This window comes from Solanum pennellii, chromosome 8 (assembly GCF_001406875.1).
Source record: "Solanum pennellii chromosome 8, SPENNV200".
Lineage (NCBI taxonomy): Eukaryota > Viridiplantae > Streptophyta > Magnoliopsida > Solanales > Solanaceae > Solanum > Solanum pennellii.
This window is the reverse complement of record NC_028644.1, coordinates 58,588,803-58,690,786: the sequence shown is the minus strand read 5'-3', so window position 1 is coordinate 58,690,786 and position 101,984 is coordinate 58,588,803. Positions and strand designations below refer to the sequence as shown.

Here is a 101,984-nt window from a genome sequence, read left to right as displayed (position 1 = left end):
GATCTCAGGGTGAGCTAATGCTTCTAGCTTGGACTGGATCTTCTTCTTCATGTCTTGATGCCTTGAAGTTCCGGCATGGACTAGCTGTTTATTATTTTAGCTTCCTAGATATTCTTAGATTTAGTAATTTGAGGATAGATGTTCTTGTGGTGATGACTTCCAGATTTTGGGGATGATAAGTATTAAATTTTAGAAGTTATTAATTGATTCCTTTAATGAGTTTTAAGTCTTCCGCATTATATTCTGTTTTATTATGGTTGAAATGTTGGGGTTTAGATTGGTTGGTTCGCTCACATAGTAGGATAAGTGTGGGTGCCACTCGCGACCCGTTTTGGGTCGTGACACTAACTTACCTGAAATCTCAACTGCATGTTGGTTTTTTCAATTCTTCCAATGGGATATCAGTTGGATACCAAATGTATATCAATTGGAGAAAAAAAATTAACTTGTTTTAGGTTGAAATATTGGAAGGATTGCTTTTGGGTTCCAATATTTGATGGATATGTTGTTGGTTATAATTGGGTCGAGTGTTTTAATGTGGGTTATGAGTGGGTTTTTTAATTAAAGGTAAAATACTAATATTAAATTAAATTCAAAAAATCATTTGGGTGGAGACACGTGTCCCTCTGTTAGTCCAAAGGGTAAATACGTTCTAAAATTTAGACGGTAAGGATATCACTGTCCTAAAAGTATAACAAAGGGTATTTAGATACCATTTATAATAGTTCGGAAGTATATTTGTTCTTTTTCCCAAAAAAAATTGAAGAAAGAGATGAGTGTGAATACAAATCGAAAAAATTAAATATACACTTTATTTTATCACAATTTCTAAAATTTACTACAATTTTAAAAGAATTGCAAATCTATCCACTCTTGAATATATCTATATTCTCTATCGGGTACTTCTATATTTCCTCTCGGATACATTATTTCCCTTTCAAATATATCATTTCCCTCTCGAATATATATGTGAGCTATGTATCCGCAAGTTTCTTGATGTATCCAAGATTCTATGATATTTAAAATTTTATTTTAATTTGAAAAAAAGAAGGATAAGATATAATTAGTTCTTAAGAGTTATGTAATTTTTATCAAAAAAATTTCCTTCCCTATTTTTATGCAGAATACATGACTGTAAAATGTTAATTCTTTTTATATTTTTCCAATTTTTATTTGCTAAATATTATTGGACTAAAAAAATACCAATTTAATCTAGAGAAACTTTCAACTTCCTTAGCTATATTTTTGCTAATATGAAGTAGGTAAAGTTATATTGGGCCTCAAACTGTTGGATCAAAGCCCATAAGAAGGCCCCATCTACAAAGTGACCCATTAACTCATCTTTTTTCATGTATAAATTATTAATTCAAAATTCAATAACTTAAAAGTATTATAATCTTAAATTTATAAATTTTAAATTCTAGCTCACTTACATATCAAAGTAAAAGATAAAAAAGAATTATCACCAAAATTATTAAGAGGAAAGTTATGCAGTTGATCAAACATTTATTAATTGATTAGCTAACATGGCTAAGTTTTGATTTAATTACAATTCAAAACTTACTTTAGCTATAATTACATTCTCTCCTCTCTTCTTCTCTCTCTCTCTCTCGCCTTCCTCTCCTCTCTCTGGAATCATGCTCTCCACTCTCCTCTTTTTCGGTCATATCTCATTCGCCTCTCTCCTCTCCCTGTGCAACCTCACTCTTGCTTCTCTTCTTTCAATCTCTCTTTCACTTTATACAAAGACAAATATACAATTTGTGTTTGTATAAATCGAGTGAGACCGGATATACAAATACAATTATATATTTCTCCGTCCTATACACTTAGAATTACACAAAATTATAATTTGTATAATTGTGTTTGTATAAAGCGAGAAAAAGAATGGATATGCATATACAAATGTTTTAAGTCAATTCAATTGTATATGAATTTAAATTGTATGAAGATATATAAATTCAATTATTGATATATAACCAATCTCAAGTGTCTACTTAAGTGTTCAATTAATCAACTGTATATGAATTCAAATTGTATGAAGATATACTAATATCTTCTCCCATTTGTTAGATTTTATACAAATTTAAGTGTCTATTTGTGCACACTCGAAATTGAAAAATATAAATATCAAATCAAGTCAAGTTAAAATGACAAATTTATATGTTATACCTTATAAAATTTGAATATCCATGTGCAACACTCATGATAAAAGAATTAGACCTGCAACTTAAGGATCGCGTTAATAATACAATTAAATAAAAAAAAATATGATGTCTCTAATCGCTTTAAGTTTTACAAATAAAGGTGATTATACACTTTAATAACTGAAATAAATTTGAAGAAAATGTTTCTCCTTTATTGAACATTTTTTCAATGTCTTTGAAAATTGATATATTAATTTGATAACTTATGGGTTTTTTTTGTTACGATGCGTTATATGATTAGAGTCCGCATTGAAGATTTAACTAAATTTAGATAATGCCTTGCAATGCTTGTTTGAAAATGACATATTTTATAAGATGTTTTTTTATATTCAAAAATCAAAATCAAAACTTTTGAAAACTCCGATTAGAGATGAAATAGTTTCACATCACATCATTTAACTCATATTGATCTAACCTATGGTTTTCCTAGGCCTCTGTTCATTCCTGTGGGTTGCTAACTACCCATTTGTTTTCATTTGATAGAGAATTCAAAGGCTAGATAGTCTTTCCTACAATTGATGAAAGAGAGTATTTACTTTTTAATTAAACTTTATAGATCAAATATATGTAGGGGTACTTTTGGGTTTGACTACTAAAGCCTATCATTTTTTCTTGAGCAATAATTTCCTATAAAGGTGCCTAATGTGTAATGATCAATGAAACTTATTTATTTTTAAGGCATCTCCTCTGTATTTTGTGATTGATCCATTCATATACATTCTTATCGTTGTAAATTATTTAAATATATTATTTTTTATTGATAAAAGTGTAAAGATAATTTTAAATTAATATTTTAATTTTTATTAAAGTAAAATAAAATTCATAAAGATTTATTTTATGCTTATCGCAAAGTTAAAAAATATATTTGATTTATCTCATGTATGGTCGTTTGTCTTTTTTAATTTAACAATTAATTTAGAATTATTATCTCGATGAATAGATTTATTTTTCACTTATTTCTAATAAAAATCTACCATAATTCTTGAACGTTCTATTTTTTCATATATATATATATATATATATAAGTAAATTATAATATGATCGCAATAACTATTATTTTTTTTCTTTATTCTATTCACACTACTTTTTTCTTGTATTCACACTAAAATATGTTGAAAAGAAAACCTTAGTTAATAACCCTTTAATGTAGTTTGTCACTCTCTTTTCTCGTGTTAACTCACTATGACTATGACTCTGCAACAAACATAGACTAATTTTAAGAATGGAAAAGGATCAAAAATATCCTTAAATTATCAGAAATAGCTCAAATATATTCTTAAAGTATATTTTGGCTCAAATATATCCTAATCGTTAAACTATAGGGTCAAAAATACCCTTCTCAGAATTGGTTAAATGTCACTTAGATGTCATGTGGATGTCACATGACATGCCACATAAGTCAATAGAGTTCCACTCATGCCACATATACAAATAAATTTACCCCTAATTTCCCTCAATTTTCTCCATTTTCCGTAGAATTTAGAAACGATTTCACTGAAAAACATAGAATCCCTTTTTCTCATTTCTCCATTTCCTTAGAACGATTTCACAATATACATAAGTTCTAAGCGAAAGGAGTTCTATGTTCTTCAGTGAAATCGTTTCTAAATTCTAAGGAAAATAGAGAAAATTGGGGGAAATTAGGATAAGTTAATTTTCTATGTGGCATGAGTGGAACTCTATTTGCTTATGCGGCATGTCATGTGGTATCCACATGGAATCCAAGTGCGTTTAATAGATCTTTTTAATGAGAAGGGTATTTTTGACCTTATAGTTTGAGGGGAAGGGTATATTTGAGCCGAAATATAGTTCAAAGGTATATTAAGCTATTTCAAATAGTTCAAGGATATTTTTGACCCTTTTCCGTTTTAAGAATTATATTTTTCTCTTACATTGTATATTATAAATATAATAGACTAGAATTAGGGATCTATGAGAGTTCAATGGTACTTAACATTTATTTTAATAAATGTTGGGTATTTATATCAAATGATGTAAATTTGAAAAATATGAAATCATATTTTGAAATTCTTAAATCAATATTTCTTTTTTGAGAATTTAGAATTTCATTTCATGATTTTAAATTATAAGATGAAATTGTTTGTTCAAACGCCTACTAAAAATTTAGTACATATCATAAAAGTATTAAATTGAAATAAATATCGACTACGAATAAGTTTTTACGAAATTAAAAAAGGGGAGGAATTCGAATCCTACACCAATAGAGTGATGACTTCAAATCTCATTGTTAAAAACAAGTTTGGAGTATTTTCACCAAAACCAAAAAAGTTAAAAAATTATCAAGTAGTAAAGTGAATGGAAGATGCAATTATGGAAGTTCTTAAAAAATGCATTTTCCCTTCTTATCTAGTAAAACATTTGACTTCCCTATAATCTTGAAAAAACACATATTCTACCTAGTTAACCTAGGTTTTATTAGCTTACTTTCATTCTTGTGGGCTTCTAACTATCTTTTTTAAAAAATAATAATAATAAAAAATTGAGGTAAATCTCATTAGATTATGAGTTAATTATTTAGATAAATTTTAATTTATAATATTATGTATTTTATTAGATTTTAGTGTGTTTAAATAATTTAGATACGTTTAGATATATGAGGTCAAATTAGGTATAATTTATTATAAATACATTATATCTAAGTTTATTTGCATATATTTGAGATATATAACAAATCACGCTCTCACGCTCTCTTCCTCGCTTCTCTTCCATCACGCTCACCACTCTCTTATTTATCTAAGTATATCTTCTTGATTATATATTAAGAAATTTTTAATTAGTAGCAAGATACACAATATTTTGAAAGTGTAAATAATAATAATATATATAATAGTGAAGTATGTCTAATTAGATAAAAAAAAATTTATAATCGGCCAAATAATTCAAAGGATTAGTTTTTTTTTGGGTCACAAGATCATGCATATATGTATATTTAACTACTATAGTGGAAGTGATCAGGTAGCCTTCCATTTATTAACAGACAATTATTTTTTGAGGAAAAAGTCTCAAATATATTGAAATTGATATAATAATATCGAATTTTGAAAATGATCTTTTATTTCTATATTATTTAATAGTGTATTTAAAGATATATATATATATATCTATGTATAAATCATAAACATTGTATAATTATAAATAGTAATGTGTCCAAGTGACACATATATACCTTTAAAACACGATTAAATAATATATATATATAAAAAGGTCCTCATAAAATTTGATATCGTAACAATATTTTTCGATCAAAATAAAAATATTTTTCAAACTCTCTCCCAGTATTTTTACCATAATTTATTAGAGTCTAGTTGCCTATACTCTATGTAATTCATATCATTGCAAAATTTTGCCTCACTCGGATTAATTTAATACTATTTGGGTGTGGTTGAATCGCACTGAATTTTGGTCAACCTAATTTGGATGTTTTGACTATACTTATGATAAATAAATATAAGTTGATGGGATATATGTTTTAAAAAAAAAAGATACTACTATAATATATAGTTTAGCATAACAATTTAAGATACTAAATAATTTAATAAAAAGTTACATATAAGTTTGCCGCGAACAATATAATTGTAATACAATGTATCTTGAATTAATTAATGGTACATATTACTTAACGGAGTTTAAGTTTTTGTACATTGTTAAATTTTATATCTTCACACCACATACCAAATTTGCATATCATATATAATATGCTCTCTTTATAACAAATTCCATATTATAATTAGATATATAGGATCAATAACATTAAAAGAAAAACTTTATTTGGTCCTACCATAAAACAAAGCAAGTTTATGAGATAATAAATAAATCACTGATTTGACAATATTTCAATTTAAAAGAGTAATGCTGAGTAGCTAAGATTGTTTTATTCTATATTATTTATTTATTTATTTTGTAGATCGTACGCTAATAATTTTGTTTCTTCATAAGCAATATAATTGCTTTAAAGGTAAGGGAGTTGATATTATGTGAATAATGATAAATTTTAAATTTTGAATTCTAAAAAATATAGCTCGATAAGATTTTACTTATATATATAATAAATAAAATTTTACATATAAATATAAAATTTCGATCAAAATTATTTAATTTCGCTGAATTAAGTAATCATGTCATCATTAAGAAATGTGTGTATATGGAGTTGGTATTGACTATCGACTTTGAATAAATTCTTTTTTTAAAATTATTCCTCTCTCTTTTCTAATAAATATAAATATAATATCTGACTTAATAATTTAGCATCTCCATTTTTGAATATTTATTTTGGTATAAAGTGTCTTTCATAGATGGTTTGAACTAGAAAAGTTAACACTAGATTAATGTTTTGTTGCAATAATCTTGACGCAATTTCAGTTTATATGTGAATAAATATTTCTAACATATATAAAACGTTTTGAAATATTATCTCTTATTTATTTTGACAAGGAAAAAGGTTTGAATATAGAATAGAACAACAAGAGGAAAACTAATAGCCATTAATTAAGGCGAATTTCACCATGAACATATATATATATATACATAATTGATTGAAAAATATGTGATTTTTTAAAATTTATATTTGACAAGTAAAAATATATTATCTCCAAAATATTTATACGACAAAACACTATAGGGTAGAGCGGGGTATAGTGCAGTTGGGGGTTGGAGGCGTCGAGCTAGTGGAAAGGAGAGATATTAAACTTGAAATGTCACTTATAAAATTTAATTTTGCTATTTTTATTAGTAAGGTTATTTTTCTATTTTTTGAAGAACTTGTTTTCTTGAGAATTTTTTTAAAAAAAATATTTTAGTCAGACAAATATGAAAAAAGGTCAAAAAAAAAAAGTACTCTTCTGAAAATCCTAATTTACATTCGGAAATGAAACTTACTTAAAGTTGTGTTTGATACAGAAAAAAAAAACAAACAATTTTCTAAAATATTTTAGAATGTTTGATTGATCAAATATTTTGGAGAACAATTTTATTTTAAAAAAACAAGTTTTATATTCCACCCTTATCGTGCTTGCCTAAGTTTTATATAAATATATTTAAGATAATATATTCAACTCATAAAAAATTCACTTATATGAGGAATACATTTCCTTCCATATCAAACACACTCTAGATTATTATAATTATTATTATTTTTAGTTTTTCCTTATTTATTATTTGAGGCACATTCTTCTACTTGAGGGGTCTATAAATAATATTGAGTTTTTTTTTTTTCATTTAATATTTTTGATGTAAAGAGTGAGTTTAAAGTTCAACGTTTTTAAGAGTTGTGATTTTGCACGACTGAGACTATATCTTATAAGTCTTCATAAGGGTCCACATGACATGATCCTCATGAGAAGATTATGGAGCAAAACAAGAAAATGCCAACACTTTTATAATTATTGTTTCTCAATTAATTTAATATTTTTATTTATAATACATTAATACGTCGTTTGATAGTTAATTTAGAGGTAAACTATATTAGTATTAAATCTTGCATAAGTACTACTATGCTTGATAGCTGATTAAGAAGCACATCATATAAATATAAAATTATTAGAGTATTTAATTTGCAATTTAGAAACACACATAACTAATATATGTATAGGTTATAAATAAATATATATATTATTTTATGTAGAATAATACTTAAAATAATTAATACATGAATAACTAATCTTTACAAATAAATCAATCTTTCTTCGTCTATGTTGGCTATTCTTGAATTAAACCTGAGCCTCATGACCCTTTCAGCAGTCACCAGTCTGGTCCCCTACNTTCAACGAGCGTTGTAACGATCCAAAGGAAAATCTCCTGGCTCAGCACTAGTCAACTTGTGGGGTGTCACATACCCTGCAGACAACAACCGCAGCAGTCACCAGTCTGGTCCCCTACCCCACAAAGTAGCTTGATGGCCGAACCACTCCCAAGGCGAATAGTGCCCTATAGGGGCCGACCCGGCACCGACCGGCTGAGACTCCCGCGCAGTAGGAGCGGACTGAGTCGGTATTCGTCTACGAGAGGCGCGAATCATAACTAATATCTACATTACTAATACGTTCATATTTCTAATAAGCTACCAAACTATTCCTAAGGGGTTACCGATTAGGAAGGAAATAATGGATATATTAAAGCTAACATAGTTGATATCATGTTAGGTAGCTTTTAATAGCCAATTTAGTTAATACAATGTTTGATTATCATTTTACAAACTTTACATAACTAAAATATCCTTGACAATCTTGCTTAAATCACATGATTAATTTAATTAGACCTCTTGTCATATATAGTTGTTAGGTTAGTTAAACAGTCATATTCCTATAAGAACAACTAAAATAAAATTGATCAAATTATATAAATCTCATAATTTTAATATGAAATTACAATTTATTTCTAAGAAGTTTCTAATTGATTACATTATATAATCCCTTAGAAGTTTTAAAAACCTGATACAATAATTGAATCCCGAATACATTAAATACTGTCTCAAATACATTGATATGTAGTTTGAATACATTAAAAAATAGTTCGAATAATGTAGCTCGGATACATTAAATATTGTCTCGAATACATTAATATGTAGCTTGGATACATTAAAAACTAGCTCGAATACATTAATATTGTAGCTCAGATACATTAAAAACTAGCTCGGATACATTAATATGTAGCTCAGATACATTAAAAATTAGCTCGAATACATACTTCGTACCTCGGATATATTAAATACTGATTCGAATATATCAAATACTGGCTCGAATACAATAATATGCAGTTCAAATAATATATTAAGAAAAAACAAGAAATTTTAGAAATTTTTTAAAATAATAAAAAAAAATGAAAATAAATGGAAAAAAAAATGTGTATTTATGTAATTTTTCTAATAATATTTCCTTTATTAGTTGTTGTAGACTAGAGTACCCCTCTCTAGAAGCAATCTCACAGCCATCCTCTTGGACATACTTTTGGACTATATTGCCTAGCAAAACCAAATTTGGACAAGTACTAACCACCAAAAACTCTCTCTTTCCATCAATCATAATTTTAAGAATAATTTTTTGGAATAATTATTTGGAAATCTAAATCTAATATATTACTTGATATTCAAAATTTATTTATCAAGTTAACTGAATTCACATCGTATAAGGTTTATAAAAAAAATATACTTCATTTAATTTTTTTATTTTCAAACACAACTCAAGATCGTCGTTGAATGGCGAGTAATTTTACCTTAGTATCATGCGTTAGAAAAAATAAAAAAAATCAAATTTAAGAAGAAACTATAGCTTTGAAGCGATATTACTGTCTTTAAACAGATATCACTCATATATTTTAAAAATTACTGACAATTTCCCTTCAAATTCATTAAAACACATATACTTTAAATAATCGCTATTTTTAGAGAAGTATTTTTATTTATAAAATTTGTGTAATGGCTTTGTGTAGTATTATTAGTAGAGAGGGCTTTTTTTATTAATTTGTTCTGAATTAAAAAATTAATCTTTCACTGTCTCAAAATATTTATAATTTTTGCTTCTAGAAAGTTTAAAAAATGAAATATACTTTGACTAACCGGGAACATACGTCTTCGTCCTTTCCACATATTATATAGACCTTCACAAATATATATATATATATATATGTCCCTAGCTCCTTGTTATCATTAATCATAATTTTTATTTTATAAATATTTAAGACTTTGGTCACTACAACTAATTTTACTTCCCTTTTCTATATCAGAATTATTTTGTTTTGAAATATAGTGCTTATTGTGTAATTTCCAAACATCTATTGTTAAATAAAATCGAATTGACCTCCATAAATAAAAAATTACAAATTGATTAGAACAACTTATTTGTCTTTTACGATTTATTTCTCCTTAAAAGAAAAAATGTAAAGTTGTAACCTTAAGAATATTTGTTCATAATATTATTTATCTCTCATTTAAAAGGTCCGTTTAATTAAACAATACACTTAACGTAATTTTATATGTGAGTTTTGGCAAGGATAAAGTGCAGGCATATTTTACCTCTACTTTGTAAGTATAGAAAGATTATTTTTAAAAGACTCTCAGCTAAAATTATGCAATCAACACATGTTTAAGGTGAGTTGAGTTAGATTTCAGCATCAATTCGTAGATTAATCATAATTTAAAATTGAAAACGATCCTAAGTTGGATAGCAAGTTATAACAAAACTATTTTTTCTCCACTTAAGTATTTCATCACTCCTTTGATATTCTTATAAATAATTATGTAACACAACACTGTACAAGCAATGCCAATTTTCACTTGTGTGTCAATATTATCATGGTTTATGTCTGTGTGCAATTACACATTTTCAGTGCACTAGTTTCATGCTAAAATTAAACATAGTGATTATCAAACATACATCACCAATTCTGTCATTTTTCATATTAAATTGCTTAAACATTTTCATATGCCGAAAGAGAAGTTCTTTTGTATTAAGAAAGACCAAAAAAGTATTACTTTCTCTGTTTTTATTTATATTCACCAAATTTAAGATAATAATAAATTTTATATTTATGAAAATAATATTAATAAATTATAATAAAATTATATTTTTAAAATGCTGATTGCATCTCACGATTCAAAGCCTACGAAGAAATCAGTGACCAATAAATTGATCAGCCATATCATCTACGTCGTGCGTCGCTGAACAGTAAACGCACAGTGTGCTGAAATTTCATTTCAATGGTCAAAGAAAAGGGGCCCCAAATCTCGAAGCTATTTTATTGTTAGGCAGCTCAATGGAAGCTTCAATAGAATCAATACTTTACTCACTCACCCACTTACTTATTTTAATCAAAAAAATGATAACTTTTGATCTTTGTACTAAGAAAATTTTATCTCTATATATTCATTTTTATCAATTTGGCATTTTCTTATGTTTGACCAAACTTTACAAAATCAAATCATAATTCTAACCCCACCTTTATTCATGGAGTTTTCCCATTTTCTGACCGGCATATTCGCCGGAAAACAGTCCCTTTATCTCATTTTACTGCTAAACTTCATACCCATTTTTGTAACTCCGGCCACTACTGAACGTGACACTCTACTGAAGATAAAACGTCAATGGGGAAACCCATTAGCACTTGATTCATGGAACTCTACTTCTTCTCCTTGTAGCTGGCCGGAGATTGAGTGTGATGATGGGAAGGTTACCGGAATAATACTTCAAGAAAAAGATATAACTGTTGAAATTCCAACTTCTATTTGTGAACTTGAAAATCTTACTTTTCTTAATCTCCGGTTGAATTATCTTCCCGGTGAATTCCCAACTTTTCTTTACCAATGTTCCAATTTGCAGCATTTGGATCTTTCCCAGAATTACTTTGTGGGTACCATTCCGGAGGATATTCACCGGCTTGGGAAACTCAAGTATCTTAATCTGGGTGGTAATAATTTCACCGGAGATATCCCGCCATCGGTCGGGAATTTGACGGAACTGGAGACCTTGTGTATGGATTTGAACTTGTTTAATGGGAGTTTCCCAGCGGAAATCGGGAACTTAGCCAATCTTGAAAGTTTGGGGTTGGAGTTTAATGGGTTTTCTCCGATGAGAATACCGCCGGAGTTTGGGAAGCTGAAGAAGATAAAGTATATTTGGATGAGAGATACGAAATTGATCGGTGAAATCCCTGAAAGTTTTGGGGATTTTCAAAATCTTGAGTTTATTGATTTTGCTCACAACAATCTGGAAGGAAAAATCCCTTCTGGGTTGTTTCTGTTGAAGAATTTGACGATGATGTACTTGTTCGATAATCGGCTTTCGGGTCGAATCCCTGAAGCTTTTGAATCATCAAAGTTGATGGAACTTGATGTTTCCAACAACAATTTAACTGGAACAATCCCAGAAAGTTTTGGAGAGTTTAAATATTTGGAAATTATGAATCTGTTTGCTAACCATTTGTATGGACCAATTCCAGAGAGCATAGCCAACCTTCCATCTTTGAAGGTATTCAAAGTGTTCAGGAATAAACTGAATGGGAGCTTACCATCTGAAATGGGACTTCATTCGAAACTCGAATCTTTTGAAGTTTCATTGAATTCCTTTACTGGAAACTTGCCTGAGCATTTGTGTGCTGGAGGAACTCTTTTTGGTGCTGTAGCTTATGCTAACAATTTATCTGGTGAAATACCAAAATCACTCGGAAATTGTTCTACTTTACGTTCGATTCAGCTCTACAAGAATCAGTTTTCGGGTGAAATTCCATCTGGGGTTTGGACTTTGGCTGACATGACAAGTTTGTTGTTGAGTGATAACTCATTTTCCGGGGAGCTACCGAGCAAAATTGCATTCAACTTTACGCGGTTAGAGATAAGTAACAACAAGTTTACTGGTGAAATTCCTGTGGGGATATCTTCTTGGAGGAGTTTGATGGTGCTTTTGGCTAGTAACAATTCATTTTCAGGCCGGATTCCAGTGGAATTGACTAGCCTTTCTCAGATAACTCAGCTAGAGCTTGATGGTAATTCGTTATCTGGAGAACTTCCAGCCGATGTAATATCGTGGAAGTCTTTGTCAATATTGGATCTTTCCAGGAACAAACTCTCTGGCAAGATTCCAGCAGCTTTAGGTTTAATCCCTGATCTTGTTGCTCTAGATTTGTCTCAGAATCAACTTTCAGGTCCAATTCCACCTCAACTAGGTGTAAGAAGGATCACTAGCCTAAACGTATCGTCCAATCAACTTACGGGGAATATCCCTGATGCATTTGCTAACCTAGCCTTTGAAAACAGTTTCTTGAACAATCCCAGCCTTTGTACCACCAACTCTCTTCCGTATCTTCCAAGTTGTAATAATGCCAAAGTCGCCGATTCCAAAAGATTGTCCCATAGAGTCCTAGCCCTGATTCTGGTCCTTGCATTCGCTGTTTTCCTATTTAGTGTTGTATCAACCTTGTTCTTGGTTAGAGACTACAGGAGGAAGAAGCATAAGCGCGATGTTGCAAGCTGGAAGTTGACTTCATTCCAGAGGTTGGATTTCACAGAGGCAAACATTTTGTCAAGTTTGACGGAAAATAACATGATTGGAAGTGGTGGATCGGGTAAGGTGTACAGAATTTCCGTTGGCAGACCAAATGAGTATGTTGCTGTGAAGAGGATTTGGAGTGATAGGAAAGTTAACTACATTCTGGAGAGGGAATTCTTGGCTGAGGTTCAGATATTGGGATCAATTAGACATTCCAATATAGTGAAGTTATTGTGTTGTATATCAAGCGAGGATTCAAAGTTGCTCGTTTACGAGTACATGGTAAATCACAGTCTTGATAGATGGCTTCATGGGAAGAAGAGAGTTTCCTTGAGTAATAAAGTCATGGATTGGCCTAAAAGATTGGAGGTTGCCATTGGAGCTGCTCAAGGACTTTGTTATATGCACCATGACTGCACTCCACCGATCATTCATCGCGATGTAAAATCAAGCAATATCTTGTTGGATTCTGATTTCACAGCCAAAATAGCTGATTTTGGGTTAGCCAAGATTTTAGAGAAGAAAGGAGAGCTTAACACCATGTCTGCTGTTGCGGGTTCCTTTGGTTACATAGCTCCAGGTAAAAGCAAAATCCAAGCTTGAACTTCGTATTTCGTTATAACATGATCAAAAGAATGACTAACTAATAATCTACTGTTTGGTTGCAGAGTATGCTTATACAACTAAAGTGAATGAGAAGATTGATATCTATAGCTTTGGGGTGGTGCTATTGGAGCTAGTGACAGGAAGACAACCAAATTCTGGGGATGAGCATACAAGCCTGGCAGAATGGGCATGGAAGCAACACGGAGAAGGAAACACTGCCATCGATAATATGTTAGATACAGATATCAAAGAAACATGTTACTTGGAAGAAATGAAGACAGTGTTCAGACTCGGGCTCATATGCACGAGCAACTTACCTGCGAGCAGGCCTTCCATGAAAGAGATTCTGCAGATACTTCATCGATGCAAGTCCTTTAGGTATTCTGGAGGAAAATCACCAGATACAGAGTATGATGTTGCTCCTCTCCTTAGCGGGAACAACAGCGAAAAATACATTGCTAGTTACAAACGTATTAATTCCAATAAGGTAATAGATGATAGTAGTGATGATGGTCTAATAATTTCCAGTGTGTAATATTACAGATGCCAAAGTAATCTGATCATAGAAATAGGTCACCAGAATAGTACACCACCACTAAGTACAAGTTTGGGCATTTTGTAAGAATAGAAAACCCCCTATAAAAATGTTGTTTTCCTAGGGTAGTCTTGAATTTTTAACAGCTTTATTTGTTCACTGCTTGTAGATTGAGTGAAATGCATCATTTTAACTTTTGCTTGTTATATAGATTGTAAGGAAGTGGAAAATGAAAATGCCAATCTAATCAAAGTAGTAAAATGACAGTAAAGTAAAATAGTCCATAAAGTAAACTACTCTAATAAGTTAGCATGTTACAACTCTTAATTCTGTTTGAAACCCTCATTGTACTAATTGTCTTACTCCAGTTCTTATATTTGATATCCATCATTATTGATCATCGTTTTCAATACTCTATCCGTGTATTATTTTTGAATTATTGCACTATTTTCTTCTTTGTGCTACATTTGAGAGGGTCTCTGGAAACAAAAGTTATATCCTATCCTCAGCAGATATGGGATTTCGATTTCACTGGGCATGTTTTCAACTGAAAATAACTTCAACCATATATATACCTGGTCAATTAAAAATATGTGCCTGAACTTTTCAGCTTTGTCAAACCTAACTTGCACACAAATTGCTCTTAAATTAACAGACTTATTGTTAACGCACTGTAGGTATGTATGAATTAAATAATGACCCAAAATCAGGTATTCATTCATGTGCAAATTCCATTTTATCATTTAGGTCTGGGAACACTCCATCTGGAAAATGTCTAAAAAGAGAAAAAAATTTCGGAATATGACATGCATCGAGGATAGTAACTACAAATATATCAGATATATACTACAGGAAGTCCAAACAAAATAGTACCATCTCACAATAATAAGGTTAGTAACATCATCACAATAAAAAGCACGTCTTTTCTAGACAGTTGAAAGAAAAAAGTAGTAGCCACTACCCTGTTTCACGCTGCTTCTTTAAACAAACATCCACATGCTATTTGTTTTCCACATCATCTACCAACGTTCTTAACAAATGAAGCAGATAAGATCCACGACTCTATTCAAGGTATCACCTCGACGCCGGCTCTCGACTGCACAATAAGCAAGACATTGGTTTAACTTCACAGCTCCTTTTCTTCATCATTTTTATACTTTTCACTTTTTTAATTTTTGCATTTTGAGGGGGGGAGAGGGGGGTTAAAAAGGCACGAATTCTCATCTCTAAAATTCCTTCATCCAACTCCAAATTCGGGTCTTGAAGACAAAATCCACACACATAATCTGCAACGTCTTCTCACTTTAAAACGTGAGTTTGGAGACTAATCCAAACACCTCAACTTTCAAAAGGCATTTTCACAACCGCACATGCTTCGAAATACGCTAATCTTGGAATGTCTACCCAAAATCAAGCTGTTGATTCCAGACTCAACCTGCTAGGGAGAAACCATGACAGGAACAAAGCAAGAAAACATAAAGATAACATAACCTATCAAATCATAAAACAGAGGTCCTCAGAAACACATGCCTTATTGCAGCCTCCTGCACAGCCTCTGAGCTTGTCCCATCCTGGGGTTCCATTGCCCTTGTGAGAGAAAGGTTTGGCTAGAAAAAGGAAAATAAACAATGAGCAAGTTCTCCATCCTCAAGATACCAAATATAAAGCCAGATGCAGAAGAAGGCTTAGCAAGACGTGTATAACCCTTGTTCATAGCTAATTAGGAAGTAGAAATCCAGTCATGAACACCACCATGTACTGGTCAGATACTTGCTGAATAAGCCAATCAAACTTAAACAGAAATGATTTTTAAAAGAGAAAGGAAAATGAATAGTTTTTCAACAAGCCGAGTGATGTCCAATGATAATCCAAGATCATGACATACTGCCCAACTCTTCTTTTTTCAAGATTGGCACAAGTCATGACACACTTACAATCAAAGAAACCAGCTTCATCAATTTTCCAATACACAACAGATGATATGCCCAGCTCTTTGATGGCCACAATAACCAAACAAAAAGAAAATGAGCTTGAACACCGGAAAATAGGCATGTGAACGGTAATAATGGGAACTCTTTTCTTTGAAAAAAAAATACTGGAAACGCATACATATGATGTATAAGCTTTGATGAGAAATTGGTAAAAATGGACAAACTTTTGCACTCCACCTGTGACATCTCTGCCAAGCCATTACCCAGTTCTCCATTCCCACTTAGACATCCATCCCCAAGTTGTGAAATCCGATCAGCCAAGCTCTTATCACCCTGAAAGGACTCTTAGCTCTCACTATCTTCAACACTTCCATAAATCACTGTCATCAGCTACAATTCAAGAGCCGAAACACGCAAACAGAGAAACTCACCTCGCAAGTGAGGTTCTGGATGTTGGAATTTGATACAGTCACTCTTTCGAGACTTTCTGCACAACGAGTCTGAATGCATGGTTCGTTGAGCTGCCCAACAATATCCTGATGAAGTGATCCCAAAATCTCCCCCTTCTCATCATTCTGCAAGACTTGAAAAGTCTGGACGTCTCTACTGCATATGTCTTCACATGGACTGAGCACTTCCTTGTTTGGGAGGGATTTTGTGTTGGAACTATCTAATTCAACTTCTCTGGAAACTCCTAATAAGGTGGAACCCCTCAACGTTGTATAGTTTAAACTATCAGGTGTACAAATGGAACTGTCACTCGGAGAGGAATCACTTCTGCTGCGCAATATCCTATGTAATGATCTATCATCAGAACTGTCCATTAGGCAAGAACTCTCAAGCTCCCTCTGTGACTCATCAGAAATGATTATCTGTGATGATCCGTCAGACCTGCAAGAACTACCTAGAGGAGAAACAGATCCGATCCTCTGCGGACTGATCGAAGCACGTTTCCCTGGTTTGCCCAAATTTACATGGACTGTTTCAGTCTCCTGTTTCCTCTTTGGCTGCCGTTCTTCAGGAGACATGCAGTCTTTAGCAACTTTCTCAGGAGTACTATGACTTGTATTCCTAGGTTGCCTTGGTCTCTTATACCCATCTGGAAAGACAAATGGAGGAATTTGCTTCCTCCGAACATGAGATACATAGATATCCATGCCTGGTCTCCAATAAGCGTACATGCTTACATCTTGCTTAAACTCATCGACTGTGCCACGAATATCAAATTGTTGCCCTTCTTGCACTTTGACACCCTGTTTCCTCTGCAAGCCCGTAAAAAAAGCACAATGCGGACATGGCTTAGATAAGTCTACAAATTCATTAGGATACGGATGGCACTGCAACATCCCGTTCGTGTCCCGCTCTATCTGAAATGCATCAAAGGATAAGCATGAGTTCCGGCGATAGAATCATGACAACTGAATTAGAATTTTTCCAAAGCAGAATTCTTTCTTTCCCCTTAAGTACTACATGCAATTTTCATAGACAGAATAAAATCAAAAACATAATATCATTATCATGACAACTGAATTAGATTTTTCCCTCCCAGAATTTTATTGTACTCCATTAGCACTTTTAAATTCTTATATGTATGTATATATATATATATATAGGAGAGGGGGGAAGGTGGAAACGATGAAGGGATTACAAGATAGGGAATCGAAATTTCACCTAGTTCAGGTAACCAACAAACAAACTGGACTACTAAGATTTCCTAATAAGCCAATTTAGTATTCTTTTCTTTCGTTAGTGCTTACAATTCTCACCTTTAGTGTCAGTTGCCTAAGCCGGGATTCCACCCAGCCTTTCCAAGCTAGCAAATCATCATTATCTGCTGCTACAATGTCAACCTGTAGATAGTTTTTGTAGACCTCAAAGAAAAGATAATGCTTAAAAAGCGCGCCCCACTGTGCTTTATTCAACTCTATCTCCTGGATGACAGAACCAAGTGAAAACAACAAAACTACCAATCAAAATGCATCAGTAGAGCTGAAAAGAAAACAACAACAAACTTTTATCTATACCTCACAAATCTTGTTACCAAACTGAAATTGGTCCATCATTACTCGAAGAGTACTTGGGGAAACATTGTAGCTAGAGTTCATGCAAGGGTAAGCAGGAGTAATAATTGGCATATGATGGGTTCGGTCTTTTGGATTCTTGCGAGGATCCCAAACAAGAAAACCCAGCTCGTCCTCTTCTATTGGGCATAGCATCACTGGATTTGGCCAACGCCATTGTGTATAAACTCTGAAGAACCTAGAAACAAGCATACTGGGGAGTGCATTAGGATAAAATTGGCAAATGCGAGCAACCAATAGAGCCCAATTCACACCGCCAAGGAATCCGGTAACCTGAATAAAAAAAGAATGCAGAAAGGACCAGCTTATGAATACTATAGAATTAGACAAACCAGTAAGGACATTGAGGAAATAAGAGCTCACATTGGAATAAACACCGCGCCTTTTTGCCCAAAACTTTAGACATCTAAGAGTTGTGCGGAAGTGCTGCAAGATTTTAAGAAAATCAATATGGAAATTTAGTTTTCATTTATAGACACCATAACACAAGGGGAAAGTAGGTTTACCTCAGCATTAGGAACTAGTTTCAATATTTGGTCAGCAACCCGGCACCCATTGAGACTTCGAACAGTTGGTTCATCCACATTGTGGAGTATAGATTGATCTGAGATATCTAAATCCTGTTAACATACAATCACAACACCGAATTAAATGCAATTCTAACTCTCATTTAATAATAATTCAACTAATACATGAACTCCTCTTCAGTTAGCACGGATGTGAATTAAGGCAGACTAAGTAAAAATTTAAACAAGACTGTAATGAAGAAGCTGGTATCTATCCACATTGAATAAATGAAACAAAAATGACTAACTACCGATGAATAAGTTACAACGGTAGACTTCTAATTTTACAGTTTTTCAAACGTAGGTTTAACCATAGGTAATGGATATAATCTAAAAGAAGAATGTTCCAACTTACTTCAGGGACAACTAAGAGAGATATACTTGCATAAAGGAGATCAATAGATATTCCTTGAAATTTGAATTTCATAACTGGGACATGAGCATCAGGAACTGGTTGGAGTTCACTAACTTCTTCCTTTTCAGCCAAAATATCATGCAGAATGATAAAAAAATCCTCCTGCAGGGAAAACAAGAGAAAAAATTTCATAAATGATTATGACTAATCATCAGACTGTGCAAAGTTTTGATCAGTAAATGGGAGGGACTCACATCACGATTGACATAAGAGGGACCAACACACAAGGTATCTATGTCAGCTCCAGGTCCATGAACCTGCATAAGCGCACAAGGTTATGACCATCAACAACGAAATAGTGACCTTAGGTCATTCAGATTAATAAAAACAACAAATATAGAATGTCAAATTACTTTTGGAATAAACCACAGAAGGTGATTGCATCTCTTTAGATACATGAATCTATCTGTAGCTTATAACAATTTTTTTTTAGTAACAGATAAAAAGCTTAATAACAACTTAACAAGATGCCAAACATGTGATTTCTACTACACATTGAAAAACTTGGAGTTGAAAACGAAAAAAGACCTATTAGCCGCAACTTTAGCACCTATATGTTTATTTTTATTTCCAATAATCTGATCTCCCAATTATCCAAACCTCAAGAATCCTTGGCTTCTCAGGTTACTCTTATATAGTTTACGAATGATGCATAATAAGCAAATATTTTATGCTACTTCACAAAGAACAAAATACTGCAAAAAAAATCAAGTGAAGTGCTGAAATGTTACTTACTCCTAACCGATAAGAACCAAAAGTGAATATCATAGCATTTGCATCCTCCACCATTTGATCAGTGTAGCCTCTCTGGTGAGTCAACTGTTTCACCCATGATTTTACAATCTACACCACAATTTACCAGTCATTACAACTTCTTCACAATCAAATTGCATCTGACCAACAGAACCATCAAGAACTTCAGTTGATCTCATCTGATGCCAAGACAACTCAGCTTTTTTTAGATAGACAGCTCAAAATTAAAATTTCGACATGATGTCAAGACAACGCAATATTAATTGGTCATTCAATCCAAATACAATAGCAAGCCCTAGAAGATTTGTGCATATCCAATTTATGCCAAAGAAGAAAACCCACACTCTTCTCTGGCATGAACAAATTATTCCTCAAATATTGAAGAGAAGATGACACATCTGACTAAGTGAATTTACAATGGGGGATCGAATGATTCACATTTTCCATATCCTCTTTATAGAGCGCATCTGCAGCATAGAATCAAGCCTCTAGTAAAGATTATCAGAATGCATTTTCTGTATGCGATAATCCATGAAAGCATTTGACTTTGCCCAACTGGATTTTCATGTAATAGGAGGGAGCAGTGTTACAAAAGGCGAGCGCCTCCTCGCCATTCTCTACTGAGGCGAGGCGAGATCAAAATGGCGAGGTGTGGCGACACAATGGCGACAGAAAAGGCGCCGCCTTTTTAATTAAAAATATTTGACTTAACAATATTAGTCAAAATTAGGGGTTTTTTTTATACTTTTGAAATTGCTGCTTTCTCCAACACGACTCTCTCTCTCGATTGACTCTCTTCTCAGCTTCTCCATCGTTGTCTCTTCTCCCTCGCTCTCTTCTCCAGTTCTCTTCTCGGCTTCTCCATCGCTGTCGGCTTCTCCATCGCGAGACTCTCTCCAGTTCTCCCTCGCCGCCTCGCGATTCTGTTCTCCAGTTCGCTCACGACTCTCTGTTCTCCAGGTATGTCGTTTTCTCTGTTCTTCTTCAGTTTTTTTTTTTTCAGTTCTGTTTTTTTGGTGTAAGCAGTGCTTACTGCTTTGCGTGATTTTTTTTTAAAATTATAGGCAGTCAATTAAAAAAAAATCTTTCCATTTTCCTAATTATTTATTCCAATATTCCTAAACATTGAATTAATTGAATTTAATAACCAATGGCGGATGCTAGCAAAAAGAGGGACATTGGATGGAATTATGGCACTCAAGGAGCAAAGAAAGATTCGGTTAATTGTAACTTTTGTGGGAGTACTTTCAATGGTGGAATAACTCGACAGAAACAACATTTAGTGAGTGGTTTCAAGAATGTTAAACAATGTGTCGCTTGTCCGTCGGAGATTAGAAAAGAAGTAAGGGCTTATATGCAAAACAAAATCGCTAATAATCTCAAATTTCAAGTGAGGCAGCCGGAAGAATATGTTGATATTGATGATCTTGATGAAATGGATGATTATGCGGAAATGATGCCTCCCTCCAAAACTCAAAAGATATCTTCTAGTGGAGGTTCATCCACCGCACGGAGTGTGACGAAAGGACCTTTGAACCTCTATTTTTCACAAAAAAATCAACACAAAGAGGAGGCTTTGAAAAAGGAGGAGGAATTGATGAAACAAAGAAAATTCTAAGAGAGCGTGCTTTTGCAATTTGGATGTATGATGCCAGGCTCCCTTTTAATTGCGTCAATCACAAATCATTCGATCAATTTATTGAGGCGGTTGGACAACATGGCCCTGGAATGAAGCCTCCTACATTCCATGAAGTTAGAGTCACTCACCTTAAAAAAAGAGGTGGATAAAGTAGAAAAAATTGTTGATGAGCATAAAGTGCAATGGACAAAGTTTGGATGTTCCATTATGATGGACAAATGGACGGCACGAAATGACAAAATGATCATCAATATTTTGGTGAATTCTCCAATCGGTAGTGTATTTCTTGGTTCTGTTGATGCTAGCAATGAATCTACCGATTCCACCAAAATGTACAAGTTATTTGAAAGCACTATCGAAAGAATTGGACCCGAAAATGTTGTACAAATTGTCACCGATAATGCTAGTGAGAATGTCAAAGCGGGAAGTATGATGATGGGTGCGTATCCACACATTTATTGGACTCCATGTGCCGCTCATTGCATCAACTTGATATTTGGTGACGTATTCAAAGTTAAGCCATATGCTTCCGGTAATCAACCTATCCTTTAACTTTCTTTATAGCCAATAATTCATTAGCTACTAATTAATATAATTTAATCTTTCTGTAACAGTTTTTAAGAAGGCCATCAGAATCCATTCTTACATTAGTCAAAGGCCATTGTTGTTAAACTTGATGAGAAAATTCACCAAAGAAAGAAATTTGGTGAAACCGGCCAAGACAAGATTTGCAACGGCATTCTTAACTTTGAGAGGTATGTACATACAAAGAAAAAACTTGAGAACTTTAGTCCTCTCAACCGAATGGAATTCAAGTAAATTTGCAAAGGAAACTTTGGGGAAAAAAGTTGCCAATCTTATTATTTCTGTCCACTTTTGGAATGATGTAGTTCGGGCACTTACAGTTTGTAGCCCTTTGACAAAAGTGTTTCGTTTGGTGGATGGGGAGAAAAAAGCACCAATGGGTTATATTTATGAAGCAATGGATAGAGCCAAAGAAGCTATTTCACATGGTTTTCGTGGAGTTAAGAAGCAATATGAGAAAGTGTTTCAAATTATTGATGCAAGGTGGTCAGAACAACTCCATCGGCCTTTGCATGCTGCAGGCCATGTTTTGAACCCAGGATTATATTATAAAGCTCAAGAAGAGGGAACTATATCACAGACTTTGTGGACCGAGTATTATGCATGTGTTGAGAAGTTGGTCCGTGATACAACAATACAAGATGCACTAGTCGCTGAGCTTCCTAAGTACAAAATGGCGGATGGACTATTTGGTTGTGGTCCGGCTAAAAGAGCTAGAGACACAAGGTCACCGGGTAAGTGGGTTGATTTAGATCTTACTTAAATTATTTGACTTATTTATAGTCACTAACCTTTAAATTTATTTTATTATAGTTGAATGGTGGTCACTATTTGGTAGTGGAACACCAAACTTGCAAAAGTTTGCCATGAAAGTATTAAGCCTAACTTGTAGCTCATCCGGATGTGAGCAAAATTGGAGTGTGTTTGAACACGTAAGTAAAAATTTATATCCTATTTTTCATATTATATTATTATCAATATCAACTAGTTAATATCAATAACTTATGCACAGATTCATTCCAAAAAGAGGAATAGGCTTACACTATCGCGTCTCAATGATCTAGTGTACATTAAGTACAATAGAACATTGAAACGTCGTTATGATGCTCGTGATCTTATTGATCCAATTCGCTTGGATAACATAGATGATTCAAATGAATGGTTAGTTGGATGCCCCTTAGATCAAGATGATGAACTAGTATATGAGGATGATGATCTTACTTGGGGTAGTGTTGCTACGGCAATTGGAGCGGACGAGAGTATCTATCATCTTAGGGGACTTTCTTCAAGATCAACAGTACTTGACAAGGGCAAAGGAGTAGAAAGTACATCTACAAGTTCATCTTCAAGTAGGACTCGGACACTAATTGATGAAGAATACGAGGAGGAAGAAGATGAAGAGCAATATAATGATGTAGAGGATTTTGATCTTCAAGAGTTGGATAATTTTGAAGAAGAATAGACTTTTAAAGTTTTGGTTTATTGTATTTTGAATTGTTTGGTCTTTAAAGTTTTAGACATTTTAGTATCTACTATTGGTTTTTGAATTGAATATTTGCTAATATGTGTTATTGCTATTAAGATTTTGGATAAAATATGCAATTAAATATTTTTAATTTTTGGTATTAATTGGCGCCTTTATTCAAAAAGGCAAGCGCCTCGCCGCTCATCTCGCCGCGTGGCGAGGCAGGCCCTTGTCGCCTTTTGTCGCCTCTCGCCGTCCACAACACTGGGAGGGAGATTTCCTATTCCTTACCAAGAAATTTATATGGCTATTAAAAGGAACAAAGTAGAGAAGAACTCACCACGTAGTACAGACTACAAAAATACTCCTTGTCCTAGGCCCTAGGCATCCGGTTACCTTTGCGGATCTCCGCCGCCTGCTTTTGCGCTATTCTTACTTACAACGTCCCTTCTCTTACGCAATTCCTGACTAGCTGTAGTTTTTCTAAGGACCGGAATAAGAGGTTTCAGCTTTTCAGAGTATTTAACATAACGACAATTCTATATTGGAGAAGTCTCAAAATTGTTTGGTATCAAGTAAACTGAGTTGACTTGCCTGCTGAGGATCAAGCAGGTAATTTCATCCCATCTACCTAGACCTTCGTGGGTAGTGTTACCCAATACCTATGCTGGACCTTTGATAGTGGGAGGTAGCAAGTAACTAGTGGAACAGTTGAGGTGCGTGCAAGCTCACCAAAAATACAAGCATTATAAAAATTTTAAAAATAAAAAGGAGCGGCTAGGTGGCAAAGTCGAGGAAACAGCTCCTTCCATATTTGGAACTTAACTCCACTGAAAAAACATGTTACTACAAATGTGGAAGATCCAAAAACTTAGATCAATTATTACTATCAACACAAGAGTTCCCCATTTTTTATGCATATCATTCTATATTTGAGGTGCTTCAAACATATGAGAACAAAAAGGTCAAGCCAACAGTAAAGCTCTTTTCACAGGGGAGAGGCCTTCCCATATTGTGGTACTGTCGGAAGGCATTCTTCACCCCAGCTTGGCAAACTGCATACCAGCACAACATAATTCTTGGCTTGTGCATCTTACTTCCTCTGCATGCAAACTCATATAGAGACCTCCTATTATACTTCCGATACGACTTAATTCCTATTTATGAGCTAGTATAAGCAGTTCCTGTTTATCGATTCAGCTAAAATAAGCAAGTGATTTTAGTTCAGTAGACAAAACAATAATGGTTTGTCTATGATGCTTCAGAGTAATAAAGCCTTTTGGTATCAGACTTATCGAAATATGAAGAGGGCTGGAGGAACAGGGAGAAGATGGAAGCGAAGTGATTAGAGCACGGAGTTCTCCACCTATATCTGCATGTTGATGGAAGCTAAATCTCAACGAGGAGGACTTCTGAACTTAATTTAGTGGAAATATAAACGGCATACCTTCCAAAAAGAAGAGCAAGCAATGCAGCCAAAACAGAGATTCTAAAGATGTTAAGTTGAAGATCCAGACGACATGCTCTATACAGAAGTGGAAACAAAAAGAGAACTTCTGCATGGCCATTGGCGACACAAAGAGAACAATTTGAATGTTGAATGGAGAAATCAGAAAGATAGCAGGCTCTAGTTTACCCTCCTATACATTAGTCATGACAATGAATTGAAATAAATCCTTTTTGCAATTGACAACAATGAGAAAGTTGGCCAGGTGCTATCAGAAATGCCAGGATTTCACTGGGTATGTTGTTGTAATGCAAAATCATACAAATCCTTAGCCGTTGACCTCAGTTCTCATCATATTGTTCTTGTCCTTCTCGGGCTTATTGGGTTTGATTAAAATGATACCCCACATGATGACGAGCTAGATACACCAGAGACAAACTAGCAACAACTAAAAACTTCTTACCAGCATGCACTTCATATCAATATTCAGTAAAAAAAACGTCTACATTACAAAATCTTAGTGTTGAATATGTACAACATAGTAGAATTTAAAGCAAAATAAAGCTTCTCATAATGTGCATTTTAGTTATGACCAAATATAAACTGGTCGTACTACAGTTTGATTACACGATTTTCATGTCAAATTTAGTCAATTGAAAGTGCAATTCAAACCACTCGACCCATTTCTTACTTAGAACTGAATCAGAAATTACATAAAATACTAGAATACATACTTTTCTGTCTAAAGATGCTTAGGAAACTTTCACCAAAGATGGAAATAATTCAAGGGCAACTTTCTCGAACACGTAGATATAACTCTGCCAACTGTCACCTCGTATCATGCCAAAAACAGAAACTGAAACAACTTCAACCCTGTGTACTCAACACAAGCTTGGGGAGCAGTTGTGCTATTGTACTTAAACTACTGTATATGGCATTCATTAATTGCCTCTTTAAGTGATATTCACAAATTTATTTCTTTAGTGCAAGTATGTGCGTTTTATATATCTTCTGTGTTGTACTACTTTAGTTTTATTATGAATTATTTTTTTTGACAAAGATTTACTATGATAATAAAATTCTTGATTCTATTTTTTGTAAGTATGGGCAGGGGAGTTATTATCCCATTATGATTTCAAAAGTTAAAGGCCCTTCATTTCAATAGACAGAACTCATTTTTATGGCATGTATGATCTGTAATTATTAATTGTTGTTGCAATCGATGCGGACGAGCTTTGAATCTTGGTCATACTTTCTAAAAATATTATTTATTTATTTTTTATAACGATATACTTTCTAAAAATATTATGGAGGCGTGTTGTTGCAGACTGAAGAGAAAATGGCCTTCTTTCTAACCACCACCAAGATATCTTCCAGTGTTTTCAATCTTTTAACTTGTTACAACCCCAAGTAATAATTCAAGTCTACGAAACGTCCTCTCACAAAAAGTTCCTCTTTTTCTTGTTAGGTTGATGGGTAGTGGTAAGAGTCAAACCCAAGGCCTTCATTTGATCTGACAAAAAGGACATTTTATTCATGATTTGATCAACCTACGATACACGTATTTTACTGTTTCTAACATATTATTCACATAGTATTGCTTAATGTGGGACATCTAACTTAAAAACTTAAATCTACCATATTGATCCATCTCATCTAAACCAACAACATACTAGTGGAATCCCACAGGTGCGGTCTGGGAGGATAGAATGTATGCAAACCTCACCACTACCTCATGAAGGTGGAGAGGTTATTTTCGAAAGACCCTCGATTATATATAACAATTTCAACTACAAAAAAGAAATAAGCATAATTCATAAATATGCCCTTTAACTTGGTCTCAACACATATTTATGCCCTTCAACTTTGGGCGTGCACAAGTAGACACTTGCATAAAGTTGAACAAATAAGCACTCACATCCTACATGGCATCCTACATGGTATGTCATGGCAATTTGGATCCTACGTTGTGCCCTACATGTGTAATGTCATATAGGTATCTACTCAACATTATACAAGTTCAAGTGTCTACCTGTGCACACCCAAAGTTGGAGGGCATAAAGGTAAAATGAAGTCAAGTTAGAGAGCATATTTATGTATTAATTAAGTCACAAGAAAACAATGCCAAGTCTACCAAGCGAAAGCAAAATAGTGCAATAATCATAACACAATACGCAACATACTAAAATAGAGCAATGGAAATAATAATAAATATGGATAGTATTTTTATCAAGCTCTTCAATATTCTTGATAGTAAGTTAATAGCTAATAGCTTCTCCACTACCTATAGTTTTCTACATCTTCATAATTTCACTATTTCATCATCTAACTGGTAAGTGAACTAGTAGGCACCACTTTATTATCAGTGACCAAATTCAACTAAATTAATACTCTGTTTGGATAGTTGTCAAGTATTGCTTCATAATGTATTATATTGTAATGTATGTATGTACTGTATTGTTTAATGAATACAACGTTTGGATGGATTGTATTGTTCTCTATCATAACATAATATCACTCATCAACAATTTGAAGGATAAACTTACAATAAAAATGAATACGAGGTAGAGATACAATAAAAAAATGGGAAATGATAAAATAGAATTATCAAAAAAAACAAGTAAAGATAAAAATTACCATTTTCAAAAAAAAAAAAGTAAAAGATAAAATGAGAAGAAAAAATTAAGGTAACAACGCAATCACATAAAATCGATAACTACACACTATGACTTTTTGTCATTACCTAACGATAAATTTAACGATACGGTACAACAAAATATAAGTAAAAATCCAATTTACCAATTTCAAAAAAAAATATAAGTAACAATCAAAGAAAATATTGTATGTAAACTAACAATACAATGGTAACAACCATCCAAATAAGTTGTTATTCCGTTGAGTAAGTTATCATCTAAAAGCTCATCTTTTTTTCAAGCTCATCTAAAAGCTCCTCAACTAGTATTAGAGCCTCAATAACTTTGATAGTGGGTTGAGTAGCTCATGCCTCTTGGCAAATGGCCTAATACCCCCCCCCCCTCAACCTTAGTTGGGCGGACTCTTCACTTTTGATGACGCACCCGTCTCGGATTCTTCAAAAATACACTACTTTTGGCGAATCCGACACGCACCGATTGACATTTTTGAAGAGTTCGAGCAACATAGCCTTCAAGTACAGTTTTCTTTATTTTAATAGTTTTGCATTACCTATTGCTTTACGTGAAATTGCTTTCTCTAGTAATGACCTAGCTTCGATATTGTATTTTCATGCAAATGAGGAGCTAGAAAACACTATGGAAAGAGGATGGTTTAATTTGATGTTGCTTGAAGAGTTCAAACACAGGAATTGGCTAAATAAATGAAATGATCAGACGGTCGTGGTCCTCTTGAAAAAGGTACATCTTTTATCAGAAATAATTTGATAAGAGCCTTTATTACTGATAAGATTCTTTTCTTCTTTTTCCTTCTCACACAAATTCTATGGTACAACATCAAATAAATTTGAACATAAAAGAATTTTGTTCTTTGACTTTTTAACAAGAGCTATAGTCTTCCAGCGTTCCTGTTTTCCGTTTGTTGAATCATGCCAGCACCATTTAAAGTACAAACAACATCATGAGTTCAATCCAATCTCAACCACTAAACCTATAAATGTTCTGCCAAAGGATCTTATTTTCTTTCCTGCACATCCTTCGGTACTTCTTCCTACTAAGCCCTAAAACATTCCATACGTCTTCCTAATAACTGAAGTGCTATGAATAACTCGAAACACAATCGAATGCTTACATACCCTTTAGGATGAAGACTGATCAACAAATATGGACATCATCATGATTATCAGCAATGCCCTCAAAAAACACAGTCTAATGCTTACATACCCTTTAGGATGAAGATTGATCAACAAATACGGACATCATCATGATTATCGGCAGGGTTCAACAGGAAAGTCTTCACTTATTCTACTCCGCCTAAGGCCAAAGCTATAACCGAAAGCTAATAATCAACAATGAACAACCCAACCCAAAACACAAAGATATTTCAGCTTCTCATATAGTGTTTTTGTATGCTCAATTCCCCAAATATATCCCTGAATTTATAATACAATAAAGGTGCAAACCAAACATATATAACAACTCATACAAAAAGCTAAAGCTTGTACCCACAAAATTAAAGTAAAACAACTACAACTGTTTAAGCTAATACTAATACGCTTCAAAACTTACCTGATCAATCTGATGCAGCACCTCTTCTCTCCTTGCTGTCTCTTCCTCACTCTCATACAACTCTGATTCCTTCAAAAACTAAACAAAAAAAAACTCAAATTCAAGGGCGAAATTGAGTTAAAATCATATAAACCTAGGAAAAAAATAAAAAAAATTGCACATTTTCTAATGCTTCATTTCTTTGAAGATCTGCCTCGGTGGGCCCAGCAAGAGACAAAGGCTTCGTAACTCCCTGCTTCTTCGGGGGTGGCGCGGCCTCTGCCGCCGCCGCCACCACCGGCGGCGGCGTTAAGCTCTCGGAACCCATCATGAATTACCAAGAAAATGAGCAAATTACAAAATAAAAAAAAAAACCCCAAAATCAAAACTTTACAGATCAAACCTAGAAAATGGCGAAACGAGAAATTGAGTGGGCAATTTCATATCTGATTCGACTGAAAAGGAACAAATCTAAATTAGAATTGAGCGAAGTGGGGAGAGAAAGAAGGAGGGAAGGAGAGATCTGGGGAGAAAGAAAAGGGTAGAAGCAAGTGTGGAAGATGGAAAGGGGTCAATCAAAGCGGTTTCTGGAGTTTTCCGGGGTTGGGGTGGGGTGGGGGTGGTTGAGCCCCAGGGAGAAAAAGAGTATTTTTCGATTGGTAGTCAAATTGGTCAATTAATAAATTTGTTGTTTTCTTATCTTTCAAAACCACTTATTATGGGAGGGTGATTAAAAAAAGGAAAATTACACTGACTTCGAGTTTGTATAAGTAGTCACGTTTGTATATGTATAATTTGCTAAAATATATAAATACATATGTATAAAATATAATTATGTAATTGATGTACGTATTCAATTCACCTCTCTCCTCCCACTCTGCCCTTTCTCGCTCACCTCTCTCCTCCCTCTCTCAATCTCGCTTACAATATATATAAATACATATGTATAATATACAATAATCTAAGAGATATACATATACAATTCACCTCTCTCCCACTCTCTTCCCTCTCTCACTCGCCTCTCTCCTCCCTCTCCCAGTTTCGCTCGACTCTCTCCTCCTCTCCCAGTCTCGCTCGCCTCTCTCATACTTCTCCCAATCTCGCTTTCCATATATACAAATACATATGTATAATATACAATTATATAATCGATATACATATACAATTCACCTTTCTCCCACTCATTTTCCTCTCTCTCGCTTCTCGCCTCTCTCTCCTAGTCTCGCTCGCCTCTCTCCTCCCTATAACATATAGTGACGAATTGTAATTATCAAACTATAGCTATGAAAAGTAATTAGACTATTTTTAAGTGGTTATATGTGAAAATTCCTCTAAAAAAATATGTAAAATTAACACAAATTTTAATCATTGAATGATAGTAATTTTAAAATTCTCAATGTAAAGATTGCTTTTCTATATGTGAAAAAAGACTTAAAATATCCTTAAACTACTGGAAATGGTACAAAGTTACTCTACACTTACCTATTGGCAACCAGATATCCCTGTCATTCATCTTTGAGTCGAATATTGACCACTTTTATAATGAATTATTATTTAAATAATTTTTTAATATGTGGCGATCATCTATTGGATATAATTTAATTACTTAAATTAATTTACAAACTCACCCATTGTTAATTATATCCGACTTAAATTAACTACGTAAATTCATTAAGTAACACTCGTCTCAAACCCGATTAAAATAAATACACCCTTCATTCCCTACATTTTCACTTCATCTTTCAACTTTCTTCCCCGATATATTCACCTATAATTTTGAAAAACACTTCTTATAAATACACACATGTATCACCCAAACACTCATCACTATTCTGGAAAAGTTTAGACAAGAATTGCATAAGGGAATAAAAGTAGGAAGTTGAAGAAAAGTTGTGGGGATGAGCTGGAGAAAATGCATGATACTTAGGATATACAGGATGATGTTGCGGCTGGAGTTTATGAAGGTGATATTTCTTCACTTACAGAGATGGAAGAAAAAAATAAAAATAGACAAAGGTAATATCATAAAGAGAAAAAGGATAAAAATTTGGACACAACTTGAAAATCATGCGTATGAGAAGAGTGAAAAGAGAGTGAGAGGTTCATATTTTCCCTTCATTGAATGATTCAAGTGATGAAAAGCATGAGATCGAGGAAGAAAATTTAGCGCATGACAAGCGATTCTCAAAGTTAGAATATGAAATTATTAAAGAGGTTGTTCATAAATACATAGAGATATATAATGTGTGTGAAGAATGGCTAGCTAGAATAGGTTTTAAATGATTACATCTTATCTTGAAATTAAAGGTGGCTGGAAAGACAGAGGGGAAGTCCTATGAAGTCTGATTATTATTAGTATGAACATGATATCACATTTTTGATTTATTATCGCTTTAGTGTGACAACTATCATATATTTTTTGATCCATATATATGAACTTTGTACAAACTATGTATGATTTATGTATGAACTATTTTAACAAGAGTTTTATTGTACAATTATATGTTTGAAAAGTTGTTCCATATATATGCTTTTTGTATAAACTATGTATGATTCTTGTTTAACTATATATTAGTACAGGAATAAAATTTGAAAATGAACACAAAATGTGTTTCAATATTATTTATAGTTGGACAATATTAAGAAATCACAACTACTCAAATATAAATATATTATACCAAATTCATTCCATAAAACAAAACATGTTGTGTAACAAAAAGTAAAAATCATGAAATAATCTTTTTAATAGGATAATTTGAACATGTCTTCCTGTTATGTCCAATTTGACGACATCTACTACAAGTAACTTTTGACCTTTTGAATTTCACATCAGCAAACTCCTTCCAGCGTTCAATATGCGATTTTCTAACTGATCTACTTGGATCGGATGCCATCAATTAGGCTTTGAAATATAACTGGTTACATCCCACGTACTCTCGTAGGAGATAGGTTCAACAGGGATGACATACGCACCTCTGAAATTCTTCAGGCTATAAAAGACAGAACAGAAATATGCTTCATGCAAATTTTCTGTATCTAAGAACTGCAATTAATACATAAACGTGTTTTACCTTTTTATTTTATTTAAAAATAAAAAATAAAATGAAATTGTAAAAAAAATATTTAAACATATTAATTAGTATTTAAATAATTACTTATAATTTATTTTTAATTAAATATATTTTTAATTAATATGTTATAACTAGATAATAATCTGCTATAAGTGATCTATTTTTAAAAAGTATATTTACAACTCGATATATATAGCCTTAAATGTGCATGAGGTGTTATTTTTATATAAATAAAATAAATAAAAGGATTGAGAAATACCAACGAGGGATACAAGTAGGGTTAAAAGGTAGCAAAGCCCAAGCCCACATTAAGTCGAACAGAAGGAGGGCTCTGCGTTCCCATAGTGTTTCCTCTCTAACAGAGAAACAGAGCACAACAATGGCGGTAATCACACAGTAACCAAGGACATTGACGACGAAAGAGGCTGACATACAGCTTATGTTGGTGAAGTCCACCTCGGCACCAGTAACTGTGACTTCCAAATGGAACGTTACGTCTCCAAGCGTCGCAACGACGGTATACTCTTTGGATAAATCCTCGTTCTAGATCCATGATGATAATTCAGTAGGTATTTACATGAATATTCTAGTTTTTACGTATGGTGGTAAACATGCACTGATAGATTCCTAATTATAGAATTGAAAACTAGAAAAAAGTAAATTCATATACCTAGAGAAAAGTATTTTCCTGTTTACTAGCATATTCACATAACTTTTTTCTTGTTCAGTTTATTGATGATGTGTTTTCATATGCTATGATTTTTCATTCGTGAAGAATCAGTTTGTAACTGAATTACTTAGTTTATCATGTCTATTTTTCGGCTCTGATGTTTATTCTATCTGTTTGTTGAAGGGAATAAAAGTAGGAAGTTGAAGAAAAGTCTGGAGAAAATGTATGATACTGAGGATAGACATGAAGATGTTGATCTTTCTTCACCTATAGAAATAGAAGAAAAAAAAAACACAGACAGAGGTAATATCAAAAAGACAAAAAGTGTAAAATTAGGACGCAACTCTGAAGATCCTACACACACACATGAGAAGAATGGAAAGAGAGTGAGATTTTCTGGTCAGGTTCAGATTTTCCCTTCATTGAATCATCCAAGTGATGAGAAGCATGAGATCGAGGAAGAAAATTTACTGCAGGGCAAGCGATTCTCAAAGCTTGAAGATGAAATTGTCAAAGAGGCTGTTCATAAATACATAGAGCTACATAACTTAGGCGAACAAGGGCTGAAAAAGGTGTTAAATGCTAGATCTTATCCTGAAATTAAGGGTTGCTGGAAAGAAATAGGGAGGTCTATACCATATAGACCTACTATTGCAGTATATTCTCGTGCGCAGATCTTATTTCGAAGGAGTGAATCACGTAAATGGACTGAAGAAGAGTGTGAGATTTTACTAAAGCTCCAAAAAGAGCATGGGAATAATTGGAAACGCATAGCTGATGAACTTGGAAAACATCGGCGGCATGTGAAGGATACATGGCGAAGGCTAAAACAATCCAATCAGAATAAAGGACAATGGACTCAGGAGGAGTACCAGAATTTGTTTGATTTAGTGAACACTGATCTGAGACTGAAGCTTTCTGAAGAGAAGAAATCTAAACATGGGATGCTACGAGATAATATTGCATGGAATGCAATAAGTGAAAACTTGTCCACAAGAAATCCTACAAATTGCTGCTTGAAATGGTATAATCAATTAACATCATCCATGGTGGACAAAGGTGAATGGGCGGATGTCGATGACTATCGCCTAATTGATGCACTTTTTGAGCTGGACGCAAGCTGCATTGAAGATGTGGATTGGGACAACCTTCTTGACCACAGGCATGGAGAGATATGTCGAAAGAGATGGAACCAAATGATTCTTCACATAGGTCAACTTGGAAACAAGTCATTTGTTGATCAAGTAGAAGTTCTAGCCAAGAGATACCGTCCTGATTTGGTCGAAGTAAGAGAGGCTTGGGACAATAAACCAATCGTTCCATGATATGCCAATCATGCAGCAGTGATGTGTCTGAAGAGAGTTATTTAGCAGTAGCACATACTATACAACATTTAGTAGACATGTGTATATATATACATACTAGATAGGTATGACCCCCAACATTTACATTTTGAATTGAATAGTTTTTTGGCGTGAAAATTTGCACCAGGTTATCATTTTCAAAATATTATAAAAGGTTTTGAATTGGGTATCATAGGCCCTAACATAACAAGTTAACTCTCCTAAGCTGTGACTTCCTTCCTTCACTCTCTCTTCAATTGTCGATTACTGAAGTTACTTGATGACAAAACCCAATGTGGTGTGACAAGCGTTTGTGTTCCCTCTATGTATCTTATACGGGTCTCAAGAAAGTCAGAGCCAATCATTTTTGGAAGTTTAGGATAGCTAGAAAAGTATTCTCTCTTCTGGACAAAGCTCTAGTCTGCAAAAAAAAAAAGATGACAAATAACAGTCCAATCAAGGAACAACAAAGTTATCATCAGCATAAGATGTTTAAGGACTCCAATAATACATTTTTTTGAAATGTATTATTATCAGCAAGCTTAAGGATTCTGATAGATGGTTCGTGCAGGGCAGGGCAGGAGACGAAAAAAACTAGTGTTAGGTAAGTAAGTATGTGATTCTTTACTGAATGCCTCAAGGGGATATAGCTAACTCTATAGGGTTATGGGAAATACAGTCACATCTCTATAGAGTCTAGAAGAACCACATCAATTAGCAGTGTACCATACAACACAGAATCAGTAAACATCGAGTATCATATTAACCAACGTCTATTAACTGTGTATGTAATACATAAGAAAACTTTTTGAAGTCCGAGAATTCTCAACTCACAAAAGAACACACAGAGAAATGCTACAACATATACAATTAGTAAAATGAACAGAGGAAGTGCATCCAAAGCAGCCAGAAACAGAAGAGTCACTAAGATAGTTAAACAAATAAAAACGCAAAAGAAGATGAGAAAGTAGCTAGCTTGCAAATGTCAACTATATGTTATCCCCATATACTCACCAACCCATAACAGAAAGGTAATAAGCACATTTTGTTGCCAATCTGTGTTACAAAATCAGAAATTACTGGTTGTAATAAATCATTCAGAAACACGNTTGCCAATCTGTGTTATGAAAATTAGAAATTACTGGTTGTAATAAATCATTCAGAAACACAAAGTAACTGAGATTTTTAGAACCAGTAAGTAAGATGAACAAAAATTTATTTATAAAAAATAATTGAATCTGTAAAAACTTACCAGAATCTAGAATACTCTTTTTAATTTTGGAAGAAAATCAAGTCCATTGAATTCACAGTGTCCCCTTAAGGAAATTATTCCCCTCTAGTATCCGGGGTTTGATTTGGAATATAATCTCCCAGGGTAAAATGATCTTAATCAGTAGAGTGTAGATACCAAAAACTCTACTGTCAGCAAATCAATCCACAACAGGAAAGTACACGAAGAAATATGTGTTTAGAAGAAGTTGGAAGATCAGAAAATTCGTTCGGAAATATTCTGAAGACTGAATGGTATTTATAGGCAAGAAGAATATATTCTGAAAGGTTGCAACCCTTTCAGAATTGACACGACCATTAATGAAAGGTTGTAAACTTTCAAATGGTATTGACTGTTCCTGAAAGTTGCAACCTTTCAGAACAGTCATGGCGGGAATTTTTAAATATAACGGAATTTAAAACGGGTCACGCGCGCGGATCCGAGTCGGGTCGGATTAACTAAAAAGTTGAAAACATTTCGGTTAACTTCTGTTATCAACTAATTAATTGAAAATAATTTTTGGCCATATCTCTCGATCGATCATTTGCCGAAGCCGAAGCCGGAGCGACGACGACGACGGCGCGAGGGGGGTCCCTCTTTCCAACCCTTTTAACAATTAATAAGAGTGTTTATTTATTTAAACTCTCCTATTTTCATTTCCATTACCGATGAGGGACTATTGCCTTTTTCATTAAAGCATTAGAGTACTTTTCAAGTTTCCAACCTTTCAAGTTCTAAACTTTTCAAATTCCTCTCCTTCCCTCTATTTCCCATCAATTCTTGCTACATATACCCAACACATTTTCCCTGGACCAATCAGGAACTTTTTACCGATAAAAACAAAGCGCAAACAGATGCACATCACTTCAGAGCATTGAGTGTGATGGAAGAGCTAAGCTACAGAAGAGTTCCACCGATAAGTTCATTCAATCATGGCATGCTCAAATAGACCAAAAAAACTAAATAGAAGAACATGGAATACAAGTACTTAATTTAATGATACCAGGGCACGACGATTTTGTTTCCATAGTTGTAATTTTTCTTTTGGGATTGACCATGGAGCTCTTATCACTATCAGCAGGCTCACTTAAGGAAGGATTCCTGACTGAAATATTTGCACACTCATAAAGAATCTTCTAATAGCTGATGCAGTTGGTTTGCTTTTTTTACTAATGCTACTACTACATGAAGCCATGTAAAATGTGGCAACCGATTTTCCAAAGGCTATGTATGATTCTTTGGTTGTAATTTTGCTACTTGAAAGTAGTTTACTGCAGAAGTTTAATTGCAGCAATAGGTGACTTTAGAATATAAAAATTATTGGCATTTAATTAAGGAAGAAGGGTCAAAACACACTTCAATTTTAGTTTATTGTTTGATTTTATCCTCGGTGTTAAAATGAAGTTAATTCTACCCCTTCCAATACTAATTTTATCAAATTTACCCTCAAAATCAGCCCAAATTGATCCGATTTTCTTAAAAACCTTATCCCTATTTTAACCCAATGACCCCGACCCATTTATCCTCCATTGTTCTTCCAACATCGATCTTTCGCACCGTTCTGGGAATGTATTTGCATTAACAAATGTTTTTGCTTCCTACTTAAACTACACACATACCAAATTGTATTTGCTTGCATCATTATCTCTTATTGTCTTGTTTCACATAAATTTGATGATATTGCAAAAAGTAGCAAACTTGTTTGGATTTCAATGCTAGTGGAGAAAAAACTGCAGATTTTTAAGTATTATCCCATTGCTGTTTGAAAAAAAGATGCATTGTTAGTGTATTACCAAGAAATAGTGTTTTTGTATGAGCTAAAGTTTCATTGAAGTGTCAGAAATCTCTGAACTTTATCAACTCTTTAAGGTCAAGTAAAATATACCGATTTTTGGATACCTTTATCAACTTTTAGAAGACTCTTGTTACTCTTTCAGTGGAAAAAGCTCTCTTCACCTTCCCTCTATTGCACAAAGCTATATTGGGAATGTGAGAGTTAACAGATTCTTGGAGCAAAAATTTCAAACTCCTACTCAAAAGGAGGTCTGCCTTTTCTTGTCCATTTGGAAGTGTGGCCTGACGTTTTGCAAGGACAAGTTTGGGTTTTTGGACTTCCAATATAAAATTCCTGAGCCAAAGACCGATGCTGGAAGAACAATGGAGGATAAATGGGTCATTGGGTTAAAAAAAAGGAGGTAGGGTTTTTTAGAAAAAAATGGGTCAACTTGGATTGATTTCAAGGATTCCATTGGTGAAATTTGTAACGGAAGGGGTAAAATTAAATTCATTTTAACTAGAGTAAAATCAAATAATAAACTAAAACTGAGTAGTATTTTAACTTTTTTTTTTTTTAATTTAGTGTCACTAAAAATCTATTTTGATGTAATGTGAGTTCAAAAGATATTTCAAGAGCAATTAGTTCTTTTAAGAGGGTAATTTGAGCAATTATTTCAAACAAGAGGAAGAGTTATATACTTTTAAACATATGAGCATGAGCTATATATATTATTGGAGTAGTATTGAGCACCCATATGAGCAGTGGCGAAACCAGAAATATTACGAAGGGTGTCTAGGAAATACATTAATTTTAAAAAAATGACAAATGGGTGTACAAATTTTTTTATAATCAAACCACGTAATATATTAATAATTAAATTTCTTTTATGAACAAATATACAAAAAAAATCTAGTTAAACTACACAATACTTAGTTTAGTGCGTTTAGTTTAATATAATGTAATCGGACAGAAGAAAAACAAAGGAGAAAATTCAACTTAGAATGACATTATTTTTATGCTTCAAGCGACGACGACAGTAACAATGAGACATGTAAAATAAAGATCACAATCAAACAATTTTTTTTAAAAAAGAATTCTTTATGGAGTCTTTTTTACTTTTAGTTGTTTTATATAAAATTTCAGGATTGTTTATTAACTTTAATTAAATTTGAAAAAAATGTAAGTCAAACAATTAAAATTTTAATTGGCTTCTAAAAATTTTAAATTTTTTAGTTGTATCCACTTAAGGATTATTTAGATTTAGAAAGTAACTAAAAAAAGCTATATTTTAAAATAGTAAAAATGACATAAAGATTATTTAGATTTAGATAGTAACTAAAAAAAGCTCTATTTTTAAAAAATTCAAAATGGTATAAAGGACAAACGTTATTGGTGAGGATCGAACGGACGCAACTTTAGTTGTCCCAAGAACCATTGGGCTATACATGCTTGCTGGGCTCAAGGTGTACAAATACATTAAGTAGTCATTTATAGTACTATTTTACTTATATATAGAGTTTAATTTTATGATGAAGGGTGTCTAATCGGACACCCTGACACCACTATAGCTCCCCCCTGGATATGGGGATGAGTTCATACAACTCAAAATCCTCATAAATCATATACGCCAACATGGGTAAAAGATCATGAATTTTAGATGATTCCTTATTGCTTTTAAGATTAACTTAGTGGATCCACTTAGTTAACGTGTCCTATATCCTGGCAAGGTATAAGACAGTTCTGGTAGGGTGGTCGAGACATTGTATTATTATGTAGCTCATAGTGATGGTTGTCGATTAGACAATCTCTCAATAGAGTTAAAGGTGTAAGTTTATATATCACTTATTATGTTGAGTTCAGAGATGAGAAAGTATTTTGTAAAGTTTCAAATGATTTTACTCCTTTATTTCTTTACATTCAGATTGAGTTCATTATTATCTATTGCAATTCTTTCTTTTAGTTATTTGTTAATTAACTATATTACATACTCGTACATTCAATGTATTGATGTCATTCAACCTGCATCTTTTAATAATGTAGATACATGTTCTTGGGATCCTCAACAAGAGTCTGTTGAGATCAATTCATCCGCTCGTCTGCTTATGAGTGAGACCTTCCTTGCTTTTGACAACTCCAATTTTATGACTCGTTAGTAGTAGTTCTTTTGAGGAGTCGTGGGTTTTGTCCCGACACTCATATTTGTATAGTAGCGGATTCATAGATAGACAATTTTAGATAGTTTTTCAGTTTATGATGTTTTGTTTTAAATCTTATGTTTCATACTCAGTATATCCAACGAAGTTTGGAGGTTCAGTAAACTGTTGTTTAAACGTTTCTTTCAATTTGATGCTTATGTATGCTTGAGTTAGATTTTCGCTTAAGGGCATCCAGGATGAGGGTTCACTTGGAGACCAATAATGTTTCTCGAGTTTCGGCTACGTTCAGGGTGTAGACTCGGATCATGACAATAAAATGTGATGAACTCTTGAAATTTCATATGCGTCACATAAATTAAATTATGATAAAGGGAGAAATTACATTAAAAGTACTATAAATCACAACTTAAATTATTTAAAAATATATTAAAAATTAGATTAATTCTCAAAATTTCATATGTGCCACGTAAATTGGGGTAAAGAAATAAAATTATCATATGTTGCAATTCACATGTGCCATATAATTGTGATAAAGAAAGTAAGATATATTATTTGAAAATTACGTCAAGTACTATAAATCACAACTTAAAGTATTTAAAAAATATATTAAATTTTTTATCAATTCTCAAATTTTTGCACGTGCCACATAAATTAAGACATGAAAAGTAACATATGTTATTTTTTATCAATTCTCAAATAACATAATTAACAATTTAAAATATTTAAAAAACATACTGAAAATTTGATTGAGTTCAAAATTTTACATGTGTCACGTAAGTTGGGACATAGTGAGTAACATATATTATTCAAAAAAAAACAAATTACGTTAAAAGTACTATACATCATAACTTAAAATATTCAAAAACATGGAAACATATATTATTTAAAAATTATGTTAAAAAAAATAATTAACCTACAACCACGAAGAAAACTGTGAAACCCTAGTTTCGAAATGAGGGAGAAGGGGTGAAATCATTTCTGGAAAATAATGAAATGGGGGGAGTAATTAGGATTTATGGATTTACTCTATGTGGCAATAGAACCTTATTGACATGCAATGTGACATCCACATGACATTTAACAACTTCTATTAATAAGAAGTGTAATTTTCACCCAATAGTTTGACGAGAAAGAGTAGTTTTGAACTCAAATATAGTTTAAGACTAAATATAAGCTATTTTGGATAGTTTAAGGACATTTTGACCTTTTTTTTGTTTAGCCTACGTGGAAGTGAAATCCTATTTGCATGCAATGTGATATTCAATAACTTCCGTTAATAACGACACTTTTGATCCAATAATTTAATAAAACTGATATTCTGAGTCAAATTATATTTTAAGAACAAATATAATAATTTAGAGGTATTTTTTATATTTTTCACTATAAAAAAAAATATCACATGTAGACATTAGACATATCGACCCTCGTGTGAAATTCCAAATCTCCTGCGTCGCTCTCATTCCGGCAAAAAATAGCCACTCAATCGAGCGATACGTTTAAAGTAAATAAATAGTACCAACTATTTCCATACATTTTTCTACTCGAATGCTTTCTCGTCTCAGCAGGACTCCTCCTCCACCACTCGCCATGGCGGCGCGTGTTCTTCCACGCTCTTTCCATCCTACCGCCGCGTCTGCCATGAGTGTCTCCACGAACTCGCATGTCATTCTCCCTCCGTCACCTACGGTGGCTCATATTTCCTTCGGCAAATCTTTGTCAATTATTGGTCGGAAGTTTCATTATGGATTGAATTGCAAAGAGGACAGGAGATGGAGTGTTGCAGGATGGAGTGGCAAAGTGTTTGCTAGTCAGAGAGAGTATAGGAAGTCTCGGAAAAGGCCGTTGAAGAAGAAAGAGAGAGAGTTGGAACTTAGTGTAAACATTTGCATTGAAGAGCAATTGCCCGATGATCCTGAAATTGTGGTAATATACCTTAGTTTGCTTTCTGATATACACTAATTTTGATTTGTGTGACATTTTATTGCAATGTGTAAAGTTTTAAACTTTAGGTGGTGTTTGGTAGCTGTATAAGAAACAAATTATTTTATTTTATTGATTTTCGTATTACTTATACAACATTGGGTAGCTAGATAGGAAATAAGTAATTTATGGATAAAATTAATAGTCGCTTGGTTGATAATTTGGAAACTCACATACCTAATATATGTACAAGTTACGAGAGAAACTATGTATTAGAAGGTAGAATAACTAATTCCTGCATTACTAATACATGTATTAAATAATACATAGATTCACTCATAATTAATCCCTATATTACTGATATATGCATAAATCTAATTAGCTACCAAACGACTTCAAAGTGCAAATGGCAACAAGAAAAGCATATGCAACTCAAATGTATGCACATTTTGGGCATCTATTGACCATTTTATGTTCCTCATGCATTTCTGTGGATAAGAATTTATCACAAAAGTTGTGAAGTGAAGGCTGCCTTCTAAAATAAAGTGCTAACTAGGGAAGTAAACTGAGAATCATGTACATGAGCAATATTTTAACTTCTTGGCTAAGTCATTTTCTCTGTTAAGAATTTCTACTTTTTTGTTTAGAACGTCAAAAACGTGTTTCATGAGCCAGGGAAGAGATATGACCAAGAAATTAGTCCTTAGAGGATAATAGCTATTGATTTTTCAAGATCTTCAGTATCAAAAATGCCAAAATCAGTAAAAATAGGCTGGAAGATATATGCATTTTAAGTATTCTAAACAGCCTCCTCTTGAGCTAGCTGAAAATTTCTATCAAGAAAGTTTCAGGCACTACTTTGCAGTGACTCTAGTTTGTGAGTTCATTTCATTCTATTTTATTCATTCCCAATTCTGGTTCTGCAGGATATTTCTGAAATGCTTCGTCTTAATGTTCCAATGGCTATGAAATTTGCATTTGATAATTTGAAAGATTCAGACTATCAAACGAGGGATAGAGCAATTAATGACGTTGGTTGCTTTGAAAGTGTTGAATTGTCAGTATTGCTTTGCAACGATGAGTTCATCCGCGAACTTAATAAGGACTGGAGAGATGTGGATAGCCCTACTGATGTCCTTTCAATGTCACAGCATATACCTGAACTTGAGCTGCCAATTGTAAGAAAATGTTCATTATTCGCATGTCACGCCTCATGTAACAAAGCTGACTAGGTCCATGTTCAACAGTTAATGCTGGGAGACATTGTGATTTCGGTGGAGACAGCAGCAAGGCAAGCAGAGGAAAGGGGACATAGTTTACTGGACGAGATACGCATCTTACTGGTTGGTTTGACATACTTCTGAACAATCTCTATATACTTCTGTTGAATCCAATATATCTTTATGACTCATTCCTGTGCCCAATTTATGGTGCAATCTGTGGTTATCTCTGAATATTGTCCCTGAAAGAAAGGCTGATCCTCAAATTTGGATGTCAATAATATTCTTCACATCTAGTACCCTTGACAATTTTCATAATAGGTAGTCCATCCATTAGCGTTCATCAAATATAACACATGCATAAGTTCTGTCACTCATTTATTCCGGTTGTTCTTTTTATGGAGTTGCTTTCATGTGGTCATATGGTTATAGATTTAAAGCCTTTTGGATTGTCATTGTCTTGAAGTAGGAAGGATGACAGTGGTTTGAACCAAGTCACCAACTGCTCTAGAATTTGATGTTGTCTTACAAATGAGACAATCGTTGTTCGTCACCCCTGCAGGTTCATGGTTTGCTACATCTTTTGGGGTTCGATCATGAGATTAGTGATGAAGCTGAAGCTGAAATGGAGAAAGAAGAGGAGCTCCTTCTAAAATGTCTCGGGTGGAAGGGAAAAGGATTAATTCAGAGTGCATATGATGCTGAGGCTGCTGGAAGTTCTCTTTTGGAGAACATTGGTAATGTACCAAATAAGAACTAAAAGATTGTGGCCTTCTTCGTTCAATTATTCTCTTCTAATTATTATATTATTCTGTATTGTAAGTTTACATTCCTAATTAATGGGATTGAAGAGTTAATCTTACTTGTCAACTGTGTAAAGACAGGAAGAAAGAAGGGAGTCTACGATTTTACAGACCAAAGTTTAGCTACATCTTCTGTGATATGGATGGTAAGGAAACAAGTATGATGCTTAGAATTGGTTCGTTTAATCTGTTTCACCTGTTTATTATCTCGTTATTTTCTTTTCGTTGTTGGTGTTAGGTACCCTCCTGAACAGCAAAAGTCAGATTAGTTCAGCAACTGCTGAAGCTCTTAGAGAGGCCACTTCTAGGGGTGTAAAAGTGGTCATAGCTACTGGAAAAGTGAGGACAAACTACTTTTTTCCCCATATCCTGCCTAGTTTCTCTGATTTCCTTTAGATATAATAGTATCTCTTGATGCGATATACTGTGTTTTTTTCCTGCTTCTGTTCAAATATCATAAGCTTTGAATTTTTCTTGGTGAACAGACTCGTCCTGCTGCCATTACTCTGCTCAAGAGTGTAGGTTTAGCTGGAAAAGATGGCATTGTTTCAGAGATTTCTCCAGGAGTATTTGTGCAGGTTTAACTTATTCCATTTTTATTCCTAGTTAATAGTATCTTTTGAATTTTCGAGCCATTCAACATGTACAATTGGATATAGGTAATCGAGATTCACTTACAAAATTATATAGAGATTCATTTAAGATAATCATAACGTCTTACATCCTCCCAAAACTAGGGAATTTTGTTTATCACTTACTACCCCCCACCCCTCCCAAAAAAGAAGTGAAAGTTCTTCATGTGTTGTAAATAAGCTTGTATGTTGAATGATAGTTCAGAAACAAATGTAACCATTTAGGGACTACAGAAAATGGAAAGTGGAGCAATAAGAGATAGACGGAGTAGCCTATTTGTGAACCATATCTGATGATGTTATTAACGACAATCATATACTTAGGAAACAACTGCTTGACAAATTCTTTTCTACAACCTTATGTATTCAGTTTATTTCAGCAGCTATATCACGGCATGTACATCAAATGGTCTGTTAGTGTTGTAAGTGAAATTGGGAAGAGTTGAATGAGAATTAATGATTTGGTGATTTCCTTAATAAGAAGTTTATGAAGTTGATTTATACAATCTTTTTCATTTTTCTTGGAAAGGCTAAAATTTCTGGAACAATTTAAATGATTATATTTAGAGAGAGGAGGATGAAGTAATGAATGCCTGAAAGGCATGGAGTTGAAAATACAAGGAGGTTAAGATGGAGAATTAGAAGGATAAGCTTATTGGAGTTTGGAAATCTCTATTATGTCCTGCTTTTTTTTTTTTAACATAGGTATTTCATGTCCTGTTGTTTTTTTTAAGACCAAAATGAAATAAAACAAGTATGAAGTAAACTGATACTCCTACTTTTATTGGTAAGTGTATTAATTAGACCTAGAATTTATTAATTATTATATTTGAATATATGGTGGTTTAGGATGGAGATGAAGTTCCTTCTTTAAAAAATCAACCCAAAGGAATGGAGATGAAGTTCACTTTTTTTTTGAAGAATGTTTGTATTTTTAAGTTAAAAGTTGTCCCCACTTAAATTTTCTTGGTTTTAAGATGTTGAGTTAGTACTCATCAGTCAATAAAAAGAAAGGTCCTCAGGAAAAAGGACACATTTTGGAACATCCCAAAATATAAAGTGTCATTAGTTTGGGCTAAAAGGAGTAATTGTATCACTTGATCGGCCATTTAATAGCTTTAACTTTTCGAATTTTCCCAATGCTAGGGGTTGCTCGTTTATGGCAGACAAGGCAGGGAAATTTCTCGAACAAACTTGGATCCAGTTGTGTGTAGAGAGGTAATTTTCCTTTGCTTGTGTCAGCCTTAGTTCCCTTTCATTGGTTTACAATCGTATTCTTCTTATTCTTTCGGATCATGTTTGTATATTCGACTTTATGGTGGTAACATTTATTTTGCCCATTACTCACATATCATTATTCAATCTCTTTGATTAAAAGATATAATTGCACCACAAAATGTTGTGATCTACAAGGAGTCAATTCAAATGGAAGGATGTAAGTCATATATTTTACGGGTCAGTTTATTGGTTCTCTTCTTTTTAAATAAAATACATAACTTCAAAGAGTGCATCAAGATGTACCTACTGGTCAATTAAGTGGGTCCAAGACAATCTGGCAAAAAAAAATACTAGTTAACTTCTTTTCATTTGCCTAAGCCTGGATAGACAAAGTTTTTCGGTATCTATGCTAGCGGGAGGTAGCAAGTGCCAGGTGGAATAATCAAAGTGTGTGCTAGTTGGCCTAGACACCACACCACCATCAGATATGACTCTTAGAGTACCTACCTTTCCTTACCTGTGTTGGTGGGATATATTAGGTACATCGTGGAATTAGTCAAGGCTTGTACGACCTGGCACAGACACCATGATTATAAAAAGATAAAAATATCACAACTCCAATGTCCGTAACAATATGGAAGGAAAGGAATCACAAATGTTTCGATGGAAGATCAGGGACACTTTGCACTACAACTACTCCTTAATTTCAGATTAATTGGAATAAGCTATATGAATCTTCCACATCATTTCACTAATTTCATCATGGTACTCAATAATGTGTGTTTTCAAACAAAATTAGTGTTCTCTAAAGTTAAAGCCTTCTACATCTCATACTTTTTTTCCCTGACTTACAAATGTCTATTCACATGACATATCCATAGTGACGTGCCTTGGTGTATGTTATTCACGGATGACATAGTGCTTATTGACGAGATTCGTGATGGAGTTAATACTAAGCTAGAAATTAGGAGGCAAACCCTAGAGTCTAAAGGGTTCAGGGTGAGCAGAATCAAGACTGATTACTTAGAGTGCAAGTTTTAGTGATGCAACCATGAGGTTTGTGTGGAGTGAGGCTTGATACCCAGGTCATTCCCGAGAGAGGATGTTTCAAGTATCATGGGTCCTTAATTCAAGGTAATGGAGACATTGATGATAATATCACTCATCGTATTGGGTCGGGTGGGCGAAATGAAGGCTCGCCTAATTAGTCTTGTGTGATAAGAAGATACCACCTAAACTTAAATATAAGTTCTATAGAGTGGTGGATAGATTGACTATGTTGTATGGAGCATAGTGTTGCCAGTCAAGAGCTCTCATGCTTAGAAGATGAAAGTTGCGGAAATGAGGGTGTTAATGTGGATGTGTGGGTATACTAGGGGATATAAGATTACAAATAAAGATATCCAAGACAAAGTGAGAGTGGTTTCCGTAATGACAAGATGAAGGAAGCGAGGTTAAGATGGTTTCGACATGTAAAGAAGAAAAGCATAGATGCCTCAGTGAGGAGGTGTGAGAGGTTGATAGTGGTGGGTATTCGGAGAGGTAGATGTAGGCTGAAGAAACATTGGGGGAGGTGATTAGACATGCCATGTGCAGCTTGAGCTTTCCGAGAACATGTTTTCAAATTAGAGGTTTTACAGGTTGCTAATTGGAATAAAATGTTACTAGTAATTCTCTCGCTTTCCTGTGGGGTAGGATAGGTGGTGGTATCGGTACTTACTCTCTTACCAGTATTTTTAGCACTATTTACGGAGTTTCTTGTTCATCAATTGTTGTTATCATTTGTGTTTCCTGTGCTTCGGTTATCACACTAGTTCGTTGTTATTATGCTATATTCTGTTGTCCTAAACACTTTCATTTCCGTATTCTCTTTTTCAAACTTCTTGGAGATGCTCTACTTGAAGCGAGGGTCTATCAAAAACACTCTGTATCTTAAAAAGTCTTCTTTCTTTTCTTAAACTCCGTTCCAAGTCAAACTAGACCATTCTTTTTGAAATGGAGGGAGTATAAAAAAAGGACTCATTAAATTTATTTGTCCATATGAGACCTGATTCTGACATTCTTCAGTTTACAGGCATGTCTCTACTCTCTTGAGCATAAGATTCCCCTTGCTGCATTTAGTGAGGACCGGATCTTTACATTGTTTCATCACCCTCTTGTGGATTCACTTCATACCATATATAATGAGCCAAAGGTACCATCCATATCAATATTTTATATCTTGCTAGACAGTATACAAGCATTGGGATTTATTGCGAATACTTCATAGCTAATCTATTTTGCCAGGCCGAGATTATTCCTTCAGTTGAGCAACTATTGACTGGGACAGACATACAGGTATGTAGCTGAAATTAGCTGCTAAGCATATGACTAGTACTTTCCAAGTATTGAAGAGTATTGGAGATCAATTGTAGGTTTATAGTGTTGCCCTGAACATGTGCCATTTATTATTGAGAGGGAATTGTACCTTGCACTAGTTTTACACATTTAAGCTGAAAGGAAAACTGCATCTGAAGTTGCTGAAAGAGTCCTTATTTTTCAAGCTGGTGGCTGGCTTAGGATGCAGATGCACCACATGATTAGGTAGTTGGTTAAATTTGATCATAGACTTTTTAACTTTTGTTTTTGGGTGGGGGTGGCTTACGTCTTGTATGCACATTGCTATGTTGTGGAGGTGAAGCCTCCCCTACCTTACCAAAGTTTGTCTAAATGTCAAATTCCTCTCCATATGCTTGAAATAGCCCATTTACGGCTTTGTTTACTAATGCAAGTTGATCTCAGTGTTTCTTAAAAACAATCTTTTCTCTTATTGGTTTTGAAGTTGATAGTTTACGTATTATAGTAATCACATGAAGTAAGAAAAGGCAATGAGCTAGAAATCTGGAAAATAAGAATTAAAAGACAACCTAAAGAGATAAACTTAGCTACTATGTGTTTTTTGAGAAAGGTAAAGCTGTATTCTTCAGCAATGAGGGTATACTGACAACTATCATAAACTGACAAGGCAGGTAATCATAATTACATGGAGCCTAGGAAATCTACTAATTGTTCTACCTCATCTATACCCTCTCCTTTACACCAAAATATAAAGTATTAATGCAGTTTTCTTTTACTTTCTGCATTGGATTAGTAATATTCTCAAAACATCTATTATTTCTTTCCTTTCAAACTGACCACCATATGCAAGAAGGAACTAGGCTTCACCATTTTTTTTGCTTTTTACTCCCAGTCTCCCGCCTCTCCTATCCAGCAGCTTAGAAGATCTGAAGTATGTTCAGGCATCACCCATGGTTCTTGAATAAGATTGTGGACATATGCCATACCTGAGTAGTCACTCTTTTGATCTGAAGTATGTTCAGGCATCACGATGGTTCTTTTGAGGGTTGCTTGTTGGTGAAGATGCAGATGTCAGGTTTGCTGGTGTGTTGAGGGTTGTTATCCTTTTGACATTCCCATGGTCATGGTTATTTTGTGTATTCAAGGTCGAGGGCAAAAGGGGACAGTTGCATCACTGTATGATCTTTTTAGTTTTCTTTTTCCTTGTTCGGGTGTGGATGGGAGGGTTCGTCCCCTTTTTAGTGGTGGCGCTTTAAGTAAACACATGGTATGCACTCCATCTGTAGGAGGGGAATTACTCCTCCCTAAAAGGAAAACAGTTCTACCAACCTTTTTTGTTTACTTCCAATTGTGTTTTAAATTTTTTTTCACGTTTCTTCTGTTTACTCTTAAATTTCACTTTTGGCTTCCTCCCCATTTTTTTTGCTTGTTTACACAAGTTTTTCATCTGCAGATGGGAGGGGATATTTTTTTTTTCATTCAGCATCCATATTCTAGGTTTGGTTGTAACTAATCCTTTATTGTCAATTTGCAGAAGGTGATCTTCTTCGATACTGTGGAGGGAGTGAGTTCTACATTGAGACCATACTGGGAGGAGTCACTTGGAGATAATGCCTCTGTTGTCCAAGCTCAACCGGACATGCTTGAAATTGTTCCTCCTGGATCTTCTAAAGGCAGTGGAGTAAAGATACTTCTTGATCATTTGGGCGTTAGTCCTAAGGAGGTGAGTGCTATCGAACTTTTTCCATTATCTCTTATACTACCTAATATCTCAAAACAGTTGAACTGAAGATTGTTAACCAGAACTACATCGACACAGTTTTTCTCAAAGACTAAAATAAAATACCTTGACACAAGTATTAATATTTATCTTCCCTATGTGTTACTCTTAGCATTTAATCGTCACGGTACACTTAAGTTTACTGCAACTTGCCTTGGTATCCTTTACTCAGCAAAAATGTAGTATCATCAGTTTCGCTCCTGAAACATGCTTCATTCTCTCTGATGCTCATATGCTGAAGAAGTTACCATTAATGGGATTGATAACCCAAGAATTTGTGACAATAGAATGCCAGAAAAGTCTACCCGCACATATCTGAACAAATGGGGTTTTATGTGCTAATAACTGAGTTTTTTTTTTTGAGCTGCTTAAGATTCAGGGGGCATTGCTGTATACATGTAAGACACACACATCACACACACACACACACACACACACACACACACACACACATATATATATATATACACACTCCCTCCGTTTCACAAAGAATGACCTGATTTGACTTCGCACGGAGTTTAAGAGTATAAAGAAGACTTTTATATCTTGTGGTTCTAAATTAAAGTTAGGTTAAATGTACAAAAGTGTCCTTTGATCTTGTGACCTTAAACATGCCACGTGGAAAGTTGAAATTAAAATGTTATCAAAAAAAGAAAGAGGTCATTCTTTTTTTAAACAAACTAAAAAGGAAATGAGGTCATTCTTTTTGAACGGAGGGAATATATTATTATTATTTTTTTCAATCGTTTCAAATGTAAAATTAATATTACAGCGGTTAAGTGTGAGGATGGAACTCCCAAATGATAGACTTAATTGAAAAATGTCATCATAACACGTTAGAATTTTCTGAAGAATTGGTGTTCCTCTGGTATAGACACATTCTTTCACTGAATATAGTGCAAATCTCGCGATGATAAGCTGGTCCGGACACCACAATTATCCCCCCAAAAAAACAATGGCCTATATGGAGTGAGCAGGAGCTGTCTATATTGTCAACCCTCTCAAAATGACGGAACATCTTTTATTGGTAGATCTGTTTATGTTTTTCTCATAGCCTCATGGAACACCTATGTTTTGATTGACAGTGTGGAGCAAGGACGGATTTACAATGTAATCCATGGGTTCATGAGATGACGTGAACCCAATAACTTTTACTCAAACCCTGTATATGTATTAAGAAATCCACTAAATACCTTTATATATGTGACTGTAAATCCAATTATTATTGTTTATTAACTTGAACCTATAGTAGGAATCCATGAACTTCAAATCCTAGATCTGCCTCTGGACTGGTGAGCTTTCTGTTCTTTCTATAGATTAAACATTTCCTTTCTCTACAGCCTTAGTGGGGCCTTGGCCTAGGGGGGGATAGTTGATTTTCCCATTGCATATTTTGCATGACTAGTTCAAGACGGGGCAGAAATGTGATGAAACTGTGTCAATTTCGTTTTATCCATACCATTTTTAGATCTGCATGAGCGTGAACTATCTAAAATTTTGTAGTCTAGTTATATAGTTTCTCCAACTCCTCTTCCACTTCTATTTTCAGATAATGGCCATTGGTGATGGAGAGAATGATGTGGAGATGCTTAAGTTGGCTTCCCTCGGTGTTGCTCTCAGCAATGGATCAGAGAAGGCAAAAGCTGTTGCAGACGTGATTGGTGCCAGCAACGATGAAAATGGAGCAGCTGATGCAATCTACCGTTATGCTTTTTGAGGTTATCTTCAGGAACGCAAGAATCGGAGAGGGCTATCCATAAAGTACCTAAGGTTTAGTTTTCTAACTTATTCAATTCGAGTTAACTTCTCAGTAGCCACCAATTAGGCTGTAGTGGATCAAGTTCACCCCTTGGGCCCCTTCTCCATTCATATTATAGGCCATTTATAATGAATTTAGATAAAGAAAACCCTATTTGTTGTCATTTACCTTTTGAAAGAATGAGGTAAGAAGCATATTTCGTATCTGCAGAGAACATCATTTTTTCTCTGAACATAGGGTATGTCAATGACATCTTACTGTAAGCCTGAATTCTTATATTCGCGATTCGTTTCTTTTAATTTCACATGCAAGATAAATAGATAATGCTCCAAAGATAAAATCTTGCCCAGAAGCCTGTAAATACACATTTTACATGTTTATCAATAAAATCATGATCTGAATATACATTCTTGCAACAATGTACCAATTAATATGGTTTGATGTAATAAGTTTTCTGGTTCTCTCGTCACTTTTGAGTCGTTACAAAATGATAAGTTTTTAAGTAAATGAAGGCATCTCCTTAAAACTATAACAAAGATTTACAAAATTTAAGGGGAATATTATCTACATAATTATTAGTGTAAGATTTTTTTAAATTCTCAAAATTTAATTTCTTGATTATATGGGAGTGCATGGTCATTCCCACCTATCTTTACCACGATGCTTCTTCACTATAGACTGTTCAGCACTGAATGCAAAAGAAGCTGCAGTCACTGAAAAAAAATAATTGAATTTCATTAGGAAGAATGAAATATTTTAATTGAAGATAATATATAGTTTTGAATTACTTACATGCAGATATGATGAATGTTTTACCAGCATAATTTATATTTGCCTTAGCCCATGGACAATAACGAGTAGAAGCAAACTGAAAAATAATAAAAATAAATACCAAGGACAGAGAACAAATAATCGCTCAACTTTCATTTTGTTGTAATTAAAGTTGTTACATTGATTTTTGTATCATAAAAATCATCACCAGAAAGAAATAATACACATTACATGATATTTAGACAAATTGAATTTGAATGACGTTTTGTTTAAAAAGAAATTGTTTACTGACACGTTTTGATTATTAAGCAAAATTGAATGATTTTTATGTTGTAAAAATGATAATTTTTGTGACTCTGTGATAATCAATTGAAGTGAATGAATAATATTAATCATTTTTACTAATATTTATTACTTAACCATGATTAAAATGGTATGCATCCTCACGTTATCCTTTCACTAGTCCTACTAAAATTAAATTATTTGATTTAATATAAATATCGAATATGACTAATTTCTCTATCTATCCGACGACTTAAGTTAAAAGAAAAAAGATTTCTTTAAGAAATGGATGGGATAGATTACCACAACTATAGAAGTAAGAGCACATGTAGTGGCAGCTCCTTTAAATCCATCTTGAATAATGTCTGCATAAATCAAGCAAGATTATAAAAATCTTAAAAATAAATAAGAGGATTAGACAAATTATAATTAAAAATGATACATATGCTTCTCAAAAAAGAATATGAAATGAAAGAACTATTTTTTAATCGTTTTCTTTGACGAAGAAAATTAAAAAAAAAAACATAATTATTCTGAGATGATAACTATTAAAAAGAAAAGGGAAGAAAATACCTTGAACGTCTTGATTTTTCTGTTCTTCGGTAACTGGTGGCATTTTTTTTATTTTTTTTTTATATCTAATTATAATGATAATCAATTTGAATATCAAGAAAGTGATTGATAAAAATCAAAATTTTAGTTGTGTTTTTCTAGAGAAGTATTTTTATACTGTCCCTCTCTTTTCTCAAAACAAGGTTAACCTTCCTCTATAGTTGTTTTAACAAATTTGCCAAAAATTAAGGGAAACTATTAAATTAAGTGGACAAAATTTTGTGGTGTTTATTCTTTAGAAGGGAAAGGGATTTTTCTATCATTTTTACCTACATATTTTTATTAAATTTATCAATAAATTTTATTTATACAATCAGATTGTTTATCGTTTTGATATTTATTTTTAATATTTGAGCATCTGAATATATATTAAAATATTTCTATTAGATATCTTTGTTTTGAATTATGATGTTTTTTTTTCTTGTATTCTCAAGTGTAAATTACAATAATATGTCAATCAATTAAAATATATTAATTTATACGTATCAGTCTCGATAAGTTGTAAAAGCTCAAACATGTTCCACTTCATTTCCTACATATTCTCTCTTTAGTCCATATTAACACCTCGTTTGGATGATTGTTGCTTGCTATATTGTTAGTTTAAATACAACGTTTATTTTTATTACACTTAAATTATATTGTTTCATATTATATCGTTTAAATCCAACGTTAAATAATGCGGAAAGACCTATTTATTTTACAATCAATTTGGCATGATTGTATTATTAGGATATCACACAGCTTTTAAGAAAAATATTTAAGAACATAAATCAAAAACAATTATTCCCAAATCATTTTTCTAAAAAATATAAAGTAATTAAAAATCTCATTAAAATGAAGCATAAATATGAAAGAAAAAAAAGTCCCAACAGTTCTCCACTTTTTCTGAAGTATGAATTTATTTCCAAATAATTCAGGATTAGAGGGAGTATTTCATAGACCCATTTTCTAATTCACACTTAAATTTAAAAATATAATCTTCCAATAATCAGCTTCACTCCATTACACTTTTTCTTTTCTATTTTCTCAAGTGCACATTTGGTTTAGTGTCACTTTTAACTATCCAATTTTAAAGAACTTAACAGGTATTTTGACCATAATTAAAAGAATAATTTTTGGAAATGAATATAAATTGAGAAAGACTGAATGGCAGATGACAGATTATTATCTCACTATCTAACTAGAGAACCGCCACAGCTCCGCATAGGGTAAAGCTCCTATGCAATAGCTCGCAAACCACATAGGAGAGTAACCTGCACTAGGTAAGCCTGGTGCGACCCAGGCAAAGGGTTTCGAAAGAATTTTCTATTGAATGATAGATGATTTTACATTCAAAAAAGGAAAAAAGAAATTATTTAGTACTTACTTTTGATACTAATTTAAATTGTGTCAGAAGAAGGATAGCTATATTGATTCGGTATACTCTAAAGACGCCCTCGGTACAATATTGACAATCTAACAAAGATGAAATTTCAGTTAATTGTCATTTACTGATCTCATCTTTTACGAAATCGATCTTCTTTGATTGTACAAGAATATGTGGAGGTCAGCATGTCTAGAAGCACAGGACAACGTTCGTTTGCTGATATTATTACCAGTATTCGATACTGGGTCATTCATAGCATTACTATACCTTCCCTATTCATTGCGGGTTGGTTATTTGTCAGCACAGTTTTAGCTATGATGTGTTTGAAAGCCCGAGGTCCCAAAATCAAATCACTGGGCCACCCCGAAGGATTATTATCCCACATCTAACTATCTGCCCCAAAACAAAATTGAGAGAGAAAAATGTTGTATTTACCATGATCATCAAAGACCAAATCTCACAAATCTGATGTTAATATGCAGATTATTCAATCTCCACAAGCACAGGAAGAAGAAAATTACTCATATATGGTGCAAACCAAAACTAGTACATTTGTGCAAAGATGAAGAAATTCATAAAACTTTCATAGATATCATTTTAAGACAGAGTACATAGTAATGGAGCACATACAAAATACACATTAGGATCTCCCAGCCAGTGTCTTAAGCAGATTTATCGTACTGAGTGTTTCTCCTTGCACATTCCAAGATTGTCTTGTCAGCAGTAATGAAGTACGCAGCAATTGAAGCTGTTCACATAAAGAAAACAATACAATATAAACTAGGGACTTCGAGAAACATGTTACGAGCTGTAGAAAGAAAACTAAAGCAAACAAACAGAGAAACTATTATTACAACGAATTTATATAGAAGTTGAAGAACACCTAACATGCTATGTTATTCTAGACGTACAGTACATGATATAATGTCTGGTAACCAAAAGCAAAAGGAGGTTTCGACAAAACTGAAGTACTTAATGCTCATATGTGGTATGATCAAAAGATGATTGTGGTAAGATATAGCTCTTGCATCAAGATGTCCGAACTGGACTTGTAAGAATGAAGGAACCGGATAATGAAATTTCTCATTGGAAGATAACTGAAGCATTCAGGAACTTAAAGAGGCTACCGCACTTCACAAACAATTAACAAGGGTAACTGAAGATGAAGTACCTAACCAGCATTACATGCCTTTGGGTACAAATACGTGATCAGTATACAAAAAATTATCACTAAAAAAGAAGGTGCAAATTATCCTAAATGAAAGCTCTTTATGGTGCATCTGAGTTACATTTAACAAAATAAGTTCACAAACTGCATTTTTCATCAAAACAGGGCATCCAAAAGTGTAATATTTTAAACAGGACTTCACTTCCTCTCCCTCCAGAAAGAAAAGGGTGCTTTTATGCTCAAATCTGTTGTTTGTTTCGACCAATACTCTTAATAACTTCTCTATCAAATCTTATAACCATCTCCACAACATTTCATTTATATTTGTTCACAAAGTTTTTCCATAAAAGAGTAGTACCCTTGAGTTTACATAAAAGGATATTAAATTCTTCCACATTTTACAGTGATGATAGAAATTAAGGCTCTTCAATTGATATAATTAACTTTAAGATTACAAAACGTCATCGAGTGGACTGTCTGAAGTTAAAATAAATTCAAGGGTTAAGTATATGCTAGAATTAGTTGGTGTGCTTAATCTCATGCTAGACGGGCATTAAACAGAATATTGCTATTTGATTTAACATGCATGATACTCATGCACAATTGACATGCTCATTTCCATTTAAGAAAAAAAGATTAAACAAGAAGAAGATGAAAATAATAATTCACATAAAATGTAGTCAAATGAGATGGAAGATATTGAGTCTTCACCGGTATTATATAATCCTAATCATATAATCACAGACCACTCACACAATTAACAGTTGGAAGGACTAATCAATAAAATATGTGAACATATGTTTTAAGGTCATACCAGCAGATATGATGAGTGCTTGAGCAGTATAATTGAGATTTGCCTTTGCCCAAGGAATTGTCCGCACAGCAACCAACTGAGAATCAGAGAGCCAAGGTTTATAAGATACAGGCAACTGAGACAAGAAAAATAACTTTTTCCTTTTAATGAATATATCTGCCGTCACAGCAATGGTGCTACTGCATCAAAGTGTTTGAAAGAGAAGAGTAATTATCAATAAAGGAAGGGCCTGTTTCATGAAATATAAGATTGAATTCATACTTATCTAGAGCAAGATCATCTTTACTATACAGTTAAGCTGACAACTGAAAATAGTTCGGACATAAAATTGGTATGCCATGACGTCTCATTTTTTCATGATTGTGGGAGATTCTTGGCCAAAAATGTTATTTCCTTCATATGAGTTGCAGTCGGCACTATCTAGCTACTTTTTGACCATCAATAACTATCAAAACCAGAGGAGATACATGGAACTATTAACAAACTAAATTCAAAATGAAATTTGAATACAATATTGTACTCCTATAATAGCAACAAAATAGTCTAAAACTTTAAATGCTTGGCAATGATAAGTTTTTTAACAACTTATCTCTTCTTTCTACTTAGATTTTGAGATGAATAATGAGAAAATTAGTGCACTAATGGTGGTTTACAAATTTTATATGTTTTGACAAGTGAATTGGAAGAAACCGAGTGGAAACAAGCCAAAAGGTAGCTAAACAGAAAAAAGGAAATTCTGCTCAGTTACTGCCCTTTGCATTCTCATAAAGCATACACGTGATCGTGGAGTGTCAAGAAGTTACACGCAACTGCAACGTGATGGATGCAACCATGAAGGCTGGGGAAACATTGAACCATGATCGAGATGGTCAATGCCACGCGAAAGAGTAGTTCTGAGCGAAAAACTGGACAGAAATGGAATTTCAACTTCGGGACTTCAGAATGTATAAATTCAAACTTTAGAAGATCTTCAGAGTAACTTTGGCTAAATTACAGTCTTAGGGAGCAAGAATCCATCAACCAAACCTTGGAGATTGAAGATTTGGAGCAAAGTTTATGAGAATTCCTTACTCCTTCCCTTAATTCCTTGCGTTGCAATGAGATATTTGGTTTTAGTTGTTGTATTTTCAGTTGAATAATGTTACTAGATATTATTATGGTTTTGGTTAGTATCTAGTCGCTTTTGTATTAATTGAATATTTGTGATTTTATGGATCAATCTTTGTTAATTTAGTTTGTCTAGTGCTATCATTTCTTTCCAATGGGAGCGAACAGCCCTAGTTAGCCTTAATGAAATTCGAGAGAGGGAGTTGAGGTAGGGCTAGATCAATAAACACACTTTGGGCTTTAAACCTTATCTAATAGATTTAAACTGTGGATAGGATGAAGCGAAGTGTACCCTGAAATTAAAATGAGCTTAATTGCTTCTTAGTTTGATTCGAGAGAACTAGCTAAGACAGACGCACTAAGGTGCTAAGAAACAGTTAGTGGGTAGTCAAGAGTGCATTAGTTGTTGAGAAACACTTTAGGCTAATTGATTCCAAGACTAATTTCTAGACCTATAATTAAGTAATGATAGTTAATTAAATCCAATGGATTAGTCTTGATGTTAATGTATTCCCTATTTTCTGAGTCCCTTGATTTCCTTTGCTTGAGAATGACTCCATTGATCACTTTATATGCTTTCTAATAAGTATCTTTATAAAAAATCAAATCTTAATTGAGTAAATTATATTGCATGGGACTCTGTACACTTCCTATATGAATAGAAGGGGATTTGGACGTCAGCAGACAATAATCAATCATCAGAAGAACATCAATTCACGAACCGTAGGAATAGCACTAGCAACACAAGCAACTGCGGCTGCTTTAGTTCCTGCACGGACACCCTCTGCAAGTTCAGCAAAATGCACAAACAAATCAGGTATAAGGCATATTTTTTCCACTTTATAGTACTAACCAAAATTCATAAATAGGCAACTTTCCCATATCATATGTAAATTAACTAGCAGAGGAAAAGAAAAACGAGTAGCTTCGGTTTAAGTCAGCAGCCTGAATCTACAATTCATGAAGTTTGGGATAAAGTTTGGAACATAAGATTTAGGAGACTTTTAAATGACTGGGTAGGTACCAGAGTAGCTGAATTTCTTCAGATGTTTAGAGCCATTCCAAGGTGCTACAAAAGATAAATTGATTTGGCAGAAACATAGAAAAGGAGACTGCAAAGGGAAATCTTCATATGCAGCACTCAATCACTATGGACAGTAGATCAACAAATGACCCTAGAAGCACATTAAGAAAGTGAAAATACCATGCAAGGTGGTATGTTTCTCATGGTTCATTGTAGGGTAAGCATGCCAACTCAAGATAACCTGATGAGAAGGAGAATGGAACTGTCCCCAACAGGTTATTTGTGTAAGAAGGAGCGTTGAGCATTAATCATCTCCTTATCCTGTCTAGTCACTGACAGATGTGGCTTCTTTTCTTTTCTTTTTTCAAAATGAAAGGCATCATGGGGATTATGCCCAAGCTTCTGGAGACTTTTAGCTTGCTGGAAAAGTGTCGGTGGTTCTGTTTGGCAGAAAATTGGTGGAACTGAGTTCTTGATTGCATATGGTGGACTATTTGGAAGGGAAGAAACACAAGATGCAGCATTCTGCAGAAAATCAAAATGAACTGTCTACATTTGTTTCATTTTGGTGTAAAGAAGAATATGTAGAAGATGTTGGTACACCGCAAAACATCATAGGGGCCTTGTAAAAAGAACAAGGACCTATAGTTTTTGCTTTTTGTAATGTCCATATGGTTTCCAGCACTTGCTTTGTGCTGATGATATATTATACTATACCACTCTCAAATAAAAAAGAACGAGAGAACTTTCTTTTACCTTGTCAACATAGCAGAAAAGTTGTTGAAGTAAATATCCATACCACGACTAAATAAAAAGAACAGGGTATTCATAATTTGAATGACTAAAATATTTTTAAGAGAAATTAACCTAAAGCCAAGCATTACAAATTTTCAATCAATTTTAACATGATAGAACTCAAGGCGACTTTCTAACAGCTGCTGTTTCTTTTTTTTTTTTTTACAAGTTTTCATAACAGCCTACAGAGAGAAAGATGAAATAATGTAAGACTAACAGAACTTGAAATTGGCAAGGATATCATTCACGCAAAGTTTCTTTTCATTCATGACCCAGCAAACCAATTCCAAAACCAAGTCAAGAAGAAGAAATCTAATGTAAGAAACCTGATCACTTTAACGGTTTAACCAACCAGAAAGCAGAAGCAACTTTATAGCTTCTTAAGAGGTAACAAACAGTTTTTATCCCTTTTTTTATATTTAAGGTAGGCAAGAATAGACATTTGGAGGATCCGACGCGCTCCTGTTGATGTTTTTGAAGCGTCCAACTTATTTGGATATTCCTAAGACCATGTTCTAGGTCAGACATGCCAAGTATGTAAAAGCAACAAAAAGTACCAAATCATTGGTACTCATGTTTTTATGCTATTTTGTATTACAACAGGGCTGATTCGACCCTACTAAGTAAAAGTAGCACAATCTCTTCCATAAGAAATCACAACACAAAATGTGCTGAAATCGTGAGCAGCCAGCTTCATAGTTTGTTCAAGTTATCATAGTAATCGGTTCATCTAGGGACATGAAACATGATAAATGCTGATTCAATAGGCTTGTTCATTTTGTATTTTTCAATATTTTCGATGCTTTCCAACATCAATCTAGGATATAAACAACAAACCCTCTTACAAAATGAGTTATAAAAGGTGCTTTCCTATATATAACAAAACTTGCTAAACAAAGCTGTTTTAAATGGGAACCTTGTACCTGCGGAAGGATGCCAATTACATATATGATCAAAAATATTTCATTAACAGAAAAACAAGACTTGACCTGTGTTTGGTATAGAGGAGGAAAATGTTTTCTTATTTCACATGTTTGGTTGGACAAAATTTTTGGAAAATATTTTCTAAAAGAAAACAAGTTCCTTAAAAATTGACGAAAATGACTTCATTAGTGGAAGTAGGGAAAACAAGTTCCATAAGTGACAGTCTATGTTTATTGTATCCTTCTCACCCACCCAACCCCCCCAACCCCTACGTCTTACAATTTTACCTTTGTCACCCCCATATGAATTCTCTTGAGCTAACATTTTTTTTGTTTACTACCAAGCACAAGAACATAAGTAAGAAACCGATTTGTTTCTCAGAGAAAACATTTTCTAGGAAAATATTCTCCTTCACACCAAACACACCCTTGATCCAGCAAAAAAACTCCATATTATAAAATGGGGTCCATCTAGTTGTCCAGAAAGCCAAATTCAAGTCTTCAATGGAATCCTTAACTAGAGGCAAGAACCAACATAAATGCTACTTAAAACACTTAAGTTCCTAGCTTTTCTCTAGAACACAGTACAACCATCATGGAAAAGTAACACTAATCTGAAAAAGGAACAGATAACGAAGAGGATAATCTATCACAAATAACACCCAACCAAGAAAACAACAAAGCTAAAAATCAATTTTTTATTTCTCCAAATACCTAGAAAAAGTAGGGAAAAAAAGTTTAAAATTTGTAACCTTGAGTACATTCCCTAGACTTGCGAATTCTGTCCTCTTCATATGCAGAAGCAATCAACAAAGATTCCCTTCGCTTTGCCCATGAATCCTCCCTTGTCATCTCTGATGAAATTCCCATTTCTCTTTGTTGTTAATTTAAGAAGAATCTGTATCAGAAAAAACCCAAAAAGTAATTAACTTTTAAAAGAGGAAGTCAGCACTCAGCAGAGAGATGGATCAAGAAAATGACCTGGGGATGCAGATTTAGTTGTTTCGGTGGTGGGGAGAAAGCAAAATGGAATACTGATATACTGCTGCAGTTGAGGGCCGCGAGTTGAATTAAGAAATGCAGTTTAGCACACAGAGATGGCAGCAGTTTTGGCTGCTTTTCTTGCTATTTTTTATTATTTTCCATTTTCGTTGTTACGGAATTTAAGAAAATTTTTTTTTTTTTATATTTATAATTCAAAATGAATAACAGTACTAAATGTTTATATAGCTATAAATCATTTTATAAATATTAAAACATATATTTTAAAATTAAATTTATGAATAGAGTTTGTCACATATGATTTTGATTTGTGTAATTTACATCTCCTATATTATTTGCAAATTATTACACTAGTATTCACTCGAAGAGCAGAAATTTACAAAAGTATTAATTACAGGTGAACCAAAAATTTGAAGAATTCCAATGCACTAATAATATCTTAATTTAGGCATTAGCAAAAAAAATGAATTTGTTCTACATAAGGATTATAGGTTCAAATCCCTTATCCAAGCATTCTAATGTTATTAATAAGCCCCCGTTAAATTCAAAACTTATAATAAATATAGAAAAGGACTTCAAAATACCCTAAACCTATTAGAAATGGTTCAAAAACGTTCTTCCATTTTAAAATGCCCTCGACATTTTCTTTAGATTCAAAAATGCCCTTTAATGTGACATGAAATTTAACTAAACAAATGCCCTTTTTTTTTGTGTCAGGCAACTTTTTCTGTGGATACAACAATAACTCTTTACTCTTGCTCAACATTATGGAATCAGAGACAGCAGCTTGAACTTCACGATAACAGTATTCCTGTCCTATAGGCATAACATAGTTGCAACTTCTTGGCCAACAATACAACATCCAAACCCCAGGAATCCATATAGAATGTAGGCAGCAATTCTATTATTCCATGAATATATACAACCCTAGACTTTTGGGTTCAAATACACAGCTGGAAAGCAGTCCAGAAGCAATTTGCAGACGACCAGTGAACCCTTTATATACATATTGATGATAGCAAGACATCAGAAAAGGTACTGTGACCATTGTGGCTAAATAGGAAGTAATTTCTGTAGAAAACATAGATCCAAGACATGGTAAATATCCATAAAAACCATCTTGCATAGTAGTAGTAGCACCCTTAACTATTGGAGCCGCCATTTTGTACAAATATGCACCATCCCAAAAGGAAAAGGGGCCATTGAGCTGCGGCATGTCAAATAAGCCCCATAAAATCCCGCAATAAAAATGTAGATCACACCCTAACCTCCTTCAATTGACCAAACATGATGGACCAGTCAGCAATGCCAAAAGCAAGCACTCCTATATGCAATGGTCCCAAAGCTTCAGCAAACTTCGTTGATGAGCAAAACTTTGTAAAAGGATAGCACCCACAAATTTGTCATCATGATAGGAGAAAAAGAGACCAAACACGATCACGATAACAAAGGTGAAGATGGAAAGATCTGTGAGCTAAAAGCACAAGATTTCCCATCAAACAAGACTCGAAAGGGTAACACTCAGTAAAAGGGAATAATCAAGCCTTTGACTAATACAAGACAAAGTAGGAAAAGTCTTAAGAGAGGAACCAAAAAGGATATGCATCAGTAAAGTAGAATAACCATCACCTCCCTATCCACGTACAGTCGTGCATCCTCTTCAAGATCATGTCCATGCCGCAGAAGTTCAGGCAATACAGGAACTTCACCCATAAACTGTAACCTGGAGCGAGAATATCACTAGACTGCATTGAATTGAACACGTCGTTTGTGGTATAAAAACATCTAGACAGACATTAACAATATGACCCATGTATTCAATGAGGAACAGGACCATGGTGAGAGCATTCTTGGCTTCAACTAATTCTCCTGTGTCATTCCAAGTACACTAGCTCCCTCACTAGGTATAAGTATTGTGATCCTGTGGCAAATACCAGAATAAGTTTATAGACATAGATGAATACAATAGAAGCAATATCAAGAGTGCGGTACGGAAGAACCATCCATAGACCAACAATATTTGCTGATTCAGTAGTAAACTTAGTGACCAAAGCCAACTCGGAGAGCACACGAACCACACGACTGAAAATTGAACCATTGTCATGAACCTACCAACTCCTTTAGGAATGCATGGTAATCAAAATGAACCAGAAATGATGCTGTATACCACTGGTGTTTATGCTAAAAAAAGAACCAAAAACACCAATTGTCATCTGCAGAGTGAGGAAGGAAAAATAGAAGAAATTACCAATTTGATCCTTTACTTGAAACGTAGAAATAAAGTTCCAATTAGCGAGGAAGGGTCATATTTGACAAAAATATGTGCGCGCCAAGAAGTGTGTTGCCTTTAAATACCACACCAAGGGGCAAGAAGATTATCAGGCAATATAAACTCCACCCGCATCGCACCAAAAAAAGAATACACAAGGGAAAGTTTGGAAAACCCTCCCAGTAGCTTGTAAGGTGCAGAAGCAGTTCACTGCCTTCAACACCCATTTTAAATCCACCTATCATCCATGAAGTCCTGCCCAGTATCAACCCACACATCCACAACACTATCAAATGGTAAAATACCTAGTATTGGTTCAAGCTCAAAATGGAGATATGGCACATCCTCATATGATGGCTAAAACAACTTATAGACCAGATAGACAAGGAGAAAAACTGTACTTTATTCTTACACTAATGAAGAATATATAGGAGTTAATACAACACAATGAGTCCTAAGTGATGCAACAACTAATCTCAGCTGTACAACCAGATGACTGTGAGATAATTAAAAAAATATTCATGTATCTCTTTTAATAGCAACATGAGGTATCAAGTAGTAGACCAATAGGAAGCTTCTCACCAGAGAGTTCATATGCGTTGTGTTGTACAGAGCCATATGATCGAGCAGAAGCGTTGAAATTAGTGCATAAGCATGAGCTATGGCTAATAGAATCGGATGTGCATTTGGATTGAATCCCAATTGTAGAAACAGGGACAGTTAACTGAACATTCGCTAAGATTGGTGTAAAATTGTCTAGAAAAAATTCTAGTCTTTAACAACCAGAATTTCTTGAACCACACTCATTGAACCTTCAAATTCATCTAGAGCAGAGTGACTCTCCAAGCTAAAGATTGTTGCATCAGAATGGTCATCAACGAACACCTTGTCATTGTCTTGTTAGGAACATTCATTGAACAGTGAGCTTCGGTAGTGCTACATATCATTCTGTAGATACAAGTACCTCATCATCTGAATTAAATGGTGAATCCTCTGCCTGTGTTATTTCATCAAACACTTGTTCCGCATCCGAGTTTCCAACTTTGGAAGTTGAATCAAATGTACAATAGGTATGGGTATTGCTCAGATTAGCAAACAGAAACCAATGTAACAAACTAAGTTTTGTATTGATCAATAAAAAGAACTCACAATTAAATTGTTCATCAATTTAGTAACCAAATAACAAAAGTAAAATAGAAAAGGAAGATTCCAGACTGCTAGTACAAAATACCTAATGAGAAGAAAATAACACAAGTCTTGACATGAGTCCTAACAGATTATTTCTCTCTTCTATATGTAGGCATCTTTCCAGGGTCCCAAATGTAATTTGACATACTCCCACAAGGGTCTTCCACCACCATGGCTAGGTTTATAACACCAAAGGTCCTCAAGCACTCAATTCTGGAAGGAACTAGACAAATATCTAGTAATTCATTGTTCCGTGGCCGAATGATACTTGGAAGATAATTAATTATTTTAATATTCAAGGGAAGCTCTTATGTAAGCTAGTATCAGATGGGAAAAGGGATAAAGATTTGCCCAACCCCAACAGGTCGTTCCAGCATCTCAACAAGGCTCAAGTGAACTAAAGCATTAAAACCCGAATATGGGCTTCTACATCTGCCCATGAGCAGGCAGTTTAGTAAAATGAAGATAAGAGATAATAACCATGAAAGGAAAGAGTGAAAAACAGCTTGAAATTACTAACTTCAATCATATTCAGAATGGTTACAGGCAGAGATGAAAAAAAGCTTCATGGATGTATAAGCAAGCTGATCGTACTGGTCTTTCTTTCGGAAAAATGCATCTTGATCAGGGATGCATATGTCGCCGAGAAAATTACTGCATTTACATTTTTTTCCGCTGTTGAAAATATCAGAATCAACCTGCTTACTCTCATGTCAGCTTGAATCATATCCCCCCTCTCAATTTGATAAAAAGAGAACTATCTGAATTTCAGCCTATCCAATAACTCAATTCTTCCCAACTCTCCATCCTCTTTAATATCCAACTGAGAGGACAGTCACCTGCCACATTTTCAAAATGAGACTAAATTAATCCCTCATTATAGCTTTCTTATACAACTTTTGACTCTCCATTGACTGAATGTTGCCGCCACTTATATTTGATTGGGACTTGTCTGGTCCATCTTTTTATGGACTTACTGATCTCTTGTCTGCTTCATTCACTGGGCTTGATATGTTGACCGGAACTGTTTTCTCCTTCAGAGGATTCTCACTCTCCTTTGAGACAGTCACAGCTTTCTTTGATTTACCCTTGTCTGAAATTTTTGGTGAAACTGCATTGTCATTTGAAAGGCTACCACTGCGTGGTTTTGTACTTTGTTTCTCGGTCTCAGCATCTGGAAGTAATGCACGTCGGCTTAAGCGAAGCTGCCCCTTGTCATTGATCTCTATGAGCTTGACATCCAGGCGGTCTCCAACTTTGAAAGCATCTTCAGCCTTGGCTAGCCAATTTGCACTCAGCTCACTGATATGGCATAATCCCTCTCGTCCAGGCACGATCTCCACAAAAACACCATAAGGCGCAACCGATTTAATTTCACAGTTCTTATATATGTCACCAACAGTTGGAACCATTGTTAGATTACTTATGATAGCTTTTGACTTTTCCAGGCTTGACAAATCCTTTGCAGTTATTTTCACCACACCATCATCTTGTGTTTCAATAGCTTCAACACCAGTTTCTTCAATAATGCTCTTCACCTTCTTTCCACCGGCGCCAATTATAAGGTTTATCTTTTCTGGTTTAACCTTCATAACATGGATGAGCGGAGCATATTTCGACAGCTCTCTTGAAGGGGGTGGTGAGCATTTTGACATCTCAGCAAGAATGTGCTTTCGACCATCTTTTGCTTGTAAGAGAGCTTGTTTCATGATTGGCAGTGTAATTCCTCCAACCTTTATGTCCATCTGAAATGCTGTAATACCAACATCATTTCCAGCAACCTTGAAATCCATATCTCCTGATGCATCTTCAGAACCCAATATATCTGAAAGGATGAGTGGAGTTCCATCTCCACCAAATTCCTTTGTGTCCAGAACCATACCCATTGCAATACCTGCAATAGAACACTTAACAGGAACACCGGCATCTTGCAAAGCTAAGCACCCACCACATACAGACGCCATACTCGACGAACCATTGCTTTCAGTGATGGTACTCTCAACACGAACAGTGTAAGGGAAGTCATCTTCAGGGGGCAGTATTGGTTGTAGTGCTCTCTCTGCAAGCGTTCCATGACCAACTTCTCTTCTAGATGGGGCCCCTACCCTCCCAACTTCACCAACGCAAGAGGGTGGAAATGAGTACTGAAGATAAAATCTCTTGTATTCATCTTCATCCACAAGGTTGTCTATCTTCTGTGCCATTTGCTTATCTCCAAGTGTTACCACCGCCAGTGACTGTGTTTCACCTCGAGTGAAGAGAGCACTCCCATGTGCCCTAGGAAGCAGTCCACAGCGTGCATCAATCAATCGTATCTCCTGAGGGCTCCTTCCATCACTTCTCTTACCCTTGTCCACAATCTGTTTCCGCAAAAATTTGGACATAACTTCCTTAAATACCAGCTTCACATCAACCTCAGAGAACAGCAATGGCGCAGATTTTCTTGCAACTGGCTTTATGTGAATATCACCCTCATCAACTTCACCATCAACCACCACTTCTTCATCTTCGTCCTCCTCCTCTAGCAAATCTGGCATCGTCTCAGTTGACACAAAAGCTTCCATCGTACTGATATAACCCTTTTCAGACAATATGCTTATTACATTATCTTCCAGTGATGATAACGCCTTTCTTCTTGGAATCTTGTTTTTGATTTGTAGAACTTCCACTAACTCACTGCCAGCAATTTCTTCCACTAGCTTATACAGCTCCTTAGGAGGTAATCTGATTGCATCAAACATTTTGGGCTTTCCGCATTTCTGCACTAAAGCTTCCACCTCCTTGCAGATACCTCGCACAGCATCTTGCCCAACTTCTACAGCTTCAAGCAACTTATCCTCCGGAAGAAAATCACAGTACCCCTCAATCATCAATATTGCTTCTTTGGTCCCCGCTAGTAACAAATCCAACTTGGAGTTCTCCATTTCCTTAATGGTTGGATTCAGGATGAATTTTTCACCAATAAGACCAATTCGAACCCCAGCAATAACGTGTGAATTCGGTACTTGTGACAAAGCCATAGCAATTCCAGCAGCAGTAACTGACAATGCATCTGGTGGATGCACACCATCATAACTTAATACCCAAGAAAGCAGTTGAGTTTCATGATAAAACCCCTTAGGCATGGTTGGACGTAAAGGCCTGTCTATCAATCTACAAATAAGAACCTCATGATCTTTCGTCCTCCCTTCCCTTTTAAAAAACCCCCCACTAGTCCTACCAGCTGCAGAGAAACGTTCTTGATAATGTACAGAAAGTGGGAAAAAGTCAGCAGGCTCACTTGGTACATCAGCTAAACAAACAGTTGTATAGATAATAGTTTCTCCATCTCTAATTGTAACAGCCCCACTAGCTTGCCTTCCTATAAGACCTGTTTCAACGGTAATATGTCTATCGCCAACAGGAATTCGAACAGAGAAAGGGGAAGGAGAACCTGGAACTCCTGCAGTATCCGGAGCTAAAAGAGACAAGTCCTGAGGGTCAACTGAAGCTCTTATGGAGAATTGCTTAAGACTTCGTCTTCGTCTTGGGCTTCTGTTCCTCCTGTTTTCCAATGTTGAGGAAGCAAGAAAGTGATAGGTTGTGCTGTGAAGCTGTAGAGGGAAAGCGTATGACCTGCAGAGTTCATTGCGAACAGTTGGTAGGAAGTGTAGAGGTCGGCCATGGAAGCTAGGGTTGGCGAACATTGCTGCTTCGCCACAAAACTACAGGTGCAAAGTGAGACAGGGAGTGGTGATATCCCTTTGAAATAAAATGAATAAAATTAGATTAGAGGATAAGAGAAAATGCATTGACTTTGGAAATATATGAAAAGTTGAATAATCTAATTATTCATTAAATTTATAACATTTATTTAATAAAAGATAAAATTATGTTAAATATTGGTCGCAAATGTAAAAAATGTATTAGAGAAAACTTGCTTAGTATTTTTAGAAAGACAATCTTTTGTCCTAAAGTTACTCGACGGGATGTAACACTTCACTTTTATTTCGGTTTCAGTGTATGCTTTACATATTCATATGAGGTTGAGGCTAAAACTATCTGACCTGCTTGCAAACACACTAAATCATTCAGGTCTATATTTCTTAATTTTATTGTCTTTATTTTATACAATTCACTTTATTTTAAGAAAGCAGAATATATTCAAACCGTTTGTAAACGTACTTGAAAAAGAATTAGATTAAGATATGTGCTCTTGACCTCATATGAATTCAAAACGAATTAGACAATATCATGCACTTCATAATTTACATGCTCGGGTCCTTGAGGGCCACATGGTGAATGTGGTTCATGATTCGTGAATAAATTTATGATAATCTAGAATTGAAAGTTTCTGGCTAATCTTTGTATGCTTAGGGATGCGTATTCTATTGTAGGTTTGAAATGTAAGGTGTTAAAAATATTAAGGACTATGTTTTTAATTTTTACCAAATCGAATCACCCCCTTCATGAGTAAAACTTTCAAGAGAGCTTAATGATCAACCTTAAACGCCAGTCTCTTCGCTTCACATCCAAATAAGATTTATGTAGACTTTGAGCATATATCAACCATTTTCTAATCTAACATAATTTTTTTCATGACTTGATAGGCCAAGTCTTACCCAATCAAAGCACTCCCACAATCTTGAACCAACCAATAAAAGACCTACATCTTCTTTCATAAAATGCATCGAATGGAGCTATCTGAATTAGGGTGTACAAAATTGAACCGAAAACCGAACCAAACTCAACTTGAGTCAAACCAAAAAAAAAATCGACTAGTGGTTTGATTTGACTTGGTTTGGTGTGGAAAAAATAAACCGCTATATATGGGTTGATTTGGTTTCAACTGGAAAAAAACAACACGAGACCAAACCAACCCGATATTATATATATAATTTTAAAATTTTATTTTATACGCTACTTTGATATAATTTTTAAATATCACTTATATTTTTTCATAGTTTTTATCTTTTAATATATTTATTTCATATTTGGAAATTAGAATTATTAATGATCTAATAAAGATTATAGTCCATACATATTGGTAATTATAATAAAGTTTAAATAAAAATCAAATTAATACTAATGCAAAAAGAAAATAAATTCAACACTAAGAATGACAACACTATTGAATATTTATTTTTTAGTTTTACATGGATTTAGACAATTAAAATACATGATCTAATTTTACCTTCTTTTAATATTTAGTCACATAATTAGTACTTACTAAACTTATTTTAGCATGATTTAATATTTTAAATTATGATCAATTTCATTATGACTTATTAATTTGCAATATTTGTTTTACGCAATTTTATTATTATTATTTTATTGGATATTTAGTGTTATTAATCATATCATATTTTTTGTTATTTTCTTGAGAAATAACTTAGATAATTGCATTTTGACAAGACTAGAAATATTTGAAGTACAAGTAAATTATATGTTTGTATGAATACTTTATTGAAAAAACCCGAAAAAACATGAGTTTTATTGATTTGATTTGGTTTATAAATTCAAAATCCGACACAAATAGTTTGATTTGATATTCGAAAAATTCGAACCAACCCAATCATGTACACTCCTAATCTGAATGATGAAATGATAATTGTTATTATAAGCAAATTTAGGGACAAATTTAGGTAGAGGTAGGTAATCATTTTAATTACCTTGAAGTCAATCGTGAAAGTCCTTGACATATCATTGATGGGTGAGAAATTGTACTGAGATTTACACAGATACCTAAGTCTTTTCGAAAAGACTTCCAAAAATGATGGTAAACTAGACACTACAATTAACAATGATACACAAGAACTCCACAAGCCTAACTAACTCTTAAATATATAATCTGAATAAAATTCTCTGTGAAATTTATGACCTTGATAGTCAAGAAGTGAGCTGACTCAGTCATCTCTAATCATCCAAAATGATTCATATTGATGATACATAACCTATTATAAAATTCATGTTGATCACCTCACATAGTGTACTTGCATGTATCTTGAGTCTTACCACCAAACTTTTGATGTTCAACCTTTACTTATTCACAGTTGAAATATTTTACTTCAACATCTACAATGTCCTTTTCTGTACCATTCCACCAGAAGACCTCTCTAAGTTTAGAACCTGAACGAATAAATTATCTAGAGCTATGAACCTCTATCAAAATCTGATCTCTGAACCCGTCAACATCTGAAACAGACAACCTATCTAGCCGTCTACATCTGAAACACACAACTTATGTAGCCGTCTACATCTGAAACACACAACCTACCTAGATACTGAAAAATACTAATATCCAGAAGGAGAGAAAACTTCAACTTGATACTTGAATCAGCGGCTTACACACGTTAGCTATAGCCTGCATGTTGTATGTCTGGTGATGATGCTATGAAGTGAATTGCCCATTCACATGTACTCATTTACGATTTGAATAATAACTGAGCTGAATGTGGCTGTTAATTGGTACAATAAATTAATAATTTTTGCTTGGTATTTCACCATTTACGTCGATAATATATCCACCATGTCAATTATAGATTCACAAAAGTGACTTGCAATAAAAGGTTCAAAGAAACTCCTGCATTATGCTACAACTCAAAATTGCTAAGCAAATTGCACAAATATCATTTTTACTAAAGTAATCGAGATCCCAGCAAAGATAGCAGTATATATAAACACCACGACCAAACAAAATGACAAACAGATCAAAAATCCAAATTTAAGCAAGTCTCCATTATATATAACCAACCAAGTGCTCAATGACAGCTTATATCAGTAAAAACATAGAACAAAGAAATACAATGATAGAACAGTTGATGATTACAAACTTCTCCTCGGTAAACAGCAAGCATGACATCTTGTTAACGGCCACAACTATGTAAGGATGACAGTAATACACTGCAAAAAGATTCAACTCAATATAATTAAGGTGTGGAATTAAAGAGACAAAGAAAACAGATGCCAATGGCAGAAATTAGGAGTCAACTTACCAATTATGCCTAGAGACTTTGTTCAATAAGATAGTCACCCAACCTTTCAACAATCATATTGCATTGTCCAGGAGTCATCGGCTCATCATATATTCCAATGATCAAAGCCTGGTTGGTCTTCTTAATGGTGATACCACCTGGACCCTAAAAAGAACAACCACATCCAGACTGAGTCACCACAAAGAATATGAAATATTACAGAGAACAATATTTGTTGGTAAACAAACACTCGCTCTCAATAATGAACATTAAAACAGAAACCAAAGGTCCTCAAAAGCTCCCCATTCCGAAAGGAACTCGAAAAGTATCATTTAGTTCAGTACGTGACCAAAAGATACTTGGAGGATGATTAATTATTTTAACATTCAAAGGAAGTTCTTTTGTAAGATTGTATCATCAAATGGGAGAAGGGACAAATATTTGTTCAACCACAACAGGTCATTCCAGCAACTCAGCGAAGCCCAAGAGAGTTAAAGATTAAAACCTTTTTTTAAAAAAAAAACGAGCATGTACCTTCTTCCCTCGGATCACAGCTTCTGGCTCTCCTTGAATCACCATGTATTTTGTTCCCCCAAGATACAAACCAGTTGGAGCAAGTGTTCCAGGTACCGTGAAGTCATTCATGATGCCTGTTATTTCTTCGGGCTTGAACTGCCATAAAACATGTATCAAAGTTCAACAAATAATTCAATAATAGACAATTTAAAAACAACAAATGATCATGTGCCTCTGAAAAAGAAAAATTGGCCTCTTCCACCCATCCCCTCCTCATTACTCACCATGCTCCCTAAGGGAAATGGTGGTGGGCACAGAGGAAGGTGGCTCTACTGCTAGGATTTCAACTTTATCGATTCTAGATGAAAATGAAGATAATTGGGTAATTAATTTTAATATTTGTACATATTTAATGAATTTCTTAAAAGAAATATATTGTTTGTGAAAGTCATTGGATTCGGCCAAACCCGTATTTGGACTTCTACAACTGACCTCAGGCAGGCAGTTTAGTAAAATGAAGATGAGATAACAACTATGAAAGGAAATAATGAAAAACAGAGGAAAACACAATTTTAATTTTCTACATTAGAAGCACTTAATTTACCATTTAAAGTAACCATATTTATAATATGTAATCTTCACACTAGCATAAAACAAATCGAGAACAGCAATCATCATGAACGCAAAGTTCCTCAACTATTTAGCTAAGCTGCTATAGCTGTAACCTGAAACCTCAGCACAATTAATCAGAAATTATATCCCCTTCCTGTGATCCACATTGTTCCGAGCCAAAAGAAAAGGGGGAAATCTGTTAAGAACTGGAAATTTTTGAATCAGACTGGCCCTCACAATAAAAGTTTAATTGGAGAGAAGTAGTTCTCGAGTTCTACCTTTACAATTTGTTCCCTTTGTCTTGCTATTCTTTTTCACATCGATCTTATTACTCTTCTTTGGGCAACAAACTCATATTTTCTACTTTAACCTTTTTTCAGACAGGTAAGGCTCTCACCATTTTCTCTAATTTTTCGACGTGTTCTCACTAGACCATACATTCTCACTTACCACACTCTCTCGGAAAATAAAAATCAAAACCCAAGGGAAGATCGGTTCAACACCTTGTTGGATTAGCACACCATTAGTATACTCCACCAAATAGATATGGCTCTTACCAGTAGGTTCAACCAGAGTAAAAGCTTTACCAACTACAGAAATAAGGGGAAATGAAACGCCTGAAGGTTCTTTTACCTCATTCCAGGTTAATTCCTCTCCATATCGTACACTATTTACATCTCAGTCTTCACAGAGGAGGTCACAATTCCAATTTCCCATACACTTCCTGATTTCCTTAGATAATTGTGGTGTTTGGCAACATACGCCGGCATCAATTATTTCACTGATAACTTGTTATCCCCACCCGCACATATACTAGGTAACTATATCCACCAAGTCATTGGCTGATAGGAAAGTTACTGGTTTTCTTCTGTAGGTTCTAAGCATCCAGAAGCTCTAGAAGAGCCAAATAATCTAATATACATCCTTACCATGCTTCCAAAATTCTGAGGTCCACAAATATCAATCAACTATATGAATCCTCTATATCCATCCTGCTCTATTCAGATCTATTAATTCCAGTATAAAATAATCATCTAACACCTTCATTTCTCTTATCTTAAGACTCTCCAAAAAAAAGTTAATAATAAAAAACCAAAATCTTCTCCCATAGACATCGGGATATATCTGTTTTCATGCTAAGTTCACCAAATATACAACAATTCAACAAAAGCAAGAATTCACACTTCATAATTTTGATAAAATATGAAGAAAATTCGGAAACCACTTGAATCTGAGTTAAGAGCGAAAACCAAAAGAAACCCAGATGAAATCTAGCAAAACTAGAGGTGGGTATAGAATAAAACCTGAGGAAAATTGGCAGATTGAGCCCAAACAGTTCCGTCTTGGCCAATAATAGCAGCAGAAGTGAGATGATTACCTTCATTCTCACAAAGCAAGTGCTCATCAACATATGTTTGCCAAGACATCTTTGATTCAACCCTAGTTTCTTCTTCTTCTTCTTCTTCAAAGTAGCTCTCAATTCAAGATCTATGGTTCAGTGAAATTGGTTGATAATGGCTTTTTGTACAAGTTGCGTTGATGTTAAGCTCATTAATATTTTTCTTTTTTTTTTTTGGGTGTAGTGTAGATAGAATAATTAGAAGATTCGGACAATTATAAAAATCTACATTTGACTAAAGTATTGACTATTGTTTAACATGTTTTGAGCATATAATATTATTATTTTAATAAAATGCAACATAAAAGTCGTGATTATATGAAAAATGATTTTTAGCGAGGGGAAAAATGTTTTTAAAAGTTTAAAATTGATTATTATAAATTATTAATAGCTAAAAAGAATGATCATTAAAGAATTTTTAACGATAATATGAATTTTTTAATTCTTATATGTTTTTTTAGCGGTAGAAATTTTCCTTCGTTAATTAGTAATTAGGTTATTAAAATTCTTAAAAATAACTAATTTTGATCTGTACAAGTGCTTTTTACGATTGTAATTTGGGAAAAGGGACAAATATACTTCCGAACTTTCATAAATGGTAGGCGTATACCCTTCGTTAAACTTTTAGGACGTCAGTACCTTTGTCGTCCAAATTCTGATGCATATATATCCTTTAAGTTGACGGTGGTACACGTGTCTTGATCTTAACCACTGATTTGATATTTCTTAAATTTCTATCCAAAATTAAAAAAAGTTCACCCGGATTAATCTAAAACCTGCCCAAATACATAATATCCATAACCCAAAAATATCAACCCAAATCCCCAAATCAATTCATCTTTATCCCCAGAATCATTCTCCATTTTCTCAAACTTCCTTTGCCTTGACCCAATTAATCTTTCTCTATAGCTAAATCATATTTACTCATCACAATCATTATACTTGATAAAATCTCATTGGATGAACTGTCCCAAAAAAAAAAAATTTGATATCTCAATGTAAATATCGAACTTACAAAAATAAAAATAAGAACAAGACATTAATGGCGAAGGCGTATGAATACTTATATGTGAACTAGAGTAGAAAAGTCTCTTTCAAAAGATTATAAGAAAAAACAAAGTAAAAGATTACATATAAGATTTAGAAATACAAGAATATCCTCTATAATTTTTTAATTCTTGATTTTCATGTATCTGCTATCTGTTGGCTAATTTCTAGTTCCCTGCTTCAATTTTTGCATTGACAAACAGGCCTATGCACAAAAGTTAGCGGAAATGTATTCGCAAACTGGGAAAATATTGAAAAATCGGACAATGAGGATACGGGGAAATTTTAGATGTCACTTAGGAAATTCAGTGAATTGATTTGGGGATTTGGGTTGATATATTTGGGTTATGGGTATTATGTATTTGGTCGGGGTTTTAGATCAATTCGGGCGAATTTTTTTTAATTTTGGGTAGAAATTTAATAAATATCAGATCAGTGGTTAAGATCAAGACACATTTACCACCGTTAACTTAAAGGATATATATGCACCAAAATTTGGATGGCAAGGGTAGTGGCGTCCTAAAAGTATAACAAAGGGTATACGCCTACCATTTATGAAAGTTCGGAGGTATATTTGTCCTTTTTCCCTTGTAATTTTTTTGATAATTTCGAGTTATTTCAATACGATAAGAAAAATTCTTCTATAATCTCTATACAAATATTAGACAAATCGATTCCAAAAGAGTTAAAAGATTATATTCTCATTTGGTAGTTTACAAAAATACTTTCTTTGTTTTTAAAAAATGAGTTGGTTTGAATTAGCACAAATTTAAAAAAATAAAGAAGACTTTTGAATCGTGTCAATTTAAATAAAAGTTATGTGAAATGTATAAAACTGTCATTTAATCTTGTGGTTTTAAACATGTCACCACGTGGAAAGTTGAAATAAAAATGTTACAAAAAAAAGTCATTCTTTTTTAAACAAACTAAAAAGAAAATGTGATCATTTTTTTTAAACGGAAGAAGTAGTAATTAATATTTCATACGTACTGGTATAGTAAAAATATATACCACTCCCTTCGTTTAAAAAAGGATGGTCTAGTTTGACTTGGAACGGAGTTTAAGAAAAGAAATAAGACTTTTTAATCTTGTGGTTCTAAATTAAAGTTCTGTCAAAAGTAACAAAATGCCCTTTAATTATGTGGTCTTAAATATGCGACGTGAAAAGTTAAAGTTAAAGTGTTGCCAAAAAAGGAAAGGAGTCATTCTCTTTGAAACAGACTAAAAAGAAAATAAGGTCATTTCTTTTTGAAAGGAGGGAGTAGTTAATAAGTACTCCCTCCGTCCGGTATTGTTTGTCATGGCTTCTATTTTTAGAGTCAAACTATAAAAACTTTGACAAACATTTTAAGATGTATTTTTTCATCATATTATTATGCAAAAAAATGTAATTTATAGTATTTTTCATATAATTTTAGAATATCTAATTTTTTTGTTTAAAATATCGAATTAATGTGATCTAATTTATATTTTGAAAATTAGTCAAATTGACTTTTGATAAGCGCAACATGACAAATAATTCCGGACGGAGAGAGTAATTAGTACTTCTTCTGTTTAAAAAAGAATGACTCTATTTCCTTTTTAGTTTGTTTAAAGAAGAATGACCCCTTTTTTTGAAACACTTTAATTTTAACTTTCCACGTGACGACGTGTTTAAGACCACAAGATAAAAGAACATTTTACATTTGACATAATTTTAATTTAGAATCACAAAATTAAAAGAACTTTTTTCTTTTTTTTTAATTCCACTCCAATTTAAATTAAATCATTATTTTTAAAACGAAAAAATACTATTTATCTAAAACTTCATTGTTAATAATACAAAATATCAAAGAATGATATAGCATTCAAGTCATATGACATTTGGTACATATAAGATACAAAAATTAGTAAGGGCCACACGACTCGTAGTATGTGAGTATATTTACTATTTTTGAAAAAATCATCCACAGTCAACATGCAGACCGCTAGGTGACATGTGCCATCGCATACCAAATGTGTTTCGTTTATTTTTATTTGTCATGTTATATTTTTCAAAGTTAACTTAGTTAATTTTTAAAGACAAAAAATTTTAAATATTCAAAAATTATATAAAAAATATTATAAATTGTAAAATTTTTGCATATCAATATGATAAAAATAATATATCTTATAATATATGTCAATTTCTTTTATAGTTTGATTCAAAAAATAAAAATCATAACGATAAGTGACTGTTTCTAATTATCAACATTTTATTTTTTTTCCACCTCTTCGCTTGACTTCAATTGATCTCCTTAATTCCTTCCAGAGGTGTATTCAGAGGGTTCTCGTGGTTCACGTGAATTTATATTTATGTTTCTCTTTCTAGATCATATATAATAATGTTATATTTTTCAAAAAATATTTAAATATAAAGGTGTGAAGCCATGTTAAAAATAACATAAAATAATATGATGATGATTGGTGCACCTCTCTAACCAAAGATAGAAATTTAAATCTAATATCTATCTTTTTTTAGTGACACTCTTCCAAGTGGTTATCGGTAACACTTTTGGTGTTCCAATCATTTTTCTTTTGTTTTTCTATTTAATTTTTTAAGTGTATTGCATTGGAAATTTCTAAAAGAAAAAAACTATAAATTTTTTATATAATTAAATCAAATGTGTATATTAAAATTTAATACTAGTAGCAGTATTATATATGTTGGAATATAATTTTTTAAAATTTAGCGGGTCAATATTAAAAACGTAAAGATCAAATATGATTAAATTTATATCTTAGATGCATTTTTTCATATCAGTGCACCCATCCTTCCGAACACCTGAATACGCCTCTTATTCCTTCCACGTGTACGCGATTTCAAACATGATTTCTCTTCGAAATCTAATAAATTGAGGGTTTCTCCTGCACAAGAGCCCCATTGAAGAATTGAGATTTTTTTCTTTGATATCCATGCATGGTTTGTTAAAATAATCAATTCAAAAGATATTTTACAATCTAAACACGTAAAAACAATTCAATTTCATACGTAAAGTTAGACTATTGTCCACGATCAAAGCAGCAAAAAAATAAAAAAAAAAGCAGCTTCATCTAATCATTTACATTGTTAATTTGAAAATATAATTGAAGATAATTAAAGACAAAAAAATCCTATAGCTCAAATCACAAAAAAAAAAAAAAAAAGATATAGGCTAAACTTTTAGCAATAAACACATTAAATTGAATGAAATAGTATCAACATTGCACTCATCGATGGAAAACAAAGAATTTCTTAGAATATGTTATTAAAATTTTAATTATAAGCTTATGTAAAGAAGTTGAACTTTAAAACATTATGAATCGAACAAATTTTGAAGTTTTTGCTTTGATTTTAGTTAAGCAATTCAATTTCAGAGTCATGTTTTGATATTATAGATTGAGGATTATTAATAGGTTTAGGTAAAATGGAATGAGCTAGAGGTAAAATATTAGGATGATGAAATTAGCAAAAGCATTTGAAATATAATAGTGTAGAATGGTAATTATGTTATTTAATACGTAGTATCATTGAATACGTGTTTTTCATTTACCTAGGCATAATAAAGAATAAATAAATTCACTTTGATATATATATATATATGAAGGCTAATAAATCACTCTAATAGTTAAAATGTACAAATAATTTATTTAAACGACTATAACATTCAATCTTAACCTTTTGTTAAAAAATGTTTAAAAGAAAAAACTATGCTCATAAAAGTTTTGTTCACAAAATTTAACAAAATTTATATAGTTAGAAAGTTGTTCCAATACTCAAATCCTAGCAAAAAAAAAAAAAATTTATGATGTCATTCTTTTGTCCTTTTTAACATGTGCAAGATTTAACTATAGGAATGTAGCAAATATTATATTGAAGTTCTAAAATTTATGCATACATTATACATGATTACATCTTATCTAGAAACTTTTATTTGTCAAAGTTGGTGAAACTTAAGGTGAATACTATGAAGGATCTAGGAAAATGATCAAGTCTTTAATTTGGCTTTTCTATAATTTTGTTAGTCAAATTAATCATACTTTTAAGACATATGTGGTGCATGGTTTGTGACAAATATTAAGATCTAAACTTTATCTTATACATTCTAGAGGGGAGCTACATGGTTTGAATAAAGAGGTTTAAGTGAAGAACCATTTATTACAAAGTATTTTTACAAATTAAAGTAAAAGTATTTTAATATAATGAGTTCAATTTATTTTAAATAATAGATTATAATATATGAATTAGTTATACACTAATTAGAAACATAGAGTTAAAATACTGATTACTATATGAACATGTTTTATCATTTAATAATCTTAATCTATGTATTGCTAATCCAACACTTTTATTTTATATATTTTTTACATATTACCTACTTATAGGAAAGGGAAAAAAGGCGAAGCTAAGAGTATATAAAATATATGGAATTTATACTAAATGTTAGTCTGATCAATCAAAAATAATTTATTTATCTTATATAAAATTTGGTACATTCTATTTCCACCGTTTATTTTTATATATACATTATACTATTTTGGAATGTCAAAAAGTATTTGTCAAGTTTATAAATTTATAAGTAATTTATCACTTTGTATCTATTTTACCTTTACTATTATATCTATTATTTATTTTTCAATGCTTAAATAACTTATATTAATAATGAAATTACTTTTATCATTTATTGCTTCTTAATTTTTGTATCAAGCCAATTAGACAACTATTATTAAAGAGGAAGTACTATATTCAAATTTGATTGTGAAACTTTACGGCATGTTGTTATTATAGTACTAAAATTTTCGTGGAATGGAATAAAGGAAATTAAAAGTGAAATCTAATACTCCTTGTCCAATAATAGCCATTCGGTATTGATTTGACACATAAATTAATAAACAGTAAATAATTAAAATATTCTTACTAAATTACTCTTATTAAATATAAAGTCATCTAAACATTAAAAATTGAATAGTATTTAACAGCAAAGATAAAAGAGATATAACGTGATAAATTATTTATTGATTTTATAAACTAAATAATATTATTGGACATCTCAAAATAGTATAATGGATAAATAAAGATAGATAGAGAAAGTATAATATTAATTACAAAAATCTTTTTGGCCAGAAAATTTAACCAGACTTAGTCAATATGATATTTCATCTATATTATTTTACTTTTTTAAATATTTTTACCCTCTTAACTTTACTATTTTTTAATTAACTTTTTTTAAATATTATATATATTTTTTTAATTTTCTGATTTACTGCTTCCCATATTAATTTTTGCATGGGGAAGCAAGTCTTCTTTCCATTATTACAATTCCAACAGAAAAAAAGGAGAAAAATAGTTAGTTTCTAGACTTCAAATTGATTGGGAATCCAACTTTTGACTTCATTTGGCTAATGGTTTTGCTCTTCTCTATATACCACTTTTCAAAGTACATCATTTTTGCATGTCAAAAGTGTACATCATAAATAATTGATAAAAACATATTTTGTCATTTTAATACTATATCTAAATAATCAATACAATTAATTAGATATTTTTTTGAATAAGAGATTTCATGCTAGCATCCAAAAGTTACTAAAATAGTCATTTAACACAAAACACTTTCATATAATGAGTAAAACTTCTCTTCATAAAGGAGAAGGAGAGTGTTTATTCTTAAAAGGGTATTTTCTCTAAATTGAATTGATCAAATTTTTGCATGACTTGATATTTATCTTTATCATGTATAATTTAAGTCTTTAATTTTTAAGTTTATTATTTATTTCATGAAAATTTGCGGGCCTAAACTCAAACATAATTTGTTCAGGATAATTCAATTTTTTTAAAATAAAACGTTTATTTTGTTCGACATAAATTTTAATGAAAAATTACAGAAATTTTACTTTTTAGTTTACTTATCACCATTATCCCTTATAAGTTTTACAAATCTTCAAGTTCCCTCATTTTCGCACATCAGATTAGTGTATCTCGCGTATTAAATTAGTGTATCGTGTATAAAATGTATATCAGATTAATGTATCACGTATAAAATGTAATGTATCTTAAGTAACGATCAATGTATCTCGCACATCAAATTAATATATGAGTGCTTATATTTTTGTATCTGTTTGAAGAATTTCTGTAATTATAAACTTTTAAAAGATAAATTATAATTTTATCTTAAGAGTATGTGATTTCGGTAATTTATCTTAAATTTTAGAAAAATTTATATGAAATGACATCTTATAAAATGATAAATAATACTTTAATTTTGTGAAACCACAAATATTAAAAAACGGAACACATGAATAAGAATGGGAGTATGATTTTGGTATGGAAAGAGAAAGAATACGTAGTAGCAGAATTGTAGAAGTTTGAAGGGCAGCATACAAATTTAATTCCAAAACCATCGGCGTAGTAGCAGAATTGTAGAAGTTTGAAGGGCAGCATACAAATCATTTCAACATTCTGATTCTGACTCTGACTCAACGAATCCTCAATTCACCTTCTCTTCTTATACCTTATTTATCGCACTTATCACTAACTACTATTTCAAGAACCAAAAAAGAAAAAAAACCAAATCTTTTATCTTCTGGGTTGATCACAATTGCTGTAAAAATACAATCTTTCTACTATTTTCAGACACCCTTTTGAGTTATCATTGAAGTAGTGTTATTGTTTTTTTAATTTTTGGGAAGATGGGTACAGAGAGTAAATATCAAATGAAGGTGGTGAATGGAGATTTTGGCTACGTACTTGAAGATGTGCCTCACTTGACTGATTACATCCCTAATCTTCCTGTACACTTTATTACTCTCTAAATCTATCATATAATGTGGTATTTTCTGTTGTTATGTGTATGTGTGTCAATGGTTTGTTATGAAAAGAATGAATCTTTATTTAGCTTAAGAGATGTTGAGTGAACATGCATCAACTTTTGTTGTATTCTAGTGAGTTCTTGGAAAAATTGATGTAGGGACTTGTCTTAAAGGTTCTAAGATCCAATTGGGGTTGAAGATATAAGTGCTAACTAGGTATTATTTTAGTAGTTTATTGGAAGATCTAACATTGTTTACATAATTTGCGCGTTCTTAATTGAATATAAAGGGGTGGACATATTGAGCAATTTCTCTATAGAAATTCCATATATAAATTTGTTTATATATCTGGATTGAGATTGGACTTAAGAGAGGGAGAGAGATGTTGCCACATTGAGAAACATGCATCAGTTGTGTTGCTATGTACTAATGAGTTCCACAATAACACTTAATGATTCATGAATGAAGGATGTTAACTCTAGCTCATGCAGAGTAGTAAGTTAATGCATTGATGAGTTATCACGCTTTGTGATACACTAAATTCATGCACTTTTAGATGATATTTTTAATTTATTTTATTTGAGCCTTACGATGATTTTCTCGCGTTCTACATTTAGGAGGAAATGAGATATCAGATGGCCAATACTTTGATTTTTGTTGCATTCTCATTTAGTTGAACAAACTTGAGCTTTGTATAAAAGAAGTTTAACTTTTATGTCTTTCAGATCAAACAAGCAATGCATTTTCGTCTTTTCCTCCTGAAGAGTTTCTTATATGTACTCTTTCTCTTCATGGTTGAGGGGCATACTTTCTCTTACAGAATGAGCATTTTAAATGCGCACTGTTTTCATCCTGGCTGTACCCTTTCTAGGAAGCAACAAGTTTTAAAATGTTATTACTAATCTTTGTTTGTTTTCTCTCTCTGAAGTTGATTCTAATTTGGAATCTCTATTCTTAACTCTCAGTTGGTTTTGCTCATACTTTTTGGTTGGAGAAATTCACTTCTTTTTTTTTTTGCAAGAGTTGTCTTCACTTTTTCAGTCAGAAAATAAGAAGTGTATCTGTCAGACACGAACACTTTGATTTCATCTATTACAAATATGCATCTGTGTAACCCCCTCAACCATGTGTTTTTGTTGCTCTACATGTTTATATTATACTAACTGGACTTTATTCTTCATTTCATTGCTTGATACAGATTTTTGATAATCCCTTGCGGTCTAATCCAGCATACTCAGTGGTGAAGTGAGTCCATTATTAACCTTTCCTTTTTCAAAACTCTCAGGCCAATATGGCAGTTTTTATGCAATCGATCCTTGACAATTTATGAACTGTCTTTATGATTTTAGGCAGTACTTTGTCGACATGGATGATACAGTTCCTCAGAAGGTGCGTTCTTCTTTCTAACATGTTCTGCCCGTATATATAAATTTCTTTCATAGAGAATGTCTGTACTTCTTTCTTACTAACAGATATCTACATTGATCTGTGATAGTTGAGTTAGTGATTCTGCAAAGTGGGATGCTAGTCATATAAATGAAGTACAAATATAACTATCTAGAAAGCAAGAGTAGAGGACCATTATTGTCTGATGTGGGTTTTGGAGAAACAACAGATCCCAAATAATATCGTACTACCACTTCATGAGAAATTCTATGGCCACTTTTATCATTCCACTGCTATGAATGATGCATCAGGAAACATACTAATGTGAACATATACTTTAGTGGGTTCCTTAACGAATCGAAAGGCTGAAGTAAATGTGAACAGAGTAAGAACTAACTGCACCTATTCTAGAAGCTAATGAAAAGGAAGACATGACTGACTCTTCAGAGTGTCTACAGAGTCTCCAAACTGGACTTTGCATTCTGAATCATTTCTTCAATCTTGCAGTAGTAACCAATCTACTATGCCATTGGAGTGAAAGGGCAAAAAAAGTTTGTAGAATTTTCTGAGTTGGCTTTCTGGGACAAAATTATTCATCCAGCCCTTTATTTTACTTTCAAATTCCTTGTCAGATTCTCTTTTCTTTTGCCTATAATGATTTTTTTTTGTTCGACAGAGCTCTTTTATTCATCAATCCATCCTCTTTCATTGTGATAATAGTTATGAATTTGTTTGATCACTTTGCAGATTGTTGTTCATAAGGACAGTCAGCGAGGAGTACATTTTCGGCGTGCTGGTCCCCGTCAGAAGGTATGCCTACTTTTTTCAAGGACGGCAATATGCAATTTGTTGCCATTAACCAATCTAGCTATAAGCTATTGATATGAAATCTTTCACTCAGAAGAAAGCTTCAATATTTCTCAGGTTTATTTCAATTCAGATGATGTCCGTGCTTGTATTGTAACATGTGGTGGTTTGTGCCCTGGGCTAAACACAGTAATCAGAGAAATTGTACATAGCCTTGATTATATGTATGGTGTAGATAAAGTCCTTGGAATAGAAGTGAGTTAGCTGATGTTCAACCTTTTCGTTCTTGCTAGGCTTTTGTCTGTGCAGCTAACAGTACATTTTCTCCTTCATAGGGAGGCTACAGAGGTTTCTATGCAAAAAACACTATCAATTTGACTCCAAAGCTTGTAAATGATATTCATAAACGTGGTGGTACAATCCTTGGAACGTCACGAGGGGGCCACGATACCAAAAAGATAGTTGACAGCATACAGGACCATGGAATAAACCAGGTAACTCAACTATGAAGATTGTCTAAATACGTCCACTGCTGAATCTTACAGGACCTTTTCTTCTTTTGGTCCCTTTTCTCTCTTTGGGGTGGATTTCCTAATTGCTATAAGCAGCTTGTTTAGGAAGAAATTAGTATCTTGGTCATAAGAAAGAGCTATGTATAATTGTCAACAGTGGTATGCTGGTCACATAAAAGAGCTACGTATAATTGTTGAAAGTGGTTTGTTGGTCATATGAAAGAGCTATGTATAATTATCGAAAGTGGTATGTTGGTCATAAGAAAGAGCTATGTATAATTGAAGAAATATACATGGTGACAAGTATCTTCTTAATAGAAAAAGAAGTTTGAGTAGAATATGGAAGGAAAGATTCTTATTGATTAATTTTAATGTTACAACAACATAAATATCTTCTAGAAATTTTCGCTATTTTTGCAATTTGCTTGTGAGCTTCGTCTTGGGCCTCTTTGATTTCATCCCAAAGAAATTATTTTTTGCTCAAAAGCTTCCACTTGGTATAATGATTTTCTTATTGATTCAGGTCTATATAATTGGTGGTGATGGGACTCTAAAAGGAGCAGCTATCATTTATGAGGTATGTTAGATTCTACAAATTATGAGACCAGGTAGATACCCAACCAAAAACATGAGATAGTTTCAACTAGGGCAATTCTGAAGTGCAACAATCCCTTCTTTATAATTAGTCTGTTGATCGGATTCTCTATCACTCTACAAAGGTCAAATCAAATATAATGTTCCAAGCCTGATGTACTATGTCAACATCATCTGCAAAGAGATTCAATATGGTTGAATATACCTTACTAACTAGTTCTGGCTAGCTTTTGTCAGTATGTTACAGTAGTTTCCACAGACTTGCTAGTCTCTTACATGATAAACGTTTTCTTTTGAATATGGTAGATGCATATTTAGTTTCACTGCAATGGTAAATGGAACACCCTACGGTTATATGCATTACTTGGTATCTGATTTTGTGTTCTGATGGTCCTTGTCTCTTTGACGGTTTCAATTCTTCGCTTGGTAAAAGAGAATTTCTCTTCATCTTTGCAAGCACTCTTAGAATAATCCTACTCCCTTTTTGCAGGAAATTAGGCGGCGTGGTCTCAAAGTTGCTGTTGCTGGGATACCCAAGACAATTGACAACGATATTCCAGTATTTCTCATTTCTTCATGTTATAATTTATTATATTTTGTTCTAGTACGATAAACAATTTAGCAGCCTTAGGAAGTAATCTGAAGTTTCTTGCAAAGTGCAAAGCATAAACTTTACTACTCAATTTTAAATGTATAGTGTAATGTCTTGAAATCTCATTTTGGTAGTTTACCGTCTCATTTGACTTAAGCAACTAGTTGCTAATAGTGCTCTTCAGTTTGAACTCCTGTATGTAAAATAAACTTTGTTCTGTTATCAGATCATCGACAAGTCATTTGGCTTTGATACTGCTGTAGAGGAGGCTCAACGTGCCATCAATGCAGCACATGTTGAAGCTCAAAGTGCTGAGAACGGTATTGGTGTGGTGAAGCTAATGGGTCGCTATAGTGGTAACATGCTTTTACAAAGTTTTTATGCATGGCAAATAGACTAGTTTATAATTTTTTTAATCAAGTTTTTATAAAGACTTTTATCTTTTATATCTATCTCCACTACATATCTTATCTGTGACTTTATTGTTGGTTGTTTGCTGTCAAGTAATAAGCTCTTATCTGCATAGTTAGCTGAAAAACTTATCACTAGATAGATATAGCTGTTATTGATAAAGTGTTAGAATATATGCGTCCACTTATCAGTCAATTGACCAGGTTCCTTGACACACAAACAAGTATGAATAGAAAGTAAATGCAGTTTAACAACACAACAATTTTACGTGGAAACCTCCTTGCTTAAGGGAGTAAAACCACGACCTGTCTCACAGGATTTTCACAGCTGTTTCACTAATCTTTGCAAGCAAAAGTAAAACCAGTTACAAATGTGAGAAAAAGTTTTTAATCTCACGTTCAAGCAATGACTCTATTGCTTGATAAGCCTAAGTAGAAGTTATTCTACCCACTAAGCTATCCCTTCTAGACAACTTAGAATTTCGACACCACCACACTGATTCCTTTATAGATTTAGGAATAGTTTACAATGTAAGACCAAAAGAATATATTCTTAAACAACTACACGATATGCTTCTGGGTTTTCAGTTGTTGTTTGAATAAATCTTCACTTTGATTTTCTATAGCCTTTGCAAGTGTTCTTGAAAGTACCTTTTCAAGTTGCAAAAACTAAGGAATGATGTTTAGGAAAGTCACTTTGTATGGACAAGTCCCTTTCCTTAAACTCTTGCCATTGGTTGGAGAGGTCTGACTTTTCTGACGCCGTTGGGAAATGTGCACCCACTTTCTGTACCTTCTCCAGCTGGCAGTCAACAGGCTATTCAAGTTAAGAATCTGGTACATTTACAAGGTCCCTGAGTTTGTCATATCATCAAAACTACAAATAACATTCCCCCTTTTTGATGATGACAAACAATACTCAGGCACCACTCCAGCTTCATAACTAGTTCCCCCTGAATTACTAGTCCATCCTCCTGAAAAGAAATTTTCCCTCTGACTGTATTCCCCCTGACTGTATTCCCCCTCACAAACAAGTCTACCACTTATCAGTTTTAATTCCCCCTTTTGGCATCATAAAAAAGAGATACAGTAAACCAATATTATCAACAATAATATCATATAAGATCAAAGCTTGATAGCAATCAAACACAAAGGAAAGCATTCACAATAGATAATAGCTAGAACACCAGGGGAATAAGATAAATAGCATTCCAAGATAACATTTAATACATTAATAGCAAACTGAGAATCCAACGACACAAAGACAAGCCACACAAAGGAAGACATAGAAAAATATTGGGATAGACTAAGAAGGAGGAGGCTGATGAGAAAGGGACTGAATAATGAGAGTGAGTCTATCATTTGCAGCATCATTATCCTTTATTGCCTTTTCTTGCAAGGCAATAACCTTGGCCCTCAGCTCTGCATTTTCCCTTTCCAGGGCTTGAACCACAAAAGTACCAGGTCCCTCTGTCTGTGCAGTGAGCAGCTCAGCTTTGAGTATGACAATTTCAGCATCTTTACCACTCAATCGCATAGTTAATTCTTCAACTTCATGCTTGAGTTGGTCCTGGTCTTCTATGAGTTGAGTCATTTTGCTCTTGGGATTTCCTTTCCATTCAATACACTCACATTCAACCAGAGTATTTTCTGAAAAAGCCTGTTTCACCGTACCAACCTTGCCAACGCTCAGAGGAATTTTAAAGTGTTTGAATACTTCAGTAAGAAAGTATCCATATCCCATTCCATGTAATCCTTTCCTCTCAATGACAGTCTTGTACATGTGTTCAAGCATGAGCCCTGGGAGATTCAGAGGTTCAAATTTGCACAACAACTCCATCACAAACAAATCAGCAGAAGTAGCTGATGTCCTCTTTTCAGTTCTAGGAAGTAGAGTTTTGTTTACAAATTCAAACACCAGCTGATACTCACTCTTCATCACCTTCTTAAAAACCCCAGCACACTTCGTTGTGGGAAGCTTCGAAACCAATGCCACAAACTCTGCCGAACATGTTTTCCCAATCACAGACCTGGTACCCTCTCGAGGTACCCTGAGAATTTTTCCCAACAGAAACTCATCCAGATGCACTGCAATATCATTCACTCTGGTAAGGATACTCCCATCTTCCTTAAATTGAATGTTGTAGTAGAATTCACGCACTTCCTCTTCATGAAGAATAAGAGATTTTCTATTGAAGAGATGCATCCATGACTGAATTTCCACCATGCCATGGAGAGCGTCCATTCCGGAAAGGTTGATTATTCCCATGTCAAAGACTCTCCCAGCCAGCACAGACTGCTTTCTCCAGTTGTCAACAATTTCTTGTTTGTTGACCTCCTCTTCAACTTTTCGTTGGGTACTAGGTCGCTGTGATCTTTTCCGTTTTCCTTTGGAACTCTCCTTCGTGGATTTTGCTTTCTCAACCCTTTTTGGATCCCTTGACTTTGTTTTTCCTGACTTTTTCTTCTTGTGCTTCTTTTCCATCTCTTCAGCAGACACCTCTATGACACCAGATTCAGACATTTTAAAGTTTGACACTTTGAATGTTCTGGCACTCCTGATTTCAGCCGTAGATCTTGCAATAGCCTTCAAAGCATCAGCCAGCAACTTCCTAGCATCAGACCTAGTGGTAGGCCTTCTTCTAGGAACCTCTTCCACTACCTTTTCTTTTCCCTTTCTTGATACACCAACATCCCTCCTTTCAACCTTCCATTGGATGGGTTCATCATCACTTTCAGAATCAGAGGAGTTAAAAGATGGATACCTTCCAAAATCTAGAGTTTTATCGAAAATGGGTTGAGTCTCTCTGATCTCTTCACCTTGAAAAGATTCATTTTGTTCTGCCTTGACTTCTTCTCTCATCATTGCAAGACTTCCGATTACCGGCTCTTCACTTGCAGCCAAAATGTTTGACTCAGAAGATTTGTTTCTTGGCAAATCTCCTTCAAATAAAGTGTCTGGAAGCATTTCATGATAAGGACCAGGTCCAGTAGGGACACTAGAGCTGTTCAGATCTATGGAGTGAAATGGATTTTCAGGAATATCTTGGTGAGAACTTGAAGGAACATTAGATCTAGACTCGACTGCTGAAGGAGAATAAAAGGCAAGAGGTTCAATCTCACTAAGAGCAGTGAGCATTTGCTTAGAGGTTGAAGAAGGATCAGACATCTTGACCAGAAGAAGAGAAAAAATAGCAGCTTTTCAAAGACAAAGAAAAGGAGATAAAACCAAATTTCGTCTTTTCACTTCTTTCTTTTTCTTTTAGAGTAAAGGAATGTTGAGAGACAGATGAAGAATTAAACGGAAAGAAGGAGGGTTTAAAAAGGATTTGAAACGGTGTCAGGTCCTTGATTTGACATGTCGCTTGAAGAATAAGCGATGGGACTAATAAGTGGTATTAGAGTAGGGTACCTCGAGAGGGTACCAGGTCTGTGATTGGGAAAACATGTTCGGCAGAGTTTGTGGCATTGGTTTCGAAGCTTCCCACAACGAAGTGTGCTGGGGTTTTTAAGAAGGTGATGAAGAGTGAGTATCAGCTGGTGTTTGAATTTGTAAACAAAACTCTACTTCCTAGAACTGAAAAGAGGACATCAGCTACTTCTGCTGATTTGTTTGTGATGGAATTGTTGTGCAAATTTGAACCTCTGAATCTCCCAGGGCTCATGCTTGAACACATGTACAAGACTGTCATTGAGAGGAAAGGAGTACATGGAATGGGATATGGATACTTTCTTACTGAAGTATTCAAACACTTTAAAATTCCTCTGAGCGTTGGCAAGGTTGGTACGGTGAAACAGGCTTTTTCAGAAAATACTCTGGTTGAATGTGAGTGTATTGAATGGAAAGGAAATCCCAAGAGCAAAATGACTCAACTCATAGAAGACCAGGACCAACTCAAGCATGAAGTTGAAGAATTAACTATGCGATTGAGTGGTAAAGATACTGAAATTGTCATACTCAAAGCTGAGCTACTCACTGCACAGACAGAGGGACCTGGTACTTCTGTGGTTCAAGCCCTGGAAAGGGAAAATGCAGAGCTAAGGGCCAAGGTTATTGCCTTGCAAGAAAAGGCAATAAAGGATAATGATGCTGCAAATGATAGACTCACTTTCATTATTCAGTCCCTTTCTCATCAGCCTCCTCCTTCTTCTATCCCAATCTTTTTCTATGTCTTCCTTTGTGTGGCTTGTCTTTGTGTCGTTGGATTCTCAATTTGCTATTAATGTATTAAATGTTATCTGGGAATGCTATTTATCTTATTCCCCTGGTGTTCTAGCTATTATCTATTGTGAATGCTTTCCTTTGTGTTTGATTGCTATCAAGCTTTGATCTCTTTTTTGTGATGCCAAAAGGGGGAATTAAAACTGATAAGTGGTAGACTTGTGTGTGAGGGGGAATACAGTCAGGGGGAATACAGTCAGAGGAAAAATTTCTTTTCAGGAGGATGGACTAGTAATTCAGGGGGAACTAGTTATGAAGCTGGAGTGGTGCCTGAGTATTGTTTGTCATCATCAAAAAGGGGGAAAATGTTATTTGTAGTTTTGATAATATGACAAACTCAGGGACCTTGTAAATGTACCAGGTTCTCAACATGAGTTTTGAAAATGTAACAAACTCAGGGACCTTATAAAGGTACCAGGTTCTTAACTTGAATAGCCTGTTGACTGCCAGCTGGAGAAGGTACAGAAAGTGGGTGCACATTTCCCAACGGCGTCAGAAAAGTCAGACCTCTCCAACCAATAGGTCTGACTTTTCTGACGCCGTTGGGAAATGTGCACCCACTTTCTGTACCTTCTCCAACTGGCAGTCAACCGGCTATTCAAGTTAAGAACCTGGTACCTTTACAAGGTCCCTGAGTTTGTTTCATCACCAAAACTCATGTTGAGAACCTGGTACCTTTACAAGGTCCCTGGGTTTGTCATATCATCAAAACTACAAATAACATAAAGCATAGCTAAAGTGAGTTTCTATGAGACAGCAAAATGTTTTTCAAGTCATATTTTTAATGCTTAACTGCCTAGACGTGTCCATGCTTCCATAATTTGTAGATTATTGTACTTTCCCACAAACAACAAAATCTTGATTTTAATCAATTTTCTGGAATTGGGTGCAGGATTCATTGCAATGTATGCCACTTTAGCAAGCAGAGATGTTGACTGCTGTTTGATTCCAGAGTCACCCTTCTTTCTTGATGGAAGTGGTGGTCTCTTCGAATTTGTTAAGAAAAGGCTTAGAGAGGAAGGACACATGGTTATTGTGATAGCCGAAGGGGCTGGGCAGGAACTTCTTGCAGCAGAGAATTCCAATGCTGGAAGTCAACAAGATGCTTCAGGAAACAAGCTTCTCCAAGATGTTGGTTTGTGGGTATCCCATAAAATCAGGGTAAGGTTATTATAGACTGAGTTGTTCAATCCTTACAGTTTATAAAAGAATGCAGAATGAGATGCGAATTTGTAGAAACGTGAGAGAACTAATATCATATGTGTTGGAGAATTAAATGTACTAAAGTTCAGACGGAATGTACCTGTTGGCCAACTCAGCATTGAGGTGTGTTTTAATACAAAGGGAGTAATATTTTAGGTAGGTAAAGAGAAAATGGATAAGTATGAAACTCCCGAAAAAGTGATGGTTTAGGTGTGTTTTAATACAAAGGGAGTAATATTTTAGGTAGGTAAAGAGAAAATGGGTTAAGTATGAAACTCGCGAAAAAGTGATAGTTTAGGTGTGTTTTTTACCATAAACTCTTTGAATAACTTAAGAAATATTTGGTGAGGCATTATAATCTATATTTAGATATGTTTTATTTATTTTGAATGCGTTGTTGTTTATCCATCACCTTGAGGAATGATATGTTATAAATTTTGTACAAAGACCGGACTCCTAAATTTTCCTTTAAACACTCTAATTACTATATCATCTAACAGAGATAATCAACATGAAATTTGTTGTACTGCTTACTGAAAGCACCCTGAAGCAATGACAGAAGTAGTCTTAGATTGTCATGTTTATCCAGTATAAAGATTGCTATGATTCAAAAACATGGAAATGGTTCTTGGCCTACTTTTTTCTTTTTCCATATTTTCTTGCATCTATGGGAAAACCATGATTGAGCTTAATAAAATAAGTATATGTATTAGCATTGTACTCACCATTTCTTTACTTCTTGCAGGATCATTTTGGAAAAAAGCTTAAGATGCCCATTACTCTTAAATATATAGGTAGGAAAATTTCAACCATCTGAATAGCTGATTTTTTTTGGAAAACTTATGGAGCTAATCAGCAATTCATATTTTCACGCAGACCCAACTTACATGATTCGTGCGGTTCCAAGTAATGCATCCGACAATGTATATTGCACGATTCTTGCTCAAAGTTGTGTTCATGGAGCTATGGCAGGGTACACAGGCTTCACCTCGGGGATTGTCAATGGTCGCCAAACATATCTTCCCTTTAATGTAAGTATCCACATTTGTTGTTAGTCTTTCTAGTTGTATATCTGTTGATTTCTTATTAACAACCTCAAGGTATTCACTGCTACCAACACTGTGCCCATTGGAATCTCACTGGGACTTGGCTGCGAATTATCATACCATAGGCATACTTTAGTTCCTAGATGCTTTATATTGAGCAGCTTCCAGTCTAACACCTGGTTTGGGGGTTTCACTTGAGAATGAACTCATGTTCTAAAAGATTGATGTCCTTTTTATGGTCACTCCTCCAACACTCACATCGTACATTTAGATTCTATCCATCCAGTTGTTCTTGAATTTCACAACGTTAGGGGAGATTGTTTGCTGCCTTTCAATAAGTATGTTAAACAGTCAGGAAGTTTTGCTTTACCATTCAGTTAGAAGCAGTTACACCTTAGGAAAAACATATGCTGTTTTCTCTAAGATTATTATCAGCAACCTGTTGTTCTGTACTCAGGGTTATGGTGCTGACATCTCTATTATGACATTAAAGATGTCATTATTCTAATTTCATGGCATTACTGAAATCAGCAACATCTTTGTGCATTGTATGTAAAAGCTTATGTTGTCTTCCATGTGAAAGCTCGATTAGGATCATTTTTGCCACTGTGACTTGGTGGTCCAAAGGGGAACCAAAAGCCATTCAATCAATTATGTCGCCGGTTTTACCTTGTCAAAACATATTCTATTGTGGGCACTAGTTTTATCTTGATTCGACTTTCATAGCCATTTGACTCCTATTACTAAGGAGACACCATTTTCACAAGTTGACTACACGTCTTTCCTATGCAGCGCATTACTGAGAAGCAAAATAATGTGGTCATAACAGACAGGATGTGGGCACGGCTTCTTGCTTCAACCAATCAGCCTAGTTTCTTGAGCACAAATGACATTGTTCAAGTGCATAAGCGACAGCACTCACAAAGTCAGTTGTTAAATGGAGACGAAAATGAAAGTGAGATTACAGGTAAACAAAATTCTAGCACAGCATGAAACAAAACACTATAGTTAGTAATTATTTTCACTAGTAGTCATTGCAGTTGCTCTCTCTCTCTCTGCTACCTTCGCTTACCATAATGTAAGATTAATCGGGTCGTGTAGGAACTTATTTGAAGGTGTTGGATCTGTTACCATGCCTCAGCTGTGGGCAGTAACAGATGTATATTGAAGGTTCTCTGTTGTATCTAGTGAAGTAATGCTAAAGCTTTGTTGTGTATTTAATTCATGATTATGAACCATATTTATTTCTATGTTGTGGAGGTGTTGCTACACAATTTTTGGTTATCATCCTGCTAATCAGTTTCTCCCTCAATATGACCATATTTATCCCTTTTGTTGTTTTGTATTTATTCTTTCTCCTAACCATCCACTACTGTGTATTTTGTCTATTGCTTACAATTCTTCCGCTTGCCAAAAAAAAAAGCTAGAAATTTCACGAAGGGTGTTCAAGAATTGCATAGATAAAATAATAATTTTACGAATGGGCACTAAATTTTTGTAAATCAAACTACGTAACATTAATAATATTATTTTTTTAATTAAAAAATATATTAAAAATTTTAAAATCGAAGTACATGATATTTAGCTTGATTTATTTAATAGGAAGTGATCGAAAAAAAAAGAGAAAAGAATGAATCCACTTTTTGCTTCGAGATTCCGTCAATCTCGGGTGACTTAACAACGAGACATGAAAAGAAATTCTGCACCGGGCCTCTTTCACTTTTTGTAGTTTAATAGAAAAAATAGAATTTGCTTATTAATTTAAATAAAAATATTTACTTTCAAAATTTTATTTAAAATTTTAACGCCTTTTTCGCTTTTAGTATTTTAATAGAAAAAATAGAATTTACTTATTAATTTTAAATTAAATATTTAGTTTTAAATTTTATTTAAAATTTTAACGAAAAGAAAGAAAAATCAAAGGGTCCTCGCTTGGAGTATTATATATATATATATACATATATATAAGGTGTAATTTTCCGAAGGGTATTTCGCTTGATGTCTTGGACATCTTGAACATAGTGTAGCTTTGCCCCCCTATAATGCAAAATAAAAACTAGACAAACAAGTTGAAACAAACGGAGTAACATTATGTATATTAATGTTGTTAATTGTGTTAGACAAAACAGTACCACTCATTTTGTAACGTACCACACACGACAAAAAGCATGTATTTGCTTGTGTTAAACAAATTTTAAATTCTAAATTTAGTAGGATCGTACGATGAGTTAGTTTTTTGGTTATTTCTGTGATTCGCTTTAACTCAAGTAATGTTTAAGTGGATCAATAATACCATTTGAACATTCTCAAATTCAGCCTAATTCACTTGTTTGACCCTCTAATTGCACCTATTTGAAGAAACTTTTTCCATGGTTGTTATATATATATATATATATATATATATATATTTATAGACACATAATATATTAATATATCATGACGAGTAGGCAACATTCTTTTTAAGAAAGATAAACGCGTATACTATTTGAAAAAGTATATTGTATGACTAGTAGTAAACTTTTGTGGAAATTGACTTAGGTCAACAACAATAATGCATTATTATATAGGCTTAATATATGCTCTTAACTAACATTTATGTTTTTAATTTTGGGTGTGCGTAAGTAAACACTTAACCTTGTATAAAATTAAACAAAGACACATTTGTCCTATATGATATTTCACATGGAAATTTTGTATCCTATATGACGTTCAACATGTTTATTGTCACGTCGGACGCGTTTCGTTACTTGTTCAATTTTATACAAGTTTAACTGTCTACTTGAGCACACCTAAAGTTGGAATACATAAATGTCAGCTGAAATCAAGTTAAAAAAAACATACTTATGTATTATGCCTTATATATAAAAGAGAAAATACATAAAAAAAAACACCCTGAAATTGGTCGGACAACTTACTTTAGCACTTAAACTACAAGGGCGTTTAAATACCCCCTTAAAATCTTTTAAGTGGAGATGTTAGGGGGTATTTAAACGCCCGTGTAATTTAAGTGTTAAAGTAAGTTTTTCGACCAAGTTTAGTTTTTTTTTTTTTTTTTTATGTATTATCCCTATATAAAACCACTTCCTAGCTTAGCTAGTTAGATATATCATATATCTAAATGGAGTACCAACAATTGATAATATGTTTCTTCTTCTATTCACTTTTTATAACTATTTTCCAGCAATCTCATCTTACATATGCAGGGCAACATCTCTGTGCCCTCAATGAAGCTTTTTATTTGCTTGAATTTAAGCAAAGCCTCACAGGTGATCAAACTGTTCTTCATTATGGCTGTGATAGCAATGCATATTCCAAGACTCAGTCCTGGAATGTTGTTACACAAGATTGTTGCCAATGGGATGGTGTTACTTGCAATGGATTTACGGGTAGGACTCGATCTTTCTTGCAGCTTTCTTCGTGGAACAATCAATGCTAACAATAGCCTCACAAAGCTTAATCATCTACAAAAGACTCAACCTTGCTTTCAACGAGTTCGATGACTTCCCTCTTGGAAATAGTATTAGTGAACTTTGTAGTTTGACACATCTCAATTTTTCATATACTGGATTTGATAAAGCGGATATGATCATGATCCCACCAGGATTATCTAACTTGTCCAAGTTGATTTACGTATTTCAGTAATCTACAAGTCGATCAAACAACCTTCACAAGCTTGCTTTACAACTTAACCAATTTGGAGGTATTGTTGATTGACTTTGTTGAAGCACCATTTGAGTTACCAAAGAATTTTCCGTCTTCTCTTAGGTACTTAAGTCTTCGAGGCACTAGCATGTTTGGGAACATAACTGAGTCTCAGATTTTTCATCTACCAAACTTGCAAGTGCTGAGATTGGGACAGAATCCTTTATTGACGGGAATTTTGTCGAATTTTTCTTGGAGCTTCAGTGGAAGTATATTAGAGATGGATTTTTCGTATACTGGTATTTTTGGGAAGTTACCCGATTGTGTTGGCAACCTCACTGCAATTAGAGTGTTGAAACTTTCACGAAACAACTTAACTGGTAATGTTCCCTCAACTATCTCAAAACTAAACTAACTCGTTGAATTAGATCTCTCTTACAACCATTTTTGTGGCTCGATTCCAGAATCCTTTGGTAATCTCAGTAGCATTACAAGTTTGGATCTTTCAAAGAACAACTTCACTGGAAATGTTCCCTCAACTATCGGAAAGTTGGACAAACTTCACTCTTTATCTCTCTCTTCCAATGATTTCGAAGGCTCGATTCCAGACATATTCTCTAACTTTTCAGAGCTTTCTCTCTTAGCTTTTGATACTAACAACTTCACTGGTCCATTCCCCTATTCGATTTCAACCTTGACATGCCTTGAAAGTTTAGAGTTGCAAAACAATTCACTAACTGGTCCACTTCCTTCGAATATAACCGGACTTCAAGAGCTACAATTACTTGATTTGTCATTCAATTATTTCACTGAAGCAACACCCCCTTGGTTATTCCAATTTTCATCTTTTCTCTGTTTATATCTTCAAGACAATCGATTTACTGGAAAATTGCCAAATGAGCTCAATAGAAGTTCCTCGGGATACTTCAGAATTGATCTTTCGTACAACAATTTGTATGGAGAAATCCCTGATTGGATGTTATCCATGAGCATTACTCGTCTCGATCTCTCTCCTCACAGGCTTTGAAAAACAAGTGTGGCGCTCGGAATACTTGTTCTACCTTAATTTGGAGAACAAGGGACTCTGCATCAATCAATTTGTGACTTGATTAAACTTCAAGTCCTCATTTTGGCTCAGAACAATTTCAATGGTTCAATTCCAGGATGTTTGGGTAATCCAGTAGCAGCATTTCTATTTTGGACTTGCGAATGAACCATTTTTATGGAGTGATACCAAGATTCTTACCTACAGGGTTAAAATATCTTGGTTTATACGGCAATCAATTGACGGGACAAGTCCCACAATCCTTGTTTGACTGTACAAGCTTGGTAGCTCATGATTTGGGGAATAACAAGTTAAATGACACGCTCCCCGTGTGGCTGGACAAACTTCCAAACCTACAAGTTCTGATTCTTAAATCGAATCTCTTTTATGGTCCAATTGGTGATTTAGAGTCCGAGTTTCCATTTCCTGAGTTACGAATCTTTGACCTTTCCTTCAATGCACTACTAGGAATTTGATCTACTGCCACAGTTCATTTACCGTTGCAATTGACTATTAAACCGTAGCCATAGGTCTAATGCAACGGTTAAGGCAACCGCTACAACAGATCGCGTAGCAATAGATCTATCGCTACGGTTATGTACGACGGTTCCTATAACTGTAGCCGTAGATAGACCTATTGCTACGGTTNTAGCCATAGGTCTAATGCAACGGTTAAGGCAACCGCTACAACAGATCGCGTAGCAATAGATCTGTCGCTACGGTTATGTACGACGGTTCCTATAACTGTAGCCGTAGATAGACCTATTGCTACGGTTTTTACTTTCTTTACTTGCCAACGGTTAGTGTAGTATTGATACGGTTATGAACCGTTGGAAAAGAGGTTTATGCATCAGTTCTGTTGAGGCTATGACTACAGTTTATCTTTCATTTCAATAAATCATTTTATTCTGTTGCAACGGTTTTATAAGGTAATGCAACAGTTTTAAACAATTATAAAAATGTTGCATAATGGATATTGCAAAGGTTATTACATGGTACTGCAACGATTCTTACTACATTCTGCAACAACTATTATGAAGCTATTGCAACGTATATATATTATTGGTACAGTTCCACAAATGGTATATTATTGAGATATTGCAGTAATTTAATAACATAAAATACACATGAATTATTCACGAGAAGAAATGTTCAACACTAAAATTAGAATTCAAGATCCACGATTCTAATATTAAATTAGCAAAATATACAAAATATTTTTTTACCATTCAAAAAAAGGTGAAACACATGTACCACACAGTTTTCGATCTTCAAAATAAAAAATTTCTAGAACACAATAAAACTAACATCCACAATTCAGCTCCTATGTCAAGTCTCCACTGCTACTTTCATCGCCTTCATCAATTTCATCACCTACATACAATTAGGGAAAATATAAATAATTTAGCAAATTTTTTGCAAAAGCTTAATTAAACCACAATAGTCATATATATTACAAAGTTAATACTTAGGAATTTCAAGTTAGACACCTAGCAATATCAGACAAAAACAACAAAAGATTCAAGCTTTCCGCAAATTCAACTCAGCAAACTCGTCGAACAATGAAACAATAAAAAAGTTCAATGTTACGTTTCAAGAAACTCATTCATAATTCACCATTCACTGTTAAATAAAAGAGAAAAAGGTATCCAATAGATGCATGCTATAGTGAAGCATCAAAGCAAACTACAGTCTAAAGACAGAAACCTAAAGAATGGACTGTATTACTAAGAGAGTTGAGAAAAAATGAAGACCTGATGAGTTAAAAATTAAAAGCTTGCTCGTAATGCTTTCATAAAAAGAGTATGTATGGTAATACTTTCATAACTATATGAAACTACTGACTCTTTAGCATCTCAGATATCATTAATAACTTGAACTAAATAGTAATGCAATGTATTGCTTCTTCCTACATATGTTAAAATCAGTATACCAGTAAATTACATCCATAGGCCAATTCACTCCAAAGTAAGATAAAGTACTTTAGTTCTTCTCAAAGCTAAAAAAAATACAAGATTCAATTCGTAAACTCGTTGAATAACATAACAACGAAAAGATTCAATCTTTCAAGAAACTCATTCAGAATTCACCAACCAGTATAATTCAAAATGCAATGAATTGCGTCTTCCTATGTTAAACACATAATATTTCAGGGAAAAAAAAGAAGCTGTCCACAAATTCAGCTCATAAAAACTCATCAAATAACAAAACAACACAAAGGTTCAATATTTTAAGAATTTCATTCTGAATTCACCAACCACTATTAAGTAAAAAACGACACATCAAATGTAATAATTTTCTTCATTGCTGCCATATATGCTTAATATCTATTGAACAGTGGGACTTTGAGTACATATACAGCCCCCTGCCCCATTGGTCTTAGAAATTCATTTGTCATCTTCTCTCGAACAAGATTTGATTACAACCACACATAAAACATCCATTATTTCCACAAACTGTTTTAAGAAGTGAAAACAAAGTTCAATTCCATTTATCACAATTTTCTTTCACAGCCAAACAACATACTTCACCACTCCTCCATATTACCATCAATAGAAAAATGAAGACGAACAACAAAAAAAAAGAGTCGCAATAGAAAAAAAAACAAAATCGTAATAGAGAAAGGAAATGAAGTTGCAACAGAAACATAAAGAAGAAGAACAAACAATCAAAATAAAAATGTAGACTTCAACACTTTCACATTTTCATAGTATTTCAGCTTTAATAAGCTCAACAAACTTCAGCACATTCAAAAATAAGCTCCACAAATTTCAGAACATTCACATTAAATACGCTAAACTTCACATTTGAACACTCTAAATTTACTTAAAAGATCATGTGTGTACTCATTTAAGGTAATAAACAGTCAGTGCATTCCGATGATCAAGTCTCTGAACTAAAACTGCAACGTCTTTTTTATTTAAAATCAGTACTTCACACTATATTTTTTAACACTATCACCAAACATAGTTCCTTTTCAGTTATCGCAATTTCATCCACAGCCAAACAACATACTTCATAACACACACCACATTACCATCAATTAAAAAAATGAAGAAGAACAACAAGAAAAAAGAGTCACAATAAAAAAATAAACAAAGTCACAACAGAAAAAGGAAATAGAGTTGCAAGAGACATATGAAGAAGAAGAAGAAGAAGAAATAATCAGAAGATAGAATTAGCGACACCAACATTGCTCACCCCCTTGAACAGAAGTCAATTCTCTTGGTGAAGAAATGGACAGTGCTGCCAGTATATTAGGATCAATTAATCTCGCATGCTTTAGTTGTGAAATTACATCTGCTATAACGTCCTGTCATACAGTTTTCTTTTGTTCCTCCATTTGTTCCAGATGCATAAATAGAGTATCCACATAGTTGAGTTACAGTAAAATTTCCAGGGAACTAAGCACAAATCAGATGCACATATAGAGTATCCACATAGTTGAGTTACAGTAAAATTTCCAGGGAACTAAGCACAAATCAAACTATTGAAAGCTAAAGCCAAATAATTTTCAATATTGAATAAAGTGTTGGGAAAACGCGGACAAGCACAAAAATATATATAGTAAAAGTAATGGAAATAAAATGGGAAAATAACGACGCCAAGAATTTTACGTGGAAACCCTTCTGAATAAGGGAAAAAACCACGGACTAAGAGGAGCAATTGATATTACTATAGTAAGGAATTTACACTGTGTAGTCACGAATACAATACTCAAAGTGACTACTACACACTCAAAAGGAACAACACTCTTTTGGTTTCCGTCTTACTAAAATATCGCTCACACTCTATTTTTCTTCACAGGCTATTTTCTTGTATAGTCTATGGAATACCTCACTTTGCTCTCAAAATGGTTTTTCTCTCTAACTTGGTGTGTTCTACAAATGAGCAAGAATGCTCTATATATAGAAGGATAAAACCATGTCTATGTCACTAATGACATATGTAAACATAGCAAAGTCAAGATTGGTTGCAAATCTTACCAATTTGCCAACTACCAAATCTTTTATTTTCAACTCCAATTACTATTCCTTTTTAACAATTGCTTGTACCAATTGAATAGCTAAAGTTGACTAAAAAATGGGATGGATTCAACAAATCTCCCCCTCCAGTCCCATTTACTGGAACAAGGTATCTTCAACTTCTTTAGAGAGAGCTCATACCCACAAGTTCTTTGCATAACTTGAACTTGTCTTTCGGTATCATCTTGGTCAGCATATCTGCACGATTTTCACTTGTGTGAATCTTTTTGACGTGAAATGATTCATTCTCCACTTTCTCACGAATCCAATGATATCTGACGTCAATGTGTTTTGTTCTTGCATGGTACATGGAGTTCTTGCTCAAGTCTATTGCACTCTGGCTGTCACAATAGACAATATACTCCATCTGATTCAAACCAAGCTCTTGAAGAAATCGCTTTAGCCATATCATCTCCTTGCCGGCTTCAGTAGCCGCAATATACTCAGCTTCAGTTGTAGATAGTGCAAC

General features: G+C 33.8%; 11 protein-coding genes across 19 annotated transcripts; 6 read left to right on the top strand and 5 right to left on the bottom strand.

Annotated features, from left to right (window-relative positions):
- The first annotated feature begins 10,984 nt into the window (after positions 1 to 10,984).
- LOC107027903 (receptor-like protein kinase HSL1) lies at positions 10,985 to 14,589 on the top strand. Its single transcript, XM_015228950.2, has 2 exons — positions 10,985 to 13,781; positions 13,870 to 14,589. Exons 1-2 carry the CDS (start codon positions 11,111 to 11,113, stop codon positions 14,340 to 14,342), a joined length of 3,144 nt encoding a protein of 1,047 aa, XP_015084436.1. The 5' UTR covers positions 10,985 to 11,110; the 3' UTR covers positions 14,343 to 14,589.
- Positions 14,590 to 15,134: 545 nt separating this feature from the next.
- LOC107027905 (nuclear poly(A) polymerase 4-like) lies at positions 15,135 to 30,071 on the bottom strand. 6 transcript variants are annotated; one of them, XR_001457776.2, is made up of 13 exons: positions 29,605 to 30,071; positions 29,445 to 29,522; positions 20,071 to 20,178; positions 19,530 to 19,592; positions 19,276 to 19,437; positions 18,861 to 18,974; positions 18,718 to 18,780; positions 18,298 to 18,627; positions 18,040 to 18,204; positions 16,705 to 17,640; positions 16,511 to 16,632; positions 15,873 to 15,949; positions 15,135 to 15,777 (listed from the first exon to the last, which is right to left on the bottom strand). XR_001457776.2 is itself a non-coding variant. In XM_015228952.2 (13 exons), the coding sequence occupies exons 1-13, from the start codon at positions 29,752 to 29,754 to the stop codon at positions 15,688 to 15,690; spliced, it is 2,445 nt and encodes an 814-aa protein (XP_015084438.1). In that variant the 5' UTR covers positions 29,755 to 30,070; the 3' UTR covers positions 15,135 to 15,687. The 6 variants fall into 6 exon arrangements, 4 of the variants coding, with proteins under 4 accessions (XP_015084438.1, XP_015084440.1, XP_015084441.1 ...); XM_015228952.2 differs by having other exon boundaries at positions 16,498 to 16,606; positions 29,605 to 30,070; XM_015228954.2 differs by having other exon boundaries at positions 16,511 to 16,606; positions 29,605 to 30,069.
- On the top strand, positions 21,674 to 23,941 carry LOC107027908. The gene is made up of 4 exons (XM_015228959.2): positions 21,674 to 22,259; positions 22,342 to 23,046; positions 23,126 to 23,244; positions 23,325 to 23,941. The coding sequence occupies exons 1-4, from the start codon at positions 21,836 to 21,838 to the stop codon at positions 23,772 to 23,774; spliced, it is 1,698 nt and encodes a 565-aa protein (XP_015084445.1). The 5' UTR covers positions 21,674 to 21,835; the 3' UTR covers positions 23,775 to 23,941.
- Positions 30,072 to 32,794: 2,723 nt separating the features above from the next.
- LOC107027910 (cyclin-D-binding Myb-like transcription factor 1) lies at positions 32,795 to 34,736 on the top strand. Its single transcript, XM_015228961.2, has 2 exons — positions 32,795 to 33,011; positions 33,348 to 34,736. The coding sequence occupies exons 1-2, from the start codon at positions 32,978 to 32,980 to the stop codon at positions 34,487 to 34,489; spliced, it is 1,176 nt and encodes a 391-aa protein (XP_015084447.1). The 5' UTR covers positions 32,795 to 32,977; the 3' UTR covers positions 34,490 to 34,736.
- Positions 34,737 to 41,155: 6,419 nt separating this feature from the next.
- On the top strand, positions 41,156 to 51,678 carry LOC107027907 (endoribonuclease YBEY, chloroplastic-like). 4 transcript variants are annotated; one of them, XR_001457778.2, is made up of 12 exons: positions 41,156 to 41,633; positions 42,557 to 42,808; positions 42,878 to 42,973; positions 43,413 to 43,587; positions 43,731 to 43,799; positions 43,892 to 43,992; positions 44,139 to 44,231; positions 45,432 to 45,503; positions 47,578 to 47,697; positions 47,790 to 47,840; positions 47,918 to 48,086; positions 49,375 to 49,509. XR_001457778.2 is itself a non-coding variant. In XM_015228957.2 (12 exons), exons 1-12 carry the CDS (start codon positions 41,256 to 41,258, stop codon positions 51,335 to 51,337), a joined length of 1,764 nt encoding a protein of 587 aa, XP_015084443.1. In that variant the 5' UTR covers positions 41,160 to 41,255; the 3' UTR covers positions 51,338 to 51,678. The 4 variants fall into 4 exon arrangements, 1 of the variants encoding a protein (XP_015084443.1); XR_003580009.1 differs by lacking the exon at positions 47,918 to 48,086 and adding an exon at positions 48,733 to 48,923 and having other exon boundaries at positions 49,375 to 49,504; XR_003580010.1 differs by lacking the exon at positions 47,918 to 48,086 and adding an exon at positions 48,733 to 48,915 and having other exon boundaries at positions 49,375 to 49,481.
- Positions 51,679 to 51,734: 56 nt separating this feature from the next.
- Positions 51,735 to 53,165, bottom strand: LOC107027914 (early nodulin-93-like). The gene is made up of 4 exons (XM_015228964.2): positions 53,006 to 53,165; positions 52,736 to 52,797; positions 52,172 to 52,247; positions 51,735 to 52,092 (listed from the first exon to the last, which is right to left on the bottom strand). The coding sequence occupies exons 1-4, from the start codon at positions 53,046 to 53,048 to the stop codon at positions 52,016 to 52,018; spliced, it is 258 nt and encodes an 85-aa protein (XP_015084450.1). The 5' UTR covers positions 53,049 to 53,165; the 3' UTR covers positions 51,735 to 52,015.
- A 1,673-nt stretch (positions 53,166 to 54,838) lies between these two features.
- Positions 54,839 to 61,383, bottom strand: LOC107027912 (early nodulin-93-like). Its single transcript, XM_015228963.2, has 5 exons — positions 61,223 to 61,383; positions 60,994 to 61,139; positions 58,222 to 58,283; positions 56,393 to 56,468; positions 54,839 to 55,158 (listed from the first exon to the last, which is right to left on the bottom strand). The coding sequence occupies exons 2-5, from the start codon at positions 61,109 to 61,111 to the stop codon at positions 55,073 to 55,075; spliced, it is 342 nt and encodes a 113-aa protein (XP_015084449.1). The 5' UTR covers positions 61,112 to 61,139; positions 61,223 to 61,383; the 3' UTR covers positions 54,839 to 55,072.
- Positions 61,384 to 64,620: 3,237 nt separating this feature from the next.
- LOC107027904 (probable polyribonucleotide nucleotidyltransferase 1, chloroplastic) lies at positions 64,621 to 68,480 on the bottom strand. The gene has a single exon (XM_015228951.2). It carries the CDS (start codon positions 68,384 to 68,386, stop codon positions 65,666 to 65,668), a length of 2,721 nt encoding a protein of 906 aa, XP_015084437.1. The 5' UTR covers positions 68,387 to 68,480; the 3' UTR covers positions 64,621 to 65,665.
- A 2,898-nt stretch (positions 68,481 to 71,378) lies between these two features.
- Positions 71,379 to 74,353, bottom strand: LOC107027911 (profilin-2). Its single transcript, XM_015228962.2, has 4 exons — positions 74,086 to 74,353; positions 72,188 to 72,325; positions 71,675 to 71,818; positions 71,379 to 71,582 (listed from the first exon to the last, which is right to left on the bottom strand). The coding sequence occupies exons 1-3, from the start codon at positions 74,206 to 74,208 to the stop codon at positions 71,684 to 71,686; spliced, it is 396 nt and encodes a 131-aa protein (XP_015084448.1). The 5' UTR covers positions 74,209 to 74,353; the 3' UTR covers positions 71,379 to 71,582; positions 71,675 to 71,683.
- Positions 74,354 to 81,535: 7,182 nt separating this feature from the next.
- Positions 81,536 to 94,136, top strand: LOC107027909 (ATP-dependent 6-phosphofructokinase 6). Its single transcript, XM_015228960.2, has 14 exons — positions 81,536 to 82,013; positions 83,230 to 83,276; positions 83,381 to 83,420; positions 84,165 to 84,227; positions 84,342 to 84,479; positions 84,560 to 84,718; positions 85,260 to 85,313; positions 85,821 to 85,889; positions 86,149 to 86,278; positions 91,447 to 91,715; positions 92,503 to 92,551; positions 92,634 to 92,788; positions 93,596 to 93,770; positions 93,905 to 94,136. The coding sequence occupies exons 1-14, from the start codon at positions 81,912 to 81,914 to the stop codon at positions 93,955 to 93,957; spliced, it is 1,503 nt and encodes a 500-aa protein (XP_015084446.1). The 5' UTR covers positions 81,536 to 81,911; the 3' UTR covers positions 93,958 to 94,136.
- A 1,785-nt stretch (positions 94,137 to 95,921) lies between these two features.
- On the top strand, positions 95,922 to 97,472 carry LOC114073932 (receptor-like protein 18). Its single transcript, XM_027919312.1, has 3 exons — positions 95,922 to 96,189; positions 96,529 to 96,825; positions 96,910 to 97,472. Exons 1-3 carry the CDS (start codon positions 95,922 to 95,924, stop codon positions 97,470 to 97,472), a joined length of 1,128 nt encoding a protein of 375 aa, XP_027775113.1.
- Positions 97,473 to 101,984: the final 4,512 nt, after the last annotated feature.

What these genes read in the sequence shown, in the direction of transcription:
- LOC107027903 (XM_015228950.2), top strand. Translation starts at nt 11,111, where the DNA reads ATGTTTGACCAAACTTTACAAAATCAAATCATAATTCTAACCCCACCT. An exon ending in CTTTGGTTACATAGCTCCAG is followed by an intron (nt 13,782 to 13,869) that starts GTAAAAGCAAAA and finishes GTTTGGTTGCAG; the next exon opens with AGTATGCTTATACAACTAAA.
- LOC107027908 (XM_015228959.2), top strand. Translation starts at nt 21,836, where the DNA reads ATGAAGTTAGAGTCACTCACCTTAAAAAAAGAGGTGGATAAAGTAGAA. An exon ending in AGTTAAGCCATATGCTTCCG is followed by an intron (nt 22,260 to 22,341) that starts GTAATCAACCTA and finishes TTTCTGTAACAG; the next exon opens with TTTTTAAGAAGGCCATCAGA. An exon ending in ATTGGAGTGTGTTTGAACAC is followed by an intron (nt 23,245 to 23,324) that starts GTAAGTAAAAAT and finishes ACTTATGCACAG; the next exon opens with ATTCATTCCAAAAAGAGGAA.
- LOC107027912 (XM_015228963.2), bottom strand. Translation starts at nt 61,111, where the DNA reads ATGGGAATTTCATCAGAGATGACAAGGGAGGATTCATGGGCAAAGCGA. An exon ending in GTCTAGGGAATGTACTCAAG is followed by an intron (nt 58,284 to 60,993) that starts GTTACAAATTTT and finishes CTGAACTTGCAG; the next exon opens with AGGGTGTCCGTGCAGGAACT. An exon ending in TTGCTAGTGCTATTCCTACG is followed by an intron (nt 56,469 to 58,221) that starts GTTCGTGAATTG and finishes TCTGATTCTCAG; the next exon opens with TTGGTTGCTGTGCGGACAAT.
- LOC107027904 (XM_015228951.2), bottom strand. Translation starts at nt 68,386, where the DNA reads ATGTTCGCCAACCCTAGCTTCCATGGCCGACCTCTACACTTCCTACCA.
- LOC107027910 (XM_015228961.2), top strand. Translation starts at nt 32,978, where the DNA reads ATGGAACGTTACGTCTCCAAGCGTCGCAACGACG. An exon ending in CTCCAAGCGTCGCAACGACG is followed by an intron (nt 33,012 to 33,347) that starts GTATACTCTTTG and finishes TGTTTGTTGAAG; the next exon opens with GGAATAAAAGTAGGAAGTTG.
- LOC107027914 (XM_015228964.2), bottom strand. Translation starts at nt 53,048, where the DNA reads ATGCCACCAGTTACCGAAGAACAGAAAAATCAAGACGTTCAAG. An exon ending in GAAAAATCAAGACGTTCAAG is followed by an intron (nt 52,798 to 53,005) that starts GTATTTTCTTCC and finishes TGATTTATGCAG; the next exon opens with ACATTATTCAAGATGGATTT. An exon ending in CTCTTACTTCTATAGTTGTG is followed by an intron (nt 52,248 to 52,735) that starts GTAATCTATCCC and finishes ATTATTTTTCAG; the next exon opens with TTTGCTTCTACTCGTTATTG.
- LOC107027911 (XM_015228962.2), bottom strand. Translation starts at nt 74,208, where the DNA reads ATGTCTTGGCAAACATATGTTGATGAGCACTTGCTTTGTGAGAATGAA. An exon ending in AATCTGCCAATTTTCCTCAG is followed by an intron (nt 72,326 to 74,085) that starts GTTTTATTCTAT and finishes GTTTTATGGCAG; the next exon opens with TTCAAGCCCGAAGAAATAAC. An exon ending in CTGTGATCCGAGGGAAGAAG is followed by an intron (nt 71,819 to 72,187) that starts GTACATGCTCGT and finishes TGTTCTTTTTAG; the next exon opens with GGTCCAGGTGGTATCACCAT.
- LOC107027905 (XM_015228952.2), bottom strand. Translation starts at nt 29,754, where the DNA reads ATGATGGGTTCCGAGAGCTTAACGCCGCCGCCGGTGGTGGCGGCGGCG. An exon ending in CCTCTTATGTCAATCGTGAT is followed by an intron (nt 19,438 to 19,529) that starts GTGAGTCCCTCC and finishes TTTTCCCTGCAG; the next exon opens with GAGGATTTTTTTATCATTCT. An exon ending in GGCGCGGTGTTTATTCCAAT is followed by an intron (nt 18,628 to 18,717) that starts GTGAGCTCTTAT and finishes TTTTTTATTCAG; the next exon opens with GTTACCGGATTCCTTGGCGG.
- LOC107027909 (XM_015228960.2), top strand. Translation starts at nt 81,912, where the DNA reads ATGGGTACAGAGAGTAAATATCAAATGAAGGTGGTGAATGGAGATTTT. An exon ending in CAATTGACAACGATATTCCA is followed by an intron (nt 85,890 to 86,148) that starts GTATTTCTCATT and finishes TTCTGTTATCAG; the next exon opens with ATCATCGACAAGTCATTTGG. An exon ending in GGGTATCCCATAAAATCAGG is followed by an intron (nt 91,716 to 92,502) that starts GTAAGGTTATTA and finishes TACTTCTTGCAG; the next exon opens with GATCATTTTGGAAAAAAGCT.
- LOC107027907 (XM_015228957.2), top strand. Translation starts at nt 41,256, where the DNA reads ATGCTTTCTCGTCTCAGCAGGACTCCTCCTCCACCACTCGCCATGGCG. An exon ending in CCGATGATCCTGAAATTGTG is followed by an intron (nt 41,634 to 42,556) that starts GTAATATACCTT and finishes CTGGTTCTGCAG; the next exon opens with GATATTTCTGAAATGCTTCG. An exon ending in TGACTGGGACAGACATACAG is followed by an intron (nt 47,841 to 49,374) that starts GTATGTAGCTGA and finishes GTCAATTTGCAG; the next exon opens with AAGGTGATCTTCTTCGATAC.
- LOC114073932 (XM_027919312.1), top strand. Translation starts at nt 95,922, where the DNA reads ATGGAGTACCAACAATTGATAATATGTTTCTTCTTCTATTCACTTTTT. An exon ending in TACTTGCAATGGATTTACGG is followed by an intron (nt 96,190 to 96,528) that starts GTAGGACTCGAT and finishes ACTTTGTTGAAG; the next exon opens with CACCATTTGAGTTACCAAAG. An exon ending in TTCACGAAACAACTTAACTG is followed by an intron (nt 96,826 to 96,909) that starts GTAATGTTCCCT and finishes GCTCGATTCCAG; the next exon opens with AATCCTTTGGTAATCTCAGT.